The sequence below is a fragment of the Elephas maximus genome, chromosome X (genome assembly GCF_024166365.1).
Source record: "Elephas maximus indicus isolate mEleMax1 chromosome X, mEleMax1 primary haplotype, whole genome shotgun sequence".
Lineage (NCBI taxonomy): Eukaryota > Metazoa > Chordata > Mammalia > Proboscidea > Elephantidae > Elephas > Elephas maximus.
In genome coordinates this window covers 98,053,445-98,197,623 of record NC_064846.1, presented here as the reverse complement: position 1 = coordinate 98,197,623, position 144,179 = coordinate 98,053,445, and the positions used below count along the sequence as shown (strand labels likewise).

General features: G+C 41.0%; 3 protein-coding genes and 1 pseudogene across 6 annotated transcripts; 2 read left to right on the top strand and 2 right to left on the bottom strand.

Moving 5' to 3' along the window:
* Window positions 1-18,744: 18,744 nt before the first annotated feature.
* On the bottom strand, window positions 18,745-22,763 carry LOC126069535 (suppressor of cytokine signaling 6-like; annotated as a pseudogene).
* A 4,376-nt stretch (window positions 22,764-27,139) lies between these two features.
* OGT (O-linked N-acetylglucosamine (GlcNAc) transferase) lies at window positions 27,140-66,688 on the top strand. Of its 2 annotated transcripts, none has more exons than XM_049871806.1 (22): window positions 27,140-27,409; window positions 30,433-30,583; window positions 31,974-32,217; window positions 45,093-45,161; window positions 48,416-48,532; window positions 50,934-51,013; window positions 51,536-51,731; window positions 52,017-52,157; window positions 52,764-52,864; window positions 53,031-53,184; window positions 53,273-53,374; window positions 53,575-53,754; window positions 54,399-54,557; window positions 54,902-54,991; window positions 56,425-56,550; window positions 56,930-57,100; window positions 57,215-57,331; window positions 57,437-57,607; window positions 58,722-58,874; window positions 60,933-61,185; window positions 61,435-61,558; window positions 65,875-66,688. In XM_049871806.1, exons 1-22 carry the CDS (start codon window positions 27,373-27,375, stop codon window positions 66,047-66,049), a joined length of 3,111 nt encoding a protein of 1,036 aa, XP_049727763.1. In that variant the 5' UTR covers window positions 27,140-27,372; the 3' UTR covers window positions 66,050-66,688. The 2 variants fall into 2 exon arrangements, with proteins under 2 accessions (XP_049727763.1, XP_049727762.1); XM_049871805.1 differs by having other exon boundaries at window positions 27,141-27,409; window positions 30,403-30,583.
* A 3,387-nt stretch (window positions 66,689-70,075) lies between these two features.
* Window positions 70,076-130,568, top strand: GCNA (germ cell nuclear acidic peptidase). Its single transcript, XM_049871997.1, has 11 exons — window positions 70,076-70,508; window positions 71,947-72,004; window positions 81,140-81,186; window positions 81,585-81,624; window positions 85,920-86,002; window positions 88,291-88,548; window positions 90,645-90,720; window positions 127,215-127,359; window positions 128,603-128,741; window positions 129,349-129,553; window positions 129,844-130,568. Exons 1-11 carry the CDS (start codon window positions 70,439-70,441, stop codon window positions 130,091-130,093), a joined length of 1,371 nt encoding a protein of 456 aa, XP_049727954.1. The 5' UTR covers window positions 70,076-70,438; the 3' UTR covers window positions 130,094-130,568.
* A 2,079-nt stretch (window positions 130,569-132,647) lies between these two features.
* On the bottom strand, window positions 132,648-135,176 carry CXCR3 (C-X-C motif chemokine receptor 3). Of its 3 annotated transcripts, none has more exons than XM_049872011.1 (2): window positions 135,095-135,176; window positions 132,648-134,192 (listed from the first exon to the last, which is right to left on the bottom strand). In XM_049872011.1, exons 1-2 carry the CDS (start codon window positions 135,104-135,106, stop codon window positions 133,101-133,103), a joined length of 1,104 nt encoding a protein of 367 aa, XP_049727968.1. In that variant the 5' UTR covers window positions 135,107-135,176; the 3' UTR covers window positions 132,648-133,100. The 3 variants fall into 3 exon arrangements, with proteins under 3 accessions (XP_049727968.1, XP_049727970.1, XP_049727969.1); XM_049872013.1 differs by lacking the exon at window positions 135,095-135,176 and adding an exon at window positions 134,989-135,070; XM_049872012.1 differs by lacking the exon at window positions 135,095-135,176 and adding an exon at window positions 134,720-134,971.
* Between the last annotated feature and the right edge of the window lie 9,003 nt (window positions 135,177-144,179).

The following is a 144,179-nucleotide window of genomic DNA, read 5'->3' as shown; positions in this document are numbered from 1 at the left end:
ATTTTCTTTATACACTCTTTTATACCAATTGAGCTAGATGTCCCCTGAGACCATGGTCCCACAGCCCTCAGCCCAGCAATTCAGTCCCTCAGGGAGTTTGGATGTGTCTATGGAGTTACCGTGGCCTTGCCTTGTACAGGTTGTACTGGCTTCCCCAGTATTGTGTACTATCTTACTCTTCCCCAAAGTTACTGCTTACCTTTTGTCCCTTAAGTTTTTTTCCAACCCCACCCCTCCACTGTCTCATAACCATCAAATATTGTTTCTTTTTGTATGTAAACCTTTTCATGAGTTTTTATAGTAGTGGTCTCACACAATATTTGTCATTTTGCGATTGACTTTTTACACTCAGCATAATGTCCTCCAGATGCATCCATTTTATGAGATGCTTCACAGACTCATCATTGTTCTTTATCGTTCAGTTTATTCCTGTCATTTTGTAGTGCTTTTTTTTTGTAGTGCTAACGTTTTCTTATAAACAAAATCTACGAAAACAAAAGAAATGAAAAAGGAATCCACAAACAAAAAGATCTCAATTACGAAAACAAAAGAAATGAAAAAGGAATCCACAAACAAAATGATCTCAACACAGAAGACTAAGAGGAAGAAAGAAAACGTTAAATAAAATAAGTTTTTTGTTTTTATTGAGACTTTTTCTTCTTTATTTTGATGAGTGGGTTTGTTAACTTTCTTTCTGGTTACCTTGAAATTTACCCTTATCTTCCTAGGTTTGAAACAATCTATTATTATTTGATATTGCCTTGTATTCCTCTCCATTAGAAAGTCCTATACCTATACCGTTTATTCCCTCTTGTATTGTTCTGATGTTGTTGTCATTTACAGAATAACCTCTCTGGTTGCCTGTTGCAATTATTTTTGTTTTGGATAGTCCTTGAGACTTCATTTCTTAATTTGGTAACTGGTTGGTACAATCTCACATCCTAGAGTCATGCTGTGGTCTGATGTTGTTTGTTCTCAGACCGAAGGACTACCTTTAATAATTCTTTTAACTTTGGTTTGGTTTTTACTTATTCCCTTAATGTCTGTTTATCTGGAAATGTCCTAATTTCACCATCATATTTGAACAAAAGTTTTGCAGGATATTTTATTCTTGATTGGCAGTTTTTTTCTTTCAAGGTTTTATATATGTCATCCTATTGCCTTCTTGCCTGTATGGTTTCTGCCAAATAATCAGAGCTTAGTCTTATTGTTTCTCCTCTGTATGTGACTCTTTGTTTTTCTCTAGCTGCTCCCAGGATTTTTTTCTGTGTCTTTGGTTTCAGTGAGTGTGATTATAAAATGCCTTGGTGTTTTTCTTTTGGGGTCTATCCTATATACGGTTCGTTGAGCTTCTTGGATGATCAGCTTTTCATCATTCATGATATTAGGGAAGTTTTCTATCAGCAATTTTTCAATGACCCTCTCTGTGTTTTCCGTTTTCTCTCCCCATTCTGGAACTCTGATCACTTGCACGTTTTTGCTTTTGATTGTATCCCACATAATTTTCAGGGTTTCTTCATTTTTGTTCTTTTTCTGATTTTTCCTCAGAGTTGTATCCAAGTGTTTGTCTTCAGTTTCACTGATTCTGTATTCCATCGTTTTAAACCTGCTCTTCAGCCCTTCTATGACACTGTCCGTTTCTGAAATCTTGTTTATCTTTTGAAATTCTGATTTTTTTGGTATGATTTCTAGTTGTGAATTTATTTTGGCTTTTTGTTCCTATATTATTTTCCTGAATTGTTCCATTTTTTATCTGTATTTTCCATGAATTTGTCTGCCTTTTCCAAATATTTGTCTTAGGTTTTCCTCATTTTTATCTGCTTTTTGCTTCAACTCTTGGATTGCTCTGAATATTAGAGATTTGAATTCCCTGTCAGGTAGTTCTATTGCCTTTTCTTCTACTGGAAAGTCATCTGATGTTTTATTTTGGATGTCTACTGGACCCATCCTGTCCTATTTTTTAAATATGTTTTGATATTGTATGCTGTTTCAGGAATTCAGTAATTTTCTTTATTTCTTGATTGTAGATTTGTTTGTTTTTTTCCTGCTTTTTTGTTTTATTTATTTATGTCTGAGCAAATGGGCTGTGCGTTGTTCGTTGTTTGCTTGTCTGTAGTCACAATACTTTTCTTCTCTTTGCCCAATGGGCAGGGACGGTCATTTGGCTATGGTGCAGCAGGGAAGTTCCAGCTGAAGGGGAGGGGTTGGGATGGGTTGTGGCATGTACTAGGGTTGCCAGGGCAGGCCAGGAATCAGTGCTGGGCAGGTTCCAGTAGACCATGCCTGTGCTGCTCAGAGGTGTAATGTTCAGTGCACGGTGCGGACAGGCAGGGAAGAGGGGGGAGGCTGTGATGTGTGGAGCTAATAGGGGTTTGGGAAAGAGGAGAGAAAAATGGGGGCCAAAACAAACAAACAATGAAAAAAAAAGAGTGCTAAGGGAGAACACCACTGGAGTGGAGTGATGAGAAACCGAGAAATGGATAAAAGGAAAAAAAAAAGGGGAGGGGGAAAGAAAGAAATAACTAGATAAAAATTTGGAAAAGAAAAAAAAAAGCAAAGAAAAGCCCCTACGAGTCCCAGAGTCCCATCAGGTGGGCTGCTAAGACTGGGGAAGTGGCTTCCAGGCTGCGCAGTGTAGCCTGGCTAGAGGGGGTATAGATGTCACATAGCACCAGGTATTCAGGAGACAGGAAAAGAAGTGTATAGAGATGAGAACTGAGAAATGACGACAGACAGAAAGAGGTAAGGAAAAATAAATAAATAAAAGAAGAATAAGAGAAATGCCCCCAGGGATCCCACTTAAACGGGCTGCATGGGTTGGGGGAGTGGCTCCTAAGCCATGCAGTGCATCTCAGCTAGAAGGGGCTCCCAAGGTGCAAAAAGGAAAAGAAAACAAACAAACAGAACAGAACAAACCAAACAAGGAAAAAAAATCCCTGGCAATCCTACCAGGGTGGTGTTGCGGACTGGGGGAGTGGTTCCCCAGTCGAGCGTGGCTTCACAGCTTTTCAAGAAGAAGCAAAGATGGCACATGGAGCCAGGTGTTCAAGAGAAAGGAGGGGGAGGTAGTAGGAGGCACAGAAGAAACCAAAAGAGATGGAAAGAAGCAATACCAGCTCAGGGGCCCAGCCAGTGTGGGCATGGTGAATCTAAGCAGCCTGAGGCCAAAGCAGTTGCCTCCCAGCCAACAGACTGGCTGAGGGGAAGCAGAGGAGGCCGAAGGGGAGGGAAGAAAGGGGGCACTAGGAAAGTGTATATCGCTCATTACTGGGTAGTCTCTCCTGCTGGAAACTTCGTGAAGCTGCTTTCCCATACTCCCTATCCATTGATCTCCAACGTGGGTGGGGCAGATCCAAGTGGCAGAGACGCTGCACTTCCTGGCCTGCCGAGCCACTGCAGCCAGCCAGGAAGGTCGGAGGTAGAGCAGCAGGGAGAGAATGGCAGGTAGGAAAGCGTGTATCGCTGGTTACTGGGTGTTCTGTCTCCTGCTGGAAGTTCCATGAGGCTGCTTTCCTGTGCTCCCTGCCTGCTGATCCCTGACTGGAGTCCAAGATGGCACATCCATGCTGCATTAGCTGATGGGGCCCTCCACATGTATCTTTCCTTGCTTTCTGTCCTCTGTCAGTTTCTTATTCCATTTGGTGCCTGGCTGAGATCTCTATCTCTTCATTTGGCACTTCAGGTTCCAGGAATGACGTTCGTCTGTGTCTTACTTAAGTTTTTTGGGTCTTTGCTGTGGAGGGATGGCCTGGTGCTTCTATAGTTCCATGTTGGCTGGAAGTAAGAGATAGGAAAACTTTAAATGAAAAAGTAAGAAACATTTCAAACTACATGTTTCCTCAGAGGTAGAAACATTTTTCTTTAAAGCTGTGTAACTGGAAACATTTTCAGGACAGGGAAATCCCCAAATATTACATTAAACTATTGTGCAATGAATAAACACTCTGCATTTCAAAATAACTAAAAATTATTGGGGATAACCCTCTCCGATGACAATGGATTCAAAGAGATAAAATGATTAATGATCCCAAATTACTTGAGACTTCGCTAAATTAAAAGGAACAAAAGCTATTTTTTTTAATGTCAGTATATGTGGTATGCAACAAGACTTCAATATATCCAATATGGTTTTAATACTTTTCTTACATAACGTTCCACAATTTTTCAACTAGAGTCTTTTTTTTTGTGGGGGGAGAAGACAACTACATTAAAGAAAAACATAAATCTAACTTCAAAATAATAATTTCTTTTAATCCGAACCCATTCAAAATTTTATATAAACCTTAATGTTGCAAGAGAATTGAGTCCATTTATGCAAATGAGTTGTACAATCAAGTTCTACCCAAGAAAAAGTTGACTAAAGCTAAAGAAATCACAAGTAAAACATTTTACCAAAGGAAAGTATATAGAACATAAAAAATTGCTATCATGGGAAACTATGATCATCTAAATATCTTTAACAGTAGTTCTAGTTCCATAGGTCTTTATATGTTATGGCAATTTGTACCAGAATTTAATGACAGAGAAAGCAAAAATTTCTAAATTGGTGGTATATGCTTTTTTAAGATTGTTTTTTTAATGTAAGACCCCTTTGAAAAAATGGACAAACTACTAGATAAAAATGAAGGTAACAGAAAAAAATTCAAATTTTCAAATAAAAAAAATTAGCACAAGCTTTTTTTAAAAAAATAATTTAGAAAAGGGTATGGTAAAAGATATGCTGCAGGCCCAACATATCTGATAAAGCTTTAATCACAAAAACATACAGAAAACTTCAACAACTCAATAATAAAAAAGACAAGTAACCCAATCACAAAATGAACAAAGGACATGAACAGGCATTTCACCAAAGAGGACATACAGGTAGCCAACAAATACATGAAAAATGCTTGCAATCATGAACCATTGGAGAGCTGCAAATCAAAACCATGATGAGATATCATCTCATGCCTGCAAGAATGGCACTGATCCAAAATTCAGAAAAAAAATACTAGAGAAGTTGTGGGGAGATTGGAACTCTCATACTCCTGACAGGAATGTAAAATGATACAACCATTTTGGAAAACAATACAGTGCTTCCTTAAAAAGCTGGAAATAAAAAATACCGTATGATCCAGCAATCCCATTCCCAGGAACATACCCTAAAGAAATAAGAGTTGTCATATAATAGACATAGGCACACCCATGTTCACTGCAGCATTATTCACAATGGCAAAAAGATGTAAACAACCTAATTGCCTGTTTAAGGCTCAGTTCTCTAGAGAAGCAAAACCAGTAAAGCATATAAATATATATAGAGATTTATATCAAGGAAATGGCTCACGCGACTGTAGAGGATGCAACGTCCCAAGTCCATAGATCAGGATAGAGGCTTTTCTCTATTCATGTAGCTGCAGGGGCTGGCTAACCCAAGATCAGCAAGTTGGAAAACAGGGCTCTGCTCTCAGGCTGTGAAGATTGATGAATCCCAAGGTCTACAGATAAGCTGATATCTCAAGTCCCAAGAGCTGGAGGTCAGACGAACAGGAGGCAACAGTAGGATCCAGAGTGAGCAAAAAAGCCAGAACCTCTGCTTATATTTGGATCAGGCCATACCCCCAAGGAAAATCCCTTTCAACTGATTGGCTACTCACGGCAGATTCGATCATGGGAGTGATTACATAAAGACAGTGAGAATAATGGCCCAGCTAAGCTGACACACAATCATAACCATCACAAGTGCCCATCAACAAATAAATGGATAAAGAAATTATGATACATAGACACAATGGAATACTATGCAACAATGAAGAAGAATGATGAATCTGCAAAACATCTCACAACATGGGTGAATCTGGAGGGCATTATGCTGAGTAAAAAAAAGTCAATCACAAAAGGACAAATATTGTATGAAACCACTATTATAAAAACTCAGGAAAAGATTTGCACACAGAAAGAAGCAATCTCTGATGGTTACCAGGAAGGGAAAGGGTGGGAAGGGAAATCACTAACTAGACAATAGACAGGTGTTAACTTTGATGAAGGGAAAGACAAGACATGATACTGGGGAGTCAGTACAACTTGACCAAGGCAAAGGAATACAAGAACAAAAAAAGCAACCAAGTAAATACTACAGCATACAAAACCCTACAACAACAGTAAAAACAAACTTACAAGCAGATATGTAGATGGATACATACGCTGAACAGGGGAAAGAGGGCATACAGGAGTATGTTGTTGTTGTTAGGTGCCATGGACTCACTTCCTACAACGGAACGAAACACTGCTCCGTCCTGTGCCATCCTCACAATTGTGCTTGAGCCGCATTGTTGCTGCTGCTGTGTCAATCCCTCTCATTGAGGGTCTTCCTCTTTTTCGCTGACCCTCTACTCTACCAACATGATGTCTTTCTCCAGGGACTGGTCCCTTCTGATAACATGTCCAAGGTATGTGAGACGAAGTCTTGCCATTCTTGCTTCTGAGGAGCATTCTGGCTGTACTTCTTCCAAGACAGGTTTGTTCCTTCTTTTGGCAGTCCAGGGTATATTCAATATTCTTTGACAGCACCACAATTGAAAGGCATCAATTCTTTTTTGGTCTTTCTTATTCATGGTCCACCTTCCGCATGCATATGAGCCAATTGAAATCACCATAGCTAGGGTCAGGCACACCTTAGTCCTTAAAGTGACATCTTTGATTTTAACACTTTAAAGAGGTCTTTTGCAGCTGATTTGCCCAATGCAACCGTCTTTTGACTTCTCGACTGCTGCTTCCATGGTTGTTGATTGTGTATCCAAGGAAAATGAAATCCTTGACTTCAGTCTTTTCTCTGTTTATCTTGATGTTGCTTATTGTTCCAGTTGTGAGGATTTTTTTTTCTTTACGTTGAGGTGTAATCCATACTGAAGGCTGTGGCCTTTGATCTTCATCAGTAAGTGCTTCAAGCCCTCTTCACTTTCAGCAAGCAAGTTTGTGTCACCTGTATAACACAGGTTGTTAATGAGTCTTTCTCCAATCCTGATGCCTCGTTCTTCTTCATATAGCCCAGTTTCTCTGATTATTTGCTCAGCATACAGACTGAAAAAGTATGATGAAAGGACACAACACCTTTCTTGACTTTAAGACATGCAGTATCCCCTTGTTCTGTTTGAACGACTGCCTCTTGGTCTATGTACATGTTCCTCATGAGCATAAGTAAGTGTTCTGGAATTTCCATTCTTCACAATATTATCCATATTTGTTATAATCCACATAGTCGAATGCCTTTGCACAGTCAGAAAACAGGTAAACATCTTTCTGGTATTCTCTGCTTTCAGCCATGATCCATCTGACATCAGCAATGATACCCCTTTTTCCATGTCCTCTTCTGAATTCAACTTGAATTTCTGGCAGTTCCCTGTCGATGCACTGTGACAACCATTTTTGAATTATCTTCAGTAAAATTTTACTTGTGTGTGATATTAACAGTATTGTTCGATAATTTCTGCACTTGATTGGATCACCTTTCTTTGGAATGGGAAAAAATATGGATCTCTTCCAGTTAGTTGGCCAGGTAGCCGTCTTCCAAATTTCTTGGCATAGATGAGTGAGAGCCTCCAGCACTGCATCCATTTGTTGAAACATCTCGATTGGTATTCCGTCAGTTCCTGGAGCCTAGTTTTTCACCAATGCCTTCAGTGCAGCTTGGACTTCTTACTTCAGTACTGTAGGTTCTTGATCATATGCTACCTCCTGAAATGGTTGAATGTCGACCGATTCTTTTTGGTACAGTGACTGTGTATTCCTTCCATTTTCTTTTGATGCTTCCTGCATCGTTTAATATTTTTCCTGTAAAATCCTTCAGTATCATCATTATAATACTTTCCTTTGTCTTCTTGAACTGCCATTTGAAATCTTTTGTTCAGCTCTTTTACTTCACCATTTCTTCCTTTCACTTTAGCTACTCGACGTTCAAGAGCAAGTTTCAGTCTCTTCTGACATTGGTTTTGGTGTTTTCTTTCTTTCCGCTGAAACCTGTCCACCAAGGTTGACCCTGCTGGTATTTGAAAAAGCGGTGGGAAAGCTTCCAGTATTACAGCAGCACACAAGGCACCACAGTACGACAAACACGATAAAGGAGTATACCCACGTACATATATAGGTTAGACTGTGGATATTTTAAAAACGTATTTGCATATATAGCATGTATATTCATATATATAATAGAGCACAAAGAGGGACACAGTCATAGAATCTTCCTGGACACATCCAAACACCTTGAGGGAATGAGTTACTGGGGCTTAGGGCTGGGGACCATGGTCTTCGGGGGACATTTAGGTCAACTGGCATAAAAAAAATGTTCTACATCTTACTTTGGTGAGTAGCATCTGGGGTCTTCATAGCTTTCGAGGGCCATCTAAGGTACATATATTGGTCCCATCCTATCCGGAGCAAAGAAGAATACAGCAAACCAAAGACAAGGAAAATACTAGTCCAAAGGACTAATGGACCACATGAACTACAGCCTCCACCAGCCTGAGCCCAAAAGAACTAGATGGTGTCCAGCTACCACTACCGACCACTCTGACAGGGATCACAACAGAGGGTCCCCGACAGAGTGGGAGAAAAATGTAAAACAAAATTCAAATTCACAAAAAAAGACCAGACTTACTGGTCTGAAAGAGCCTGGAGGAACCTCCAAGGCTATGGCCCCTGAACACTTTTCACTCTCAGAACTGAAGCCACTCCTGAAGTTCACCTTTCAGCCAAAGATTAGACAGACCTATAAAACAAATAATAACACACGGGAAGAACGTGCCTCTTAGATCAATCAAGTATAGGAGACCAAACTGGGGTGGAAAGGGGAGAGTGCTGACACAATGTGGGGACTGCAACAAATGTCAGGAAACAATTTGTGTAAAAATTTTTGAATGAGAAATGAATTTACTCTGTAAACTTTCACCTGAAGCACACACATGCAAAAAAGAAAAAAAAGATATGCTGCAAATTTGCATTTCGTTACTATCATTTGAAAATGAACCATTTTAAGAAACAACAATTTTTATTCTAAAAATCTCATTGTTTCATTCAACTTTACTTAGGGCTGAATACAAATGAAAAGTGCCTTTTTTTTTTTACACCATATGCTTTCGTGCTTTGTAATTTTCTCCTCTTTCCTATTATTTTCTACTAAGACACATTAACTATTGCTTGCTTTAGTCATTCTCTTTGGTTTCCCTTTATTCTTTTTTTTATCATTTTAAAAGTTTCTTTTAGTTTGTTATTGTTGTTGAGTATACAGAGCAGAACATACTCCAATCCGACAATTTCTCCATGTACAATTCAGTGCCATTGATTACGTTCTTCAATTTGTGCAACCATTCTCACCCTTCTTTTCCAAATTGTTTCTCCCCCACTAACATAAACTCACTGCCCCGTCCCCCCCACAAGCTTCATATCTAACCTTTTTTTTTTGTTTTTAGACAGTTGTTTTTTAGATCTAAGTGAGACTAGGTAGGGTGGACTTATGGAAAGCACATGTATTGGCAAGTTTGCAGGCACTTGTTAGAGCTCTCTGCACATATGTTGAATACTGGATTCTGTTTCCGTTAAGACTTTTTAGCCAAGTCCAGCACTGTGCTTTTTTTTTAATTGTACTTTAGATGAAAGTTTACAGAACAAACTAGCTTCTCATTAAACAGTTAGTACACATACTGTTTTGTGATGTTGGTTACCAACCCCACAACATGTCAGCATTCTCCCTTCTCAAGCTTGGGTTCCCTATTACCAGCTTTCCTGTCCCCTCCTGCCTTCTAGTTCTTGCCCCTGGGCTGGCGTGCCCTTTTAGTCCGTTTTGTTTTATGGGCCTGTCTAATCTTTGGCTGAAGGGTGAACCTCAGGAGTAACTTTATTACTGAGCTTAAACGGTGTCTGGGGGCCATACTCTCAGGGCTTCTCTAGTCTCTGTCAGTCCAGTAAGTCTGGTCTTTCTCTTTGAGTTAGAATTTTGTTCTACATTTTTCTCCAGCTCTGTCTGGGACCCTCCATCGTTATCCCTGTCAGAGCAGTCAGTGGTGGTAGATGGGCACCATCTAGTTGTACTGGACTCAGTCTGGTGGAGACTGCTGTTGTCGTGGTCCATTAGTCCCTTGGACTAAGCTTTCCCTTGTGTCATGGATTGAATTTTGTACCCCCCCCCCGACATATCTGTCACCTTGGCTAGGTCATGATTCCTGGTTTTATATGATTGTCTACCATTTTGTCATCTGATGTGATTTTCCTGTGTGTTGTAAATCCTATCACTATGATGTTAATGAGATGGATTAGCAGCAGTTATATTGATGAGATCTACAAGGTTAGATAGTGATTTAAGCCAATCTCTTTTGAGACATAAAAGAGAGAAGCAAGCAGAGAGACTTGAGGATCTCATACCACCAAGAAAGCAGTGCTGGGACCAGAGTGCATCCTTTGGACCTGGGGTTCCTGGGAAGAGAAGCTTCTAGTCCAGGGGAAGATAGATGGCAAAGACCTTCCTCCAGAGCTGACAGAGAGAGAAAGCCTTTCCCTGGAGCTGACGCCCTGAATTTGGACTTCTAGCCTACTAGACTATGAGAAAATAAATTTCTCTTTGTTAAAGCCATCCATTTGTGGCATTTCGGTTATAGCAGCACTACTAAGACACCTTGTATATTTAATTTTCTTCATTCTCCCTTGCTCCCAAAAGGGTGAGACCAGTGGAGTATCTTAGATGGTTGCTCGCTTACACATTTTTAAGATCTCAGACGCTACTCACCAAAGTAGAATGTAGAACATTTTCTTTATAAACTATGTTATGCCAATTGAGCTAGACGTTCCCCAAGACCATGGTCCCCACCGCCCTCAGCCCAGTAATTCGGTCCCTCAGGGAGTTTGGATGTGTCTATGGAGTTTCCATGACCTTGCCTTGTACAAGTTGTGCTGGCTTCCCCGTATTGTGTACTGTCTTGCCCTTCACCAAAGTTACCACTTACCTATTGTCTATTTAGTGTTTTTCCATCCCCACCCCTGCTCTCTCTTGTAACCATCAAAGATTGTTTCTTTTTGTGTGTAAACCTTTCCATGAGTTTTTATAGTAGTGGTTTCATACAATATTTGTGCTTTTGTGATTAGCATATTTCACTCAGCATAATGCCCTCCGGATTCATCCATGTTGTGAGATGCTTCACAGATTCATTGTTGTTCTTTATCATTGTGTAGTATTCTGTTGTGTGTATGTACCATAGTTTATCTGTTGATGGGCATCTAGGTTGTTTCCATCTTTTTGCTATTGTGAACAGTGCTGCAATGAACATGGGTGTGCATACGTCTATTCGTGTGACGGCTCTTATTTCCTAGGAGTGGGATTGCTGGATCATATGATATTTCTAGCTCTCTAAGGAAGCGCCATATCATTTTCCAAAATGGTTGTACCATTTTGCATGCCCACCAGCAATGCATAAGAGATACAATCTCCCTGCAGGCTCTCCAATATTTGTTATTTTCTGGTTTTTTGATTCGTGCCAGTAATGTAGGGGTGAGATGGTATCTCATTGTTGTTTTGATTTGGATTTCTCTGGTGGCTAGTGATCACGAGCATTTCTTCATGTGTCTGTTAGCTGCTTGAATGTCTTCTTTGGTGAAGTGTCTGTTCATTTCCTTTACCCATTTTTTAATTGGATTATTTGTCTTTTTGTTGTAGAGGTGCTGTATTATCCTGTAGATTTTAGAGAACTGACCTTTGCGGATTTGTCATAGCCAAAATTTTTTTTCCCAGTTTGTAGCTTCTCTTTTTACTCTTTTGGTGAAGTCTTTTGATGAGCGTAAGTGTTTAATTTTTAGAAGATCCCAATTATCTAGCTTATCTTCTGGAGTTTGTGTGTTGTTAGTCATGGTTTGTATCCTGTTAATGTCATATATTAAGGCCTCTAGCATTGATCCGATTTTTTCTTCTATGATCTTTAAAGTTTTTGGTTTTATATTTAGGTCTTTGATCTATTTTGAATTAGTTTTGGTGTACGGTGTGGTTGTGGGTCCTGTTTCATTTTTTTTGCAGATAGACATCTGGTTTTGCCAGCATCATTTGTTAAAAAGACTGTCTTTTTCCCATTTGATGGACTTTGGGCCCTTGTCGAAATCAGGTGATTGTAGGTGGATGGATTTACATCTGGGTTCTCAATTCTATTCCATTGGTCAATGTATCTGTCATTGTACCAGTACCAAGCTGTTTTGTCAGGTAGCACCAGTCCACCCACTTTATTCTTCAATAGTGCTTTACTTATCTGGGCCTCTTCCCTTTCCATATAAAGTTAATAATTAGTTTTTCCATCTATTTAAAGAATGTTGTTGCTATTTGGTTTGGGATTGCATTGTATTTGTAGATTGCTTTGGGTAGAACTGTCATTTTCACAATGTTGAGTCTACTTATCTATGAGCATTGTATATTTCTGTCTTTACATAGATCTCTTTTGGTTTCTGGCAGCAGTGTTTCGTAGTTTTCTTTGTATAGGCCTTTTTTATCCCTGGTTAGATTTATTCCTAAGTATTTTATTTTTTTAGGGGCTATTATTATAAATGGTATTGTTTTCCTGGTTTCCTTTTCAACGTTCTCTTTATCAGTGTATAGGAATCCAAATGATTTTTGTTTTGAATCCTTCTATTAGTTCCAGCAGTTTTCTCATGGAGTCTTTTGGGTTTTCTATGAACAGTTTCATATCATCTGCAAATAGGGACAGTTTTACTTCTTCTTTACCAATTTGGACACCCTTTATTTCTTTTTCTTGCCTTATTGTTCTAGCTAGGAATTCCAGCGCAATGTTAAATAGGAGTGGTGATAAAGGGTGTCCTTGTCTTGTTCCTATTCTCAGGGAAATGTTTTCAGCCTCTCTCCATTAAGAATGATGTTGGCTGTTGGTTTTATATAGATGCCCTTTATTATGTTGAGGAATTTCCCTTCTATATCTATTTTATTGAGAGTTTTTATCAGGAATGGATGTTGGACTTTGTTCAATGTCTTATCTGTGTCAGTTGAGATGATCATGTGATTCTTTTCTTTTGTTTTATTTGTGCAGTGGATTAAGGTGATTGATTTGCTAATGTTGAACCATTCTTGCATATCCAGTATGAATACCACTTGGTCATGGTGTGTTATTTTTTTCATATGATGCTGAATTCCATTGGCTATAATTTTGTTGAGAATTTTTGTATCTATATTCATGAGAGATATTTATCTGTAATTTTCTTTTTTGTGGTGTCTTTGCCTGGTTCTGGTATCAGCATTATGCTGGCTTCATAGAATGAATTCAGACGTATCACTTCTTTTTCTATGTTCTGAAATAGTTTAAGTAGTACTGGGGTAAGCTCTTCTCTGTTTGTTAGAACTCTCCAGTGAAGCCATCTGGGCCAGGGCTTTTTTGTTGTTGTTGGGTTTTTGTTGTTGTTTTTACCTTTTCAGTCTTTTGTTATGAGTCTGTTCAGATCGTCAACACGTACCTACCCTATGTACAACAGAACGAAGCACAGCCAGTCCTGCTCTATCCTCACAATCGTTGTTATGTTTGAGACCATTGTTGCAGCCACTGTGTCACCTCATCTCGTGAGGGTCTCCCTCTTTTTTTGCTGATCCTCTTGTACCCACTGCTGTCGAGTTTATTCCAACTCGTAGTGACCCAGTAGGGTTTCCAAGGCTGTAAATCTCTACAGAAAGAAACTGCCACATCTTTTGCCCTCAGAACTGCTGGTAACTTTGAACTGCCAAAATTTAGTTAGCGTTATATTCTTATTCTTATAGGAAATCTTATTTTGCAAACCTCTTAGAGTGGAGGAGAGTTCATAGTTTTTATTTTAGTGGATGTTACTAAGTTAGTTTTTTTTTTCCTTCCTTTTAATTCTTTGTCTTCATGGCTGTTCATAAAGTAGTAATAACTGTGGTAGAGCTGCTGCATTTGACTGTATATAAATAATGCAACACTGGTGTACTCAACCTGTGAGGCCATCCATGGTAGCCCTGATGGAGAGACAATTTAGTAAAGGTCATGTTCTAGGCATTTTGCATGTATTACTTCATTTAATCATTAAAGAGACATCATTATCCCCATTTTAAAAGTTAGGAATCTGAGGATCCTTACTGATGTTAAATAACTTTCCCAGGGTCAAATATTGAATAAGAGGCAGATTCATTTAACTCTAAGAAACAGGGATTTCTAATCTGTGTTTGTCTCATTCCAAAGATTGTTCCCTCCTCCATGCTCCATCCTCTCATTTTAATTTTGTGTTGTATATTACTGTGATTTTCTAGCATTCCTAAATATTCAATGTTCTCTTTATAGGAGGCACTATTACCATACTATCCACTATTATCGTGATGAGTTGTAGAAGGACATCAAACATGAAGAAAGCAAAAGGTCATTAAAAATACAGGAAAGAAAGAAAAGACCAAAATGCATGTCAGAAGAGACTCTAAAACTTGCTCTTGAAGGTTGAGTAGATAAAGCAAATGGAAGAAATGGTGAAGTAAAAGAGCTGAACAGAAGATTTCAAATGGTGGCTGAAGAAAACAAAGTAAAGTATTATAATGACATGTGCAAAGATCTGGAGGTAGAAAACCAAAAGGAAAGAACAGACTTGGCACTTCTCAAGCTGAAAGAACTGAAGAAAAAATTCAGTGCTTGAGTTGCAACACTGAAGAATTCTGTGGGGGAAATATTAAATGACACAAGAAGTGTCAAAAGAGGATGGAAGGAATACCCAGAGTCACCATACCAAAAAGAATTGGTTGTTGTTCCACTATTTCAGGAGGTAGCATATGATCAGGAACTGATGGTACCGAAGGAAGAAGTCCAAGCTGCACTGAAGGCATCAGCAAAAACCAAGTCTCCAGGAATTGACGGAATACCAATTGATATGTTTCAACAAATGAATGCAGTTCTGGAAGCTCTCACTCGTCTATCCAAGAAATTTGGAAGACAGCTACTTGGCCAACTGACTGGAAGAGATCCATATTTATGCCTATTCCAAAGAAAGGTGATCCAACCGAAAGTGGAAATTATTGAATATCATTAATATCACACGCAAGTAAAATTTTCCTGAAGATCATTCAAAAGAGGTTGCCACAGTACATCCACAGGGAACTGCCAGAAATTCAAGCTGGATTCAGAAGAGGATGTGGAACCAGGGATATCACTTAGAAGAGTACACGTTAGATATCGGTATCAGACACTGTTCCTTCTCTGAATACTTCAAGGTGAACATTTAGTCAGTTTCACTGTTATATTGCCAGTGCCTGGTAATATATACTGGTAGTGTTCAATAGGGGAACCAGGGATATCATGCTGATGTCAGATGGATCATGGCTGAAAACAGAGAATACCAGAAAGATGCTTACCTATGTTTTATTGACTATGCACAGGCATTAGACTTGTGGATCATAACAGATTATGGATAATATTTCAAAAATGGAAATTCTAGAACACTTAATTGTGCTCATTAGGAACCTGTACCTAGATCATGAGGCAGTCATTCAAACAGAACAAGGGGATACTGTGTGGTTTAAAGTTAGGAAAGATGTGCGTCAGTGTTGTATTATTTCACCATACTTATTCAATCTGTATGCTGAGCAGATAATCTCAGAAGGTGGATAATATGAAGAAGAATGGGGCATCAGTACTGGACGAATACTGATTAACAACCTGTGATATGCAGTTGAGGTACAATCTTGCTTGCCGGAAGTGAAGAGGACTTGAAGCACTTACTCAGGAAGATCAAAGACTGCAGCCTTCAGAATGAATTACACCTCAACATAAAGAAAACAATAATCCTCACAACTGGACCAATCAGCAACATTATGATAAATGGAGAAAACATTGATGTTGTCAAGGATTTCATTTTCCTTGGATCCACAATCAATATCCATGGAAGCAGCAGTCAAGAAATTAAGCGATGCATTGCATTGGGCAAATCTGCTGCAAAACACTTCTTTAGAGTGTTAAAAAGCAAAGGTGTCACCTTGAAGACTAAGGTGCGCCTGACCCAAGCCATGATGTTTTCAATCACCTCATATGCGTGAGAAAGCTGGACAAGGAATGAGGAAGACCAAAGAAGAATTGATGCCTTTGAATTATGGTGTTGGCGAAGAATATTGAATATACTATGGACTGCCAAAAGAAGGAACAAATCTGTCTTGGAAGAAGTACATCCAGAATGTTCCTTAGAAGGGAGGATGGTGAGACTGTGTCTCACATATTTTGGACATGATATCAGGGGGGATCAGTTCCTGGAGAAGGACATCATGCTTGGTAAAGTAGAGAGAGGGTCAGCAAAAAAGAGGAAGACCTTCAACAAGATGGATGACACAGTGGCTGCAACAATGGGCTCAAGCATAAGCAACGATTGTAAGGATGGCACAGGATGGGGCAGTGTTCCGTTCTGTTGTGCATAGTGTCGCTATGAGTTGGAATCAACTCGAGGGCACCTAACAACAGTAACTGCATTATCCATGCTTATGTCACTTTTTAATTAACATTTATTAGCTTGCCCTCCAAGTTAACCAATCTTAATTTTTTCATTATGATGATGACAACTCAGGTATCATCCTAAAATTAAAATATTTAACTGCCACCTTTCTTTGCCACTAAGTTTCCCCACGCTTGTTTTTATTCTTGAATTGTTTCCTCCTCAAAGTATTTTTTTTTATTGAACTTTAGGTGAAGGTTTACAGAACAAACTAGTTTCTCATCAAATGGTTAGTACACACGTTATCGTATGACATTGGTTAACCACCCCGTGACATGTCAACACCCTCCTTTCTCAACCTTTCCTGTTCCCTCCTGCCTTCCAATCCCTGCCCCAGGGCTGGTGTGCCACTTTAGTCTTTTTGTTGTTGTTGTTGTTCTTTTTTTTTTAAATAATTTGTATTGTGCTTTAAGTGAAAGTTTACAAATCAAGTCAGTCTCTCACACAGAAACCCATATACACCTTGCTATACACTCCCAATTACTCTCCCCCTAATGAGACAGCCTGCTCTCTCCCTCCACTCTCTCTTTTCGTGTCCTTTTCGCCAGCTTCTAGCCCCCTCCACTCTCTCATCTCCCCTCCAGGCAGGAGATGCCAACATAGTCTCAAGTGTCCACCTGATCCAAGAAGCTCACTCCTCACCAGCATCCCTCTCCAACCCATTGTCCAGTCCAATCCCTGTCTGAAGAGTTGGCTTCAGGAATGGTTTCTGTCCTGGGCTAACAGAAGGTCTGGGGGCCATGACCACTGGGGTCCTTCCAGTCTCAGTCAGACCATTAAGACTGGTCTTATGAGAATTTGGGGTCTGCATCCCACTGCTCTCCTGCTCCCTCAGGGCTTCTCTGTTGTGTTCCCTGTCAGGGCAGTCATCGGTTGTAGCTGGGCACCATCTAGTTCTTCTGGTCTCAGGATGATGTAGTCACTGGTTCACGTGGACCTTTCTGTCTCTTGGGCTCGTAATCGCCTTGTGTCCTTGGTGTTCTTCATTCTCCTTTGATCCAGGTGGGTTGAGACCAATTCATGCATCTTAGATGGCTGCTTGCTAGCATTTAAGACCCCAGACACCACTCTTCAAAGTGGGATGCTGAATGTTTTCTTAATAGATTTTATTATGCCAGTTGACTTAGATGTCCCCTGAAACCATGGTCCCCAGACCCCTGCCCCTGCTATGCTGGCCTTCGAAGCATTCGGTTTATTCAGGAAACTTCTTGGCTTTTGGTTTAGTCCAATTGTGCTGACCTCCCATGTACTGTGTGCTGTCTGCCCGTTTAGTCTTGTTTTGCTCCATGGGCCTGTTCAATCTTTGGCTGAATAGTGAACCTCATGAGTGACCTCATTACTGAGCTGAAAGGGTGTCTGGGGACCATACTCTTCAGAGTATTTTTTAATAGACACATTTTTTTTGTTGCTTTTTCTTCATTGAGTAAGATTCACATAACGTAATTAACCATCTGAAAGTGAACAACTCAGTGGCAATAAGTACTTTCACAAGATTGTGTAACTACCCACCTCTATCTAGTTTTAAAACATTTTCATCACTCCAAAAGGAAATCCCATAGCTGTTACGCAGGTGGTCCCCATTACCTCTTCCCCACAACCCCTGGCAACTGCCAATCTGCTGTTACTACGGATTTACTTATTTCGAATATTTCATGTAAATGGGATTATACAATATGTGACCTTTTGTGTCTGGCTTCTTTTACACAGCGTAATGTTTTTCAGGTTCATCCATGTTGTAGCATGTATCAGTACTTCATTTCTTTTTATGATTGAATAATATTTCAGTGTATGTATATACCACAATTTGCTTATCTGTTCATCTGTTGATGGACATTGGGCTGTTTCTACTTTTTGGCTATTGTCAATAATGCTGCTATGAACATATGTGTACATGTATTTGTTTGGGAATGACTTTCCAATTCTTTGGGGTTGAAATGTGCTTTAATGCAGAAGAATCACAATGGATAGCAGCAAAAAATTGGGAGGGGGTTAAGGAGAGTCTCAAAATCTACAGTGCGATTATTTTGCACATTGATGAAAGATAATTCATACTTCTAAAACCTCAAAACTTTCTTTTTTAAAGAATCAAAATAAACCCAGGACACCTTGCTGACACTTCCCCGCCCCTAAACTCATTTACATATAAAACTGATACTATTGGAGTGGCAAAAGATTTCAATGGCAACGAAAGCTTGTAAACTGTACTTAAATCTCTTTTCCTTGTTCCCAAAGTGCAAGATGCAGGGTTCTCATAATCTTCCATTAATGCTTCTCCTGTAAATAATCCTTCATTTTGTCTGGCAAAGGCAGTTTTTGAAATAAGCCTACTCTGGTATACTGATCTATAACAAAATGACACCAGTATAGCGATATACCTGTAGGAACTGTGATACTGGACTGGTCAGCCTGACAGGGTGAGTTGCACATCCAGGCAACCAAAACCTTGAACAACAAAAAACACCATTTTCAGAGTCCCTGATTGAATGTTCAATTAGATCAACTGTAGAAGTATGGCCTTCTGTATTTAGTTGTTCGTAAAAGCTAAACCTACCATTTGAGTGTTCAAATCTAGTGTGAAGTATTTTACCACGGAGCGAAAGCTCAAGCTGAAAACGTAACCGTTGTCAGAACTCTCCCAAACAAGAAAAGAACCATCAGACACATGTGCTAGCTTCTCTTCTGCCTCCCAGTGTGTTCTCAGTACTGTCTTGTTTTGCAAGTCCTTCAGCTCCTCTGTAAGGCTTGTCACAACCACAGTGCCACTACTTTGCACAGCGGCATAAACTCTTGCAACGCCAAGAGCAGAGTTAGTTACAAATTTAAGTGATATTGCATATTTTCAGACTGGACCAGTGAGTCCATTTAAAGTTGCTTTGGATTTGATTATTCTGCATTGGAGGTAAAATGGTGAGAGTGGAGAGACAGTATTATGATTAGCTCTTGGGCTCTGCATCATGACTTCTATGGTGCCAAAGAACAGCTTCACATGGACTGATCCACAAAGATATCTGGGCAACAACTAGATCCTGGTCTACCTGATTCTCATCTTCAGGGAAGGAGTCCCCTCTCACTTGAGAAGGAACGGCAGAAACTTCACCGGGAGAAGAACTGTCCAGACAGTAACTATGTGATCTTTCCTAAGGATATTTTCTCTCATCTAAAGGCAATATTCTGAATGTAGTCCAATACCTACAGGCACATGTTCATCAAGTCTCCATTCAGAGATTCTGAACACTTTAATGAAGTATTTTGTTCTTGGCCCACAGTTTCAGATTGAAGATCATGAAAATCCTTTCTAACCCCATTCAGTGCTGGACTTGGACCGGAAGGATAGACCAAGGCTTTGACTCTCACCTCCGTTTTTTTTTTTTTTTAACATTTTATTATTGTTTATGTGAAAGGTTACAGAGTAAATTAGTTTCTCATTCACCAATTTATACACAGCTCAAACATTAAAAAAAAAAAAAAACCACGGAGGTAAGGGTCAAAACCTTGGTCCATTCTTTAAGTCCAAGTCCAGCACTGGTAGTGTAGTGGTTAAGACCTTGGCTGCTAACCAAAAGGTTGGCAAGTTTGAATCCATCAGTCTTTTCTTGGAAATCCTATGGGGGCAGTTCTACCCTGTCGTATAAGGGTCACTATGAGTTGGAATCGATTCAACAGCAGTGGGCTTGGTTTTGGGTTTTTGGTGTTTTGTGACACTGGTTGCAAACCCCTGAATGCGTCAGCACTCTTCTCCCCTTCCTGCCAGGGTTCCCCGTGTCCAATTGGCCCAGCTTTCCTGCCCCTGTGGTCCTTCTGAACTTTGTTTTTGGGCAAATGCTGCCCTTTAGGTCTCCTAGAGTTGATTGTCCTGAGGCATATATTCCTCACTGGCATTATTGTTCATTTTATAGGCTTGTCTATTGTATGGCTACAATGTGATCTCTGGGAGTGATTTCAGTTCCAAGTTTGAAGGGTGTCTAAGGGTCATAGTCTCAGGGGTTCTATCAGTCTCTATTAGACCAGTAAGTCTGGTCTTATTTATGAGTTTGAATTTTGTTCTACATTTCTCTCCCGCTCTCTCCGTGACCTACTATTGTGGTCCTGGTCAGAGCAGTTAGTAGCAGTGGCCGGGCACCATCTAGTTCTTCTGGTCTCAGGCTAGGGGAGGCCATGGTTCATGTTGTCCATTAGTCCCTTGGACTAATTGTTTCCTTGAGTCTTTGGTTTTCTTCACTCTTCTTTGTTCCTGACATGAAGAAACCAGTTGTTGTATCTTAGATGGTGGCTTGCAAGCTTTTAAGACTCCAGCCCCTACTCACCAAGGTAGGATGTAGAACATTGTCTATATGGGTTATGATGTGCCAGTTGACCTAGATGTCCCCTGAGACTATGGTCCTTGGCCCTAAAGCCCAGTATCTCAGTCCCTGGAGGTATGTGGTTGTGGCTAAGAAGTTTTCATGGCTGTGTCCCTTGTGCACACTGTTGCATGAAAAAAAAATTTTTTTTCATACATGGGTATATTTGTAGCATGTACACATATATATAGGTCGTTATGAGTCAGAATTGACTCGACAGCAACGGGTTTGGTTTTTTTTTTTAAACATATATATGTACATGGGTCTACTTCCATTGCCCTCCCACCCCTGTTCAGCTTACATATGTACCTATGTATCCACTTGTACATTATTGTTTGTTATTACTGTTATTGCAGGATTGTATATGTATTAGTATTTACTGTTATTGCCTTTTACTCTCCGGTACTTTTAGTGTCTTCCTTTAACTTGATTATATTGTGCTGACTTCCCCCATATTGTGTATTATCTCTCCCTTCACCAAAGTTAGTACGTGTCTACTATCTGTGTAGTGGTTTTCTCCCCCTCCCCCCTCCAATCCCTGGTAATCATCAAAGAATGTTTCTGTCTGCGTGAAAACCTTTTCTTGAGTTTTTATAATAGTGGTCTTATACAATATTTGTCCTTTTGGGATTGACTTATTTCATTCAGCATAATGTCTTCCAGGTTCATCCATATTGTGAGATGTTTCACGAATTCGTAGTTATTCTTTAACTTTTTGTTAAAGTTCCGTTGTGTATAGGTACCACAGTTTGTTTATCCATTCATCTGTTGATGGGCACTTAGGCTGTTTCTATCTTTTTACTATTGTGAATAATGCTTCAATGAACATGTATGTGCATATATCTATACCTGCCATGGTTCTTATTTCCCTAGGATGTATACCTAGGACTGGGATTGCTGGATCATATGGTATTTTTATTTCTAGCTTTTTGAGGAAGTGCCATATCATTTTCCATAGTGGTTGTACCATTTTATACTCCCATGAGCAGTGTATGAGAGTTTCAATCTCCCCACAGCCTCTCCAGCATTTGTTGTTTTCTGTTTTTTTGTTAAGTGCCATTATTGTCGATATGAGATGGTATCTTAATTTTGTTTTGATTTACATCTCTCTTAGTGGCTAATAATGTATTTGTTGGCTGGCTAGATGTCTTCTTTGGTGAAGTGCGTGTTCATGTCCTTTGCCCATTTTTTAATTGGGTTGTTTGTCTTTTTGTTGTTGAGTTCTCACCTCCATTTTGAAACATGTCTCCTTGGAGGCTTGTAGGTTAAAGATGCCGAATGTCTGGATTATAGTGATGATTGCAGAGGAAAGTTGGCCTTATTTGTCTCTGAGCTTTCACATCTTTGAGGGCCATTGGTGCTGAGGCAAAGGAAAGGGTATCCTTGTCTGCAGAGCTCACAGAGGGTATGGTGCACTGCCCTTGCCTTTCTGCTTTTGTTTTGCAGAAAGCTGCCTTTTAAACATACCCATCAAGCTTTCACTTTTTGATCTATTATTTCCACCTTTTACATCTTCACTATCGGTATCACAGCTGGCCATATCTTTAACTATAAAACCCACTGCCATTGAGTCGATTCCAACACATAGCGACCCTATAGGACAGAGTAGAACTGCCCCATAGGGTTTTCGAGGCTGTAATCTTTTTTTTTTTTAATCTTTACGGAAGCAGACTGCCACATCTTTCTACTGCGGAGAGCTGGGGGGTTTGAAACGTCGACCTTTCGGTTAGCAGCCAAGTGCTTAACCACTGCACCACCATGGCTCTTTCTTTAACCATTACCCACCACCACTGCCGTCGAGTTGATTCCGACTCATAGCAACTACCAAAAAAAGAATCATCTTTTACAAAATCACTGGCTAATGATGGTTGTTGTACTATCATGAAATCAGTTTCTTCTTTACTTTTATTTCCAGAAGGTTTTAAGACTACTTTTCTTCATTATGGAAACCCTGGTGGTGTAGTGGTTAAGAGTTCAGCTGTTAACCAAAAGGACAGCAGCTCAAATCCACCAGGTGCTCCTTGGGAACTCTATGGGGCAGTTTTACTCTGTCCTACAGGGCATTGACTCGACAGCAACGAGTTTTCTTCATTATGACTGGTTACCTAATTCAGAGGAATTGGTTTTTCTCTGGAATATTATCCCTAAACATCTGGAGAGGCTACAATGCCACATTGGTGTATTTTCCCCGCTTCGTTTTACCTTTGGAGCCATTTTCCACTGGCAGCGGCAGTGGCAGCACACTGGGCTCTGCTTCCTTTCACAACTCTGGCGTGGCTGCCACAAAATGTGTGCTGTTTTAAGCTGCTAAGTTTGTGGTAATTTGTTATGTGGTAATAGAAAATTAATACACCATTAATGGTGTTATCAGGGTGGCAAAATTTGGGATTGGAGCTGAAGAAACAGCTGATTTATAAAAATTGTTGTACATGAAAGGGAAAAAAGAAAAGAAAAAGAACGAGAAATCAGTGGAAAGAGAAGAAATACGCAAAAGTACCTCCTTCAATGCCCAGCTCAGGCCTTCTCCCTCACCTTCCTTCCAGCCTGAAGTGATTGTTTTCTCCCCAGGTATTTTTAGACAGAAACATATATATATATATATATATATATATATATATATATATATATATATATATATATATATATGAATCAGAATTGACTCGATGGCAGTGGGTTTTGGTTTTGGTGTTTATATATATATATGTATATATATATATACATATATATATTTTATATATATATATACACATATATATGGTGCTTTAAGTGAAAAAAAATTTTTTTAAGTGAAAGTTTACAAATCAAGTCAGTCTCTCATACAAAAACTTATATACACCTTGGTCTCCCCCTAGTGTGACAGCACACTCCTCCCCTCCACCCTGTATTCCCTGTGTCCATTCAGTCAGCTCCTGTCCCCCTCTGCCTTCTCGTCTTGCCTCCAGACAGGAGTTGCCCACATAGGCTCATGTGTCTACATAAGCTAAGGAGCTCACTCTTCACCAGTATCATTTTTTATCCCATAGTCCAGTCCAATCCCTGTCTGAAGAGTTGGCTTCAGGAATGGTTCCAGTCTTGGGCTAACAAAGGGTCCAGAGACCATGACCTCCAGGATCCCTCTAGTCTCAGTCAGACCATTAAGCCTGGTCTTTTTACTAGAATTTGAAATCTGCATCCCACTGTTCCCTTGCTCCATCAGGGATTCTCTGTTGTGTTCCTTGTCAGGGCAGTCATTAGTGGTAGTTGGGCACCATCTGGTTCTTCCGGTCTCAGACGAATGTAGTCTGGTTTATGTGGCCCTTTCTATCTCTTGGGCTCATCTTTACCTTTGTCTTTGGTGTTCTTCATTCTCCTTTGCTCCAGGTGGATTGAGACCAATTGATGCATCCTAGATGGCCACTTGCTAGTGTTTAAGACCCCAGACGCCACTCACCAAAGTGGGATGCAGAAGGTTTTCTTAATACTTTCTGTTACACCAATTGACCTAGATGTCCCCTTAAACCATGGTCCCCAAAACCCTGTCCCTGCTACTCTGGCCTTTGAAGTGTTCAGCTGTATTCAGGAAACTTCTTTGCTTTTGGTTTAATCCAGTTGTGCTGACCTCGCCTATATTGTGTGTTTAGATAGAACATATTTTTTAAAAATAATTTATTTTTGTTGTTGTTGGGAATATATACAGCAGAACATACATGAATTTGACAATTTCTACATGTACAGTTCAGGGACATTGATCATATTCTTCGAGTTGTGCAACCATTCTCACCCTCCTTTTCTGAATTGTTCCTCTCCATTAGCATAAACTCACTGCCCCTTATAAGTTTCCTGTCTAATCTTTCAAGTTGCCAATTTGATCCCATATAGATAGAACTTAAAAATGCACAATACTCAAGGAAGACATTCTTTACTAGTTAAGTTAAACTGTTGTCTGATTTTAAGAAGGCTTCAGGGGATATTTTTGGCTTAAGGTTTAAAGGTTATCTTGGGGCAATAGTTTCAGAGGTTCACCCAACCTCCATGGTTCCAGAAAGTGTGGCATCTATGAGAATTTGAAAATCTGTTCTGTGTTTCCCCCCTTTTGATCAGGATTTTTCTATAGAATCTTTGATCAAAATGTTTAGTAATGATAGCCAGGCACCATCCAGTTCTTCTTGCCTCATGGCTAAGGAGGCAGTTGTTCATGGAGGCAATTAGCCACACACACAAGAACATATTTTATCACTTAAATAATATTCTCCTGTATTGTTCTCTAGTGGCTAGGCTTCAAGTTCCTTGAGGGCAAGGATCCTGTCTTGTTCATTTCTGTATCCCCCACACTGCCTTGCATACAGAGACTCTAGTAATTGTTATTTGATTGGCTGAAGAAGGTGTGTTTGTCTGATGACTAAGTCCTTCAAGCTAAACCCTCCAAATGCTATTCCTAGAAGGTACCTGGAATGAGATTGCTGAGATTCCAACAGAGTTTTTTTTTCTTGTTGTGCCCCTGTGAGCCCCACCATCCTGCTTTCCCTAGCAGCAAAATTGTATCATAATATCCTTTGACTCTTCTCTCAGGGTGGGGAGCCTTAGACCACAAGTTTCAACGGGCCAAATGCAGGGAGCATTACCTGGCATTTAACAACATAAAGCATTCTACTTAATTAGCTATCACCTGTTAATCAGTTAGACCCAAACATCTGCCAATAGAATTTGAGAAGTCTGTTCTAAAAGTTGAAAAACTGAGTTTATTCATCACAGATGGGGTACTTTTAGTGAGAGGGGAAAGAAAAAAAAAAAGATTTTACCAGTTAAATCCAATTAAGAGATTGGTGCCCGATTTTCAGGACAGTTTGTGCAGTCAGGAAACCCTGGTGGTGTAGTGGTTAAGTGCTAAGGCTGCTGACCAAAAGGTCGGCAGTTCAAGTCCACCAGGCGCTCCCTGGAAGCCCTACAGAGCAGTTCTACTCTATCCTATAGGGTCGCTGTGAGTCGGAATCGACTCGATGGCAGTGGGTTTGGTTTGTGCAGTTTGTCTTTTTCACTGCATGATGTGACTCCTGATTATGTGATGGAAGAAATGATCATGTTATGACTTTTCTCTGTGCTCCTATCCATAATTAAAAAGTTTGTGGACTGTCTGAAAGAAATTAAAGCAGAGCATTGAGGACTTTTTTGTTTTTTAATGTAGTAGTAAAAACTTTTTGAAGAAATTCACTGACCTGCTTTCTTAGACCAAGGACTTTTTGAAATAAAAGGACACTTAGAGATCCAAATCATGGCCTCTAGTGGCTTATACTAATTTCTTGCTAATGTGGCAAGCTGTCTTAAATCCTTTCTGAAACAAGATATGAGGTATAAATTAATACTAATGTGACAACATATCTGAACACGGACTTGAAACTGCAGTGGGATAATAAGAGCTGATTTGTTCAAGGAAGTGGAGGTAATTCAGACTCAAACTAGATGTGTGGTTTAGGCAGATGGGAAATGAATTCATTTATCTCTGTTGAACTGCTTCTGAGCTCAGTGGAATCTCAGATTGTGATGATTTGCAGAGCTATTTGGTGGAAATGAAGCCACAACTCAGAAGAGTCATGGATTTTGACGAATATGAGTCATTTAACATTTCAATGCCTGCCTTTGGAGTGCAAACCCTCAGGGTGTCCCTGAGTTATTAAGCATTAACATCTGCCCCATTAATGTGGGCAGAACTATCCTGAATACCAAAACGATTTTCAAATTTTGGGCTATATGACCAAAACCTGAGATGTTTGCATTCATTTGGCCCTGTGAAAAGTATCAGTCGTTTTCATCAATGTCTGGGGTCTGAATTAAGACGTGTTCAAATTGGAACCCCCTCCGCCATCATTTTGAAGAACAGTTCAGCTTTTAAATAAGATTATTTACATTTACTTGCTTAGAACTGATCCATGATTTGTAATCATCAGCCTTGTAACTATCCATTTTTTGTGTGAATAAACTTGATTAAATTTTTTAGACTCCTTTGGCATTTATGTTTAAAATCTACATCATTGGCGATACTTTACCACTTCGGAAAAAATTTATGCGGCAAATGTATGGGTTTTTTTAACCTTATGCTTCACTATAATAAAAAAACAAAACAAAACTTGGGCGCTCATGCCCTAGACAGTGTGCCCTAGACGCGAGTCAGGTTGACAGGGCTGCTCGCATGCGCTCTCGACACAATCGTGTTTGTCGCAATGGGCCCTACGCGGAAGGCTACATAAGAGCAAGCGACTTTGATTATAGTCATTTTGTCGTCTGTAGCGCCGGTTACCGCGCTACCTCCGCTCTGGTACTTGATTGTAACAGAAAGTAGTTCCGGCCCGTGTTGTTTCGGCCGAGGAGCCGTCGCCGCCATTTCAAGATCGTGAGAGGTAGATGGTCAACCAGAGTTCCTAAGGTTCGAAGCCTATGACGCCTGCCGCCGCTTAAGACTCACAGGACACCAGTACAGCTCCTGCTCTCTTACCACTACCTCCAGAAACATTGTTGCCACTAGCGGCGGCGGCGGGACTCAATTACCCCCTCCTCGCTCTCCCCCAAGAAGCTCCAGATGGCGTCTTCCGTGGGCAACGTGGCCGACAGCACAGGTATCGGTGTCCAGTTCTATCTTAGCAGACGCCGCTTCGGGGTCTCGCGCCGTTCTCTGCCTCTCACCGCCCCCTCCCTTCCCTCTAGCCGCCCCCATTACATCAGTGGCATTGCTGAGCTGTTCGTGTTCTACCGGCATCTGGTCGGTGTTTCCTCTGTCTTGCCTTTCTCAAGCATTTATCTCTTTCATTCTTTCTGCTTTTTGCGTCCTTTCTGGCTTCTCAATGTGTGTGTTCTCGCGTTCTACTCGGAACGCTTCTAGCACACGTGCGCGCTAAGAATGGACTGCATTGGAATCCCTGCCCTTTCACTCTTCGTTCACTACCGTTCTCTGTCCGAAACCAGTTCACCGCCCTCTCCTCTTCTCTCTCCACAGCCCCCTCCAACCCTTCCGCCTTAGCCAGGTTTGGTTCTTTGTCAATCTAGGGCGGGGGTGCCATTCCGGTGTAATCATATCCCCGCTTTGCATCACCCAAAGACGAGCAGAAGCTCGCCGGTTGCTGCAAGGAACCTGAGAAGTGGGGACATTGGGCAAGCACCCCGCTGGGCAGCGCCTTTCTAGTGTTCTTTCGGTTGAGTGGCCCGGGTTTGGATTGGAAATTTCCAGGGGTTCGCTTTGCCGTCGCCCAATTCCGCATGCTGCCGCTGGCCCGGACTTCCCACCCTACTCTCCTTTCCCTCTCGCGGGGTACCACGCCCTTTCCTTCCAGAGGTTGTAAGCTTTGTGGTCCAGTTCCTACCCCTGTGGGACAAACCAGCCTGGTGCGCTTTTTTCGCACTGACCATCCTGCTTTCAGAATTTTCGCTTTGTGTTACTTTCTCAATGTATTCCTCCGCCGCCGCCTCTGGGTCTTCCATCCCCATCCTATAGCCCAGAGTCTCTTTTTTTCATAGGGTGTATGTATTTTTAAGTTTCATCCCTGCTTGAAGAGTTTGTAAAGCAACTGGAGTGTAGCTGCACAAGTGCAAGGCGGTTGCCCTTTTAGACAATTCAGTCGAAAGCATTTGGTACACGAACAACAAAAAAAAAACCCAACCAAATTCTAGGGGTTTCCTTTAGCTGCTTTTCCATATTGAGGCTGTTTGGGGCAGGGAGGGAGGGGGGATTGAGCGGTGGTTCTAAGGTTTCCTACGAGGTTTTTTTTTTGTTTGTTTATTGGTTGAAATGTGTCAAAGGTTTTTTATTTGTTATTTTTGGACATTGTGCTGTAAGTAATAGGTGAATCTTCAATAGTCTCTTATCCATAATTATAGGTGGTGGGATTAATAATTAGTCAGTGGTCCCCTCCTCCTTGCCCCATAGTGATTTTTAAAGGTTTAAGATTCTGGTTATGTACTAGCTTGCCCTTTTCTGAGTGTGTTATTTTATTAGAGGAAGTGTTATAATAGCAGATAAGCAACTTTGAAAAGTGACAAAGTAATGTGTTAAAATAAGGAGCTAGGAAGCTCTGAAGAATTATTTAAAATGTAATCTTGTAGTTTCTACTAGAGAGGTAAACTCCCCCAGATTTGGATGCAAGTCCCTCTGCTCTTTGTGTTCGTGGTCAGCTGTGCATTCCAGTCAGAAAATTTACTTGCTTTCCAGAACACACACCAGCTTGAACGATTGGGGTGCTAGGCTCAAATTTGAGTTTGTCACTGTGACCTTGGTAGAGTTTAAATAATTTGTCCGTGGTTTCCCATTTCAACCATCTAGATAGATCTAGGCATGTTGTTTGTTAAAGTGCCATGGTCAGATTCCCAGTAACGCATTACTGTTCAAATAAGCATTTGAGATTGAGACTTGGGCAGTTTGCTAGGTCCCCCCACTCCCCCCGAAGGCCCGGTGGCGCAGCGGTTAAGTGCTTGGCTGCTAACCAAAAGTTTGGCAGTTCGAATCCACCAGCTGCTCCTTGGAAACCCTATGGGACAGTACTGCTCTGTCCTGTAGGGCCACTATGAGTCGGAATTGGAATTGACTCCACGGCAACTGGTTTGGTTTGGTTTTTGGGGGGCTTTAGCCATTTTTTTAGCCATATCCTCTATCTTTCTGTATCTGAATTAAGTCACACATAGCAAAGTTTTTTTTATTTGGTATTCATTTCTTGTTGAACTTTATCAGATGTTTTATATTAGCATTTTCCTTTTTTTTTTTTTTAAACCATTACAGTTGTAGGTAACTGCTTGGTTTATATAGGGTTGTTTTCAGTGTCTTAATTCTTCAGTGCCAGAGCTCTTTGGAAAATGCTAGTGTTAAAACAGCGTGGGTGGGGCTTAGCTAATTTAGTATCCTTGTGAGTTTTGGGATGGTAGAAGAGCAATATAATCTTGGGTCTTTATTTAAATTGTTGGATGACCCCTTTAAATATTTTGGCTCTTGACAGATGTATTTATCTTGTTTATCAGCTGTTTTAAAAATAGCACTTTGACTTCTAGTTTTTTTCCTTATGTTCAGTTTCTAGAGTCACCCTTTAAAAAAATTAAATTGCGAAATATAGAAACATTAATATAAAGAGTAAAAACACACCCAGGTAAAGAGATACATTGTTACTAGTACACCTCCCCCACCCTGCAAATCCAACCTAAAGCCATTATGTTTCCCAGTAGGTTATTTGACATTAGTAAGTCTTTGTGACCTTGCAAATCACACGTTTTATGTTTTGTTTCTGGATGTTAACTAAGGGCTAAGGAATAACGTTCATTGCATCTTTAGATGTTACCTATGATTTATAATTTAAAAGTACTTTTAATCATAAAAACTGTAATATTGGAAAGTAAATAATTCCTATCTAGTTTGGGAAGGAAAGTATTAATGGGTGAAATCTAAGATGCTAATTCTGCACCTGATGTTAACTTGGGAGTGTAAATAACGTGCAGAACACTCTAGTGCTTTACATAGTTTCAAGCATTTTCATCTTTAAGTTTAATATACCATATTTTTACATTTTTTGTTTGCATTTCTAACTTTTTGTTTCCCCCCCTCCCTCCCTCAAATGTTTTGATGATTCTCCAGAACCAACGAAACGTATGCTTTCCTTCCAAGGGTTAGCTGAGTTGGCACATCGAGAGTATCAGGCAGGAGATTTTGAGGCAGCTGAGAGACACTGCATGCAGCTCTGGAGACAAGAGCCAGACAATACTGGTGTGCTTTTATTACTTTCATCTATACACTTCCAGTGTCGAAGGCTGGACAGGTAGGAGATGTGGGGTACCTGCTGGTGATTGCTGCCTCTGTGTACTGAGCTTGACAAATGATACTTAAATATTTGAACTTGAAGCTTTTCTATACTGCATTTCAACTGAGCCATCAATGCACATCTGCTCTCTTGCCCACTCGTGTCATGTGGCAGCCCAGGTGCCAGTTTTTCTCCTTCCTTTTGTGGTGGTGGTTATATTATTAGTATCTCTAGGTACCTTTTTAGACTTTTACATGTGGGTCTACTGCTTTCTTAACACTGTTCAGGTAATAAATTGTTCTTAGCCTACATCTGAACATTCAGTCTCACCCTGAACACCCTTATAAGGCATGTCAACTTGAGGGACTGAGATGCTCAGAGATGATGGTGTATACGGGTCATGCACCTCATAACATCTGTTTGGGCAATGTCTGACCACATGTCCACGGTCCCATAAGGTTATAATAGAGTTCAGAAATCCCTGATTGGAGAATGGAACCAAACACAACACAAAAGGAAACTTTCCTGGTCCTTTTGGAAGCCAGAGGGTTTGGTTGTAGATAACCTGTGCTAACCGCACAGGGCTCCCCTGGGTCCTGGGGGTCTCCATCCCCTGAAGTTTCATGGGGCCCGCCCTGCAGACCACCCTGGACAGTGGGATAGTGGCCCTCAGGGGCCTAATTTGGCATGGTGTTTGCACAGTGTCCAAATCACACAATGTTCTGTTTCACAGAACGTATCATGAATGTGAAGCAACGCGTGACTGTATACTGTGGTAGGAGGTGCATATGTGGTTTAAATTGCAAATACTGCCTTTCTGCCTTTGTAATGTGTTACTTTTAAGCTTGAATTGAATTAATCAAAAGGGAAGAGTTTGTGTTCTTTTTAATAGTGTCACTCTCTTTTATTTAGACATTTAAAGGCATGTATCGTAATGAGACTCATGCATGTAGCATTTTCCTTCTTGATCTTAATGATCATGATTTCCAATGTGTTGGTTTGGTAATAAGACTCTAGTAAGAATTTTATCTCATGAAAAACAGCTCTCCAATTTGAAATCTGGAATACCTCCACTTTTGAAAAACTTGTTTTTCTTATGATGTACTATCTAAGATACAATGTATTGTTATGTAAGAGGAGCCCTGGTGGAGCAACACAACCCACCCAGCTGCTCTACAGGAGAAAGGCCTGGTTTCTTTAAAAATTACAGCCAAGAAAACCCTATGGAGCAGTTCTACTCTGTCACATGGAGTCACCATGAGTTGAAAATCAACTAGAGGACTGGTGCTTTACAACAATTGTTACGTAATTAGCAATAGCAAGGGACCTTTAAAAACAGATGCATATGGGCTGTACCTTCATTCTGTAACATGTGTACCTGTGTGTCAACGTTTTTTGCCTTTTCCAGATCTGCTCACTTTAGTACTCTGGCAATTAAACAGAATCCCCTTCTGGCAGAAGCCTATTCAAATTTGGGGAACGTGTACAAGGAAAGAGGGCAGTTACAGGAAGCAATTGAGCATTATCGACATGCATTGCGTCTCAAACCAGATTTCATCGATGGTTATATTAACCTGGCAGCTGCGTTGGTAGCAGCAGGCGACATGGAAGGGGCAGTACAAGCATACGTCTCTGCTCTCCAGTACAATCCCGTGAGTAAAATTATAATGGTTATTACTTGCCTTCACAGAAACCTAAATAGAAACGTAGTGTGATAGTTCAGACACTAAAATAGGTTTTCACGTGGAATAAAGTGAAGAGTTTAGAAACATTTGTTTATGTAAAATGGTAAAATTGCTTCGACTTGGTCTACGTTATGTTAAAAAATAATTTTATCTAGAAAATTAATTGAAAAGCAAAAAAATTATCCTTATTGCAAGAAACTCTACATGTATTTTTTTATAGTGCCCATAAAAGTATGGGACACGTGTTTTGATTAAATTGTATAAATTCTGATAGGTGTTTGCAGCAGTTTGATTTTCAAGGAATGATAGATACAGGGTCTTAAGCTGTAATAGAAAATAATTAAAATAAAATGCCAATGTATGGATCAGTGCCATGAAACCTAGGCTACAAAGTAATGCTTCTCAATATCTTATTCTCTTCTCTTTTAACGTAGTTAGAAGGGGCAGCATCATGGGCTGATTATTCAGTAAGCAAGGTTAGTACAGTGCTTACCTTGCTTACCAAATATCTGTTCTGAACAATTTCACGTGGGTTTCACCACATCATTGAAATTGTTCACTACAGATGAGTAAGTAAGCACAAGTAAGCCTGTACTTACCTTGCTTACTGGGTCATCCACTCTTGTCAGGGATTGTAAATTTGAAAAGAGGTTTTGATTCTGTAGGAAGGTGCTGTGAGGTTGGGAGAGAGACAGATGCCAGCCATACCTAGTAGTGGGATCTTTGATGTGGTGAAAAAAGGTGATCTGGTAAGCAAGATAAGCATTGTGCTTACTTTGCCTATTGGATAATCTACTCCTGAGTAGAACTGAGATGATAATGTCCACATCAGGCTTTTGATTAGTCCTTAAAAGTGGTTTGTCTGAATTACAGATGTTTTCTGGGGAACAAGTGAGGCACAGCTGGCAGCTATTAAGTTCATACTGTATTAGGGCCTCGGAAAGATACAAAGAAAATAAGACTTACCCTCAGAGCTTTTGATGTAGTTAGGGAAAGAAGACAGATATGCGAAAAATAGATACAGGAAAGGTTTAAGAATATGTCCTCAACATTGAGTTTTGCAACAACCCTGGAAGTAGTTTTAATAATAGCTGCCATTTACGGAAAGGCTATTGTGTGCACGGTCACTGTGCTAAGTGCTGCAGAAGCTAATCCTCGCAATGGTCCTTCCAAGCAGGTGCTGTTATTTCCAGTGCTACCAATTAAAAAAACAAAACAGGAGACTCAGAGCTAACTTTTTTGAGCTCACACAACCAGTAATAGTAACCAAACCCACCCACTGCCTTCAAGTTGATTCCAACGCATAGCTACCCCGTAGGGTTTCCGAGGCTGTAAATCTTTACCGAAGCAGACTGCCACGTCTTTCTCCCGAGGAGCCACTGGTGGTTTTGAATTGCCGACCTTTCGGTTAGCAGTCAAACCCTTTAACCACTGCACCACCAGGGCCCCTAGGAATGGTAAACAAAAGCAACAAAAACAACCAAACCTGTGGCCATCACTCATAGCAACCTTATAGGACAGAGTAGAACTGCCCCATAGGGTTTCCAAGGAGCAGCTGTTTGATTCAAACTGCTGACCTCTTTTTGGTTAATGACCCAGTTCTTCACCACTGCGCCACCAGGGCTCCTAGTAATGGTAAAGTGGGTATTAAAACCTGAGCCTGAATATCCTCAAAGCAAATGCTGAAGAAGTAAAAATGTGGAACTGTTGTGCCTAAAGGGCATGCACCCACCCCTCAAGGCAGTTACTGAGCACAGTTTGATAAGCCATTGATCATATCCTGCTGCCTCATTTTGCAGGTTAGCAAACTGAAGCTTAATTTAGTAGTTTGTTCAAAGATCTGAAGTCACTTTTCGTCATGTCATCTATTAATAATTCTTTTATTTTTAGTTTTTGCTGTGCTTTAAGTACAAGTTTACAAATCAATTCAGTCTTTCATACAAAAATTTATACATACCTTGCTATATACTGCTAGATGCTCTTCCCCTAATGATACAGCACACTCCTTCCCTCCACTCTCTATTTTCGTGTCCATTCGGCCAGCTTCTGACCCCCTCTGCCTTCTCATCTCCCCTCCAGACAGGAGCTGTCCACATAGTCTCATGTGTCTACTTGATCTAAGAAGCTCACTCTTCACCAGTGTCATTTTCTATCCCATTGTCCAGTCCAATCCCTGTCTGAAGAGTTGGCTTTGGGAATGGTTCCTGTTTTGGATTAACAGAAGGTCTGGGGACCATGACCTCCAGGGCCCTTCTAGTTTCAGTCAGACCATTAAGTCTGGTCTTTTTATGAGAATTTTAACAATTTTTTTTCAGTTAATTTTAAGAGTTTACAATTTATTGTTTTTGTTTTTTTTTAATTTATTGCTTTTTAAATAGATATAGTGAAAAGTCTTCCAGCTAACCTTCTTGGAGGTAGCCAGTGATCCTAATTTCTTGTATATCTTTTTAGAGATTATATATATATGTGTATATATATGTCAGAGCCCTGGTGGCTCAGTGGTTAAGCATTCACCTGCTAACCAAAAGGCTGGCAGTTCGAATCTACCAGCTACTCCTTGGAAACTCTGTGGATTCGAACTGCCAACCTTTTGGTTAGCAGCCGTGGCCCTTAACCACTATGCCACCAGGGCTTCCATATATATACATATTTACATTTTTATTTATCTATATGTTATAAATATATATAAAGCCACTCATACAGATATATTATAAAAAGTCCCTCAAATAAACACACAGATATATACATCTGCATTTGTATTTGAGGGACTTTTTATAATTTTTATTGTAGTACTATCTAGATAGATAAATAACAGAAAGTTGTAGGGAATCCTGTATGTGCTGCCTCTTGGGCTTGAACCCTGTTCTTGCCAAGGCTCAGGGCTGACCTGTGCACCCAGTTGTCACATTAAGTTCTTTCCCTTTATTAATAGTGGTCGGTTCCACCCTTTGCTTACTGACTATGAGGTTACTTACACCCTCTTACACAGCCCTGGCCCCAGCCATCTTTAACCCTGATTCTTTTGGCTCAGGTTTCCAGTTGCCTGTTTGTAGCAGAACAGTCATTGCTGTTGACAGTATACCAAACCACAGGAGTATGTTGAGAAGGGAAAATTGATGTGGGAGGCAGAACCATGCTTTTAATATCTAACTTGTTAACAGGAAGCGTATCATTGTGCCTTACCAAAGAAGCAAGATAGTAGTAAAATAAACCATAGGGTTACCCCCTTGAAGGCATTGAACAGCCATGTGTTTCCATTTGGTTCTGTGTTTTTTGCTAGTAGAAGGTGTTGGTTTCTTTCTCTGTGCTTACCAGTAAGAATGAAAAAGAGATTGTATAAACTGCCTTGATTTCACCTAAGTGTACTGTTAAAAAAAACCAAACCTGTTGCCATCAATTCCAACTCATAGCGACCCTAGAGGACAGAGTAGAATTACCCCATAGGGTTTCCAAGGAGCACCTGGTCATATTTTAATTTATTTCAGGATATCTGGTCTTACTAGAAGGAGCCCTGGTAGTGCAGTGGTTAAAGCACTTGGCTGCTGAGCAAAAGGTTGGCAGTTCAAACCCACCAGCTGTTCTACAGGAGAAAGATTGGCAGTCTGTGTCTATAAAGGTTTACAGTGTTGGAAACCCTGTGGGGTCGCTTTGAGTCAGAATTGACTGGCCGGCAGTGGGTTTGGTTTTTTTTTTTTTTTTTTTTTGGTCTTAGTAGATTTAAGGTTACTGTCAAATGCCTTTGTCAAATTCAGTATTGACAGAATCTTGAGTCTGTTCCTTATATTGTGCTCCCGTTGGCATTGTGCATTGTGGGCTTGAATTGTAGATGTAGTTGGCATTCTGTGAAAAATAATTGAAGAAACTCGGGTTATTTTGATTTTGCAGCAGTGAAAAAATAAAATGTCAAGGTATTGTATTCCTGGTAACCTTTTTTCAGCAACGTTTTATCTTTTTAAGTTAAGAGATATGTCAGTTTTGAAGTTATTCTCTGTGACTTGATTATAGAAATTACTTTTTTTTAAAAAATAATTTTTATTGTGCTTTAAGTGAAAGTTTACAAATCAAGTCAGTCTCTCACACAAAAACCCATATACACCTTGCTACACGCTCCGAATTACTCTCCCCCTATTTTTTAATGAGACACCCCACTCTCTCCCTCTACTCTCTCTTTTTTCATATCCATTTCGCCAGCTTCTAACCCCCTCCACCCTCTCATCTCCCCTCCAGGCAGGAGATGCCAACATAGTCTCAAGTGTCCACCTGATCCAAGAAGCTCACTCCTCACCAGCATCCCTCTCCCACCCATTGTCCACTCCAATCCCTGTCTGAAGAGTTGGCTTCAGGAATGGTTCCTGTCCTGGGCCAACAGAAGGTCTGGGGGCCATGACCACCGGGGTCCTTCCAGTCTCAGTCAGACCATTAAGTCTGGTCTTATGGGAATTTGGGGTCTGTATCCCACTGCTCTCCTGCTCCCTCAGGGGTATAGAAATCAGTTTTAAGGCAGTTGTTTCAAATTTTCACATTCTGAATTATCTTCTGTAATCTTGGATGGTTTAATAATTTCCCTGAAATTTCAGTCCATCATATTTGAAGGTACAGATGGCAGATGGTGTTCTTTCATATGGTGGCTCACTAGAGTAGCCCATACCTGGCAATCCCTTTTATAAATTATGTATAAAATTGTCTAACGGCTCTTTGTATAATGGCTTGGTAGGCAGCTCTTTTTGAATCCATAATTTAAAAAAATTTTCATTCTGCTTTAAGTGAAAGTTTACAAATCAAGTCAGTCTCTCATACAAAAATTTATATACACCTTGCTGTATACTCCTAGCTGCTCTCCCCCTAATGAGACAGCACACGCCTTCTCTCTACCCTCCTATTTTCGTGTCCATTCAGCCAGCTTCTGACCACCCTCTGCCCTCTCGTCTCCCCTCCAGACAAGAGCCACCCACATAGTCTCGTGTCTATTTGATCCAAGAAGCTTACTCCTCACCAGTATCATTTTCTATCCCATTGTCCAGTCCAATCCCTGCCTGAAGAGTTGGCTTTGGAAATGGTTTCTGTCTTGGGCTAACAGAAGGCCTGGGGATCGTGATCTCCAGGGTCCTTTAGCCTCAGTCAGACCATTAATTCTGGTCTTTTTGCGAGAATTTGAGGTCTGCATCCCACTGCTCTCCTGTTCTCTCAGGGGTTCTCTGTTGTGTTCCCTGTCAGGGCAGTCATCGCTTGTAGCCGGGCACCATCTAGTTATTTTGGTGTCAGGCTGATGTAGTCTCTGGCTTATGTGGCCCTTTCTGTCTCTTGGACTCGTCATTACCTTGTGTCTTTGGTGTTCTTCATTCTCCTTTGCTCCAGGTGAGTTGAGACCAATTGATGCATCTTAGATGGCCGCTTACTAGCATTTAAGACCTCGGATGCCACTCTCAAAAGTGGGATGCAGAATGTTTTCTTAATAGATTTTATCTTGCCAGTTGACCGAGATGTCCCCTGAAACCATGGACCCTGAACCCCGACCCCTGCTACGCTGGCCTTCGAAGCGTTCCGTTTATTCAGGAAACTTCTTTTGGTTTAGTCCCATTGTGCTCACCTCTCCTGTATTGTGTGTTGTTGAATCCATAAATTTTGAACCATTTCTTCTGCTTTGATTGTAGATGAATAGTACTGAGAGCTGCTGGCATCCTATCATGTGTCACTCATGTTATTTGTTACATTATTACATTTATTACTGAACCATGGAAAACCATATCTTACTGTTCCTCTCTGTTCTGCTTTTTGTTAAGTTTGTCATGCAGATGTGACATTTAAATATTTAAGTGCTTATTGTGTGTACCATGCTTTGCTAGGAATTGGGGAGATGCATGGGGGAGTGGGAGTTGCAGCTTCTAATATGAGACAGGACCCGTAAAGGAAAAAAGGTGTAAGCTCCTTGGATGATTATTGTTGGTGAGTATTAATCAGAAGATTTTCTTGAGTGGGTGCTTATAATCTAAGCATTCTGAAGGAAGGTAAATAGCAAGTATACTTTCTTTGCTGAAGTGGTGAATCGTGTAATAACAAGAAATGAGTGTAAGTAGAGTCAATTGGAAGGCTGAGAAAGAATAGTGAGGCTGAGTCTGAATTTAATTTGAGAGGCAATTGAGAAGTCCTGTAGGTTTTTATAGGCCTGATTTTACTTTGTGTGCATGTGTCTGTGTGTGTAGATGTTGTGGGCGGAGGCAGGGGGCTCTAGGAGGAAAGGCAGAAAACAGATACTCTCTTAGGGAGGGGTAGTTATACAGGAAGATCTTACTCATTTCCATCTCGTTACCTTTATTCACACTATTTTCTTTTGTCTACAATGCCCTCCTCCTCTGTCTTTTAAAACCCTACTTATGCTTCAAGGTCCACCTTAAATTTCTCCTTTGAGTTCATTTATTTCTCTAGAATTCTTTACCATTTTATATGGGCACTTAATTTCTATGTGCCTTGTTTTTTCACATAGTAAGCCTTGGGGATAAGTATACTGTTAATTTCTTTTTCCTACAGTTGCAGGCATGTTATTGAATTGACTAAAGGTTTTCATGAAAGGCATTAACCTGGGAATAGATAGAATGAGCCAAGTTGGAAAAATGTGATTTTCTTAGCAGACATTGTTTTGATTTGACAGATGAAGCAGAATATGATGACTTGGGTTTTGAACCATAGGGAGAATGGTGGTGTCCTTGGATTTTCTAAAGAAATTAGTTGTCATGCATATAGCTTTGGATCTCTTAGGAGGGAGAATTGGTTTTAACTATTATATTTAATATCATGTGTTTTACCTTTTTCTAAAACTGTATTACTGATTTCTATCTTAAAGATAATCTGTTTTTTAATATAATTAAGGTAATCTGTTTTTAACTATGAGTATTGTATTGACTTGGTTTATTATGCTATAATGGATCTAAATATCATAAAAAAAATATCATAACTAAGTATAAATAAATACACTATGAGGACTGAGATGCATCCATCTAAGAGTTTATAGAAACTAGAGGGTAAAATATGTAACAGTGGGCTAACATGTATAGTCATTATGGTCACTGTTGGAAAATTATTATAAGACTTGTGATTACTATGCCTTAGAAAAAACATCAGAGTTGGTAAAAGTCCAAAGATGTGTAACCGTGATAATCAAGTAGTAGAAATAGCTTGTTCTAACAGATTGGTTTATTCAGCCATAGTCTGCCAAAACAGAGGGATAACCCTTAAAGTTTAGAAAAAAATACCATGCAAATTAGATAGCAAAATTATAGAATTCATTACTTCTGGAGTGTACTCTTAATAGAGCTAACAAGTGCTTAGACTAATTAGAGAAGAATAATAATAAGGTAATAAGATTAATGATACCTGTGAGGTTTTGAGGATTAGTATTAACCTTTTGTGCTTGAAGTCATGGGTGGTAACTGTACTCTCCCAAAACATCAATCATTGCTTGAAGGATAGTACTTAGTTGGGTAGATCATGGAGCTGACCCAGAATGGCTGATTGGAAGAGAATGTCCTGTGGCAGTTTACTCTTTTGGTTCACCTGGTGGATGATAATATAAATCACAAAAGCTATTTATCAGTAAAATTGATCATCTGATTCTGGAAACCATAGTACAGTTGCACATAGAATAACATATGTGATATTACTTTGGCACAGTTGACAGTATTTCACTTTCTAGGACTTCATTTAAGGTTCTTTCACCCATGGAACAGTTTGGATTGTAAGTGTACTCCCTACTGCCATTTTCTTTGCTTGTTGACTGATACATATGACTGACAGAGCCAAATAGGATAAATAAAAATTTAAGTGCACTGTTCTGACATATCCCTCATACTGATGAGTGGACTGGTGATTCAGATGACAAGCATCACAAATTGAGCTGCGAATAAAAAGCAGGGTCACTGCTTTTCATTATGCACACACACAACTCTCATGACACTTAATATTAATGAGTAATCTAGTGGCAGGATTGAGGCAGTGGTTGGATGGTAATCCTTCCGCCTAATAGTGAAATGAAGTCAAGATTTCTAAATATTCCTAAGGGCAGGTTTGCTGATAGGTAATCACTGGCTAAATACTTTTTTCCACTCTGGAAAATTTTTGCTTCTTGATACAGGAGTGATTCATATAATAACTTTTTTTTTTGTTCTGTTTTAAATTGTGCTTTAGGTGAAAGTTTATAGAGCAAATTAGTTTTTCATTAGGTAATTAATACACAAATTATTTTGTGACATTGGTTGTCAACCTTTCAATGTATCTATCAACACTCTCCCCTTCTTTACCCCAGGTTCCCTGTTTCCATTCATACAGTTTCCCTGTCCCTTTGTGCCTTTTTTAAAAAAAAATTAAAATTGTACTTTACATGAAGGTTTACAGAGCAGACTAGTTTCTCATTAAACAATTAACATACATATTGTTTTGTGACATTGGTTGCCAACCCCACGACATAGCAACATTCTCCCCTTCTCAACCTTGGGTTCGCATTACCAGTTTTCCTGTCCCCTCCTGCCTTCTGGTCCTTGACCCTGGGCTGGTGTGCCCTTTTAGTCTTGTTTTGTGGGCCTGTCTAATTTTTGGCTGAAGGGTGAACCTCAGGAGTGACTTCATTACTAAGCTATAAGGGTGTCCAGGGGCCATACTCTTGGGGTTTCTCCAGTCTCTGTCAGACCAGTTAAGTCTGGTCTTTATTTTATTATTATTATTATTTATGAGTTAGAATTTTGTTCTATATTTTTCTCCAGCTCTGTTGGGGGCCCTCTGTTGTGATCCTTGTCAGAGCAGTCGGTGGTAGTAGCCAGGTACCATCTAGTTGTGCTGAACTCAGTCTGGTGGAGGCTGTGATAGTTGTGGTCCATTAGTCCTTTGGACTAATCTTTTCCCTTATGTCTTTGGTTTTCTTCATTCTCCCTTGCTCCAGTTAGGGTGAGACCAGTGGAATATCTTAGATGGCTGCTTACAAGCTTTTACGACCCCAAACGCTACTCACCAAAGTAGAATGTAGAACTTTTTCTTTATAAACTGTGTTTATGTCACTGGAGCTAGATGTTCCCCTAGACCATGGTTCCCACACCCTCAGCCCAGTGATTTGGTCCCTCAGGGAGTTTGGATGGCTCTATGGAGCTTCCATGATCTTGCCTTGGACAAGTTGTACTGGCTTCCCCGGTATTATGTACTGTCTTAAAAAAATTTTTTTTTTTTACCCTTCACTAAAATACCACCCACCTATTGTCTGTTTAGTGTTTTTCTCTCCTACCCCTGCTCTCCCTCGTAACCATCAAAGGTTGTTTCTTTTTGTGTGTAAACCTTTTTATGAGTTTTTATAGTAGTGGTCTCATACAATATTTGTTCTTTTGTGATTGACTTATTTCACTCAGCATAATGCCCTCCAGATTCATCCATGTCGTGAGATGCTTCACAGATCCATCATTGTGCTTCATTGTTGTGTAATACTCCATTGTGTGTATGCACCATAGTTTGTTTAACCATTCATCTGTTGATGGGCATCTAGGTTGTTTCTGTCTTTTTGCTATTGTGAACAATGCTACAGTGAATGTGGGTATGCATATGTCTATTTGTGTGACGGCTCTTATTTCTCTAGGATATATTCCTAGGAATGGGATTGCTGGATCATATGGTATTCCTGTTTCTAGCTTTCTAAGGAAGCGCCATATAGTTTTCCAAAATGGTTGTACCATTTTGCATTCCCACCAGCAGTGCCTAAGAGTTCCAGTCTCCCTGCGGCCTCTCCAACATTTGTTATTTTCTCTTTTTTTTGATTCGTGCCAGTAAGTGCTGGGGTAAAATGGCATCTTACTGTGGTTTTGATTTGCATTTTTTTTTTTAATGATCAGTGATGGCAAGCATTTCCTCATGTGTGTGCTAGCTGCTTGAATGTCTTTAGTGAAGTGTCTGTTCGTTTCCTTTGCCCATTTTTTAATTGGATTATTAGTCTTTTTGTTCTAGAAGTGTTGGATTTTCCTGTAGATTTTAGAGATTAGACCTTTGTCGGATTTGTCATAGCCAAAATTTTTTTTTCCAGTCTGTAGGTTCTCTTTCTACTTGTTTGGTGAAGTCTTTTGATGAGCTTAAGCGTTTAATTTTAGAAGACCCCAGTTATCTAGCTTATTTCCTGGTGTTTGTGTATTAGTTAGAGTTTGTATCCTGTTAATGCCGTATTGCCTTGAAGTCTAAGTTGCACCTGACTCAAGCCATGGTGTTTTCAGTCACCTCGTAATGCATGCGAAAGCTGGACAATGAGTAAGGAAGACTGAAGTAGAATTGACGCCTTTGAATTGTGGTGTTGGTGAAGAGTATTGAATATACCATGGACTGTCAAAAGAATGAACAAATCTGTCTTGGAAGAAGTACAACCAGAATGCTTCTTAGAGACTGCATCTTCCGTACTTTCGACATGTTATCAGAAAGGATCAGTTCCTAGAGAAGGACATCATGCTTGGTGAAGTAGAGAGTCAGCAAAAAAGAGGAGGACCCTCAGTGAGATGGATTGACACAGTGTCCGCAACAGTGGGCTCGAGCATAACAGTGATTTTGAGGATGGCGCAGAATTGAGTAGTGTTTTGTTCTGTTGTACGTAGGGCCACTATGAGTCGGAACCGACTGGATGGCACCTGACAGCAACCACAACAGTGGCTAGTGATCTCGAGCATTTCCTTGTGTCTGTTAGCCGCCTGAATGTCTGCTTTGGTGAAGTGTCTGTTCATATCCTTTGCCCATTTTTTAATTGGATTATATGTCTTTTTGTTGTAGAGGTATTAGATTTTCCTGTAGATTTTAGAGTTTAGACCTTTGTTGGATATATCATAGCCAAAATTTTTTTCCCAGTCTGTAGGTTCTCTTTTTACTCTTCTGGTGAAGCATAAGAATTGTTTAATTTTTAGAGGGTCCCTGTTATCTAGCTTATCTTCTGGTATTTGTGTATTGTCAGTTATGGTTTGTGTCTTGTTTATGCCATGTATTAGGGCCCCGGCATTGACCCTGTTTTTTCTTCCATGATCTTTAAAGTTTTTGGTTTTATATTTAGGTCTTTGATCGATTTTGAATTAGTTTTTGTGTGTGGTATGAGTATGGGTCCTGTTTCATTTTTATACAGATGGACATTCAGTTTTGCCAGCATCATATGTTAAAAAGACTGTCTTTTCCCCATTTGGAAACCCTGGTGGTTTAGTGGCTAAGTGCTATGGCTGCTAACCAAAAGTTCAGCAGTTCGAATCCACCAGGCGCTCCTTGGAAACTCTATGGGGTAGTTCCACTCTGACCTGTAGGGTCGTTATGAGTCAGAATCAACTCAATGGCAGTGGGTTTTTTTCCACCGTTTAATGGACTTTGGGCCTTTGTCAAAGATCAAGTAGCTGTAGGTAGATAGATGGATTTACATCTGGGTTCTCGATTCTGTTCCATTGATCTTTGTGTCTGTCATTGTATCATGTTCTTCAGTAATGCTTTACTTATTTGGGGCCCTCTTTCATTGCCGTATAAAGTTAATGATTAGTTTTTCAGTCTAGTTAAAGAATGGTGTTGGCATTTGGATTTAGATGGCATTGTATTTGGGTAGAATTGACATTTTTACAATGTTAAGTCTACCTATCCATGAGCATAGTGTGTTTTTCCGTTTATGTAGGTCTCTCTTGGTTTCTTGCAGTAGTCTTTTGTAGTGTTCTTTGTATAGATCTTTTACGTCCCTGGTTAGATTTATTCCTAAGTATTTTTTTTTTTAGGGGCTATTATATGTGGTATTGCTTTCCCAATTTCCTTTTCATCTTTCTCTTTATTGGTGTATAGGAATCCAACTGATTTTTGTATGTTTATCTTGTGTCCTGCTTCCCTGCTGAATCTTTCTCTTAGTTCCAGTAGTTTTCTCATGGAGTCTTTTGGGTTTTGTATGTATAGTATCATATCATCTGCAAATAGGGACAGTTCAACGTCTTCCTCACCAGTTTGGATGCCCTTTATTTCTTTTTCTTGCCTTCTTGCTCTAGCTAGGACTTCCAGCACAGTGTTAAATAGGAGTGGTGTTAAAGGGCAGGTATCCTTGTCTTGTTCCTGTTCTCGGGGGGGGCATGTTTTTAACTTCTCTCCATTGAGAATGATGTTGGCCATTGGTTTTGTATAGATGCCCTGTATTATGTTGAGGAATTTCCCTTCTATTCCTATTTTGTTGAGAGCTTTTATCAGGAATGGGTGTTGGACTTTATTGCATGCCTTTTCCGAATGCCTTTTCTGCATTGGTTGGGATGATTATGTGATTCTTTTATTTATGTGGTGGATTATGTTGATTGATTTTTAATGTTAAACCATCCTTACATACCTCGTATGAATCCTGTTTGGTCATGGTATCATATCATAACTTTGAGTAAAAGAGTGTATTTTTTGATCTTTTTTTTTTTTCCTACTTGACTCACATTTGGGAGGGGGGAGATGCTTTTGTAAGTACAAGGTCCATGGTCTTTTATTTGAAACAGATCCAGCCAAATGCATTTCAAAATTCAGAAGTTTTTAAATTTAGAAAGGTAATAATGTCATGTTTAAAGCTTCCCGTTTTAATAAAACACATATTTCTGCAGTAAAACGTGAATAGTCACACTAATTGAGATACATAAATTCTATAGTTAGTGTCACGTCAGTTCTAGCCATCAAATGAGTTTTTGGAATTTGGAGTTGAGGATGAGGGATTAGTGGTCCTGTTCTATAATAGTTTTTGTTAAGCATTTGGCAGAGTAAAATGACAAGGTGCTAGATGCATAAAAGGGATTATAAGATAATTTTTGACTGACATATCAGAGTATAATTAATGACAAAGCATCTCTGGATTCTAGGATTTGTACTGTGTTCGCAGTGACCTGGGGAACCTGCTTAAAGCCCTGGGTCGCTTGGAAGAAGCCAAGGTAGGTGTTTGATAGAATACATTTAAACATCAGTGTTTTGAAAACTTGTACTTTTTGCAAAGTCTTCAACTCTTCATTGAGCTGTCTTTACAAAACAGTCCTTTGAAACTGAGGAAACTGATGGCATGAATCGCCTCAGACTAGAGCAGGGCCAGACTTCGGCATATCTGTTCTAAATCTGGGGGTAAAGTAAGAAACCGAACATTTTGGAGCCTTTCTGCTGAGCTAGATCATCTCTATAACAATGGGCTCCATCTCCTATGAGAATGAATAACATTCCTTCAAATCTGAGGCTTGCCTGCTGGTAACAAGCAGAGCACCTGTGATTTGGCTCCAGACTCCTATATGATGCAGGTGCTATTGAAAATGCTGCTCTTCTAAGTCCTTTGTGGCTTGTAAGTGGAGAAGAATTTCATCCAAATGTTACCCTGTAATACTGGCATTTAAAGCTCTTATTTAACCTTCCTCCCTTCATCTTCCTTACCCTTTTTACAGTGGAAGAAAGGCTGTTAAAATGATTGCAAATTAATAATTGGAACATCCTGCTCCTTCTTATCCACGCTCCCTCCCCCCGGTTCCTTTTTCTTCTTTTTCAATCCTAGTTGTCTACCTTTTCTTCCTTACTTCCTTCTTTTACTCCTTCCCACCCCACCTCCTTTTTAAAAAAATCAGAAGGACAAAGCTGGTTTGTTTGTGAAACGGACTGATCGAAAGAAAACTTGCCAAAGTGGAAAGGTGGCTTTTAGCATTCTGTGTTTCCAAATAATGAATTTGAACACCAGGTTGGGTTATTAAAGGCTTTTGGTATAATTTAAAATTACATTTATAAATGAAATTGTCTTGTTACAAGCCACCTTACGCAACCGCGCTGCAGGGGTGAGGAGTGGGGAGAAACCAGAATGCTTCTGAAACTCCCACCTGTTGCTCTGAGCCCCACGCGCATGCTCATGCGTGGAGTGTATGCGCAGCGTAGCTGTCTGTTTGCTCCATCCAGGGAGGGAGAAGGCTTTTCAACACCATCTAATGTTAAAAGGCACTAGTTTTAAGTGCATAGCTCATAAATTCTGCTGACACTTTGGATTAACCTTTTGTAGGTTTCCAGCTAATGAATTGTAATTGATTTCAATTTTAGCTGAAAAATCTAATTGGTAATTTATAGAACAAATATTTGATAAGCGCCTATTAATTTTCACCCCACCAAGCGGACAGCTAACATGAATTGCACTTCACTGCAGCTTTAGAGATTGGTTTAGGCTGAGACATTGCGCCTGCCTTAGGTTGCTGACTTCTTTATTTCAGAGCTCTGGAGACACCTAGTTTTGAAAAATGTTATTCTGTTTTTGGTGAGAATTTAGTAACTTAGTAAACAAGAAAATACTCGAGTGAAATGCAATGTGTTTCTTTTGTAATCAGTGCATTTGAAAATTCAAGCCAGCATAGTCCTAGTAGATGGAAACAAAATTAAGTTGTCTTTGTAGAAAATGAAGAGCCTTTCTTCCAGCAAAAATCCCTGCTGTATGCAATAGCCCTGATTAACCCTCTCCCTTCTGCATGTTTCCCATGTTACAGACTTGAGACTGTCCTCATTCCCATATGTAATAGACATCCAAAGAATTTCAATTGCTTTGTTGAACTTTTACTAATGATCTTGTTTTTATTTTCTCTCTTGTTTTTGGTTTTTCACCATTGATATTGTATTTAGAAGGTTTCAGGTGGGTGAAACCTCCTATTCCATGCGTAAGGTGCCTCGCTGAAGGGAGCTCGAGGCCTGGATCTAGGGCAGACACACACCTCCTCCTCCTCTTCCAGCAAGGAACGCACCGAAAAGTCACATGATGAGAAATATGGTAACGGGTTTGTAACTGCCACAGCAAAACAGTTTGCCTCCATGCCTGAATCTTCTGTCTTGTGGCTTCAGAAACAGCTTAAAATAATTTTATTTACAAGCAAGTTATGTAAAAGAATGTTTTATACTATAGCCACAATTCTGTCAAAGATAAGTAAAAGTTAATTAAGATATTAAAAATTATTAGAGATAATTTACTAGTAAAAGCTTCTAACTCTTCTTGTTGTTCATTTTTTTTTTCCTTTTTTCTTCTTTGTTTGGATTGCAGCATTCTGCTCTTCTGATGATGCGCTGTGACCCTGCAGTAGCGCAAAGGCTGCGCAGCGTTAATGCGCAGCGTGCGAATGAGCCCCTGTGAACGGTTGACTAGATGAGTAATCTGATTGACTGGCTCCCTCAGTCCTATTCTGCAGCCTTTTTGGAGAAAATTGGGTTTTAACGTACCTCGAGTCCAACTAATCTCATTGAACAAAGATTCTCTACGGGCCTGTCTAGTAGATTCATGGATCTGGTTGGCCGTTTGCTGCGTCTAGGGGTGTTCTATGTAGCGCAGCAGTTCGCAGCGACTGCGCAGTGCGATGCTGTTAGGTTGCGCAGGCGATGTTTGCGCTCGCATTACAGGGACCTCAACCTAGGTGCAGTCCTGTCATATGAGGTTTCAGCTTCAAGCTCCTTTGGAAAACGGGCATTAGGAGAATATAACTTATAGCCTGGCTTTATGGTATCTGATTTGGCAGAAAAAACATTTTTCCCCTCAGTTGCATAGTTTGGCATTAGTCGGGAACATTACTGTTTAGAGTAGCATTTCCCAAATGTGTTTCATAGTATTCTAATAAAATGCCCGATGAAAGAAGGGTTTTATGGTCAACTAAGGGAATCCTGTGTATACTGTTGGGTTTAGAGAAGTCCTGTGGTAAAGAAGCCTGTTTTCTGTTTTCCTGATTCATTTGATCACGAAATCCTTTTTCCAGTGACACCTCGTAGAACACACTTTGGGAAATGGTGAGGCTAGAAAAACATGGCCTTAAGTGGTGCCCTCTAGAGATCACTTGAAAACATAACAAGAGTTCTTAAGGTGTTCAGAGAAGAGAAGCCCAGCATAGAGTATTAAGGTCACTGACTTCCCAGATGAGTCCCAGCAAAAGGGTTGGTCATCGGTTGGCAGAACTGAATATGGTGGTTTGCACTTGGGTTCTGGTGGCGCAGGCGCAGGAGCAGCCAGCTGTGGCAGCGCATTAGTTTTGGCGCAAGCGAGCCTATGCTGCAGGGTCACTTTTGGCTGGTCAGAGAAGGAATAATGATATCATCTTCTTCCCCCTTCCCCAATCTTTTTTTTTTCCCTTTGCAAAATTTCCCCTTTCCCTTTACCTCCTTCCCCTCCCGTCTTCTTTCATTAACCCTCCCTAAGGCATGTTATTTGAAAGCAATTGAGACGCAACCGAACTTTGCAGTAGCTTGGAGTAATCTTGGCTGTGTTTTCAATGCACAAGGGGAGATTTGGCTTGCAATTCATCACTTTGAAAAGGTTAGTCATTAAATTAATAATTGGTATTTATGAAGTGCTTATTTGTGCAGGGTGTTTTTACTAGAACTAAATAATCCTTTACTCAACGAGTCTCATATATCTTTGTTTTTCTGACAGTATTGCAGTGTTCATTGGATGGTATGTGTTTTGGCATGGTTTCCAGTTTTGCACTGAGAATGTACTTCAGTAATTAAAAACACTTTTAAAGTGGATATCTATACTATAAAGAGACAGGGCTTCTTGGTGAAAAGGCTGATTCCAGGTCTGGGGCAGGAAATGTGCAAAATTAGCCTAGAATGCCTTGTCATACCAGAAAGCAAGGAAGCTTTGATGTATTACTTTGTGTCGCGAGGCAACTTGAAGAGGCTTCCACTGGCTAAAGATGAGACTTGAGCATTAATAGATATAATAACGTAAACATATTGAAACTTACCAAGTATGTTTAAATCTATGAATTCATAGTTACACTAAAAAGAAATTCCATGGTCATCTTTAGAAGATGATAAGGAGCAACTCATTTTGAAAACTCTTTAAAAAGGAAAGACTAAAACATTTGTCTCCCTCTCCTGTATGAACTGGACCTCAGGGTAATTCAGTAGTTGATTGGGAAAGTCTCTCTTTATAGAAGTGTTACAGCTAATAAGTGAAGAAGGAAGGATAGAATTAGAATATTACCATTAATAGATTTCAGCATTTATCAGTGACAAAAAAGGGACAACCAGACATTATGTACCTTACGATAAAAGTAAACAGTTCGACCAGTGAAGTACTCTTGCAAAAAGAGGAAACAACCTAAATTGGAAGCTTCCCATTCCAACTATAAGTCGGAATGGACTCGACAACAATGGAGTGGTGCAAATGGTAAAGTGCTTGACTGACTACTACCGAAAGGTTGGTGGTTGAACCTACCCAAGGCACCTCAGAAGACAGGCCTAGCAATCTGTTTTCAAAAAGATCACAACCTTGGAAACCCTATGGAGCAGTTCTACTCTGCACACATGGATTCGCCATGAGTCGGAATTAATTCCACAGCAAAGAACAATAACAACAGTTTAACTGCTAATTTACAGGAAATACAAGAAATGGGAACGTGTTAAAGGGATGCAGTCAGCAAAATCCAAACTATGGGAGCCATATAGAACAAATGATCTGATTTCTTCAACAAATTGCAGGAGTGAAAATGGAGGTTCAAATTAAACCTTTAAAGGTTTAAAAGAAACTCACAAAGGCTTGTTGACAGATTGCATTTTATGGGTCCGATTTGGATCTTGATTCAAGGTTATGATTTAATAAATTGGGTCACTGAATAGATACTTGATATTAAGGAAGTGCTGTCAATTTTTTAGGTGAAATAATGGTATATGGTTATGTTGGGAGGAAAAACATTCTCGTCTCTAAGATACATACTGAAATATTTCTGGGTGTAATGATATATCTGGGGTTTGCTTCAGAATGATCTGGGAGTTAGAGGGTGTAGATTGGGATATAGATTAAGTAAGATTGAACATGATTTAATTGTTTGAACATGCATAATGTGGACCTGGGGATTTGTTTTATTCCTCTGCTTTTGTATATGTTTGAAAGTTTCCATAATAAGAAAGTTAAAAAGTTTTCCAGAGTGGACATCTATCACTATAGAATCTAAATTAAGTATGTTGTGTTATGTTTACCACAGAATTGTATAAGTGTTCTTTACCTTCATCTTTTCAGTGTTTTGGTTAAGGCTTGCATTTCCTATACTGTAGGAGTACCTCTCTCGATCAGTAGTTCTATACCTTGGCTGCACACGAGTCGCTTGTAAAAGATACCATGCCCTGGCCCCACCTTCAGAGGGTCTGATTTAACTGTCCCGTGATGGAGCCAGGGAAGGTTGAGAATCATTGCTGTCCATGTAACCATCTGTATTTTAAGAAACTATTTGGAAGAAATTATTTAATGAAGTAACCAATCTTAGTACATATCTCAGTACGTATTTTACTGGTTACACATCTTTCTGAGATCTTATGGAATATACAGTTCTAGTTACTGAGGCGTGTATTTCCTTTTCAATAAGAGCATGTTGCTACTTACTGCCATTATTTGTTTAGAAGAGTTAGGCTGGTTAATTGTGAATAAAGTAGGGCAAATTATTCAGCTCAATAAAATTGGAGTAGGCCCTAGTTTTTTATTTTTCCTTTCAGGACCCTTTTTGCTCTTATATGAGAATTTATTTTAATAACATAGAGCCTGGCAATGATGAAAGGGTACTGAATAAATTGGGTTAAAAAAAGATTTAATTACATATGCTAAAAAAATGTAATTGGAGGTCTAAAAAAGTTACCCCAAAATGAAAAGTTGTAATTGGGAAGTTAATCCAGCAAAACCCTAACATGCTCTAAGTTAACTGTATTGTAATTTTTAGGCTGTCACCCTTGACCCAAATTTTCTGGATGCTTATATCAATTTAGGAAATGTCTTGAAAGAGGCACGCATTTTTGACAGGTGAGAGCATTCTATTTGATAAGTCTTCTTGAGTTTTTGTTGTATTGGCACTTGAGAGTTTGGACTGAAATTATGACAATGGTCCATTGAAATAAAAATTCCTTTTCTAGTATGTCCTTCCCTGCTCACGATGTCTGCTGTATTACCTTTTATTTGTAGATATTGCTGCCAGATTTTTCATTGGCTTCCATGAAAGCCATTATTCTTCTTAGTGGGAATTTAGTTGAAATTTCCTTTATTGTAAATGAAATGGTTATTTCTTAGGCTAGAATAGGCCTTTTAACTTTTTGTTGTTGTTGTCAAAGGAGAGCCTATTTTCCTAGGTGGGAATAGAAAAGAAAATTCGTCAGTGTAGAAATACATCTTATAGAGATATAGTTTTCGTTTGAGATTAATATAGCATGAATTAATTATAGTTAATTACAATTAATTGATACACTTTAGCATGAATTAATTGTAACAAAGTATCCATTAAAAGTTAGCTGCATTTTGTGTGTGTGTGTGTGTGTGTTTCTTTTACAGAGCTGTGGCAGCTTATCTTCGTGCCCTAAGCTTGAGTCCAAATCATGCAGTGGTGCATGGCAACCTGGCTTGTGTATACTATGAGCAAGGCCTGATAGATCTGGCAATAGACACCTACAGGCGAGCTATTGAACTGCAACCACATTTCCCTGATGCTTACTGCAACCTAGCCAACGCTCTCAAAGAGAAGGGCAGTGTAAGGATTTTTACTCAGTCTATTTCTTTGTTACCTGGTAGGATTAAAAACGTCTTTTTGTACATATTGTTATTAAGTAGTGAGATGGTAAATTGTTTTACTTTGAAGTTTTGGTTGAGGGAAAGACTAGCAAAAATACCCATTTTCCGGGAATATTAGAACTCCAGAATTCTTAGAAAATGCTGTTATTTTTAGAGTAATGATTGTTAGAATTGTTTGAAAATTATCAGCGGTGACTCTCTGATTGTTCTGTATGGTTTTTGAATAGTTCGTTTTGTTTTTTAGGTTGCTGAAGCAGAAGATTGTTATAATACAGCTCTCCGTCTGTGTCCCACCCATGCAGACTCTCTGAATAACCTAGCCAATATCAAACGAGAACAGGGGAACATTGAAGAGGCAGTTCGCTTGTATCGTAAAGCATTAGAAGTATGTTGAGGGCAGTGTGGCTGGGTATTTTGTCTATGTGGTAATAGAGGGAAGGTAGTGAGATTTGCCATGCCATCCACCTTTTTTGTAAAAACAACAGATAGCGGTTGAATAATTGAAAAAAGGGTTATTCATTGAGCCAATAATTGAGTACCTCAGGCATTATGCAAGGTTCTTTGTGACATTCAAGAAAATCCCAACATTCAGAGTTCATTATTTTATGGGTAGGTAAGATCTGCACAAAAAAATTAAACAGCAGGCCACAGTTCAGGAGAAGTTACCAATAAGTATAATTTCAGTGCTTGATAGCTGTTATGGCGGTTAGTAGGTATGGTAGGAGTTTAGAAGAGAGATTTTAATGGTGCTGGAATAGTAAGCGTAAACTAAGAGCAGGAGAGGTCTACCTTGTTAGATTTTGAAACGAGGAGAGGTATAAAACCTAAACACAGGTAGAATTCGGCTACTAGCCCTTAAGGAATGAGTAGACTTGGAAAAGATAGAAGTTTAGGGGCATGAAAGATACTTGAACAAGGTTCTTTAGGTTTAAGAAGATAAGCAGTTTTTTTTTTATTTATTAACCTCAGTTCTTGTCTTGACTCTTTATAGGTCTTCCCAGAGTTTGCTGCTGCCCATTCAAATTTAGCAAGTGTACTGCAGCAGCAGGGAAAACTACAGGAAGCTCTGATGCATTATAAAGAGGCTATTCGGTAAGAGACTCACAGCCTTATTTTTCCTTTTAAGGTATCTTTTAATTGTAAAATGCTTGGTACATTTGCCATGTGCTAAAATGGTTTTTAATAACAACATAATTAACATTATAGGGGGTTAAACATTTTTGTCCTAGGCAGATAAAACTTTTGTCCCCTCATTTAGAATCAGTCCTACCTTTGCTGATGCCTACTCTAACATGGGAAATACTCTAAAGGAGATGCAGGATGTTCAGGGAGCCTTGCAGTGTTATACTCGTGCCATCCAGATTAACCCTGCATTTGCAGATGCCCACAGCAATTTGGCTTCTATTCACAAGGTACTACTGTTTATTATAATACATATATATTAGTACCTAGTGTTTAATTTTAGGAAACTTTTTATCATCCCATTTTATTTATTGCCAGGATTCAGGGAATATTCCGGAAGCAATAGCTTCTTACCGCACTGCTCTGAAACTTAAACCTGATTTTCCTGATGCTTATTGTAACTTGGCTCATTGCCTGCAGGTAAGGAATAACAAGCCAGTTATTGGCTTTCAATGTTGTAATCACTTTTTAATTGTTATTGTGCCGTAATAGTCCAAGCCTGACTGTGGAGATAGTGTCTTTCAATAGGTTATTTGACATTACTTTAGGCCAAGGATGTATAAAATGTTCAGTCATGGGCTGGGGTTTTCTGGGTAATAACTTCTTTCTGCCTCCTCTAGATTGTCTGTGATTGGACAGACTATGATGAGCGAATGAAGAAGTTGGTCAGCATTGTGGCTGACCAGTTAGAGAAGAATAGGTTGCCTTCTGTGCACCCTCATCATAGTATGCTATATCCTCTTTCTCATGGCTTCAGAAAGGCTATTGCTGAGAGGCATGGGAACCTTTGCTTGGATAAGGTGAGATTTTTTTGTTTTAATTTTTTGTTGTAAAATAAAACATAGGTACAGAAAGCTATACTAATCAGGTGTATGTCTAAATGAATTATCATAAAGTGAATACCACCCAACCACCCCAGAAATCCTTCCATATGCTCAATTATAACTCCCTCCTCCCCATTCCTTAGGTGGCATTCTGAACTTAAATACTAACAAGAGACTGATGGTATTTCCTTTAAGTTGAAAATCATAGTGTTTAATAAAATGGTATTTTATATTCTTTGAGAATTCGAGCACTACTTGATAAAAGGTTGAAATTTGCTTGGCAGGGTACATTGGAGTGCTAGGTGTAATTGTGTATTTTAAATTGCTTCCCTACAGAATTTTCTAAAATGCAGGGTTTGTCATGCTCTGTCTACGTCGCCTCATTCCTATAAGTTTTAAATTTGCTGGGGATATTTCATAGGCTTTAGGAACAGGTCAAAGTATGATGCATATGTATTATATAAACTGTAAAAATTGCATAGAACTGTCTGTATGACTTAAATGAAGCGTTTTGGGCAAACCTTTCCTAATAGGTGTGAGATGTAGATTTGATGTATTTCCTGCATGAAAGTTTCCATATAGACTCAACTTTGCTGGCAAACATTGCATTCTGTTGGTAGATCAATGTCCTTCATAAACCACCATATGAACATCCAAAAGACTTGAAGCTCAGTGACGGTCGACTACGTGTAGGATATGTGAGTTCTGACTTTGGAAATCATCCCACTTCTCATCTTATGCAGTCTATTCCAGGCATGCACAATCCTGATAAATTTGAGGTAAGAATATAAGTATAGTGTTTCTCTAGAACCGCTATTTGTTTTCTTAAAAAAACAAACACAGTGGTGGTTTTATTGTCATCAAAAGCCAAACCCAGCTGCCACAGAGTAGATTCCGACTTCATAGCGACCCTATAGGACAGGATAGAACTGCCGTAGGGTTTCTAGGACTGTAAATCTTTATGGAAGAGACTGCTGCATATTTCTCTTGTGGAGCAGCTGGTGTATTCGAACCGCCAGCCTTTTGATTAGCGGCTGAGTGCTTTAACCACTGGTGTTAAATCTGATGTCTTTTGGAAAGATTTAAGCTAAGGCTGTTAAATATATTATGTACTACTTTTTAGGTATTCTGCTATGCTCTGAGCCCAGATGATGGAACAAACTTCCGAGTGAAGGTGATGGCAGAAGCCAATCATTTCATTGATCTTTCTCAGGTAGGTGAATCTCTTATACTTCTAACTTTTTATTATGAGCAAATATTGAAAAAAAAAAACTATTGGTGTATCGTTTGAAGTTGGGCAGTTGCTTGATCTTATTTCCTTAGTCATTTACATTTATAAGCGGCATGGCTTTGGCTGAGGTAGCAAATGGAATAGAAGTGTGTTATGTTTGTGCTTGGATATATAACTTCTGGGAATTGAGCCAGCACTCGTGACAGGTATTTAATAAATATTAAATAAATACTGAACAAATTGAACAAAATAGTGACTTGGAAGAACACACAAAAGGTTATTTAAAGAAAATGGCTACTACGATTCATTTATTTTTTGGTCATCTTTATTTCTATACTTGCTATACTGCTAATTCCTTTAAAACATTTTGCGATAAATTAAGATTGAAACCTGTGGAGGAATTAATTTGCTGAGGACGTAGACTAGAGTTTTTTCTTTAGACACTCTTGGCCACTTTGGTGACTACAATCGAGAATATGCAGTATGTAGTATTATAAGAATCATTGAAGTCCTAGCAGAAGCGTTGTGACTCTTGTCATTTAATAAATAATATGCACCAACATCTTTTGTGATATAGCTGTTGCTTCAGAAGTATGCCAAACTATTTTTGATGTAGGTTGGACTCTTTGTGACTAAGAAGCATGCCAACCTCCAATGTCTGAGACCCTTAGGGATTCTCTGCTTAGTGACTGAAGTCTAAACTCTTCAGCACGGCCTTCTAAACCCTTCATAGTTTGATCACAACCTTGTTTGCCAGTACTTTGACCCATCAGTCACCCTCATGTATACCTAGGTTGTTGTGTGCCATTGAGTCAATTCCGTAGCTACCCTATAGGGCAGAGTAGAACTGCCCCACAGGGTTTCCAAGGGGTCGGAATTGACACAACAGCAATGGGTTTGGTTTTGGTTTTTTGGTTTTAATCTTCAGGGAAGGAGACTGCCACGTCTTTCTCCTGTGGAGAGGCCGGTGGGTTCAAACCACTGACCTTTTGGTTAGCAGCCAAGCGCTTAACCACTGTACCACAAAATAAAAATAAACTATTCACCATATCTTAAACTACCAATCATTTTATTCTGGTTCTTTATTTACACTGTTCTCTACGGAGATTGTATTCTACTCAAATTAGAGATTGTATTCAGACTCCCTCAAACTTGGATCTGGTTTTCAAAGGCCCATTTTAAATACCAACTCCTTCAATTCTTAATGCCTTCAGTCCAGAAGTAAACTCACCTTTGTGTTGTTTCTGTAATGCTTTGGGCCCGCTTTAAGGGCACTTAACCATGTTTCTTACCTGCGCTAGTGTAGTTTGTGTCCTTTTTGCATATGAGAATCTGTGAATTCTTTTCAATGCTATTAAGACCAATTGAGTTAATCAGAGATAATACATAGTGCATTCTTATTTTTTATTCTGTAGATTCCATGCAATGGAAAAGCAGCTGATCGCATCCACCAGGATGGAATACACATCCTTGTAAATATGAATGGTTATACCAAGGGTGCTCGAAATGAGCTCTTTGCTCTCAGGCCAGCTCCTATCCAGGTACAGAAATTAATAATAATTGTTCACAATGTGTATCATGCTGAAAAGAAAGTCATGTAGTTTTCTTCCCTCTGGCTAACTGCCATTCCCAACAATAGGGTAGACGTGCTTGAATTTTAAAAAAGTACTGCCCTCGAAATGCACAGGGACAAAAAATTTTGAGTGTATATGTATATGGAGACATGCAGTTCGTGGCTGGGTGTAAATAGTTGCTTTGTCTTGCAAATAACCTTGAAAAGCATTTTTAGTATTTAGACGGAACCGGGTTAGTCTGAAATACTTCTTAATTGCTCTCAGCTAAAGAAGTCAACCCTCCTTGTTTGTTTATCGTTGGAACCTTTTGGTGAGGCTTGTCAATCAGTTTTTGGTCTGATTTTAGGCAATGTGGCTGGGATACCCTGGGACAAGTGGCGCGCTCTTCATGGATTATATCATCACCGATCAGGAAACTTCGCCAGCCGAAGTTGCTGAGCAGTATTCTGAGAAATTGGCCTATATGCCCCACACTTTCTTTATTGGTGATCATGCTAATATGTTCCCTCACCTGAAGGTAGGTAGAAAACAGGGCTACGGAGGAAATTTTAAAGAACCTTAGTCATTTTATCTCCTTGCTGTTATCCATACAACACATGCTAAAAGATGTGTCTGAAACTTTTTCCATCAGAAAAAAGCAGTCATTGATTTTAAGTCCAATGGACACATTTATGACAATCGGATTGTTCTGAATGGCATCGACCTCAAAGCATTTCTTGATAGTCTGCCAGATGTGAAAATCATCAAGGTCAGAACCTAGTCAGTATTTGTCATTGAAGTAAAGTAAGTTGCATTTGTGAACTTTTCCTAATGATGCATTTTGTTTCTTCACTCTTTTTTTTTTTTTTTTTAGATGAAATGTCCTGATGGAGGGGACAATGTGGAGAGCGGTAATACAGCTCTTAATATGCCTGTTATTCCTATGAATACTATTGCAGAAGCGGTTATTGAAATGATTAACAGAGGACAGATTCAGATAACAATTAATGGATTCAGTATTAGCAATGGGCTGGCAACTACCCAGGTGAGCAGAGAATAATTATCAAGGCCATAATATATACCATCAGGCATGCATTTGGTCTCCTTAAAACCTTGTAATAACTCTAGGAAGTAAGCATCGTTATTCTCGTTTTATAGATGAAGACGAGTTCAGTGGAATTGGGTATCGTACCTAGGTTTGTCTGATTTTTAAAGTCCTGTGAATTCAGTCAGCAGGTTACTACAGCCCACTGTATTAATATCTTGTTACTCCTTGCTTGTGGCTTTACTCTTATCAATGGTGAACTATTTGTAGGCACCTTAGAGTTTCTTGTTTCTATAACTTATCCTTTCCATGGCTAAATTCTGCTCATCCTTAAGATTTTTAGTTCAGAGAGCTACTCCAGGTATTAATTCCCGTCCTTATTTCTAACCTTCCCGCCCCTACTCCATTGGTGCCTGTCTTCTATGCTTCTGCAGTATTTGGAGTATATCATTAATACTTAGTACAACACATTGTAATTCTCTGTGTATGTATCCTCCACTGAACTGAACTACTTTGGTGCTGTGTCTTAACTGTAGTAATATATACTCAGTAAATATATATTGCATGCATGAATAAGCAAATACATAGCTCTGTCAAGAGATTATAAGGAAAGGATCTCTGATCCCTGGGAGTTAACAATGTAAGACAGTATTCAGATATGTGAGAATTGCATGATAATACGATAATTGTATACTCTAGAATCTCCAAAGTGGTACTGATCAGTGTGAGGAGAGGCAGTATTGGGAGAAGAGACTAGCTGGGAGAATAATTTAAGTTTAGCCTGGGAGGGTGGGTGAGATTTAGAAAAGGACATTTCAGTCATGAAGAAGAATGAGCAAAAGCTTGGGATGTTGAGGAGAACTTTTTGGCTAGAGCAAGAAGTTCCATAATGCCATCTCCCCAAATTAAGATACTGCTGTAACCTTGTTTTTTAAACCTACTGTATCGTGAACGTTTTCTCATATAATTAACTATATTATAAATATTTTCTCACATTAGAGACAAGACTTTTAATGGTTATACCATTCTGGATCTTAAGGATTCTTTATCAGTGAAAAGCTATTGGCCTATCTTGACTTCAAATCTAATCATCATATCCTTTTTGTTGTTCTAGATCAATAATAAGGCTGCAACTGGAGAGGAGGTTCCCCGTACCATTATTGTAACCACCCGTTCTCAGTATGGGTTACCAGAAGATGCCATTGTGTACTGTAACTTTAATCAGTTATATAAAATTGACCCATCTACTTTGCAAATGTGGGCAAATGTGAGTATCTATACTCGACGGCACTGGGGTCATAGATTAATTAGTAATGTCTAGAGACTTTTTTTTTGAGACTAGTAAACATTCTGTATGTAGACCATCTTGCTGAAGCTAGTCCCCCCACCCTATTCAAGAGCTGCTGTACTCATTTCCAATCTTCAAGAGTTCCCAGAACCCATTTTTCTTTTTAATGATTTTATCGTGGTGAAATATATGTAACAAAAAGCTTTGTTTGCCATTTTAACTTTTCTTTTTATTGTGGTAAATATATATGTAACAGAACATTTGCCATTTCAACATTCTTCACATGTACATTAACTTACGTTCATGCTGTTCAATCATCACTCTTACCCATTCCCAAATCATTTTCCATCACCCTTGACAGACACTCAGCGTCCCCTTCCCTCTCATTTGTGTCTGATGACCACTGATAAACTTTGGCCACTATACACTGGCCTATTTTAATTACTTAACTAAGCCAGTTGTGTAACTGACTTACTTCACTAGACATAATGTTTTCAAGGCTTATTCGTGTCATAGCAGGTATCAGAACTTCATTTCTCTTTATAACTGAGTACTATTCCATTGTATGACTATACCGCATTTTGTTTATCCATTTTTCTGTTGACTGACACTTGGTTTGTTTCTACCTTTTGGCTATTGTGAATAATGCTGCATTGAACACTAGAGTATCTGGGTCCCTAGTTTCAAGTATTTTGGGTATATACCTATGAGTGGAATTGCTGGGTCATATGATAATTCTATGTTTAACTTCTTGAATAATGGTCAAACTGTTTCCATGGTTGCTGCACCATTTTACATTCCCACCAGCAATGGTTAAGGGTTCTAATTGCCCCACATCCATGCCAAAATTTGTTATTCTCCACTTTTCAGATAATAACCATCCTAGTAGATGTGAAGTTTTATCTCATTTTGCTTTGTTAAGGTTAGGATGTTGTTATTAGTTGCTGTGGAATCAATTCTGACTCATGGTGGCCCCATATGTATCAGAGTAGAACTCTGCTCTGCAGGGTTTTCAAGGCTGTGACCTTATGGAAGCAGATCACCAGGCCTGTCCTTCTGAGGCACCTCTGGGTGGGTTTGAACCACCCACCATCTTGGCTAGCAGTCGAGCACTTAGCCATTTGCGCCATCCAGGGACTCCTCGTTTTGGTTTTGTTTGCATTGCCCTAATGACTAATGAAAATCCTCACAACTGGACCAGTAAGCAACATAATGATAAATGGAGAAAATATTGACGTTATCAAGGATTTCATTTTACTTGGATCCACAGTCAGTGACCACGGAAGCAGCGGTCACGAAATCAATGCAAGTCTGCAAAAGACCACTTCAAAGTGTTGAAAAGCAAAGATGTCACTTTAAGGTATGCCTGACCCAAGCCATGATGTTTTCAGTGGCCTCATATGCACTCAAAACCTGGGTAATGAATAAGGAAGACCAAAGAAGAATTCATGCATTTGAATTTTGGTGTTGGTGAAGAATATTGAATATACCGTGGACTGCCAGAAGAACAAACAGATCTGCCTTGAAAGAAGTATAGCCAGAGCACTCCTTGGAAGTGAGGATGGCGAGATTTCATCTCATGTACTTTGGACATGTCATCAGGAGGTACCAGTCCCTGGAGAAGGACATCGTGCTTGGTAAGGTAGAGTGACAGCAAATAAGAGGAAGACCCTCGACGAGATAAATTGGCACAATAGCTGCAACTCAGACATAGCGACAATTGTGAGGATGGCACAGGACCAAGCAGTGTTTCATTTTGTTGTACATAGGGTAGCTATGAGTCAGAGCCAACTCAGCGGCACCGAACAGCAACAGACTTGTTTTGTGCCTTCTGTCATCATTCTCTTCTCTTTCTTCAAACTCTTTTTGGGGACAGCCAAGCAGATTAGGGACCTATAATTCAGTTGATGTAATTCATCTTTGTGATGGAACGAATTCACAGTCGCCTACTAGCTAAATGAAAATAGAGACCTATGGGAGCTTTTGTTGAGCTGGGCAGATCTATTAATAATTATTTTTTATCTTTCCCTATTTTAGATTCTGAAGCGTGTTCCCAATAGTGTGCTCTGGCTGTTGCGTTTTCCAGCAGTAGGAGAACCTAATATTCAACAGTATGCACAAAACATGGGCCTTCCCCAGAACCGTATCATTTTTTCACCTGTTGCTCCTAAAGAGGAACATGTCAGGAGAGGCCAGCTGGCCGATGTCTGCCTGGACACTCCACTCTGTAATGGCCATACCACAGGGATGGATGTCCTCTGGGCAGGGACACCCATGGTGACGATGCCAGGTAAGTTGGTGATAAATCAGAGGAATCACCCTTGTGTTTTTTTTTTTTAAATCTCCTCTGGGGGAGACAATTCGAGGTGAAACCGTGTGTACTGAAGCAACATTTAAAGCAAAATGATAAAAAATGAGACTTAAGTTTGAATGCTTAGCTCTATTCTCCTCATCTGCATTGTGTGAGTGCTTGACATGAATAAAATTATGTGTGACTTAAACATTCTCAGATATGAAATTCTTAACTTTCTCAATACAGGAGAGACTCTTGCCTCTCGAGTTGCGGCTTCCCAGCTCACCTGCTTAGGTTGTCTTGAGCTCATTGCTAAAAATAGACAAGAATATGAAGACATCGCTGTGAAACTGGGAACTGATCTAGAATAGTAAGTAAGCTTTTCTGTGAACAAACTATATGATAAAGTGAAAGAAATAAGGACAACTTAGAATATAACCGTTACAAAATGAAATCATAAAAAATGTGTTTAAAAATGAAATCATAGGTGAAATTAGTTGTATAATCTCAGATGGAGGATAATTTTCCAAGCTCTCACAAAGGAAGCGATCAGTAAGTTTTACTCTGTAAAGTGTACATCGTTAAATTAAAAAGCAAAGAAGAGGGCTGGAAGTAGGACCCATCGCCCGCCCTGAGCCATCCTCTCGGCTTTGGAGAGGGAACAAATTAACAAACAGGAAAAAATAATTTCCCGGCTCTCCTAAGCCAGGAACTGAGGACGGAAACAGCTTCTTCGCCCAGGCACAGGCATAAGGGGTCCACGGACTCTGAATGCCTTTCATCCCTGCATAGACCTGTGTGAGCCCACTTCAACAATGTAGGCCGTCGTTAGCGCAGTACAACAGGGTATATACCTGAAGTCTAACTTCAACTGTTTCAGCTATATGGTCTAGCCGATTCGTGACATTTAACACCATTCTGCCCATTAAGCAGGGTCCTCACCTACCCACATCAGGGGCCTGAGGGGGGCCTGAGGACTGGGTGGCTCCACCCACAACACCTAGCCACCCGAGACAGGAGTCCAAGAACAAGTGGTGCCTCCCAGTCCTTAAAGCCAACAGCATTGGGTGCCTGTGGTCCGGCTGCAAAACCTACCCGCCTACGTACTGTAGGGAACAGGGGCACTCGGGGGCAGCCATCAGCCCCCTGCTTTGCTCAGTGCATGACACCCGACTGCAGCCAGATACCTGTGCCTACACCAATCACCCCTGCCCGTCTAGGACTTTACATGAGAGCCTGCGCCACACACTTGGTGACTAACTACCTGGATACCTGAGCTGAATCCATACAAGAAAAGCAGACTCCTGGGCTCACATATCTAGTAACCACTCTAACCACTTGGTGGCAGGGTGTGAGAGCTTCAGAGGCACCAATAATCAAAAGGCAAAGAAGAGGAAAAGATCTTTGTCTCATATATCAGAGCATTAACAGCCTTACTATATAAAGATTATAGAACATTTAAAATTTAAATCCCTAATAGAAAACAGATGTTAGCATTTATTATTTTCAAACTTTTCTTCACTAAACATCATATACATTTAAGAAAAACAAGTGAAACTTTTGAGCAGGCATGAAAAAAAGTTCATGATTTCTAATGACATAGGAAAGTGCTTACACCATAATATTAAGTAAAATATCTGGAAGCTGTAAAATATGCACAGTATAAGGATATTTTAAAAAATTAATCTTGAAATGCACTAAAATTTCTAATAGAAAATTAAAGAAGGAACTGACAGACAAATTACCGAAGTTAGAGATACCAATGGTTTACAGAAACCTTCACCTTCTCTAGTGGAGATGCAGGTTAAAATAATGTTGCATATATCCATCATTTGGCTATAAAATAACAATATTTTTAATATGATGTCAATGGTGATGGAGTATTGAGGTGCTGGCACTCTCCTGTACTGGTGAATACAACTCCTTCCTCAAAATTAAAAAAAAAAAAGGCCAAACTTTTGACCCTATGATGCCACTTCTTCACAAGGAAAAAAAAAAAAAGTTTAACTTAAATACCCCCAAATGGGCAAGGATTAGAGGAATAATGCTTAGATAAATGATGCTTTACCCACACAAGGAAGTAGTAGTTATCTCTTAAATGAGGTTTTTCTTTGGTTATGGGTGATTTCTTTTTCTTTGTGTTCTTTTCCAAGATGTAGCGTATTATAGAAGGTAAAGTAGCACACTCTTTGAGTCAGACTACCTGGGTTTGAATCTAGGATCTCCCCACTTACAAGCTTTGTGACTTTGGGCAAGCTAATGTTTATATGCCTTGGCTTGTCCATCTGCAAAATGGGGATTAATAATAGTACCTACCTTGCAGAGATACTGTGAAGATTCAAAGAGGTATTCCATGTAAAGCTCTCAGAACAGTTCTTAGTGCATAGTAAGCATTCAAGAGATGTTAGCATTTATTATTTTCAAACTTTTCTTCATTGAACATCATATACATCTCAGAAGAATGGGTGAAACTTTTGAGCAGTCATGAAAAAAATTAAAGTTCATGATTTCTAATGACATAGGAAAGTGTTTACACCATAATATTAAGTAAAATATATGGCAGCTGTAAAATATGCAGAGTATAAGGATATTTAAAAAAATTAATCTTGAAATGCACTAAAATGGGTGGTAGGATTATGAATGGTAATTTTTTTTTATAATCTTATGTGATAGTCCAAGTTTTCTACAAGTCTTTTTAATCAGTTAAAAAAATTGAGGGGGTATACCTGAAAACCTGAATTAATATTTTTTAGAAACAAGTTAGATAAAGCTAGAATACAGCCAGATGCCTTTCTGATTAGAAACAAAATATATGTAAAAAGAAAAAACTCATAATTCCATCCCAGAAATAAACTCAATAAACAAATTAGTGTATTTTTATTACCAGACTTTTTTGAACTTAGTTGGGTTCATACAGTGTTTTCTCTGACATTTTATTATGAAAAATTTCAATTTTATAGTAAATACTTCTGTACCTACCACCTAGATTCTACCATTAACATACTACTGTTTTTGCTTTATCACATTTTTTTAAATTAATTTTTATTAAGCTTCAAGTGAACATTTACCATTCCAATCAGTCTGTCACATGTAGGTTTACATACATCTTACTCCCTTCTCCCACTTGCTCTCCCCCTATTGAGTCAGCCCTTTCAGTCTCTCGTTTCGTGCTGATTTTGCCATCTTCCCTCTCTCTCTATCTTCCCATCCCCCCTCCAGTCAATTTATCACATATTTATCCATCTGTTTATTTCTTTATCCCCTATCAATCCATCTTATTTGCACATTTCAAAGCAAATTGCAGGCATCAGTACTCTTCTCCTTAAATACTTCAGAATGGATATCTATCATTAAGTAGAATTCAGTATTTGTTTCTTTTTCCTCTTGTGGCAGAATTTAAAACCAGTGAAATGCACAAAATGTTAAGTGACCATTCAGTGAGTTTTGAGAAATACCTTTATAACCCAAATCCCTATCAAGATACAGAACATTTCCGTCACTCCACAAAGTTTTCTCATGGCCTTCTCACACAGTCTCCCTTTCAGAGAACCACTGTTCTGAATTTTTTTTTTTGCCATAAATAAGTTTTGCCTTTCCAGAACTTTGTACAAATGGAATCACTTTAGAGTATGCACTCTGGGCTTCTTTCTCAGCATAATGTTTTTGAGATTCATCCATGTTGTTGGCTTGTATCAGTAATTCATTCCGTTTTATTGCTGAGTAGTATTTCCTTGGGTATACCACAGTTTTGTTTAACCATTTTCCTGGTTACTATTTTTTTTTTAATAAAGCACAGTGGTATTTGAAAAGTAGCATTAATATGGTCTTGTTGGATGAAGGCCAACAGATACACACAACCATTTTACTAGTTCTGGCCCAGCAAACATGAAAACAACTTTTTAAAATTACTGCTTTTAAAAATGGACAGGAGTGTTCTGGCTCTGGTTCTAAAGTAACAAACCTCTCTTCATCTAATAATAATCTCATGACAGATAAATATATTCAGGAGGATAGTAGAGAGAATTCTTGCCCACTGTGTTTTTAGAAGAACTGATTGCGTTTTTCTCAATTTCTGAACAGAACCATAGTCTTAGTGATATTAGCAACATTTTTTTTTATGTCTAAATAGATGACTCAGTTGAGGTACAAGTGGACAATTATGGCAGTAGACATTTTGCACTTCTTATCTCCCTGTGGTTTTCCTATTTCATAAAAATCTTCTTAAACTGAGTACTTCATCTTATGTTTGTGTCTTCACTATTGTAAGTGGTGCTTCAATGCACACCATTGTATAGACTGTGTATCTATATCTGATTATTTCTGTTGAGTAGATTTAAGTGTTACTGATAGGCCAAAGAGTTATGAACATTTAAGGTTCTTAATACATGCTTTTACTTACCTTTTGGTGAGCAGTTTACATTCTTAACTGGTAATACATAGGACCAGTCATGTATCATTGCAAATAACTTCTTATTTTAAAGGTGAAAAATAGATAGAGAAAGCTTGATATCCTTGTATACACTTGTCTTGGAAAGAACAAATTTTTTTTCAGAACGTGGGGGTAGACTAGATTACAAGTGCTAGTATAAAGAAAATAGCATGAAGTTTGGTCATGTATTTTACTTCAAAGGTGACTAGGTATTTATGGGGTCTAGTTCTGAGTCTCTCTTAAATTTTATTACACAGCCTGAAGAAAATACGTGGCAAAGTCTGGAAGCAGAGAATATCTAGCCCTCTGTTCAACACCAAACAATACACAATGGAACTAGAGCGGCTCTATCTACAGATGTGGGAGCATTATGCAGCTGGCAACAAACCTGACCACATGATTAAGCCTGTTGAAGTCACTGAATCCGCCTGAATAAAGACTATGCACAGGAGAATAACCCCTATACCTGAGCCTCAACCTTGGGGGAAAGGGAACTAGATAACATACTTTTACTTATCTGTACAGTACCATGTTGCAGATGGGTGACATATAATGATAATAGAATAGCACAGCCAGACTTGCTTCCTGCATGATAGGGAGAGACACAAGAGATGGGAAACTACTGTTCCACAAGGAGTCTCCATAGAATTTTGCAGAAACCAGGTGGTGCACAAGTCTGGAAGGTCTGATCTCCTTTGGTCTTCCGTGGGATAGTTAGTGTGGAGGGGAGACACAGCTTATCCAGCCATTTTGTGATTCCATGGACTGATTGAATCTTTTCTGACTTAATTTTTTTCTTTATATTTTGGGCATTGGAGCTTTTAAAAATGTGTTCGGTTTCAGGTATTTTTATTCGCATTGAAGTGTATACAATTCTCTTGAGATGAGGTTTTAAGCTAAAATGTGCTCCTTGTTTTAGTTTCTGAACTATAGAGATTAACGAGGACTTTGCTGGTGTAGTCTTTTTATAGGTTTTATAAACCACTTGAGCCTATATCAGTCATTTTAGTGTCTGACCTAATGTTTGGAACTATCAGTGCTTTGTTGGTTTAGATAATGACTCAAAATGTATTTCTGGCCTATGTTCATTTCCTCCCCCTCCCCCCCCCCCCGCCACTTTAAAATTTCTCCTGTAGCTGAGTTATAACCAATCTGATTCAAAACACCTCAGAGTGTTTCTCTTACACCATCTGGTGCCAAATGAAACTTTTTAGGAGTGATTATTAATCATGAAGGGCACAGTTGTGGTACTTACATTGATAATAATATAGCTTTTTTTTTGCCTAGTTTTGACCTATTTCACCAGTGTTTTACTTCGACTGCCCCCTCTATGCTGCTTCCAAAAGTGATAGTGTGTGATAAGATTTTTACCTTCCTTTCTAAAGTTTGTTTTTTAAAGTGAGTCATGTTCTTCCTATTTCTTTTCAGCAGAAATGAAATCCCAGGTAAGTATAAGTATTCAAGTATTCAATCAGTAAGTCACAGTTATCTCCAATACGTTAAATAACTGTCATCAGAGACATGTTATTTTGTAGGTAAAAAGCTCTGAAGGACCATCTGTGTATACAAATAATTATTTTTCAGACCTTCTAGGGTATTATCATGTAACTGTCTTCTGGACTTGATCTTGAAGTCTGTATGAATTCAGCCTCTAGTAGCTAACTGCACTGCTACTTGGGTTTGGAGTACAAATTAGACATTAGCCCTCCTGGAGCTTGAGCTCTTGATATTAAAAACCATAGGAATGAAATTACTGAATTTCAACAAAGGGTCAAGGGCTTGAGGCTTAAAACAGGCCAACATATGAATATATGTTTTGTCTTGTTGTACTGTACTTACGCTATCCAGCAACAGATAATTTTTTTTTCTGCTAATAGTGATCTAGATTATGTCTTTCCAAAGCGCTGAGGCAGTGCACCTATTTTGTAGTTGCAGCTGATGCCTGAATGTATCCTAGCTGACAAATTATTGATCAATAAGAACTTGAATTTCTGAAAGATTCTACTGCTGACCAAAATCTGAGCAAGGAGTCTCATATGTAATCCTTAACCAGAATTATGTATCAATGAACTGTTTAGTTTTTAACAGTATATATCAAGAAACATCAGTTTAGGGATTTCTTAATTTATTTTTTACCTGACTGGAAAATCAGTTAACTATTCTTAGCTAAAGGTTGCCAGCATGGTTGCAGATAAACTGATGTTTGAAGTTCCCCGAATTATGTAATGTGGGATAGAACAATGTACTTCCAGTGCCCTCAAGGCTGTGACCTTACAGCTATTTCACATAGCACATCGTTCCTCCTATAGGGATGGACTTTTTCCTGGCACGAAAAGTAGCCGCTGTGGTTGAAGCTTTGCTTATTGTAACAGGCTTTTGTTTCCAGGTAACATGTCTGTGGAAGACTTAATTATGAATAGAGATATAGATATTACTGGAAACTAATTTGTTTTTTTTTCTATTATACTCTGCTTTATCAAAAAAGTAAAACATATAAATCATGCTACAGAAATTCAGATGTTGTCATGCGATCTTTAAACAATAAATGAATGATTTCCCCTTAATATGACTAATGTATTTTGTGTTACGTTATATTAAATGTTGGACAGAATAATAATGGTCATCCAGTGATGAAGCACCTATATTTGAAGAGCTCAAAAAACATGAAAGGACTAGATTTCCCTACTGAAGAATTACTGTTTTCTAGTCCAGCCTGGTGGAGCAAGGGGGTTGGTATATGATCCATTAAGAAAACAAAGTATATATGACTCCTACCATATCCATTCCTACTTGTTCCTTTTTTGCTTGTGATCACTCTGGCTTCATCTACCCTTGCAGTCTCTATTCTTAATGTGGTCTATTTGTTTGGCTTTTGGGGGCTAGGTTATTTTCATTGCTACTCTGTATGGTTGGTTGAACTTATTCACAGGTATGAAGGAGGAGAATATCAGTGCATCAGGGATCAGAACAGGCTGGCTGCCAGTTTTCTCAGAGATTAAGTGAGAGGGAGACATTTATTTTATGTATTTTATTTTGTTGAGAATATACACAGCAAACATACACCAATTCAACAGTTTCTACATGTACAATTCAGTGACATCGATTACATTCAGGTTGTGCAACCATTCTCACCCTCCTCTGAGTTGTTCTTCCCCCATTAACATAAACTTAACTACCCCCTAAGGTTCCTTTCTAATCTTTTGAGTAGCTGTTGAAATTTGATCCCATATAGGTAGTTCTTAAAAGAGCATAATGCTCAAGGCAGACATGCTTTACTAGTTAAGCTAAAGTATTGTTCGGTGGAAACTTTTTTTTTTTACCCCAATAAAATTTCAGGTAGTAATTTACTTTTTAACTTCTCTGGGTTGTTATCCTCAAAGCCTTAATGTGGATTAGTGTTCGTATCCTAAAAGATGGTGTGAGAAGAAAGGCATCCAGTAGCCTACTCATGAAAGTTCTTACCTCTGCCTTCTATTTGTTAAGAATGTGCATCAGTTATTTCCAGTCTACTACTGCTGCCCTCAGTGTAAAGGAGCTGCCTTGTGTAACTTCTGGACTGCCTGTTGTTTTAAGATTCTATTCCAATCCTAATCTACTTTTGTACTTGAAGCATAGACCTCTTAATTACAGCTAATGTTTTGAGTTCTTTACCAACACCTCTGAGGCACTATTTTGTATTCTCATATTTTACAGATGAGGAAATGGGCTTGTAGAGATTAATTTGTAAGCTTGTAGAGATGGGGTTATAATGATAAGCCCCTTCTATCCAATTCCTTATCAGGAAGTACCTTTAGAAGCAGTTTGGTGGTCAAGATCTTGGGTTTTGGAACTAGTGCTGCTCGTTTCAGCTCTTGCCACTTTTTAGTTGTGTGATCTCTGTAAAATGAAAGTGCTTGACATTACGTACTTTTTTTAAGTGTCGTTATAAGGGATCTACATAAAACACTTAGAGTGGTGCCTAGCACAAAATAAACTAAAATATTATTAATTTCTTCAAATGCAGGGATGCTTAAATTATGAAATGTATGGGTGATTGTCAGAAAAATGGGCACAGTCTAGAAAGCATTTGCTTTCCCTTTTATGGTTTGTGTGTGTGTGTGTGTGTGTGTGTGTTTGGAAACAGTGCCAAAAGCCTTCAAAGTAACCACCTCCTCTTTATCTCCAAGGATGGAGTTCTCCAGTCCTCCCAGCAGCCACCTTCGGAGGATTCTGGAAGCAAACGCCATGGTTGACTTGATAGGCACTGCTGCCTTGCTCTTATCTAGGAGTCTAGGTGGTCAAACCCCCCCCCACCCCCCTCCCCTCACCCCCCCACCCCCCTCCCCTCCCCCCTCCCACCCCCCTCCCCTCACCCCCCACCCCCCCTCCCCTCACCCCCCCACCCCCCCTCCCCTCACCCCCCCCACCCCCCGCTAGCTTGAAGGGCAGGCAAACAGAAGTTTCGGTAGTTTCGGTAATTCGAGCAATGAACAGGGCTCACTTTAAGTCTCACAAGGATGAAAGTTTGTTAGAGCAGCTCGATTTTTCCCTGTCATCCAGAAAGTTAACTTAGGTACCTTTTTCCACAGAATCGGACTCGGTATGAAATGGCGCTTTCAGGACAACCCCTGGAAGTGGTAACCCTGATTCCGGAAACACTGCTTAGGCGCCAAATTTAAGTTCATTGTCTCGTAGTTTAAATTTGCCTCGTGACCATGCTGTGATAGGTGGGTACAGTGGAGGCGGGAACACGTCAGTTCCTACCTCCTGCTCAGTCTCGAGCTTTATAAAGGTCCTGCGCCTGGCGTCCCTCAGTTGCACAGGCTCTAGGTGACTTTCAACATGCAGTCGCGGGTGAGGCAAGAGTGGAAGGAGGGAAAGAAGAAACAGCAATTGAACGCGGCAGGAGGAGGTAGGTGACTGGTAGGGCTGAGGTGGGTACTGAGAGGGAACAATCTTGAAGATATCCGGGTTGAGCGGACTTGATAGTTAAAATCAAGGCTGCCATATGGCTTGGGCTCTGACCATGAACCTTGGGACTGAGACAGGCAAAATATTTGACTTGTTTACACTCAAAGGCTTTTGGAAGAAGGGATTTTTTGTTAATTATACCAACTGGTAAGGCGAGGAATGGGGAGATAGAGAATCTTGTGGAGGCGTGAGGAGGGGGAAGGATTTGAAGCCTGATCTGTGGAGGACTAGCTGGGGGCGGGGAAGTGTGAGTAGCGGAGTGGAGGTCCGTCGACGAGATCTACTCAGTGAAAGACTGGCTGGGGATGGGAGACGAAGGGAGGTGTTGGGGGATAGAAGTCCGATCTGTGGAAGACGTGCTGGGGGGGGAGGGGGACGTGGGGGGGCGTGAGACGGTGGGGGAGGTGTAGGGGGTAGGGGAGGTCAAAGCCTGAATCGTGGAAGACTGGCTGGGAGTGGCAAGTGGGAGTAGGGGGGTGGAGACGTGGGGGATGTGTAAGGTGGGTGGGGCCTTGGGGAGCACTGCGACTTCAGTGGTGGAAGGCAGGCTGGGGGCAGGAGGTGGGAACAGAACCGTGGAAGAGTGGGGGTAGAAGGTGTGGGGTAGGGAAGGGCGGGTGGGGGGGGTCAAAGCCTGATTGGCGGGAGACTGGTGAGAGGCGGTAGAAAGGGGGTGGAGGGTAGGGGGGGATTGAAGCCTGATTGGTGGAAGACGGGCTGGGGATGGGAAGCGGGAGCAGGGGAGTGGCGGCGTGGGGGAACGAAGGGGGGGTAGTTGGGGGTGGGGTCTGAGTGGTGGAAAACCACTGATTGGAGGTGGGAGTAGGGGGTAGAGGGGAGGATGATGGGTGGGGAGTGGGGCGATTGAAGCCTGATTGGTGAAAGACCTGCTGGAGGAGGAGGTGTGGGGAGGAGAGTGAGGATGCAGTCGAGGCCTGAGCATTGGAAGACCTATTGGGAGTGTGAGGGGGTAATGGTGGGGTGTTGGAGGCAGAAGTCCCTTTGGGACCAGGAGAGTAGGGGTTAAAAAAAGTCTTAAGATAGGGAGAAAAGTTAGCTGGGGGCTAATAAATAAATGGTTCTCTTGCATACCCCCTTAACATGTGGCAGCTGAGTCGAGGTGATGCGATATGCTTTGGACTTTCTGATTTGCAAAGAACTTTGGGGCCAGGTGGGATGGGTATTATGCTCTCTGGTTTTTTCCAGCCAGGAAAATTCTCCAACAAAACAAATTTATATAATTTTCACTTCACAGAGCAAAATTGAGGCTTTAAGTTAGGGTGAAGAAGCTGCTCAAAGATAAATGTAAAATGTAGAAATGTCTTATTAGTTCTGGGTGCTGGTTTTCTTAAGAAGGTATATCTTTGTCTTGACTACAGACATAGAAGTGTCCAAAGGAGAAGAGGCTAGTGGATCGCAGATCCAGGACGATGACTGGTGAGATGTGGAAAGTTCTGTTTCCCCTTAGTTGAGTCCTACTATGTTGGCAAAACAACTTTCTCAAAAAGCATATATGTTTATTTCATTTAGAGACTACAGGGTATATAACTTGGTTAGTCATAAAATGAGAATGGTAAAGAAGGATCTCAGAATAATAAGAACCTAGCCTCCTAATCAATGCATAAATCCTCTATGTAAAATCTCTTAGTGGCTGGGAGTCACAACTCCATAAAGCAGCACAATTACTATGTGATTTCTAGAAAGTTCTTCATTCTGTTGAATTTAAAACCATATTTTCTACCCCATTGTTGACAGTGCTGCCCTCTAGAGGTATTTTTCTCCATGATAACACAGTGTATTTTAGGATTTTTTTTTATATTTTATCTCTTCTAAGTCTTCTCTCTTCTGGAATACTGCCCTGTTCTGTCTCAGACAAGTATGTAAGTATAATAATAGGAGAAGTTATAAACCATAGAACAGAATAGAGACTCTGGAAATAGACTCAAATACATATGAAAATTTAGTTCATGATAAAAAAAACATTCCAAATCAGTAGGGAAAAGATGGATTACTCAACAAATAATTTGAGGATAATTGGCTGACAATATGGAAAAAAAAAGTTGGATTCTTACCTCATCACTCCTTATACCAAAATTAATTAACCATAGATCAAATATTTAAACAAAAAAATAAAACCATTAAAAATACTAGAAGAAAACATAGGTGGATTTTCCAATAATTTTAGAATAGGGAAGGTCTTTCTAAGTTTGATATCAAACCCAAAAGCATAAAAATAATTTTTAAAAACTGGAAAAAAATATTTGCATTACATATGATAAAGAGCTAATTTCCTTAATCTACAAAGAACTTTCACAAAAAGTAAATAAACCAATAGAAAATGAGCAAAGGATATGAAAAGGTAGTTCTCAGGGAAAGAAATACAAATGACCCATGTAACCTGTTGCCGTCGAGTTGATTCTGACTCATAGCGACCCTATAGGACAGAGTAGAACTGCCGCATAGAGTTTCCAAGGAGCGCCTGGAGGATTCGAACTGCCGACCTTTTGGTTAGCAGCCGTAGCACTTAACCACTACGCCATCAGGGTTTCCAAATGACCCATAGACATTAAAATTTATTCAGCTTTTAATTATATTATTTAAAATTAAAGACATGAAGGTTTAAAATATGAGATGCCATTTTCCATATATTACCTTGACAAAGATTTAAAAAAGTTTGATAATGCCTACTATTGGCAAATTTGTAGGAAAGCAGGCAATCCCGTACACTCTTGGTGGGAGTACAAATTGGTGCAATCTTTTTGGAGGGTAATCGGGCAATATCAAAATTTTAAATGCTGTGTGACGTTCTGTTCCAGTTTTAAAAACAGCATTGTGGTTAATTTCTTTATACATATATTCTCATATAATTTTATGTAAGTGCATAAATGTGTTTATGTTACCCATGCCCTTTTTGTAGTTTGGTCTTATTTTCTCTTGACTCCTTTCTTTTCCCCATCTCCCTTCTCCTTGTAACCATGTTTATATAATCATATATAGATGTATATAGGCTTTTTTCGTCTTTTTTCATTTCTGTGGAAGAAGGACATATGATTTAATCATACGTAGACTTATACCAGTACACAGAGAAATATATGTACAAGGATGTTGATTGCAGCATTGATTGTTCTGGCAAAAATTTGTAAGGAACTTAAATGTTCTAAGGGGCTAGTTGGATAAATTATGGTTCATCTAAAAAAAAATGTGGTGAGACCTATGTGTACTGATAGTGGAAAGACTACTAAGATATATAAAGTAAAAAAATCCAAGCTACAGAACAGTCTCTACAGCATAATAGTATTTGTTAAAAAAAAAAAAGTGTGTGCATTTGACTTCTACTGGTACATGCTTAGGCTTAGGAACTTTCTAGAAGAATAAATAGGATACATTATTTATCTCTGGGAAGTGGGACTGCTGGAGGAGCAGGGACAAAATGTTCCTTTCCCTCACTCCTCTTTTCAGTGTTTTTTTTTTTCTTTCAGATAAACATTTCATGATAGTTATTAAAATTGGGGGAGGGGATTAGCAAAAGAATGCAGCAAATATTACAAAATATACATCTTAACAAGTAATAAAAAGAAATGCTAATTTAAAAATTATTTACCTGTTCAACTACCAAATTTAAAATATTTACTCCTATTATGGTAATGTTGCTGACATGGTAAACTAATACAGCCCTTTGGAAATGATTACGCAAATGCACCCAGAGCTATGAAGGAGCGCTGAGCTGCTAACTGAAAGGTTGTTGGCCTGAAGCCGCTCAGTGGCTCCATGGGAGAAAGGCCTGTAGATCTTCTCTGGTAAAGATTACAGCCTAGAAAACCCTATGGGGCAGTTCTACTCTGTCACATGGGATCACTATGAGTCGAAAATCAACTGGATGGCACCCAGCAACACCAAGAGCTGTAAAACTGGTCATACTTTTGATTAATTTTGGGAAGCAATCCCAAGAAAATTCAGCTTATGAAAACAATTAAACACATAAAGATACTCTTGCAGCATTCAATTAAAAAATTAGTATGTGTTTAGAAATGCAGAAAATAAAATTGTAGCTCTGTGACCCCCAGTCACTTGCACACAAATAGGGAGTGCCCAGGGCAGATGAGTGGCATTAGTTATCCTGAGAGGTAAATGGGCACTCTGGTTTATTAGTCCCTTGTGAGTTTGGTTAACAGGAGTCACTCCTTTAGGATTTGATGAAGAATTGAAAGTAAATCTGAGTTCCTGGACATCTGGTTGGAGATTAGCCCTTGGGGCTAGTCAACAACTTGCCAGTCTCTATACCCACCCTGGCTGCAAGTTGGGACCATAATTTCCCATGATCTGGGCACTGTATTTTCATCAATGCAGACAGGATTGTTGCTGTTGTTTTTAACATCCATGTCATACTTTGGGCTGACTCTTCCTCAGACCTTTACATGGATAGGCATATATATGTAATTAAATTTTTAAATAAGAAAATTATTCCATAGTAAATGATACCTGGTAGGCAAAAGCCTCTCAAAACTTGAGGTTCTATGGGTGTTTGTGTGTGGGAGGAGGTGGAAACTAAAAACGGGTCCCCAGAACCACTTTTCTATATTAATTCATATATTTATTCAACAAATATTTATTCAATACTTCCTTTATACTGAACAATGTGAAACGGATGGATGCTTACTTCTGGGGCGGGGGGATATAAACATGTCAGTAGGCAGTCACAGTATAGTAGGGTAAGTGCTGTGATGGGGAGAAGTGCATGATCCTATAGGAATACATAGGAGGGGCAGAGATTAACTTGTTTACTTTTCGCAATAACCCTATTAGATAAGTGGCTCTTCTAGAACTGAGGCCCAAGAACTTGTTACTGCAGAAGTCTAGGCAGGAGGTGATGGTGGCTTAGAGGAGGGTGGTAGTAGTGGACTTGGAGAGATTTGAATGAACATAGGATATACTGTAGTTCATCAGTTCTGAGACTTCACATTTTAACATTTCCGAGATTGGGATGCAACTTTCATTTGATGGCAAGTTGTAGTTTAGTTGGTAGTGGTTTTTCTTTTTCTTTTTGTTGTTGTTATTGTTGTTCTTAGAGGTACATGTAATACTGTGTCTTAGATGAGATGAAATGTATTATAGAGGTAGAGCCCACAGGCTTTGCTGATGGGTAGGATATAAGAGGTGAAGGAAAGAGAGAAATCAAGGATGACTCCAAAGTTTTTGGTTTGTGTTCCTGGGTGGATGGCGGTGCCATTGACTGAGATTGGTAAGACTGCAATAGCAACAGGATTGAGGAAAGAAAGAAATAATCCTGTGTTGTTTGTGTTATATTTTGAATACTTAGTAAATATTCAAAATGTCAAGTAGAAAGTTGGAGTTCAGTGGAGAGTTCAAGGCTAGAAATATAAAATTGGGGGACATAGGGTCTAGGAACAGTGGAACGAATGATCCAGGAGAGAGGAGACAAAGATGCAGCACAGAGTGGAAAATTGCAGAGTAGAATCCTTGAGGAGGCTAGAGTGGATGAGATCTAAAGTACAAGGGAGGGGTTGGCCTTAGATAGTGGTAAGGACACTGCATCTGTTGTTAACTACAGAGAACGCAGAGTCCGGTATAGTTGCAGATAGGGTGGTAGATTTGTTGTGGGAGGATGAGGGAGTTCCTGTCTGATTGCTTCTATTTTCCCAGTGACTTGTGAGACAAGGTCATTAACAGAGTAAATGGGGTGGGAAAGGAGTTTTTGGCAGTTGGAAGAGAGAAGTACTAAAAAAAAAAAAAAACATTGCCATCAAGTCAATTCCAGCTCATAGTGACCCCGTAGCACAGGGTAGAGCTGCCTCATAGTGTTTCTAAGGCTGTAATCTTTATGGAAGCAGACTGCCACATCTTTCTCCCGTGGTGTGGCTGGTTGGTTTGATCTGCGGACCTTTCCATTAGTAGCCAAGTGCTTAACCACCGCACCACCAGGGCTCCTAGAGAACTACTGAAATACATAACGTGAGGGGTAGGGGGCTGGTTTTCATTGATTGATCAAAACCTAATTAGTACTTTCTAATGCTCACGATCTTTTTTAGCCTAAGATTCTTCATTGTGTTAATACTATCTCAACATATCCTTGATGATATGCAGAAATACGTATTTTTAAAATTACACTGTTATATACCACTTAAAACAATCAGATCAGAAAACCAAATGGGTCATCTAGCAGGCAGGTTATTGTTTCAGATTTCTTGATAGTGCCACATTTACTTAATTCATAGTCTGTTGATACTTTCAATTCACAGTTTCAAGCAAAAGAAGACTAATATTCAACTAGTGTTTCTGAAAGTGGGTCCCCTAGCTTCCTGCATTAGAATTACCTGGGTGTGTTTATTAAAGTGCAGTTTCTGATTTATGTCCTTCTGGAGTGAGACTCAAGAAGCTGTATTTTAAACAAGTTCATGAGGTGATGCTGAATGCATGCTAAAGCTTGTGAACTACTGCTTTCCCTGGAAAACTTCAACCCAGCTCCTGGATACCTCCTACTAGTCCTGGAGACTCACGTGTCACTTCTTCTAGGAAGTGTTTCATGACTTAGATTAGATGCTCCTTCCATCTCTGTCGTCAGAGGCCTTATAATACTAATACTATATTGTATATATAAAGACTTTTCTGTCTTTGCCACTAGACTTTATTTTCTTGTAGTCCCGGTACCAACATATGTTGAATCAATGAATGAACCACAGATGTAGTCATCATATTCAATTATAACATATTTATTGATTTTTTAAAAGATAACCAAGGGAATATGGGCCTGTGGTAAAAATATCCAAGCAATATAGAAGCGTATAAAGTAAAAAGTGAAAGTTCACCCTCATACGCATACCCTCCCATTCTTCTGAAGTAATAATTATTAATAATTTGGTGTTGGTCTTTCTAGATCTTTTTGCATAGTCATATAAAGTCTTTATGCTTTGTGGTCCCAGTTTCAAGGAGATCTTTGAATCTTTTACTTTAAAGTTTTTGAGGGCTCTGATGTATCTTTAAAGGCTTCTAATGTTATTTCATAGTTCTTTCATGTTAGAATTCTGGTTAAACCAACTGGCTCTTCCTAGGTGCATGTATCTCCTAATAACGGTAACATGAGCCTTGAAGTACCTTCTAGGGACTTAAACTCTTGATGGTGAATTGTACTTGGAAAGGTACCTAACAAAATTTGCCTCCTTTTTGTGTATGTATTTTTTCCTTCCTTGGGCCATTGTTCTGTTGCTTACTATTTGTCTTAGTCATCTAGTGCTGCTATAACACAAATACCACAAGTGGATGGCTTTAACAAAGAGAAATTTATTTCTGCACAGTAAAGCAGGCTAAAAGTCCAAATTCAGGGTGTCAGCTTCAAGGGAAGGTTTTCTTTCTCTGTCAGCCTTCTCATCAATCTTCCCCCAGACTAGGAGCTTCTCTGCGCAGGGACCCTGGGTCCAAAGGCTGCGCTCTGCCCCCATCACTGCTTTCTTGGTGGTCTGAGGTCCCCCTGTCTCTCTGCTCCCTTCTTTCTTTTATATCTCAAGAGATTGCCTCAAGATACAATCCAGTCCTGTAGGTTGAGTCCTGCCTCACTAACACAACTGCCGCCCATCTTCTCCCATTAACATCGTAGAGGCAGGATTTACAACATATAGGAAAATCACACACCAGCCAAACTGATACACATTTTGGGGGGGACATAATTCGATCTATGACACTATCCAACCTGGAATTTGATATTTTACCTTTAGGGATTAGGGTGGGGCTCTCTGTTCTCTGTTGTGCTACTTTTTTTTTTGTCATGTTTTAGATCCCTTGTTCCTTTTGCTTGACCTCTCAGAAAATGTGTATGTGTGTGTAACATAAAAGTATGTAAGAAAATAGAAAAAGTATGACTCACTTTTTAGTTGGTGTAATAGGTTTTTTAGAAGAGAAAGAAAACAGTTTTATTACTGAATAAGCATTAAACCAAAATGTGATGTATCACAGGTAATCCACGAAAGAGACTGCAGAGACAGAAAGGAACCTTGCCTTTTATATAGCTAAGTGACTACAACCCGTTACATTGATGTTTTCAAGATAAAATTGCTAATTTTCTTATATCTTTATGGTAGGAGGTAGGTAGAGCCACCTGAAGTTATGCTAATCTTCCTGAGAATAGAGTTTAAGATGACTAAGGCCATGTGTTGGCCTATACCCGGGGAACCTTATACTCAGCAAGAGTTTTCTTTCCTGATTAAACAACAACAAAAACTACTACTGAAGAAGTCCAGTGTACAGTGATTGATAAATGAACAGGGAATTTAATCAAGGTGGTGAGCCAGCATGTATCTTGAAAGACAGAAAAGATGTACAATCAGCTCAGTATCAACCTTCTAGGCCAAATTAAAAGTCCTGAAGAAGTGGTCAAGTCTAACTTTTTATATGTAAAACCTGAACTTCCTCACAGTTATTATGTCCACCTTCTTTAACACATATGGTATTGTCTGAGAACTATATATCACAATAACTAATGATAAGATTACCTATGATTAGGTCCTAGAATGTAGTCAGTATCCCAGCATTGAACTGATGCTTATTGCAGCCTGACTCTTCAGAGCTAGATTCTGGATCTGTGTAATGGATGGCTGGCAGCAGGGTATCCAGTGGGCTGCTCTCTGGGAGTGGGATGGTCCTGAGCAGGAATATGCCTTGACTTCACCTCAGGCAGTGCTGGACAGCTGTCTGGTAACTATAACAACAGACAAAGCAGCTTGCCACAGGATAGTGAAGAATGAGTGCTAAGGCATCTGATAAACTGTGAGACAGAGAAGCAGGAGGCCCCAGCATCAAGGTTTATTGCAGGTAATAGTTGTAGCTTTGGAATCACCCTTTTTTTGCTCTTCATTGAAATGGACTTCAGTTTTTGTCCGTTGACCTAGGTACCAATCCCAACGAATTAGGCCTTCTTCAAGTAGTCAAGCCCTAAAAGCTGACCTTGCGTAGACATACCCTTTGGATTTTAATGACAATGTCTTTACCTTTCCCCTGTGACCCCTCTTGGAATTCAGTTTCATATCTTTAAATAGGAATATATCACTTGGCAGAAAACAGACTTCTCAGTTAACATTCTTCTCCTATCTTTGATTCACCTGTAAGGACTGAGTAGTATGTTGCTTCTAATTTTTCTCCACCTCTCCTGTCATCCTTCTCACTTCATAAACACTTAAAGCCTTTTTGCATTTCAGAAGCTCTGACTGGCTGTTCTCTTCATTTATTTGAGATTTTTGACATTTGGTTGCTTATGATGTTAGTTGTTGTTAGGTGCCATAGAGTCGATTCCGACTCAGCGACCCCATGTACAAAAGAAGGAAACACTGCCCAGTCCTGTGCCATGCCCACAATCATTGTTATGCTTGAGCCCATTGTTGCAGCCACTGTGTCAATCCATCTCGTTGAGGATCTTCCTCTTTTTTGTTGACCCTGTACTCTACCAAGCATGATGACCTTCTCTAGGGGCTGATCTCTCCTGACAACATGTCCAAAGTATGTAAGACGTAGTCTCGCCATCCTTGCTTCTAAGGAGCATTCTGGTTGTACTTCTTCCAAGACAGATTTGTTCATTCTTTTGGCAGTCCATGGTATATTCAATATGTTTCACTAACACCACAATTCAAAGGCATCAATTCTTCTTTGTTCTTCCTTATTCATTGTCCAGCTTTCGCATGCGTATGATGCAGTTGAAAATACCATGGCTTGGGTCAGGTGCACCTTAGTGCTTTTCAGCACTTTAAAGAGGTCTTTTGCAGCAGATTTGCCCAATGCAATGTGTCTTTTGATTTCTTGACTGCTGCTTCCATGGATGTTGATTGTGGATCCAAGTAAAACGAAATCCTTGACAACTTCAATCTTTTCTCTGTTTATCGTGATGTTGCTTATTGGTCCAGTTGTGAGGATTTTTGTTTTCTTTATGTTGAGGTGTAATCCATGCTGAAGGCTGTGGTCTTCGATCTTCATCAGTAAGTGCTTCAAGTCCTCTTCACTTTCTGCAAGCAAGGGGTTGTGTCATCTGCATAACGCAGGTCGTTAATGAGTCTTCCACCAATCCTGATGCCCCATTCTTCTTCATACAGTCCAGCTTCTTGGATTATTTGCTCAGCACACAGAGGGAATAGTTATGGTGAAAGGATACAACCCTGACGCACACCTTTCCTGACTTTAAACCACACGACGTCCCGTTGTTCTGTACGAACAACCAACCCTTGATCTATGTACAGGTTCCTCATGAGCCCAATTAAGTGTTCTGGAATTCCCATTCTCTGCAATGTTATCCATAATTTGTTATGATCCACACAGTCGAATGCCTTTGCATAGTCAATAAAACACAGGTAAACATCTTTCTGGTATTCTCTGCTTTCAGCCAAGATCCACCTCCATGTCCTCTTCTGAAACCGGCCTGAATTTCTGGCAGTTTCCTGTTGATATACTGCTGCAGCCACTTTTGAATGATCTTCAGCAAAATTTTACTTGCATGTGATATTAATGATATTGTTCAATGATTTTTGCATTTATGACATTAGTAGTCTACCTTTTAAAAAGTATCTTTTGTTTTTGCAGTTGCAGTGTTACTCATGACTCAAGTGGCGATAAAGAACTTGAGGCCTGTAAGTAGAGTCTACTTAAACCAGTAATTTACATTTTAAAATGGAATTTAACCATGTCTTTATAGAGATGACTGGAATGTGATTTGGGACATTTGGCATAAGGTAGTCTGAGGGTTAGCTACCTTTAAGGGCTTCCTTTAGGATGGTGAAATGAAGTTTATTTCCCTTCTGTTAGGAGCAGAGGAAGTTTTCTGCGTTCCTTTTCCAATTTACTTCCTTTACCTTTTTGGTGCTGGGTCTCCTTACTTTTATTTCTTCTCTGTATTCCGGGGCGGGGGGATATAAGATTCCACCCTAAATTTTAACCAGCTCTGATTTATGAACTCTGGTTTTAGGAAGTTAAAGACATGGATAAACATATTTTATCATACTTCTAATGCCTTCTTTATATGATTTAGTTGTGGCCAGAATGAGAATGGGAAAGAAGAGACCTGTCAGGTGAGTAGGAAAATTATTGAAATGACTTTTTTTTTTAAGGAATAGTGTTTTAGGAAAGAAGACTTAAGAATAAATGCTACACGTGTGGTGTTCAGCAGGATCATACTGGGTATCTCACCTCGCAGCCAGGTTTAAAATATTGGATTCGTTATCCCATAGCCCATTGTCAGTTTCTTCAAAATATCTCTGGGAATCATCCCTTAACTTCCATTCTTCACTAGCTCAAGCCCCTACCAGTTTCACTCTGGTGTTAGTACAATAGCTTTTTATTTATTATTGTACTTTATGTGAAAGTTTATAGCTCAAGTTAATCTCTCATGCAAAATTTTTGTACACATATTGTCATGTGACACTACTGCAGTCCCTACAATGTGACAGCACACTCCCCCTTTCCACCCGGGTTTCCCGTGTCCATGCAGTCAGCTCCTGTCCCTTCCCGCCTTCTCATCCTGTCTTCGGAGAGGAGCTGCCCATTTGGTCTCGTGTATCTGCTTGAACTAGAAAGCACACTCTTCACGAGTATTATTTTGTGTTTTATAATCTAGTCTAATCGTTGTCTGAAGAGTGCTGTCTGGGAATGGTTTTAGTTCTGGGTTAACAGAGCATCTGGGGGCCATGGCTTCAAGGGTCCCTCCAGTCTCAGTCAGACCATTAAGTTTGGTCTTTTTACCTGAATTTGAATTCTCCTCCACACTTTGCTCCCAGTCCATCAGGGGCTCTCTGTTATGTTCCCTGTCAGGGCAGATATTGGTGGTAGCCAGGCACCATCTAGTACTTCTGGTCTCTGGCTGATGGAATCCGTGGTTTATGTGGCCCCTTTGTCTCTTGGGCTATTATTTTCCTTGTGTCTTTGGTGTTCTTCATTCTCCTTTGCTCCAAGTGGGTTGGGACCATGGCTGCTTGCGAGCTTTTAAGACCCCAGACACCACTCACCAAAGTGGGATGCAGAACATACCATAGCTTTTTAAAAGGACTCCTTGCCTTGATCTCTTCCTTCTCTGAGCCAGCCTGCATACCACTTCCAGATTAATCTCTGAGATACTGCTTTGATCATCTGGCCCTAACTTTTTTTCCAGCCTTATATACTACTATTTCTCTTTAATGAAACCCTCTGCCCTAGCCAGAGCTAGATTGAGGGATATTGCCCAGGTGTCAAACTATAGGGAGTGCTTAAAAAATCACTGGAATAAATCCAAAATGTGGTGCTAGATGACTATGGTTTTCACACTGACTCCTTGAATTACTATAGAAATGTGAACTGTAAATGTATTTTTTAATTTTATTTATTTTGTTGTTGAGAATATACACAGCAAAACATACACCAATGCCATAGTTTCTGCATGTACAATTCAGTGACATGGATTACATTTTTCGAGTTGTGCAATCATTTTCTCACCCTCCTCCTCTGAGTTGTTCTTCCCCCATTAACGTGAACTCACTGCCCCCTAAGGTTCTTATCTATTCTTTCAAGTTGCTGTTGTTGGTTTGATTCCATATAAATAGTTCTTAAAAGAGTGTGATGCTCAAGGCAGGCATTTTTCTTCTACTAGTTGAGCTAAATTATTGTTTGGTTTTAAGATGACTTCAAGGGATATTTTTAGTTTAAGGCTTAAAGATCATCTCAGGGCAATAGTTTCTGGAGTCCATCCAGCCTTCATGGCTCCAGAAAGCCTGGAGTCCATATTTGAAATTCTGTTCTGCATTTTCCCCCTTTTGATCAAGATTCCTCTATAGAATCCTTGATCATAATGTTTGGTGATAGTAGCCGAGCACCATCCGGGTTTTCTGGTCTCATGACAAAGGTGGCAGTTGTTCATGGGAGCAGTCAACCACCATTTCATGTCCTTCTCCTATTCCTGATTCTCCTTCTTTCTGTATTGCTCCAGGTATATAGAGACAAGTCGTTGTGCTTTGGATGTCTGCTTGCAAGCCTTTAAGACCCTAGGCAGTACACAATGAAATAGGAGATAGAATTGAAGCACTAAACACCTTAGGAGGCCAATTAACTGGGATGTCTCATGAAACCATGACTCCAAACCTCCAAACCAAGGAACCAAATCCCATGAGATTTTTGGTTGTACATAAGCAGCCTTAGCAGCTACTCTTTTTCTTTTTTTGTCATTGTTGTAAATATGTCTATCACACCACTTTTGCCAATTCAACTTTTTACAGGTGTACAACTTCTTGACAGCATTTACAGTAATTGGCTGTGCAACCCTACCCTCAATAAATGCGAGTTTTCCATCACCATTAACCCCCCTTTCCCCTCCCCACCCACTCCTGGTAACCACTAATAAAATTTGATCTCTATATATTTGCTTTTCCTTGTCTTTTTATATAAGTGAAAAATAAAAAAACCAAACTCATTGCCATCAAGTCGATTCCGACTCATAGCGACCCTGTAAGACAGAGTAGAACTGCCCCATAGGGTTTCCAAGGAGTGGCTGATGGATTCGAACTGCTGACCTCTTGGTTAGCAGCTGTAGCTCTTAACCACTAAGCCACCAGTGAGGTCATACAGTATTTGTCCTTTTGTGACTGACTTATTTCACTCAGTTTAATGTCTTCCAGCTCCATCCATATTGAAGCATGTATCAAGACTTCATTTCTCCTACTAACTGAGTAGTATTCCATTGTGTGTATGTGCCACGTTTTGTTTATCCGTTTATCCACTGATGGGCATTTAGGTTGTTTCCACCTTTTGGCTATTGTGAACAGTGCTGCAGTGAACACTGGTGTACAAGTGTCCGTTTGAGTATCTGCTTTCAAGTCTTTTGGGTATATACCTAGGAGTGGAAATGCTAGGTCATAAGGTAGTTCTAACGGAAACCCTGGTGGCATAGTGGTTAAGCTCTATGGCTGCTAACCAAAGGGTCAGCAGTTCGAATCCGCCAAGCGCTCCTTGGAAACTCTACGGGGCAGTTCTACTCTGTCCTATAGGGTCTCTATGAGTCGGAATCGACTCGATGGCACTGGGTTTGGGTATGGTAGTTCTATTTTTAGTTTTTTGAGGAAATGCCAAACTGTTTTCCACAACAGCTATACCATTTTGCATTCCCACCAGCAATAGATAAGAGTTTCAGTTTCCCCACATGGTCCCTACACTTGTTACTTCCGTCTTCCTTTTTTTTTTTTTTTAAATCTTAGCCTTCCTTGTGGGAGTGAAATGGTATCTCTTTGTGGTTTTGATTTGCATCTCTTTGATGGCTAATGACATTGAGTGTGTTTTCATGTGTTTGGTGGCCATTTGAATGTCCTCTTTCGTGAAACGTTGATTCAAGTCCTTTGCTTATTTTGTGCTTGAGTTATTAGTCTCTTTGTTGTTAAGTTATCGAAATTTTTTATATATTCTGGTTATTAGATTCTTACTGGATGCGTGGTTTCCGAAGATACTCTCACAGCCGGTAGCTTGCCTTTTCCCTTTTTTGGTAAAGTCTTTTGACGAACAGAAGTTTTTTTAATTTTTATGAGGTCCCACTTATTTGTTTATTTTTTGCTGTTTGTGCTTTTGTTATTAGATTAGATAATCTATTGTTGAAAGCTGGGCTCTACAGCATTGCCCCTGCAAAGGTATTTTTTTTTTGTCTCGTGATAAAAGTATATCATACTTCTTGTACCAAAAAAAGCCCAAGCCCATTGCCATTAAGTTGATTCCCACTCATAGTGACCGTTTGGGAAATGCAGAAAGGTGATGAATTCCAACCCTGCTAGAACCTCTGACCCAAGTACCATGGCTGGCCAAGAATGAGGATCCCACAGAAGAGCTCACCACCACCTAGGCTGCACAGGGGCACTGCTGAGATCATCTCTTGCCAGAGCAATCTGTCAGAGTGTGGTGCTAGCTTCAAGTTGCAAAGAGTGGTGTTGAGGAGAAATCTCCTGCTCTAAGACTGTTTTTCTCCATCTTTGGCTCTCTACCCTTCTTCTCAGACAAGTGGATCTCAAAGTCGATAAAGAAAAATGACAATGAACTGAACATTTCCCTCATCTATTTCCCACTGCACCTAAGCTACTGGAATATATACTCTCTCTGACAGGGCCATCTCACTCTCAGTATTTGACAGACACCTTCTGAAAGGGTGCAAAGGATGAAAAGATGCCATGGAAATATTTAGTAGAAAATTGGAAAAGAGAAAAATCAGGAATAATGGGAAGATTAAGTAGTTCCAACAAAGGGTAACAGAGTGATTTCAGGAACCAAAAAAAATTTTTTTTTAAGTGATCATGTTCATTGTTGGAAAGGTAGAAAACGCCATGAAAAGAAGAATGCTGCATCCATATTTTTTGTTTTTCAGCTGTGTGGTGACTGACTCAGAATCAGATGACGAATACTTCGATGAGGAAAATAAAGTTAAGATGTGCGAAACAAGTAGCGAAGGCAAGTACACTACCAACGCTTAGAGAAGTGCTTGAGCTCTGAGGCCTCACTACACACAGTACATGTAGCCTAACTAAACTTTCTATTCTGGAATCACTTAGTAGTGAGTGTTACCATTTCTTTTTTCACGTGCTCGGAGATAGATATGGCTGGCCTCATCACATCTCCTGGTAAGTTTCCTAATGCAGCAGTAACTGTTCTTGCTGCCTTATGCCTCAGGCATCCCCCCTCAGTAGAGTTCTTACCTATCTAGAACAATATCAAGGAAGCAGAGGGGGGACAGTCAAGAACTGAGGCTTAGAAGTATGAAGGCCGTTCCGCTCTTTTCTCCCTGTCTAGGTATGGGAATGGCAAAGAGGAGGAAAGAGGAATAATGGGTATGGACTCGTTCTTCTTTCCAGCTTAATGGAAAAGCTTGGGTGGATAATAGTCATGGGTCAGCAGGCAATGACTTGTCAGGGAAAATGCTTGCTTTCTCCATCTAGCTGTTTGTCTTTGCCTTTCTCTACATTTTCTAGAGATTTTTTTTTTCTTAGAGCTTGTTTCCCGCAGCAGGTCCTTGTCTCTTTGCATTCGGAGGCTTTTTTTTAACCTTTTGGGAAGCCCAGAGCTTTACTCACAGTTCAGAACCTGCCCAGCTGGCATGAAACACATGAAGACTAGGAGCTTCTTAAGCATTAAGGATGATATTTTATTTATCTTTATTTGCTCAGTACCAGGTATAGGGCATGAAACATAGGCACCTAGTTAATGCTTGCTGAACTGAACTTAACTGAAAATTGGAGGTCCCGAAAGCACAGGCTATTTCCTTGCTAAGTACCCAAGAGCTACAGTCGGTCAGAGTTTCCTAGCCAACCTGGGATATTAGAACAGGAACAGGAGAGGTGGCTTGGAACCCTAGTCTCCTACAGTTTCACCACCTGCTCCTCTAATTTCTTTATTTCCTCTCTGTTTCTAGCTCTGGGTGGATGTGGCTAAGCAGGGCAGAGGTCCAGCTGTAGAGTAGGGGGTGTGACAAGTTACTGTAATGCAAGGGGAACCTGAAGGGAGGTAGCTCCAGAGCAGGGTATGAATGACAGAGCCAGAAACCAGTTCATCACCATAGGCCACAAGTTGCTTACTTCTTGAATCAGAGCATGTTGTTTAAGTGTTCAAGGGCTTTACTGGGGCTGCCTTGAGGTGCCCCTCACAGTGTTATAGGAACACGCTGGTCTTGCTGTTGGCCCTGCAGAGCATCTTCTTTTGAGGAGGGAAATTTCCAACCAGGCTTCTCTTACCTTTCTGACCCTTGGACTCTAGCTGTGGGCATCCATCCCAGTAATGGGGGCGGGGGGGCAGTGACGATTGTCTTCGTAAATTTCTTTTTTCTCCTCCATGAGTCGTTTCTTTTGTTGTTATGTAATGAATTTAGACAATTTTACGGAAAGAGAAGGTCTGATGAGTTTTAACACATACTTCCAACCTTACTTCTGATCTTTGTCAATTTTTAAAATATATCTTAAGCAGTGTGTCACTACTTTTTAAAAAAAAATTTCAACTGCAGGTGGGAAATCTTTTAATTTTCTCAGAAGGATGATTTTTTTTTTTTTTACCGTAGGGACACTCCCTCCTTTCTCTTTACTTATTGAATATTTGAAGTTTTTTGATAATTAGCTCAAATAACAGATGAGACTCTCAAAAAAAATTATCCCAAATCTCCATTTTTTGGATAAAGAGTTTTTGTACCGCAAATACATCTTCACATCTTCCTCATGCCATGGTTTATATTTTTATATTTGGAAACCTAGAAATTGAGCTCTGCACAGACTTCAGAGACCATCTGGTGTTAAAAAAAAAAAAAACACCCATTTATTTAAAGAACCCCTCAGTGAGGGGCAGTGGTATTCCTAATGTTTCTAAGGCCTCTTACTCAGTGGTTTTGAGAGCTTTGGATATATGGAATAGTTAAAAAATTAAATTTTGATGACCAACATAAAGTTGCCGATTAAAAAAAAATTTAATGAAGGAAATAAATTTCCAGCTACTACTTACTAGGACCATAATTTCATGGAGAGCACCAAAAATTTAGCAAGGACATAATCTCAAAATATAGGGCAGTCTTTTAAATTGTAGAAATAGAATAACTGTGGTTCTAAAAAGTCTTAATGTCATAGCTCCTGACTTATTTAACTTGTGTGCAATAATCTGCTGAAGTTTAGTGAATAAGGGCATGGAGGGAGGGAGTATGTGTGTGTGTGTGTGAGAGAGAGAGAGAGAGAGAAAGAGAGATTGTATCTCTTGAATTTCAGATGAGATTCTGGAAAAGTCATCTGATACTGATGAAGAGTTTGCCACCGGGAAGCTTCCATTTCTTCTTGATGATGATAGCGTTGATTTGGAGGTTGACAAGCAGAATCCTGGTGAAAACCTCTGCCAACCACCAAATGCTACTGAGCCTAAAGTAGAAAATGTGGATGGAAAGTTGTCAGCTGATGAAGAGTTGGAACCTGTGGTGGAACAACCAAAGAAAAAGAAAAAGAAAACCAAAAATATCTCTGTGACACCTGGTAAGCCAAGTATGCCTATCCTGCCTAATATCCTTAGCCAGCCACAAGTGCCAGGCATGCCCATCCTGCCTGGTATGCTCTTTCTGCAGGAGATGTTTGTCTCATCAGGTGTGCCTATACTGTCTACCAACCCTAAGTCATTTTGGCAACTTCATAGTGGCCAAGGTAGGTAGCCATCTCAGTGAAAAGGATCTTTCAGGGAATGGTGGAGGAACTCAGTCTGTATTCTAGATCGAAGAGTTGCGTAGGGCTAAACTAATCAGCAAATACTTAAGAATCAATTAACTGCAAACAGAACAAAATGCAAGCCCTTAGTCTTTGTATTCAAGGAATTTTCAGACTAATTTGGAAGGTGGAAATAATATATGTGAAATAACAGTTGAGTACTGATTAACTACAGTAGGAAATTCAGAGAATGTACAGGTTAACGAGCACTTGGGTAGTTAGCAAAGGTGTATCTTAGCCGAAGTGAGGGATGGGTCCAAAATCCTTTTGGTTGTATGGGCTTGATACGAGAGGGCCTTCACAGTGGGGCAGACAACCTGAGCGAAGACCTGAAACTGGAATGAGCATATGAGTGGAAGTAAAGTTACTGGCCTGGCTACAGAGGAGGGAAAGTATCCAATCTGAAACACCTGGCAAGTGTACACTAATGGAAGGTTTGGGATTGGTTTGTTGTTGCCATTTAAAACTGTCATATACAGTGAAACCCGTGAGAACCGGAACTCAACGGGACTGCCTTGTTTTTCCAGGTCTCGCAAGTTTTCTGCCTTTTGTAGGGTGTAGTCTTACCATTTTTCTATCGCTTGTTTTAGTGGAAAATATTTGCGTTTTCCTTCACTGACAGGTTTCCGCCTTACACAGGTTCCAGCTTTTGAAGACTTTATTGTAGTAGGAAGGAGGTGCAACATTAGTTTTGCAGATGGCCCTGAGGGAAGGTTGACCCAGATGAGTTTTGATGGGGGCCAGTTTTCCTTGGCTTGGTATGGAGGATTAAAAGTGAGGTAGACAGTTTTTATTTGACTTGATTCAGAAATTGTTCTCTAAAACTAAACAAACTCTTTTTTTGTGTTTACAAATTGCACCACAGCACCAATGTCCCTGCTGCTCCTCTTGAGCTTACATGATAAATATAATTTTTCTTCACTATTTTACAATTGAACACTAAGGGGGAAGATAGGATTCCACCATCTTGGAAGGGTTATTTGAGCTGTTGGCAGGATCTTTAAAAGTATAAAGAAGCCAGTCAACCTTCCCACCCATTTTCTTCTTGCTCTCTGAACATATCACATGTTCTCATTTTCTCCATGTCTTAGTAGTTGCTGTTTCCATCTACCTAGAGTGCTTTCTTACTGCATTTTTTGTCCTGAGGCAATCTCATTTTTCTTAGGACCCATCCCAATTGTTACTTCCTCTCTGAAGCCCTAAGTCAGAATTATTCCTCCCTCTTGGGTTCCCAAAGCTCTTAGAACTCATCTCTACGAAAGCGCTAATCACACTGTGTTATAATATGTCTCTGAATCTCTCTCCCCCAAATGACTGTGAACCTCTTGCAGGGAGAACTCTTAACTCTCTTTTAATCTCTCCCTGGTGCTCGGCACATAATGTTTAGTAATTTTTTTTAAATAAATGAATGAATGGCATGAGCCGTAAGTCTCTGGCTAGAGCACCTAGGCAGTATGAGTCATAGACTAAGGGAGAAAGACCTGGCTTCCATATTGGATGAAGGTACTGCCTAGACACCAGCCACTTCTCATAGCAAGTGAGTGAGCTGTGCCACACCACTGCTTATACTGCAGATGCCTCAGTTGCCCATAAAGTCCAGTCTCTAGGGGCATGCGCATGTAACCTCAGCACAGCCCTCAGTACATATGACAGAATCCACCTAGCTTACTCTGCCGACCGCTGTGAGAGTTACATAGGGAAAATCATTCAGAATGACTAATGAAGTAGTCTGGAGTCTTTAGACAGACAGACAATTTTCATTTATAGATACTGCCCTCTGGGCTTAGTTATAGGGGCTCTTGGGCTTGCCCTCAGTCAGTTGCTGGATGGTACCAGTTTTCAGAGTACAAGTGAACTATTTATCTTTTCAGTTCCTGCAAGAGAAAAAAGACCTAGGGCTTCGAAGAAGAAACCCCGCTTTGCAGAATTTGAGGAATACCAGACTGGGTATGTATTGCTCGTGTTCACTTTAACAGTAGTAGATTGCACAATTATCCCATGTTAAGCAATCCACTAAGCATTCGGGGGTCTTCAAGGGGATGAAGGAGTCCGGTCAGGACATAAGCAGGAGGACGAGGTGTCTCTGCAGGCTCCCCTCCTACCTTTTCCCCTAGCCTATCAGCAGCAGATTCAGGTGTGGGCAGTCTGGAAGAATCACTGCAATTACCTGGCCAGAGTGGAGCCCTTTTGCCCCCACAGCATCTCTGACCTCTGAGATTTCCTTTGTCCTTAAACTCAGGTTAAAGAACGATGTGTAGCCAAACACAACTCTTTTTCAGGCTGGATATAGCCTACTGGCCACTAGTTTGCACTGTCGTCGTTGTTAGGTGTGTTGTGTCTATTTTGACTCATAGCGACGCTATGTGACAGAGTAGAACTGCCCCATAATGTTTTCTAGGCTGCAGTCTTTTTTTTTTTTTCTATTGTGCTTTGGATGGAGGTTTACAGAACAATTTAGTTTCTCATTGAACAATTAATACACGTATGGTTTTGTGACATTGGTTGCCATACCCCCAGCATGTCAACACTCTCCCCTTCTCGACCTTGGGTTCCCCGTTTCCGTTGGTCTTGCTTTCCTGTTCCCTCCTGCCTTCTAGTTCTTGCCCCTGGGCTGGTGTGACCCCTTAGTCTCTTTTTTTTATGGGCCTGTCTAATCTTTGGCTGAAGGGTGAACCTCAGGAGTGACTTCAGAACGGAGATAAAAAGGTGTCTGGGGGCCATACTCTCGGGGTTTCTCCAGCCTCTGTCAGAACAGTATGTCTGGTCTTTTGTGTGTGTGTGAGTTAGAGTTTTATTCTATATTTTTCTCCAGCTGTGTCCAGGACCCTCTATTGTGATCCCTATCAAAGCAGTCAGTGGTGGTAGCCAGGCACCATCTAGTTGTGCTGGACTCAGTCTGGGCCACTCACAAGCTTTTAAAACCCCAGATGCTACTCATCAAAGTAGGATGCAGAGCATTTTCTTTACCAACTATGTTAAGCCAGTTGAGCTAGATGTTCCCCAAGACCACGGTCCCCACAGCCCTCAGCCCAGCAATTTGGTCCCTCAGGGAATTTGGATATGTCTATGGAGCTCCCATGACCTTGTCTTGGACAAGTTGTGCTGGCTTCCCCAGTATTGTGTACTGTCCTACCCTTCACCAAAGTTGCCACTTATCTATTGTTTATTTAGTGCTTTTCCCTCCCCAAAACTCCCCTCCCTTGTAACCATCAAAGATTGTTTCTTTCTGTGTATAAACCTTTTCATGAGTTTTTACAATAGTGGTCTCATACAGTATTTGTCCTTTTGTGATTGACTTATTTCACTCAGCATAATGCCCTCGAGATTCATCCATGTTAGGAGATGCTTCACAGATTCATCATTGTGCTTTATCGTTATGTAATACTCCATTTTGTGTCTGTACCATAGTTTGTTTATCCATTCATCTGTTGATGGGCATCTAGGTTGTTTCCATCTTTTTGCTATTGTGAGTAACGCTGCAGTGAACATGGGTGTGCATGTGCCTATTCGTATGATGGCTCTTATATCACTAGGATATATTCCTAGGAGCGGGATTGCTGGTTCATATAGTATTTCTATTTCTAGCTTTTTAAGGAAGCACCATATCATTTTCTAAAATGGTTGTACCATTTTGCATTCCCACAAGCAGTGCATACAAGTTCCAGTCTCTCTGCACCTCTCCAACATTTGTTGTTTTCTGTTTTTCAGATTCTTGCCAGTAATGTCAGAATGAGATGGGAATCTCATTGTAGTTTGGATTTGTATTTATCTAATGGCTAGTGATGGCGAGCATTTTCTCATGTGTCTGTTTGCTGCCTGAAACTCTTCTTTGGTGAACTGTCTGGTCATATCTTTTGCCCATGTTTTAATTGGATTATTTGTCTTTTTGTTGTAGAGGTGATGGATTTTCCTGTAGATTTTAGAGATTAGACCTTTGTCGGATAGCCAAAAATTTTTTCCCAGTCTGTAGGTTCTCTTTTAACTCTTCTGGTGAAGTCTTTTAATGAGCTTAAGTGTTTTATTTTTAGAAGGTCCCAGTTATCTAGCTTATCTTCTGGTGTTTGTGTATTGTTAGTTATAGTTCATATTTATGCTGTGTATTAGGGCCCCTGGCATTGGCCCCATTTTTTCTTCCATGATCTTTATAGTTTTTGGTTTTATATTTAGGTCTTTGATCCATTTTGAATTAGCTTCTGTGTATGGTGTGAGATATGGCTCCTGTTTCATTTTTTTTCAGAGGGACATCCAGTTTTGCCAGCACCGTTTGTTCAAAGGACTGTCTTTTCCCCGTTTAATGGACTTCGGGCCTTTGTCAAAGATCAGGAGGCCCTAGGTAGATGGATTTACATCTGGGTTCTCGATTCTGTTCCATTGGTCTATACTAGGCTGTTTTGGCCACTGTAGCTATAGTAGGTTTTGAGGTCAGGTAGTGTGAGGCCTCCTCCTTTGTTCTTCAATAACCCTTTACTTATCTGGGGCTTCTTTCCTTTCCATATAAAGTTAATGATTAGTTTTTCCATCTCAGTAAAGAAGGGTGTTGGTATTTGGATCTGGATTGCATTGTGTTTGGTAGAATTGTCATTTTCACAATGTTGAGTCTACCTATCCGTGAGCATGATACGTTTTTCCATTTGTGTAGGTCTCTTTTGGTTTCTTGCTGTAGTATTTTGTAGTTTTCTTTGTATAGATCTTTTATGTCCCTGGTTAGATTTATTCCTAAGTATTTTATTTTTTTAGGAGCTACTTTCCTGATTTCCTTTTCATAGTTCCCTTTATCGGTGTATAGGAATCCAACCGATTTTTGCATGTTTATCTTGTATCCTGCTACTCTGCTGAATCTTTCTACTAGTTCTAGTAGTTTTCTTGTGAATTTCTTTGTGTTCTCTACGTAAAGTATCATATCATCCACAAATAAGGATAGTTTTACCTCTTACTTACCAATCCGGATGTCCTTTATTTTTTTTTATCTAGGCTGTAATCTATGGAAACAGATTGCCAGGTCTTTCTCCCATGGAACCACTGGGTGGGTTTGAACCATAAGCCTTTTGGTTAGCAGCTGAGTGCTTAACTATTGCACCATGAGGGCCTCTTCAATTTGCACTAAACCAAGGCAAATAAAGTGCAAATGGTGAGAAGGCAGCACTGACAGGTTTTTATGACCCACTGGACTTGGAGGGAGTGGAGTCAAGATTATCTTCCAGGTTTTTATATTGTTTTGGATTAACCCAGTTACTCTTACTACTCTGTATATCCTTGTGAATTTTTAAAGCTTAAATGTTAGGATGAAGTGGCTTGCTTGTAGTTCCTTTATTTGTATTAAGCCCTACATAGCCGATACTGAAAATAATAGCAGATCATTTAGAGCAAAGACATGTTAATACTTAAAGAAACCCAAAAGTTAACACATTTTACCATTTAAGTTCCAGGAACTTCTCACTTTTTCCCTTAAATCTATGAGGTTTTTACCTGCATTCAGGAGTAATATATTTCCATATATCTGAGTTGTCTTACAAAAGAAGGAATGTATGTGAAGGATTGTGTGTTTATTTTTTATCTGTATTTTGGGATAATAAATGCATCTTAAGGGGAGAAATAGGCCCCTGGGTGGCGCAAATGGTTTGCGCTTGACTACTAACTAAAAGATTGGAGTTTCAGTTGCCATGCCAGAATTGCCATGGAAGAAAGGCCTGGCGATCAGCTTCCATAAAGATTACAGCCAAGAAAACCCTATGGAGCGGTTCTACTCTGGAACAAATATGTGTGCAAAGTCATGAGTCGGAATTGAGTCGATGGCAAGGTAGGTTTTGGGTAAGGGAGAAAAAAGAATGATGTGTCAGGCGATGGAGCAACAGGGTCTTTCTATTTCTATGCTTCTCTCTGGGTGAGATAGTGGGCAGTAGTTCGGTATGTTCTTGCTTGGATAGACCCCTTTCAACAAAGTTTCTCCTGGAATTCTAGATACATATGTTAGCTGCTTTGTCCATGGGGATAGGTGTCTTGGATAGCTCCCAGGCTGCTTTGCTAGAGGTGTGACAAAAGAAAAGCGAAGCTGCCCCTTGGTGTCATTGTCAGTCTGCATCATCCAAAGGAGGCTAGCCTGTCTGGACTCTTAACTGTTGCTTTGGTACTTCCTGTGTCAGTCTGTAGGCTTCCTGTTGTGCTGCTGTGTAGGTTGCTTTGTTGGTCATGGTGTCTGATATACTCAGTTTGGTGGCTTGTTGGTTCTTCTGATGTGGAGATGCTTAGCTGCAGTAAAGTGGCACAGGTGAAGTTATGCTAAGCCATGAGGCTTGGTTTGTACTGCACAAACACAGGCACACAGGGGTCGTGTTCTCTGCTGAAATCTGCAGATAGTGCAAGTTTTCACCTACCACTTTTCTGATGTAGATTTGTTTTCAGAACTAACTAATTTGAGCAAGACTGTTATCAGGCTTTGGAATTAAGACCCTTTAGCCTCCTATGTCTTGTCTGTATGTCTCCCTTCTCCCCACCCCAGCCTCCTTACATAGGGGTCTATTTTGTGAATTAAAGGCTGAGTGTTCTGACAAAATCTCAGTCTCAAGACTTCTGCTAAGTCAGAAACCACTCCCTGTGTTTGCTCTTCTTTTTATTTTCTTGCTCTGTGGGTTCATCTTTCTGGACTTTTGGATTACTCCACCCAAGATAAAAATGTTTTAAGTAAATAGTTATTGAAAGTGTGAGTGCTTTATGTGCTCAGCGCCTTTCTTTGTGCCATCTAAATTAACCCTTTTGAAAGGTGAGTCAGCAATTGTGGTATAATGGAAAGACCATGAAACTTGGATCAGAAGACTCATGTCTCTGTCAGCTTTGGGCAGGTCACTTAGCAATAGTTTATTTGAAGGGTTTTTGTGAGGATTAAATATGATAATGCAAACGGAAGTTCTTTGCAGCAGTAAAAGTACTACCCAAATGTTCTTATTAGAGGTGGAGATGTGGTTATTCTAGGCCCATGAAAACACGTGTGCCAAGGCCTGGAAGTAGAAAATGGCAGTTTTCATCCAGGGAACATTTTAATAGCCCACTTTGGCCAGACTGGGAATGGTGGCTGAAAATAGAAGTTGGGATCAGATTGATGAGAGCCTTGAATGCCAGGCCAAGCAGTCAGTGAAAAACCAGATAGGAACATAATTGGAACATGGCTTAGACACATTCTCTGGAGGTGTGTGTAGATGGATGAAAGAGCCTGGCGGTAAGGAGCACATTTAGGGGAATGCTGCAGTACCCAGGCGTAAAGTGGAGGACAAGAACTTGAATTAGGGTGGTGACAGGGGGATGGAAAGGAGGGGCTGGGTAGAAGAGATGATGTGAAGGAAATATCAGTATTTTTTTGTAACTATTTTTTTTTTATGGGATAAGGGAGAAAAAAATTTTTTAACTTGAGATTTAGTTTATTTTGATTCTTTTTATTTTATACTAACAAGTAATTAATACTTGTCTTCCAATAAAAAATTATTTATTTTGTTGTTGAGAAATATACACAGCAAAACATACACCAATTCAACAATTTCTGCATGTACGATTCAGTGGCATTGATTACATTCTTCAGGTTGTGCCAACATTCTCACCTTCCTTTTCTGAGTTGTACCTCCCCCATTAACGTAAACTCACTGCCCTTTAAGTTTCCTATCTAATCTTTCAAGTTGCTGTTGTCAATTTGATCCCATATAAAAGAGCATAATGCTCAAGGCATATAAAAGAGCATAATGCTCAAGGCAGACATTTTATACTAGTTAAGCTAAACTACTGTTTGGTTTTAAGACTTTCAGGGGATATTTTTGGTTTAAGGTTTAAAGATTATCTCAGGGCAGCAGTTTCAGGGGTTCATCCAAGTTCTATAGCTCCAGAAAGTCTGGAGTCCATGAGAATTTGAATTCTGTTTTGCATATTCCCCTTTTGATCAGGATTCCTCTATAGAATCCTTGACCAGAATGGTCAGTAATGGTAGCAGGGCACCATCCAGTCCTTAGGTCTCACGGCAAAGGTGGCAGTTGCTCATGGAAGCAATTAGCCACACGTTCCATTTCCTCCTACTATTCCGGACTCTCCTTCTTCCTCTGTTGCTCCAGGTGACTAGGGACCAATTGTCATGTTCTGGATGGCTGGCTTACAGGCTTTTAAGACCCCAGGCACTAGGAGGTAGAACAGAACCATTAAACACATTATTAGGCCAGTTGACTGGATGTCCCATGAAACCGTGACCCTAAACCTCCAAACCAAGGAACCAAATCCCATGAGTTGTTTGCATAAGCAGCCTCACCAGCAATACTTCTTTTTTTGTCGTTGTTGTAAATATGTCTGTCACACAACTTTTGCCAATCCAACTTTTTACAAAACATATTGACAGCACTTCCGATAATTGGCTGTGCAACCCTACCATTAATAAATGTGATTTTCCGTCACCATAAACCGAACCTCAGTACTTCATATGCAATAAACCCCCTCTCGCCTTCCCTCCTGCCTCTGGTAACCACTGAAAAACTTTGTTCTCTATACATTGTCTTTTCTTATCTTTTTATGTAAGTGAGGTTGTTCAATATCTGTCTTTTTGTGATTGACTTATTTCATTCAGCATAATGTCTTCCAGCTCCATCCATATTGAGGCATGTATCAAGACTTCGTTTCTCCTACCAGCTGAATAATATTCCATTGTATGTATGTACCACATTTTGTTTATCCATTCTTCTTCTGCTGGGCATTTAGGTTGTTTCAACCTCTTGGCTATTGTGAATAGTGCTGCAGTGAACATTGGTGTACACGTCTCTTTTTGAGTCTCCGCTTTCAAGTCTTTTAGATATATACCTAGGAGTGGAATTGCTGGGTCATATGGTAGTTCTGTTTTTAGTTTTTTGAGGAGCCGCTACACTGTTTTCCACAATGGCTGTAACATTTTGCATTCCCACCAGCAATGAATAAGGATTCCAGTTTCCCCATACCCTTGCAGTTCGCTGTTTTCTTGTGTGTGTGTGTGTGTGTTTTAAGTGAAAGTATACAGTTCAAGTTAGTTTCTCATACAAAAATTTATACACACATTGTTATGTGACCCTAGTTGCTCTCTCTATAATGTGACAGCACACTCCTCTTCTCCTCCCTGTATTTCCCATGTCCATTCAACCAGCTCCTTCCCTTTCTGCCTTCTCATCTCACCTCTGGACAGGAGCTGCTCATTTAGTCTCATTTTTTATCTACTTGAGCTAAGAAGCACACTCGTCACCAATATCATTTTATGTCTTGTAATCCAGTCTAATCTTTGTCTGAAGAGTTGATGTCGGGAATGGTTTTAGTTTTGGGCTAACAGAGCATCCGGGGGCCATGTCTTCCGGGGTCCCTCCAGTCTCAGTCAGATCATTAAGTCTGGTCTTTTTACTAGAATTTGAGTTCTGCACCCCACTTTTCTCCTGCTCCACCAGGGACTCTCTGTTGTGTTCCCTGTCAAGGCGGTCATTGGTGGTAGCCCAGCACCGTCTATTTCCTGTGGTCTCAAGCTGATGAAGTCTGGTTATATGGCCTTTTCTGTCTCTTGGGCTCATATTTTCCTTGTATCTTTGGTGTTCTTCATTCTCCTTTGCTCCAGGTGGGTTGGGACCAATTGATGCATCTTAGATGGCTGCTTTCTAGCCTTTAAGACCCCAGATGCCTCTCACCAAAGTGGGATGCAGAATGTTTTCTTAATACACTTCATTATGCCAATTGACCTAGATTTCCCCTGAAACCATGGTCCCCAGACCCCGCCCCTGCTACTCTGTCCCTCGAAGTGTCTGGTTGTATTCAGGAAACTTCTTAGCTCTTGGATTAGGCCAGCTGTGCTGACTTCCCCTGCATTGCATGTTGTCCTTCCCTTCCCCTCTCCCTCCCTCCCCACCCCTGTAACCATCAAAGAATGCTTCTTCTGTGTTTAAACCTTTTCTTTAGTTCTTATAATAGTGGTCATATATAATATTTGTCCTTTTGCGGCTGACTAATTTCAGTCAGCGTGATGGCTTCCCGATTCATCCATGTTATGAGATGTTCCGAGGATTCATAGTTGTTCTTTATCGTTGCATAATATTCCATTGTGGGAATATACAATAGTTTGTTTATCCATTCATGTGTTGGTGGGCACCTTGGTTTTTTCCGTCTTTTTGCTATTGTGAACAGTGCTACAGTGAACATGGGTGTGCATATATCTATTTGTGTGAGGGCTCTTATTTCCTTAGGTTATATTCCAAGGAATGGGATTGCTGGATCATATGGTACTTCTATTTCTAACTTTTTAAGGAGGCGCCAAATTGATTTCCAAAGTGGTTGTACCATTTTACATTCCCACCAGCAGTGTGTAAGTGTTCTAGTCTCATCACAACCTCTCCAACATTTATTATTTTGTGTTTTTTTTTGGATTAATACCAGCCTTGTTGAGGTGAGATGGTGTCTTCTCATTGTAGTTTTGGTTTGCATTTCTCTAATGACTAATGATCGTGAGCATTTCCTCATATATCTATTAGCTGCTTGAAAGTCTTTTTTTTTTTACAATTTTTATTGTGCTTTAAGTGAAAGTTTACAAATCAAGTCCGTCTCTCACACAAAAACTTACATACACCTTGCTACATACTCCCAGTTCTTCTCCCCCAAATGAAAGAGCCCGCTCCCTCTCTCCACTCTCTCTTTTCGTGTCCATTTTTGTGTCCATTTTGCCAGCTTCTAACCCCCCTACCCTCTTCAGACAGGAGATGCCAACATAGTCTCAAGTGTCCACCTGATTCAAGAAGCTCACTCCTCACCAGCATCCCTCTCCATCCCTTTGTCCAGTCGAATCCCTGTCAGAAAAGTTCGCTTTGGGAATGGTTCCTGTCCTGGACCAACTGAGGGTCTGGGGGCCATGACCACTGGGGTCCTTCTAGTCTCAGTCAGACCATTAAGTCTGGTCTTTTTACGAGAATTTGGGGTCTGTATTCCACTGCTCTTCTGTTCCCTCAGGGGTTCTCTGTTGTGTTCCCTGTCAGGGCAGTCATCGGTTGTAGCCGGACACCATCTGGTACTCCTGGTCTCAGGCTGATGTAGTCTCTGGTTTATGTGGCCCTTTCTGTCTCTTGGGCTCGTAATTACCTTGTGTCCTTGGTGTTCTTCATTCTCCTTTGACCCAGGTGGTTTGAGACCCATTGATGCATCTTAGATGGCTGCTTGCTAGCATTTAAGACCCCAGATGCCACTTTCCAAAGTGGGATGCAGAATACTTTCTTAATAGATTTTATTATGCCAATTGACTCAGATGTCCCCTGAAACCATGGTCTCCAAACCCCCACCCCTGCTACACTGGCCTTCAAAGTATTCAGTTTATTCAGGAAACTTCTTTGCTTTTGCCTTAGTCCAGCTGTGCTGACCTTGCCTGTATTGTGTGTTGTCCTTCCCGTCATGTAAAGTAGTTTTATCTACTATCTAATTAGTGAGTACCCCTCTCCCGCGTTCCCTTCCTCCCCGCTCTTGTAACCATCAAAGAATATTTTCTTCTCTCTTTCAACTATTTCTCAAGGTCTTATAATAGTGGTCTTATAAATATTTATCCTTTTGCAACTGGCTAATTTCACTCAGCATAATGCCTTCCAGATTCCTCCATGTTATGAAATGTTTCACAGATTCCTCACTGTTCTTTATCGATGCACAGTATTCCATTGTGTGAATATACCATAATTTAATTTATCCATTCATCCGTTGATGGGCACCTTGGTTGCTTCCATCTTTTTGCTATTGTAAACAGTGCTGCAATAAACATGGGTGTGCATATATCTGTTCATATAAAGGCTCTTATTTCTCTAGGATATATTCCAAGGAGTGGAATTGCTGGATCATATGGTAATTCTATTTTTTTTAAGGAGGTGCCAAATCGATTTTCAAAGTGGTTGTAACATTTTACATTCCCACGAGCAGTGTATAAGTGTTCCAGTTTCTGCACAACCTCTCCAACATTTCTTATTTTGTGTTTTTTGGATTAATGCCAGCCTTGTTGGAGTGAGATAAAATCTCATTGTAGTTTTGATTTGCACTTCTCTAATGGCTAATGATCGTGAACATTTCCTCATGTATCTGTTAGCTACGTGAGTGTCTTCTTTAGTGAAGTGTCTGTTTATATCTTTTACCCATTTTTTAATTGGGTTATTTGTCTTTTTGTAGTTGAGTTTTTGCAGTATCAGGTAGATTTTAGACATCAAGCGCTGATCGGAAATGTCATAGCTAAAAACTTTTTGCCAGTCTGTAGGTAATCTTTTTACTCTTTTGGTGAAGTCTTTGGATGAGCATAGGTGTTTGATTTTTAGAAACTCCTAGTTATCTAGTTTCTCCTCTGCTTTGTTACTAATGTTTTGTATACTGTTTATGCCATGTATTAGGGCTCCGAATGTTGTGCCTATTTTTTCTTCCACGGTCTTTATCGTTTTAGATTTTATATTTAGGTCTTTGATCCATTTTGAGCTCGTTTTTGTGCATGGTGTGAGGTATGGGTCTTGTTTCATTTTTTTGCAGATGGATATCCAGTTATGCCAGCACCATTTGTGAAAAAGACTGTCTTTTCCCCATTTAACAGTTTTGGGGCCGTTGTCAAATATTGACTGCTCGTATGTGGATGGATTTATGTCTGGATTCTCAATTCTCTTCCGTTGGTCTATGTATCTGTTGTAACAGTACCAGACTGTTTTGACTACTGTGGCGGTATAATAGGTTCTAAAATCAGGTAGAGTGAGGCCTCCCACTTTGTTCTTCTTTTTCAGTAATGCTTTACTTATCCAGGGCCTCTTTCCCTTCCGTATGAAGTTGGTGATTTGTTTCTCCATCTCATTAAAAAATGTCATTGGAATTTGGATCAAAATTGCATTAAATCTATAGATCACTTTTGATAGAATAGAGATTTTTATAATGTTAAGTCTTCCTATCTATGAGCAAGGTATGTTTTTCAACTTATGTAAATCTGTTTTGGTTTCTTGCAATAGTGTCTTGTAGTTTTCTTTGTATAAGTCTTTTACATCTCTGGTAAGATTTATTCCTAAGTGTTTTATCTTCTTGGAGGCTACTGTAAATGGTATTGATTTGGTGGTTTCCTCTTCGGTGTTCTTTTTGTTGGTGTAGAGGAATCCAACTGCTCTTTGTATGTTTACCATACTCTGCTGAACTCTTCTATTGGTTTCAGTAGTTTCCTTGAGGATTCCTTAAGGTTTTCTGTGTACAAGATTATGTCATCTGGAAATAGAGACACTTTGACTTCTTCCTTGCCAATCTGGATGCCCTTTATTTCTTTATCTAGCCTAATTGCTCTGGCTAGGACCTCCAGCACAATGTTGAATGAGAGTGGTGATAAAGGGCATCCTTGTCTGGTTCCTGATCTCATTGGGAATGCTTTTAGGCTCTCTCCATTTAGGATGATGTTGTCTGTTGGCTTTGTATAAATGCCCTGTATTATGTTGAGAAATTTTCCTTCTATTCCTATTTTGCTGAGAGTTTTTATCATGAATGCATGCTGAACTTTGTCAAATGCCTTTTCTGCATCAATTGATAAAATTATGTAATTCTTGTCCTTTGCTTTATTTATATGATGGATTACATTAATCCTTTTTCTAAAGTTGTACCATCCCTGCATACCTGGTTTGAATCCCACTGGGTTATGGTGAATTATTTTTTTGATATGTTATTGAATTCTATTGGCTAGAATTTTTTTGAGGATTTTTGCATCTAAGTTCATGAGGGATATAGGTATGTAATTTTCTTTTCTCGTGGTGTCTTTACCTGGTTTTGGTATCAGGGATATGGTGGCTTCATAGAATGAGCTTGGGAGTATTCAGTCCTTTTCTACGCTCTGAAATACCTTTAGTAGTAGTGGTGTTAACTCTTCTCTGAAAGTTTGGTAGAACTCTGCAGTGATGTTGTCCAGGCCAGGGCTTTTTTATGTTGGGAGTTTTTTGATTACCTTTTTAATCTCTTCTTTTGTTATGGGTCTGTTTAGTTGTTCTACCTTTGTTTGTGTTAGCTTAGGTAGGTAGTGTGTTTCTAGGAATTCATCCTGTTTTTCTAGGTTTTTGAATTTGTTAGAGTACAATTGTTCATTGTAATCTGATATGATTCTTTAATTTCAGTTGGGTCTGTTGTAATATCACCCATCTCATTTCTTATTCGGGTTATTTGCTTCCTCTCCTGTTTTCCTTTTCTCAGTTTGGCCAATGGTTTATTAATTTTGTTGATTTTTTTCGAAGAACCAGCTTGTGGTCTTGTTTATTCTTTCAATTGTTTTTCTGTTTTCTATTTCATTTAGTTCTGCTCTAATTTTTATTATTTGTTTTCTTCTGGTGCCTGAGGGTTTCTCTTGTTGTTCTCTTTGTATTTGTTCAAGTTGTAGGGATAAATCTTTGATTTTGGCCCTTTCATCTTTTTGTATGTGTGCATTTATTGATATAAATTGACCTCTGAGCACTGCTTTCGCTGTGTCCCAAAGGTTCTGATAGGAAGTGTTTTCATTCTCATTGGATTCTATGAAATTTCTTTATTCCATCCTTAATGTCTTCTATAATCCAGACTTTTTTGAGCAGGGCATTGTTCAGGTTCTAAGGGTTTGACTTCTTTTCCCTTCTTTTTTGTTATTGATTTCCACTTTTATGGCCTTATGGTTAGAGAAGATGCTTTGTAATATTTCAATGTTTTGGATTCTGCTAAGGCTTCCTTTATGAGCTAATATGTGGTCTATTCTAGAGAATGTTCCATGTGTACTAGAAAAGAAAATATACTTGGCTGCTGTTGGGTGGAGTGTTCTATATATGTTCATGAGGTCAAGCTGGTTTATTGTGGCATTTAGATCTTCCATGTCTTTATTGAGCTTCTTTCAAGATGTTCTGTCCTTCACGAAAAGTGGTGTGTTGAAATCTGCTACTATTACTGTGAAGCTGTCTATCTCACTTTTCAATGCTGATAGAGTTTGTTTTATGTATCTTGCTGCCCTATCATTGGGTGCATAAATATTTAATATGGCTATATGTTCTTGGTATGTTATCCGTTTAATCATTATATAGTGTCCATCCTTATCCTTTATGATGAATTTAACTTTAAAGTCTATTTTTTCCAAAATTAATGTTGTCACTCCTGCTCTTTTTTATTGTTGTTTGCTTGATATTGTTTTTCCATCCTTTGAGGTTTAGTTTGTTTTTGTCTCTAAGTCTAAGATGTGTCTCTTGTAGGCAGCACGTAGACAGATAGTGTTTTTTAATCCACTCTGCCACTCTCTGTCTCTTTATTGGTGCTTTTAGTCCATTTACATTCAGCATAATTATGGATAGGTAAGAATTTAGTGCTATCATTTTGATGTCTTTTTTTGTGTGTTGTTGACAGTTTCTTTTTCCCAGTTAATTTATGCGTCGAGTAGATTATCTTTATAGATTGTCCTTTCCTTATATTCATTGTTGTTGATTTTGTGTCTGCTGAGTCTCTATTTTTTTCTTGTATTTTATTTTGATGAGTAGGATAGTTTGTCTCCTTCGTGGTTGCATTATTATTTACCCCTATTTTTCTCAATTTAAACCTAATTTTATTTCTTTGTATTGCCTTATCTTCCTCTCCATGTGGAAGATCAGTGATTACATTTCTTAGTCCCTCTTTATTGCTTTAATGTTGTCTTCTTTTACATTATAACATCTCTGTTTCCCTGTTTTGAGTGGTTTTTTTCCTTGATTTTTTTTTTTTGTGGTTTCACTGTCTGGGTTGACTTCTCGCTGCTCTGCCCAGTGTTCTAGTCTTGGGTTGATACCTGATATTATTGATTTTGTAAGCAAAGAACTCCCTTTAGTATTTCTTGTCGTTTTGGTTTGGTTTTTACGAATGTCCTAAACTTCTGTTTACCTGGAAATGTCTTAATTTAAGCTTCGTATTTGCGAGATAGTTTTGCTGGATATAAGTTCCTTGGCTGGCAATTTTTTCTTTCAATTTTTTTATATAAGTCATCCCATGGCCTTCTTGCCTTCATGGTTTCTGCCAAGTCGTCCGTCCGAGCTTATTCTTATTGACTGTCCTTTTAGGTGACTTTTCGTTTATCCCTAGCTGCTCTTAACATTCTCTCTTTGTCTTTGGTTTTGGCAGGTTTGATTATAATATGTCTTGGTGACTTTGTTTTAACATCTACCTTGTGTGGAGTTCGATGGGCATCTTGGATAGATATCTTCTCATCTTTCAAGATATCAGGGAAGAGTTCTGCTAACAAATATTCAACAATTCTCTCTGTGTTTTCTGTTATCTCTCCCTCTTCTGGTACTCCAGTCACTCGTAGGTTATTTCTCTTGATAGAGTCCCACGTGATTCTTAAGGTTTCGTCATTTTTAGTAATTCTTTTATCTGATTTGTCTTCAAGTATATTAGTGCCAAGAGCTTTATCTTCAAGTTCAGAAATTCTGCCTTCCACTTGCTCAATTCTGCTCCTATGCCTTTTATTGAGTTGTCTATTTCTGTAATTTTATTGTCAATCTTCTGAATTTCTGATTGCTGTCTGTCTATGGATTTTTCCAGCTTATTAAACTTTTCATTATGTTCCTGAATAATCTTTCTAATTTCTTCAGTTGCTTTATCTGTGTGTTCCTTGGCTTGTTCTGCGTATTGCCTCATTTCCTTCCTGATGTCTTGATGGATTCTGTATATTAATCTTTTGTATTCTGCCTCTGGTAATTCCAGGAAGGCACTTTCATCTAAAAGATCCCTTGATTCTTTGTTTTGAGAGCTTGTTGAGGTGATCATGATCTGTTTCTTTATGTGACTTGATACTGACTGTTGTCTCTGAGCCATGTATAAGTTATTGTATTAGTTTATTTTATGTTTGCTTACTGTGTCATAGCTTCTTGCTTTATTTTGTTTTGATATGCCCAAATGGGTTGCTTGAGTGAGCTAGCTTGATTATTTTCTCCTTTGGAGCTCTGACGTCGTGTCCCCCAGTGGCTAGAGCTATTATCAGGTGTATCAGTCTGGGAGTCCCTTCACTTTCCTTGTATGAATTCAGCTCAGGTATCCAGGTAGCTGATCATTAAGTGTGCGGTACAGGCTCTGTACTACAGTCTTAGATGGGCAGGGGTGATTGGTGTAGATACTGGTATCTGGTTGCAGCGGGGTGTCACACTCTGAACAAGGCAAGGGGCTGAGAATCGTCCCTCCCCCACATGTGTCTGATGAAAATGTGTCCCTGTTCCATAGAATGTACAGGTGGGTTGGTTCTGCAGACGGACCATGGGCACCGAACGTGTTGGTTGTACGGACTGGGAGGTACCAGTTATCCTTGGACTCCTGTCGCAGGTGGCTGGGTGACCTGAGTGGAGACACCAGTCCCTAGGCCCCTGATGTGGGTGGGTGAGGGCCCTGTTTAATAGGCAAAGCAATGTCAGACATCAAACACCCACATCTCCGCCACACAGCTGAAACAGTTGCAGTTTGCCCACAAGGGCCTATTCTCCTGAAATAGGCCCACACAGGTCCATGCAGAGGGGAAAGGTACTCAAAGTCCACAGACTGTTTATGCCTGGACAGGAGCCGTTTCCATCCTGAGCTCCCCCCGGTTAGTGGAGCTGGCAAATTATCTTTTCCCCAACTGCAAATTTATTTCTTCACCAAGGCCAGAGGATGGCTCTAGGCGCTCAACAGGGTCTGTCTCAGGCCCAGGGAAATCAGCCGCTAAAGCCAGCTCGAGAGCAGGGGCAGGGGGTACGGTAAAATATACACAAGTACTTAGCTTTTGCCGAGAGCGCCGTTCTTCTCTGGTTCCAGAGGTGTGAGTAGGCTGTGTGGCTGGATGCTTCTCCTTTAGGCAACTGCAGCCAAATGGTAGTACCAGCCCACCACTGCTGCTCCCAGGAATGGTGCCTGAGGGGTCCCTGTGATTAAGGTCCGGTGACTTCTCTCCACTTCTAAACTGTCTCTTCCTCCCCTTACCCCTCAATTCGTTTTCTAAGCTTGCCTTTGATGTTCAGGTCTCGTCGCTTCTCATAAATATACTCGTTTCACTTGTTTTTTGGGGTCTTTGTTGTAAGAGGGCTCGCAGGAAGCATCTGTCTATTCCGCCATCTTGGCTCCACCTCCTGAATGTCTTCTTTGGTGAAGTGTCAGTTCATATTCTTTGTCCAATTTTTAATTGGGTTATTTGTCTTTTTGTCGTTGAGGTTCTGCAGTATCTTATAGATTTTAGAGATTAGGCGCTGATTGGATTTGTCATAACCAAAATTTTTTCCCAGTCTGCCGGTTTTCTTTTTACTCTTTTGGTGAAGTCTTTGGATTAGCATAAGTGTTTGATTTTTAGGAGTTCCCAGTTATCTAGTTTCACTTCTGCTGTTTGTGCATTGTTAGTAATGTTTTGTATACTCTTCATGCCATGTATTAGGGCTCCTAGTGTTGTTCCTATTTTTTCTTCCATGATCTTTATCATTTTAGATTTTATATTTCGGTCTTTAATCCATTTTGAGTTAGTTTTTGTGCGTGGTGTGAGGTATGGGCCTAGTTTCATTTTTTTGCAGATGGATATCTAGTTATGGCAGTACCATTTGTTAAAGAGAATGCCTTTTCCCCATTTAACAGACTTTGGGCCCTTGGATGAATTTATGTCTGGATTCTCAATTCTGTTCTATTGGTCTGTATATCTGTTGTTGTACCAGTACCAGAGTATTTTGACTACTGTGGCAGTATAGTAGGTTCTAAAATCAGGTAGCGTGAGGCCTCTTACTTTGTTCTTCTTTTTCAGTAGTGCTTTGCTTATCCAGGGTCTCTTCCCTTTCCATATGAAGTTGGTGATTTGTTTCTCCATCTCCTTAAAAAATGCCTTTGGAATTTGGATCAGGATTGCATTGCATCTGTAGATCACTTTGGGTAGAATGGACATTTTCACAATGTTGTGTCTTCCTATCCATGAGCAAGGTATGTTTTTCCACTTATATTGGTCTCTTTTGGTTTCTTGCAGTAGTGTGTTGTAGTTTTCTTTGCACAGGCCTTTCATGTCTCTGATTAGATTTATTCCTAAGTATTTTATCTTCATGGGTGCTATTGTAAATGGTATTGATTTGGTGAATTCATCTTCGACGTTTTCTTTGTTGGTGTAGAAGAATCCAACTGATTTTTGTATGTTTATTTTGTATCCTGATGCTTTGCTGAAATCTCCTATTCATTCCAGTAGTTTTCTTGAGGATTTCTTGGGGCTTTCTGTGTATAAGATCATATAATCTGCAAATAGCGATACTTTTACTTCTTCCTTACCAATTTGGATGACCTTTATTTCTTTTTCTAGCCTAATTGCTCTGGCTAGGACCTCCAGCACAATGTTGAATGAGAGTGGTGATAAAGGGCATCCTTGTCTGGTCCTCATTCTCAAGTGGAATGCTTTCAGGATCTCTCCATTTAGGATGATGTTGGCTTTTGGCTTTGTATAAGTGCCCTTTATTATGCTGAGGAATTTCTCTTCTATTCCTATTTTCCTGAGAGTTTTTATCATGAATGGGTGTTGAACTTTATCAAATGCCTTTTCTGCATGAATTGATGAGATCATGTGGTTCTTGTGTTTTGTGTTATTTATATGATGGTTTACATTGATTGTTTTTCTAATGTTAAACCATCCCTGCATATCTGCTACGAATCCCACTTGGTCATTGTGAATTTTTTTTTTTGAGATGTTGTTGAATTCTATTGGCTAGAATTTTGTTGAGGATTTTTACATCTAAGTTCATGAGGGTTATAGGTCTGTAATTTTCTTTTTTTGTGGTGTCTTTACCTGGTTTTGGTATCAGGGTTATGGTGGCTTCATAGAATGAGTGTGGGAGTATCCTTTCCTTTTCTATGCTCTGAAATACCTTTAGTAGTAGTGGTGTTAACTCTTCTCTGAATGTTTGGTAGCATTCTCCAGTGAAGCCATCAGGGCTGGTGCTTTTTTTTGTTGGGGGTTTCTTAATTACCTTTTCAGTCTCTTCCTTTGTAATAGGTATATTTAGTTGTTCTACCTCCGTTTCTGTCAGTTTCAGTAGGTAGTATGTTTCTAGAAATTTGTCCATTTCCTCTAGGTTCAAATTTGTTAGAGCACAGTTTTTCCTAGTATTCTGTTATGATCATTTTAATTTAAGTTGGGGCTGTTGCATTATCACCCATCTCATTTCTTATTTGGGTTATTTACTTCCTCTCCTGTTTTTCTTTTGTTAGTTTGGCCAGTGGTTTATTGATTTTGTTGATCTATTCAAAGAACCTGCCTTTGGTGTCGTTGATGCTTTCATCTGTTTTTCTATTCTCTATTTCATTTAATTCTGCTCTAATCTTTATTATTTCCTATCTTCTGGTGCCCAAAGCCTTCTTTTGCTGCTCTCTTTCTATTTGTTCAAGTCGTAGGGTTAATGTTTTGATTTTGGCTGTTTCTTCTTTATGGATGTGTGCATTTATAAATTGACCTCTGAGCACTGCTTTTGCTGTGTCCCAACGATTCTGGTAGGATGTGTTTTCATTCTCATTGGATTCTATGAATTTCTTTATTCCAGCCTTAATTTCCCAGTAGCTTTAGAGCAAGGTATTGTTCAGTTTCCATGTGTTTGATTTTTTTTTCCTTGCTTTTTCTGTTATTAATTTATGCTTTCAGGGCTTTATGGTCAGAAAGATGCTTTGTAATATTTTGATGCTTTGGATTGTGTTAAGGCTTGCTTTATGGCCTAATATGTGGTCTATTCTGAAGAATGTTCCATGTGTGTTGGAAAAGAAAGTAGACTTGGCTGTTGTTGGGCAGAGTGTTCCGTGAGCTAAGTCGCTTGATTGTGGCATTTAGATCTTCCGTGGCCTTGTTCTGGCTGATGATGTTGAGCTTTTCCATTGTCTCTTTCCACAGATATAGTCGATTTGGTTCCTGTGTATTCAGTCTGGGTAGGTCCATGCGTAGTCACCATTTATGTTGGTGAAAAAAGGTATTTGGAATGAAGAAGTCGTTGGTCTTGCAAAATTCTATCATGCGATCTCCAGCATTGTTTTTATCACCTTGGCTGTATTTTCCAACTACAGTCCTTTGTTTCCAACTTTCGCGTTCCAATCTCCAATAATTATCAATACCTCCTGATTACATGTTCGATAAATTTTAGACTGCCGAAGCTGGTAAAAATCTTCAATTTCTTCATCTTTGGCATTAGTGGTTGGTGTGTAAATTTGAATAATAGTCATATTAACTGGCCTTCCTTGTAGGGTATTAACCTCTCACTGACAGTGTTGTACTTCAGGATAGGTCTTGAAATGCTCTTTTTTGATATTGAATGCAACGCCATTCCTGTGAAGTTGTTCCTGGCATAGTAGACCATATGATTGTCCAATTCAAAAATGGCTAATACCAGCCCATTTCTGCTCACTAATGCCCAGGATATCAATGTTTTTGCATTCTGTTTCTTTTTTGATGACTTCCAATTTTCTTAGATTCATACTTTGTACATTCCACTTTCCAATTATTTATGGATGTTTGCAGCTGTTTCTTCTCATTTTGAGTTGTGTCACATCAGCAAATGGAGGTCCCAAAAGCTTGATTCCAGCCACATCATTAAGGTCAACTCTACTTTGAGGAGGCAACTTTTCCCCACAGTTCTTCTGAGTGCCTTCCAACCTGAGAGGCTTATCTTCCAGCACTATATCAAGCAATGTTCCGCTGCTGTTCATAAGGTTTTCACTGGCTAAATGTTTCAGAAGTAGACTGCCAGGTCCTTCTTCCTAGTCTGTCTTAGTCTGGAAGTTCAGCTGAAACCTGTCCAGCGTGGGTGACTCTGGTAGTATTTGAATACTAGTGGCATAGCTTCCAGCATCACAGCAACACACAAGCCCCCACAGCATGACGAACTGACAGACACGTGAGGGTCAGCTAAAGATTAGACAGACCAATAAAACAAAACGAGACTAAAGGTGCAAGGACTAAAGGCAGGAGGGGACAGGAAATCTGGTAACAGAAAATGCAAGGTTAAGAAGGGAGATTGTCGAGATGTCATGGGGTTGGCAACCAATGTCACAGAACAATATGTATACTAATTGTTTAATGAGAAGCTTGTTTGTTCTGTAAACCTTCAAAAATTTAAAAAAAAGAAAAGATTAACAACAAAATTTCAGAACTAGACAACTCAATGGAAAGTCAGAGGAACAGAATTGAAGCAATGAACGTCAGCATTAGTGAGATTGAAGATAAAGCACTTGAGACCAATTTATTTGTGGAAAATCAGATAAGAGAATCAAAAAAAATGAAGAAACCCTAAGAATTATGTGGGACTCTATCAAGAGAAATAATCTATGAGTACCAGAACGGGGGGCATAACAGAAAATACAGAGAGAATTGTTAAAGATTTGCTGCCAGAAAACTTCCCTGATATCGTGAAAGACGAGAAGATTTCTTTCCAAGAAGCTCATCAAATCCCATGCAGGGTAGACCTTAAAAGAAAGTCACCAAGACATATTATAATCAAACTTGGGAAAACCAAAGATAAAGAGAGAATTTTAAGAGCTGCTAGTGATAAATGGAAAGTCACCTACAAAGGAGAGTCACTAAGATTAAGGTCTGACTACTCAGCAGAAACCATGCAGGCAATAAGGCAATGGGATGACATACATAAAGCCTTGAAGGAAAAAAAAATTGCCACCCAAGATTTATATATTCGGCAAAACTGTCTCTCAAATATGAAGGCAAAATTAGGGCATTTCCAGATAAACAGAAAGTAAGGTAATTTGTAAAAACCAATCCAAAATTACAAGAAATATTAAAGGGAGTTCTCCAGTTAGAAAATAAATAACATCAGATAACAACCCAAGACTAGAACACAGGACAGAACAACCACTTATCAACCCAGATAGGGAAGTCACAAAAATAAGTCAAAGCTAAAACCCTGGAAATAGGGAAACAGAGATGTTAATATGTCAAAGATGACAACATTAAAACAAAAAAGAGGGACGAAATAGTGTAGTCATAGAAGTTTCATAGGGAGAGGAAGTTAAGGTGATAACAAGAAATAAAAGATTGGTTTAAACTTAGGAAAATAGAGGTAAATTTTAAGGTAACCACAAAGGAAACTAACAAATCTACGTATCAAAATAAAAAAGAAGAAAAACATAAAGACTCAGCAAATACAAAATCAACAACAATGAAAAAGGTGAAAAAATGTATAAAGAAAAACGACTCAGCACAAAAAATTAAGTGGAACAAAGAAGGTGTCAACACACACACACACACACACACACACACACACACACCCTTCAGAATGGCAGTGCTAAACCCATACCTGAATGTAAATGGACTAAATGCACCAATAAAGAGACAGGAGGCAGAATGGATATAAGTACATGATCTGTCTATATGCTGCCTACAAGAGACACACTTTAGACTCAAAGACACAAGCAAACTGAAATTCAAAGGATGGAAAAAAATATATCAGGCAAATGACAATCAGAAAAGAGCAGGAGTGTCAATATTAATCTTTGATAAAATAAACTTTAAAGGCTAGTACACCAGGAGGACATAATCATAATAAATGTATACACACCCAATGACAGGGCTCTAAAATACATAAAACAAACTCTAACAACATTGAAAAGGGAAATAGACAGCTCCACAATAGTAGCAGGAAACTTCAACACACCACTTTCTGTGAAGGACAGAACACCTAGAAAGAAGTTCAGTAAAGATACGGAAGATCTAATTGCTGCAATCAACCAACTTGATCTCAGACGTGTAGGGAGCTTCCACTCAACAGCAGCCAAGTATACTTTCTTTTCCAATGCAGATGGAACATTCTCCAGAATAGACCACATATTAGGCCACAAAGCGAGCCTTTAACAGAATCCAAAACATTGAAATATTACAAAGCATCTTTTCTCACCATAAAGGCATGAAAGTAAGAATCATTAACAGAAAAAGCAAGGAAAAAAAATAGATGGAAACTGAACAATAGCTTGCTCAAAAACTACTGCGTTATAGAAGAAATCTAGGACCGAATAAAGAAATTCATAAAACCAAATGAGAATGCAAACACATCCTACCAGAGCCTTTGGGACACCGCAAAAGCAGTGCTCAGAGGTCAGCTTATAGCAATAAATGCACATGTCCAAAAAGAAGAAAGGGCCAAAATCAAAACATTAACTCTACAGTGGGAACAACTAGAAAGAGAGCAGCAAAAGAAGCCCTTGGGCCCAGAACGAAGCAAATTATAAAAAATTAGAGTGGAATTAAATGAAATAGAGAATAGAAAAACAATTGAAACAGTCAACAAGACCAGAAACTGATTCTTTGAGAAGATCGACAAAATTGATAAACTTGGCCAAACTGACAGAAGAACCCAAAAAAACCAAACCCACTGCCGTCGAGTCAATTCCGACTCATAGCGAAAGAGGAGGCAAATAACACCAATAAGAAATGAGATGGGCAATATCACAACAGAGCGTGTCCTTTAGACTCGGGGTTACTTCACGGAGACAATCCTAGTTCAGGGGAAGATTGACGACAAGGACCTTCCTCCAGAGCCAACAGAGAGAGAAGGGCTTCCCCTGAATCCAATACCCTGAACTTGGACTTTTAGCCTTCTGGACTGTGAGAAAATAAATTTCTCTTTGTTAATGCCATCCCCTTGTGGTATCTCTGTTGTAGCAACAATAGATGACTAAGACATGCCTGTGAAAGCTGGATGATGAATAAAGAAGACTGAATAAGAATTGACACCTTCAAATTGTGGCGTTGGAGAAGAATATTGAATATACCATGGACTGCCAAAAGAACAAAGAAATCTGTTCTGGAAGAAGTATGACCAGAATGCTCCTTAGAAGCAAGGATGGCGAGACTACGTCCCACATACTTTGGACATGTTATCAGGAGGGATCAGTCCCTGGAGAGGGACATCATGCTTGATGAAGTAGAGGGTCAACAAAAAAGAGGAAGACTCTCAACGAGATGGATTGACACAGTGGCTGCAACAATGGGCTTAGGCATAACAGTGATTGCGAGGATTGCGTAGGACTGGGCAGTGTTTGGTTCTGTTGTACATAGGGTTGCTATGAGTCTGAAGTGACATGATGGCACCTAACAACAGTGGTCTGACTGAGCTTGGAGGAACCCCTGAAGCCATGGCCCCCAGACACTCTGTTAACCCAGAACTAAAACCATTCCTGAAGCCCACTCTTCAGACAAAGATTAGATTGGACTATAAAACATACAACAGTACTTGGGAGGGATGTGCTTCTTAGTTCAAGCAGATACATGAGACCAAATGGGTGGTTCCTGTCCAGATGCAAGATGAGAAGGCAGGAAGGGACAGGAGCTGATTCAATGAACGTGGGAAACTTGGGGTGGAAAGGGGGAATGTGTTGTCATATTGTAGGGATCGCGACTACTGTCACATAACAGTATGTGTATAAATTTTTGTATGAGAAATTAACTTGAGTTGTAAACTTTCACCTAAAGCACAATTTAAAAAAATGAGCAAAGGATATGAACAGACACTTCACTGAAGAAGACACTCAAGCAGCTAACAGATACATGAGGAAGTGCTCACAGTCACTAGCCGTTAGAGAAATGCAGATCAAAACCACAGTAAGATACTATCACACCTCAACATTACTGGCACGAATAAAACAAAACAAACAAACAGAAAAGAACAAATGTTGGAGATTGGAACTCTTATGCGCTGCTGGTGTAATGCAATATGGTACAATCATTTTTAAAAACGATACGATGCTGCCTTAAAAAGGTAGAAGTAGAAATACCACATGATCCAGCAATCCCACTCCTAAGAATATATCCTAGAGAAGTAAGAGCTGTCACACAGATAGACATATGCACACCCATATTCATTGCAGCATTGTTCACTATATCAAAAAGATGGATACAACCTAGGTGCTCATCAGCAGAGGAATGGATAAACTATGGTACACACAATGGAATACTATGCAATGGGTAAGGAACAATGATGAATCTGTGAAGCATCTCACAACATGGATGTATCTGGAGGGCATTATGCTGGGTGAAATATGCCAATCACAAAAGGACAAATATTGTATGAGACCACTACTATAAAAACTCATGAAAAGGCTTACACAAAAAAAGAAACAATCTTTGATGGTAACAAGGGAGGGCAGGGTTGGGAGGAAAAACTCTTATGTAGACAGTAGATAAGTGGTAACTTTGGTGAAGGGAACAATAGTACACAATACTGGGGAAGCTAGCACAACTTGTCCAAGACAAGGTTGTGGAAGCTCCATGGACACATCCAGACTCCCCAAGGGACCAAATTGCTGGGCTGAGGGCTGTGGGGACCATGGTGTCGGGGAACATCTAGCTCAATTGGCATAACATAGATTATAAAGAAAATGTTCTACAATCTACTTTGGTAAGTAGCGTCTGGGGTCTTAAAAGCTTGTGAGCGGCCATCTAAGATACTCCACTGGTCTCACGCCATTTGGATCAAGGGAGAATGAAGAAAACCAGAGACACAAGGGAAAGATTAGTCCAAAGGACTAATGGACCACAAGTACCACAGCCTCCACCAGACTGAGTCCAACACAACTAGATGGTGCCCGGCTACCACCACCGACTGCTCTGACAGGGATCATAATAGAGGGCCCTGGACAGAGCTGGAGAAAAATGTAGAAGAAAATTCTAACTCAAATAAATAAATAAAAGACCAGACTTACTGGTCTGACAGAGACTGGAGAAACCCCAAGAGTATGGCCCCGGACACCATTATAGCTCAGTAATGAAGTCACTCCTGAGGTTTACCCTTCAGCAAAGATTAGATAGGCCCATAAAGCAAAATGAGACTAGAGACACCAGCCCAGGGGCAAGGACAAGAAAGCAATAGGGGACAGGAAAGCTGGTAATGGGGAACCTAAGATCAAGAAGGGAAGAGTGTTGACATGTCATGGGGTTGGCAACCAACGTCATAAAACAATATGTGTATTGTTTAATGAGAAGCTAGTTTGCTCTCTAAACCTGCATCTAAAGTACAATAAAAAAATAATATAAAGAAAATGTTCTACATTCTAGTTTGGTGAGTAGTGTCTGGGGTCTTAAAAGCTTGTGAATGGCCATCTAAGATACTGCACTGATTTTACCCTGTCTAGAGCAAGGAAGAATGAAGAAAACCACGGACCCAAGGGAAAGATTAGTTCAAAGGACTAATGGACCGTAACTGTCATAGCCTCCACCAGACTGGGTCCAGCACAACTAGATGGTGCCCAGCCACCACCACTGACTGCTCTGACAGGGATCACACTAGAGATTCCCAGACAGAGCTGGAGAAAATGTAGAACAAAATTCTAATTCACACACACACAAAAAAAAGACCAGGCTTACTGGTCTGACAGAGACCGGAGAAACCCCGAGAGTATGGCCCCTGTGTATCCTTTTACCTCAGTTATGAAGGCACTCCTGAGGTTCACCCTTCAGCCAGGGATTAGACAGGCCCATAAAACAAAATGAGACTAAATGGACACACCAGCCCAGGGGCAAGGACAAGAAGGCTGGAGGGGACGGGAAACCTGGTAATGGGGAATCCAAGGTCGAGAAGGGGAGTGTGTTGATATGTCTTGGGGTTGGCAACCAGTGTCACAAAACAATATGTGTATTAATTGTTTAATGAGAAACTAGTTTGCTCTGTAAACCTTCATCTAATGTATAATAAAAAAAATTTTTTTTAAGTTGAACATTGGTTTTGCCACTTCTATAAAGAAAAGGGTGTTGGAATTTTGATTGGGATTGCATTGAATCTATAGATTGCTTTTGGTAGTATTGATATGTTAACAATATTCTTCTAGTCCATGAACATGGAACATCTTTTCATTTATTTAAGTTTTCAGCAGTGTTTTATAATTTTCACTGCATAAGTACTTTCAGGTCCCTGGGTAAATTTATTCCCAGTTATTTTATTCTCTTAGATGCAATTGTAAATGGAATTTTTCCCCTAATTTCCCTTTCAGTTTTCTCATTGCTGGTGTATAGAAACACAACTGATTTTTGTTTGTTGACCTTGTACCTTGCAACTTTGCTAAATTCTTCTTTTAGCTCTAGGAGTTTTCTTGTGGAGTTTTGGGATTTTCTATATATAAGATCATGTCATTTGTGAATATAAACAATTTTATTTCTTTTATTCCAATCTGGATACCTTTTATTTCTTTTTCTTGTCTTATACCTCGGGCTAGGACTTCTAAAAATTGTTAAAATCAAAGTTACCACTTTGAGGACTAAGGAATGTCTGACCCAGTCTATGGTATTTTCAACCACCTCATAAGCATGCAAAAGCTGGACAGTAAATAAGGAAGTCTGAAGAAGAATTGACGCCTTTGAATCATGGTGTTGACAAAGAATATTGAATATACCATGGATTTCCAGAGAATGAAGAAATTTGTCTTGGAAGAAGTACAGCCAGAATGCTCTTAGAGGCAAGGATGACAAGACTTTTTCCTCACGTACTTTGGACATATTATCAGGAGGAAACTGTCCCTGGAGAAGGACATCATGCTTAGTAAAGTGAAGGGTCAGCGATAAAGAGGAAGACCCTCAATGAGATGAATCGACGCAGTGGCTGCAACAGTGGGCCCAAGCATAACAATGATTGTAAAGATGGTGCAGGACCGGGCAGTATTTCGTTCTGTTGTACGTAGGGTCGCTGTGAGTTGGAACCGGCTCGATGGTCCTTAACTACAACAGGACTTCTAATACAATATTGAGTAGAAGTAGTGAGAGCAGGCACCCTTGTCTTGTTCCTAATTTCAGTGGGAAAGCTCCAATCTTTCTCCATTAAATATAATGTTGGCTCTTGGCTTTTTATATATGTCCTGAATCATATTGAGGAATTTCCTTTCTATTCCGATCTTCTTGAGAGTTTTCCTCAAGATAGGGTGTTGGATTTTATCAAATGCTTTTACCGCATCAATGGAGATGATCATACGGTTCTTTTTCTTTGTTCTGTTGATGTGACCTATTATGTCGATTGATTTTCTAATGTTGACCCATCCCTACATTCCTGGGATAAATCCCACTTGGTCATGTTGTATGACTCTTTTAATATGCTGTTTGATTCTGGCTGCTAGTGTTTTGTTGGGGATTAGTGCATCTGTATTCATAAGAGATAATTGGCTTGTCGTTTTCTTGTGGTGTTTTTGTCTGGTTTTGGCATCAGGCTTGTGTTGCTTCATAGAATGATCAGGAATTATTCCTTCCTTCTCTATCTTTTGGAAGAGTTTCAACACTTGTGTTAATTCTTCAATTCTCTCTATGTTTGGTAGAATTCCCCAGTGAAGCCATCTGATCCAGGATTTTTTTTTCAGGTGGGGGAGTTTTTTGATCACTGATTCAATGTCTTCATTTGTTATGGGGTCTGCTGACACTTTATATTTTATCTTCCGTCAGTTTGTGTAGGTTATGTTCTTCTAAGAATTTGTCCATTTCATGTGGGTTATCCAATTTGTTGCCATACAGTTTTTCATAATACTCTGTCACAATGCTCTTTTTTTCTCTCAGGTCCGTTGTAATGTCCTCTTTTTCAATTCTTGTTTTGTTTATTTGCATCTTTTCTCTTTGCTAGTCTAATAGGGTCTCTTTGAGTCGGAATCGACTCGATGGCAACGGGTTTGGTTACGGGTTTAGTCTAACTAAAAGTTTATCAATGTTATTCATCTTTTCAAAGAATCAACTTTTTGGTTTTGTTGATTCTCTCTGTTGTTTTTCTGCTTTTGATTTTATTTATCTCTGCTCTGATCTTTTTATTTCCTTTCTTCTGGTAGGTTCAAGATTAGTTTACTCTTCTCTTTCTAGTTCCTGGAGTTGTAATGTTAGGCTGTCGATTTGAGACCTTTCTACTTTTTTCATGTGAGTATTTATTGGTATAAGTTTCCCTCTGAGTACTACCTTCATTGCATCCTGTAAGATTTGGTATGTTGTGCTTTCATTTTCATTTGACTCTAAGAAATTTGTGATTTCTCTTTTGATTTCTTCCTTGACCCACTGGTAGTTGAATGAATAATTTTTTTTAGAAGGATCAGCACAAAGATGGTCCCAGTGAGGTGGAGGTTAAAGATGTCCCAAATGTCCCACTTCTCCAAACTGCTATACCACTCCATCATCTCTAACATCAACTACTCCTCTTCTCCTCAGTACTCTCCCTCCCGCCTTTGGGTTTGATAATTTGCTGCAACGTTTCACAGAACTCACGAACCATCAAGGAAATGGCTTATGCAGTTGTGGAGCTTGGCAAGTCCCAAATCTGTGGGTCAGACATCAGGCTGGAGGCTTCTCTTGGCTCACGTGGTTGCAGAAGCTGATGAACTCAAATCGGCAGGTCAGACAATAGGCTACTGGCTCAAGTTCTGAGAACCAGAGGTCAGATGATGATGCAGTAGATACAGGATGCAGAGCAAGAGAGAGAGCTTTGCCAGAGCATTCATATATATATATATATATATATATATTGGATGCCGACCATACCCTCAAGGAAACTCCCCTTACTTGAGCAAGGCAGTGTTTAAGTGTATGACTTGAATAAGGGTGGTGACTTGAGTCATACCCTGTAGTAAGGTGGTGACTCAGGATACATCCCAGCTTAATTATGCCTCATGAGCATAATAGACAATTTATTCCCAAATGGAATCATAACCACAGGCATAGAGGCTAGGATGTACAACGCATCACAAAATGGAGGATAATTACACCAGATCACAAAATGGAAGACAGTTACATCAGACCACAAAATGGAGGATTACTATGTCATTACATAACTGCCAAACCACCGAAAATCATGGCCCAGCCAAGCTGACACATAACCTTAGCCATCACAGGTTCCATACATCTTGTTTGCATTAGCAGCAAGCTGCCCAATCCCCTTGGTGGGCCACAAGCATCTTATGTGCATAGTCCTACTCAATCCTTGTGTGGGAGTCACAAAGACTATGGCTAGAGGGGCCATATTAAGTAATTCACTGCACCACAGTAGTTTAATAGTGTGTTGCTTAATTTCCATGTTTTTTTTTTTTGTAGGCATTTATTGCTGTAAGTTTCTCTCTGAGCACTGCCTTCACTGCATCCCATAAGTTTTGGATGTTGTGCTTTCATTTTCATTTGACTCTAAGACATTTGTGATGTCTCTTGATTTCTTCCTTGACACATTGGTAGTTTAATAGTGTGTTGTTTAATTTCCATATGTTTGTGTATTTTCTAGTTTTTTTTTCTCTGTTACTGATTTCTGGCTTCGCTCCACTGTGGTCAGAGAAAATATTTTCTTGATTTCAATATTTTTAAATTTACCAGGACTTACTTTGTGACCTAATGTAGTCTATTCTGAAAAATGCTCCATGTGTACTGAAGTAGAATGTATATTGTGCTGTTGTTGGGTGGTATGTTCTGTGTGTTAAGTCTAGTTGGTTTATAGTGTAATTCAGGTCCTCTGTGTCCTTGTTGATCTTCTTTCTAGATGTTCTGTCCAGTATTGAAAGTGGTGTATTGAAGTCTCCAACTGTGATTGTAGTGCTATCTATTTCTCCCTTTAATTCTGTGAATGTTTGCTCTATATATTTAGGTGTGCTGATGTTGACTGCATGTATATTTATGGTTGTTAAATCTTCTTGATGAATTGACCTTTTATCATTATATAATGTCCGTTTTAATCTCTTCCAATAGATTTTGTCTTAAAGTCTACCTTGCGTGATAGTAAGATTGCCACCCCAGCTCTCTTTAGTTATTATTTACATGAAATATTATTTTCCACCCTTTTACTTTCGACCTATTTGCATCATCGAAAAGAACATTTCAAGGTCTACACTGAAGCACAACACTGTCAGTGATAGAATAATATCCATACACATACAAGGAAGACCAGTTAATACAACTGTTATTCAAATTTACACACAATTCACTAAGGCCAAAGATGAAGAAATTGAAGATTTTTACCAACTTCTGCAGTCTGAAATTGATTGAACATGCAACAGGATGCATTGATAATTACTGGTGATTAGAATGGGTAAGTTGGAAACAAAGAGGAAGGATTGATAGTTGGAGAATATGGCCTTGGTGATAGAAATGATGCTGGAGCTTGCATGATAGAATTTTGCAAAACCAGCGATTTATTCATTGCAGATACCTTTTTTCAACAGCATAAATGGTGACTATATACATCGTCCTCACCAGATGGAATATATGGGAATCAAATTGATTACATCTGTGGAAAGAGATGATGGAGAAGCTCAGTATCATCAGTCAGAACAAGGCCAGAAGGCCAGGGGCTGACTGTGGAACAGAACATCAATTGCTTATATGCAAGTTCAAGTTGAAGCTGAAGACAACTAAAACAAGTCCACAAGAGCCAAAATACAACCTTGAGCATATCCCACCTGACAATCTCAAGAATAGATTTAACACATTGGACACTAATGACTGAAGACCAGATGAGTTGTGGGATGACATCAAGGACATCATACATGAAGAAAGCAAAAGGTCATTAAAAAGATAGGAAAGAAAGAAAAGCCCAAGATGGATGTCAGAAGTGATTCTAAAACTTGTTCTTGAACGTAAGGCAGCTAAAGCAAATGGAAGCGAAAGAGGGGATGAGATCAGAGCTGAAAAGATTTTAAATGGTGGCTCGAGAAGGCAAAGTAAAGTATTATAATGGAATGTGCAAAGACCTGGAGTTAGAAAACCAAAAGGGAAGAACACACTCAGCGTTTCTCAAACTGAAAGAACTGAAGAAAAAATTCAAGCCTCGAGTTGCAATGGTGAAGGATTCCATGGGGAAAATATTAAACGACACAGGAAGCATCAAAAGAAGATGGAAGGAATACACAGAGTTACTGTACCAAAAAGAATTGGTCGAAATTCAACCGTTTGAGGAGGTAGCATATGATCAAGAACAGATGGTACTGAAGGAAGGCGTCCAAGCTGCACTCAAGGCATTGGAGAAAAACACGGCTCCAGGAATTGACAGAATACCAACTGAGATATTTCAACAAATGGATGCAGCCCTGGAAGTGCTCACTCATCTATGCCAAGAAATATGGAAGACAGCTACCTGGCCAACTGACTGGAAGAGATCCATATTTGTGCCTATTCCAAAGAAAGGTGATCCAACAGAATGTGGGAATTATGGAACGTTATTATTAATATCACATGCAAGTAAAATTTTGCTGAAGATCATTCAAAAGCAGTTGCAGCAGTACACTGACAGGGAACTGCCAGAAATTCAAGTCAGATTCAGAAGAGGATGTGGGACAAGGGATATCATTGCTGATGTCATATGGATCTTGGTTGAAATCAGAGAGTACCAGAAAGATGTTTGCCTGTGTTTTATTAACTAACCAGAGGATTTTGACTGTGTGGGTCATAACAAATTATGGATAACATTGAGAAGAATGGGAATTCCAGAACACTTAATTGTGCTCATGAGGAACGTGTACATAGACCAAGAGGTAGTCGTTCGAACAGAATATGGGAATACTGTGTGGTTTAGAAGCAGGAAGGGTGTGTGTCAGGGTTGTATCCTTTCACCATGCTTATTCAGTGTGTATGCTGAGCAAATAATCCAGAAGCTGGACATAGGAAGAAGAATGCAGCATCAGGATTGGAGGAAGACTCATTAACAACCTATGATATGCAGACAACACAACCTTGCTGAAAATGAAGAGGACTTGAAGCACTTACTGATGAAGATCAAAGATTACAGCCTTCAGCATGGATTACACTTCAACAGAAAGAAAATGGAAATTTTCACAACTGGGCCAGTAAGCAACATCATGATAAATGGAGAAAAGATTGAAGTTGTCAAGGATTTCATTTTACTTGGGTCTACAATCAGCGCCCGTGTAAACAGTAGTCAACAAATCAAATGACGTGTTGTGTTGGGCAAATCTGCTGCAAAAAACCTCTTTAAAATGTTAAAAAGCAAAGATGTCGCTTTGAGGACTAAGGTTTGCCTGCCCCAAGCCATGATATTTTCAATCGCCTTCATATGCGTGCAAAAGCTGGGCAATGAATAAGGAAGACCGAAAAAGAATTGATGCCTTTGAATTATGGTTTTGGTGGAGAATATTGAATATACCATGGACTGCTAGAAGAATGAACAAACCTGTCTTGGAAGAAGTATGGCTGGAATGCTCCTTAGAAGGGAGGATGGCAGGACTTCATGCTTGGTAAAATAGAGGGTCAATGAACGAGAGGATGACCCTCAATGAGATAGATTGACACAGTGGCTGCAACAATGGGCTCAAGCATAGCAATGATTGTGAGGATGGCACAGGACTGGGCAGTATTTCGTTCTGTTGTACATGGGGTCGCAATGAGTCAGACCTGACTTGATGGCACATAACAACAACAGGGTAAATTGGTACCAACTTAACTTCGGTAATGTACAAGAAATTCTATACCTATATACTTCCTCTCCTCCCTTTTTCTTTGTTGTTATCACTAATTATGTCTTTATGTTTCATGTGCCCTGTAACATAATTTTATCCTTGCTTTTTAGATACAGTTATGTGTTGCTTTACCATCCTCAATATGTTTTGTGAAATAGGACGTTATGTGATTTGGATGTGTGCAAGCACCATATTTTATACAGGAAAGAGGCCTGCAGGATGGTCACCAGGTGGGCCCAGGACCTGTGCTGCTGCTGCTGCGCCAAGGGCCTGTGTGAAAACTTTGGCTCCACCACTACTGATCCTGTGAGGTCCCTGCCCGGTCTCCCAGAGCCACACCTCACCTCTGCCCACCTGTCCACCCACCCAGCACCGCACACATTTGCTGTCCAGCTGGTCACCTCCTGGCCTGCCGCACTACCTGCTCCCTTCCCTTCCTGCCTGCCTGCCCACCATCCCCCCAATGGGCTTTACAATTTTCCAGCCCTGCCCACCCCTCCTCTGTTGCCTGCTCCTCTTCCACCTCCTCCCCTGGCCACCTTTCCTGCTCCTCTTCCCAACACCGTCACAGCCCGGACTGTTAGGTGGATGCCACTGCAGGAGGAGTCTTGGCCTTGGGCCCAGGCATCATGTGCAGGGTGTCCAGGGCAGCAGCCTTGGCGGGGCATCTCCCTCAACGGCTCTGGTGGTGTCTGCATAGTCCTGTCTGTGACAAATGCAATGGGACACGCAGCCACGGATGGGCTCTGGAACCCCTCCCCCTGCTGCCCTAGGGCTGGAGTGGATTTCTAAACTCTGTTATAACCTTGTAGGACCATGGACGTATATGCGGTCATACATTGTCTGAATGGATGTTATGTGCTTCATGACTGTACTTGTTATTAAAAAGCATGAGGGGCACAACAATTAGTAGAATGATTAAGAATGAATACCTTATTACTAGCCCATATAGTTGTCCATGCAGTTCCCTTTATTAGGGATCTTTCTTCTTATGTACAGCTTTGAATTACTTTCTAGTGTTTTTTCCCTTCCATCTACAGAACTCCCATTAGTATTTTTTGTAGGGCTGGTCTGGTGGATATGAACTCTTTCAACTTTTGTCTGGGAATGTTTTAATTTCATCTTCATTCTCGAAGGGCAGTTTCACCGGGTATAGTATTCTTGGTTGATAGTTCTTCCCCCACCCCCCACCCCCAGCACCTTAAATACATCATTCCATTGCCTTCTAACTTCCAATGTTTCTGAGGAGAAATTGGCACTTAATCTTACTGGGGATCCTTTGTATGTGACTGTTTTCTTTCAGGATTCTCTATGTATCTATTTTTTTGAGAGCTTAACTATGATGTATCTCTGTGTAGATCTCTTTGGGTTTATCCTGCTTGGGGTTCTTGGAGATTCTTGGAATTGAAAATTCATGTCCTTTCTCAGATTGGGGAAATCTTCTGTCATTATTTCTTTAAATATTCTTTTTTGTCCCTTTCTCTCATTTCCTTCTGGAATTCCCATGATGTGTATATTAGGTCTCTTGTTGTTGTCCTGTAATTCCATTAAACTGTGGTCAGCCTTCTTGAGCCTCTGTTCTTGTTGCTCTTCCACCTCTGTAATTTTGACTATCTTGTACTCTAATTCACTGATTCTTCTGCCTGATTAAATCTGTTGGTAAGTCCTCCTATTGTGTTTCTTATCTCAGTTAATGTCTCTTTCAGTCACAATGTCTCTTCTTTTAGATTCTCGTTTTGTTCTTGCATTGTTTTCCTTATTTTTTTTAGCTCTTTGTATTTTCCCTTAAATCTTTAATTTAATGTTTTACATTGTATTATATTCTCCCATTTTTTTTTTCTTTATTTGGACTTCTGTATGTGTGCTTTCACTCCCTTCATCAAGTTCATTTCTTTTTTTTATTTGTGTGTCTTACGGGTTTTTTGTTGGCAGTTCTCCCCAGTATTTGGTTGTTTTGCTTGCACTACTTTTTGCAAAAAACTCTTAGGCTGGTAGAGCCTTTGGGCTTTGCTTACTGTTTCTTCTCCTTCTCTGTGATAGCTCCTTCTCCCTCCCTGGTTTAATTAGGATTTGAAAGTTCCAGATCTCAGTTTTCAACTTTTAATATCTCCCAAACACACCAGGGAACATGCTGTGGTCAATCCATGCACCACCGGGCACCACCACTCAGGTGAGATATCGTGAACTAATCAATCTGTCCACCAGGGGGCATAGATCCCTCTCCGTCTCTCTCTCTCCTGGTTATTACACCTTTCCCTTCTCTGTTTCTGGAAGCATGATTTCAGCCTGAAATCCCACACACAGTGAGCTCTCTTTGGTGCTGGGTATTGCCCCCCAGTTTTGCCCAAGGCTTCCTTCTGCTCTGTGGGGGCTGCTTATATCTGAGCTGGCATTCAGAAGAAGCACAGGCAGTTTTCCCTCTGTTTTAGGAGGAGGAGGGGCTGGCACTCCCTAGAAGGACCTCCAAGAGAGCTGTCTTGTTGGTTTCAGAGCCCCAGTGACCCTGCGGTGGTGGGGGAGCAGTCTCCACTTAGGTGACCTGCCTCTTGGCTCCACCGTAGGGGACCTTCTCTAGGAGTTTGTACCAGCCCAGCAACCAACAGTTACCAGGTAGGGAGCATTGTCACACTCTGCGTGGACCTCCAGGGAGATCTGCCTTTTTGATATCAGAGATGCCCTGGTAGTATATTGGCTGTGGGAGTACCCCCCACTCAATATTCCTGCTTCCTAGCACACAGCAACCTTAGTCAGCAGTTTCTCAGCAGTGACCAGAAGGGGGAACAGACAGACCCAAACTGAGCCCCAGGGAGGTCTGTCTTGTTGATTTCAGAGGCCTGAGCTGTGGGGGTGTACACAGGGAGGTAGGTAGAGTACTGACTAGGAGAGTGGACTCCCCTACAGGTGCCTTCTGTAGCAGTTTGCAATAGCCTGGCAATCAATAGTTACCACATAGAGGAGGGGGTATCGTGCTCTGGTCTGATTCCCACAGAGGTCTGCCTTGATGCTGTCAGAGCCATCCTGGCAGATTGTTGGCTGCAAGTGCAGCCTCCACTCAAGACACCTGCTTCCTAGCACACAGCAGCCTCAGCCAGCAGTCCTCAGTGCCAACCAGAAATGGGGGAGACTAACCCTAATTGACCCCCAAGGAGGTTGTTCCAGCTGGGTTCAGAGGCCTGAGCTATGGGGTACGCAGGGAGGCAGGTAGAGTGTTGACTAGGGGAGCAGATTCCACTGCAGGGGCCTTCTGTAGTAATTCGCAGGAGGCTTGTAGGTGACAGTGACCAGGTGGGAGACATGCTGGCACACTCTAAATGGACCCCCAGCGAGGACTGCCTTGTTGATTTTAGAGCAGAACCTTAGGGTCCTTGTCTCTTTGTATAGGCAGGGGTATGGTGGTTAGGGAAGTATTCTCTTTTGCTGGTGCCACTTCCCCAGTTCACAGCACCTGGTGGTCCACGGGGTTGGGGCAAGGGGCAGGGATGGTAGTAGAAGTGATTTTCCTAAGGTATGCGGCTAGTTGTTGATTCATTGATTCTTGCCTGTCTGCAGTTCCCCACTGCCTTCCTCTGATCCCTGATTCAGAGTCCCTCAAAGCTGAGCACTGTTTCCTTGTTGTATTTCTTATATTTGTGGTGGAGGGTCACGATAACGGTCTATTTATGCTGCCATCTTCCCAAAGTCCCCCAGAAAAAGAATTTTAAAAATGCCTGTGAAGTTTTCAACTTGTTATAACAGAAGTTTGGTAAACATGTTGTGCTGGAGATATGCTTATGTCAGTCAGTTGGAAATTTGAATCGGGTATTTGTCAGTTCAGAATAGGATCTCAGGAGAGAGATCCAGTCTGAAGACACACGTGTAGGGATCATTCCTGTTGAGGTTGAAATCATGGACTCCACATCTATGAGAATGTGCAAGGAGTGAAGAGAAAAGGGCTGTGAATGGATCCTTGGGACATACCTTCATATAAGCAGCTGGAAAAGGAAGAAGAACCAGCAAGTTTCTAAAGTCTCTCTTGACATGCTCTTTATGTGTGCATTTCTTCTATATATTTCTTTAGGTACATAAAACAGTTAAATTTACCTTTGTAGGAATCCTGTGTGTAAAATACCTGGATGTTTCTTGCTTGACCTTGAGAACTCAAAAGAGTATTCTGGAAAGAATTTCAAGCAAAATAAGGATGAGCTGGTTCAGAAAATCTACAACCTCTTCAACAGCTCCGTCTTTGATAAAAAGGTAGGATCAATAAATGAGTATTTATTGAGCACCTGCTGTATGCCCCGCACTTTTGTGTGCTGTGTGGTACAGACACGCAAACCACGTGCATTTACTGCCCTTAAGAAGTGTCAATTTAGATGGAAAGATAAAACACGCATACATGAAAGGTAGAAACCATTATTACCACAGGAGATCAGCAGAGGGAGAAGTCACTGAGAGTCTGAGGAATCAGGAAAGAGAATTGCCTGAAAGAGGAGGTGAGGCTTATTCTGGTTCTTAAAGACCAAGCAGTGGAGAGAACAACAATGGCGGGGGAGAGGTCATGTCTCGAGGCTTGACTATCTGGAAAAGAGGATTCATGCTAAAGAATAATGTGAAAGAGCTCTGTGGCCTCATTAAAAAAAAATTTTTTTTGTGTGTGGCCTCATTAGGTATAGGTAATTCCTGCTTCAATTTTCTCATCTGTAAAATGGGAATGATAACAGTACGTACTACCTCATAGAATCATTGTTAGCCCTGAGTAAGTTAATGGGCATAAAGTGCTTAGATCAGTGGCTAGGACATAGTAAGCGATACCTGTTAGCTATTGTTATATTTGATAGCGTAAGCCCAGATAATAGAGGGCCTAGAGCATCAGGTGGGAGAAGCTTAAATTTAAATTGTCAGGCACTGCAGCACAGGGATTTGATGGGACATGAAATGGCTGTTGAAAGAGATGGATCTGATGGTAGCATGGGTATGTCCTGGACTGGAGAGAATCTGGGGGCAGTGAGACTTTTTGGTCATTAAGTTTTTCACACTATTGTCTCTGGTAACAAAATTTTTTGCAAGCAAAGTTCTTGTATCTTCCTAAAGATTCCCTAGCCTTTTGTGCCCTTCCTGATGACAGTGGTATTACATCAAATGGCTGATTTGCGGCACCTGAAATGTTCTGAGTTGCATTTTCAATTTTGCCTCAGCATTCTTATACATAGGCTTGTCTCCTTGAAAGGGAGCACAAACCATGCATTCACTTGTTCTCAAAAATCTCCCATGTGTCCTGATTGCCTATTAGTTGTCTTTACCTGGGTCTCAACTTGGCTTTTATTCAACCCCACACTGCTTAGATTTGAATAGATTTCTTCTCAAAATCAAGACAAGAACATGGGGTAGAAAAAAATCCTCTTATTTTTTTATGAGAGAGAGAAAAACTCTTGACTTAATATTTTCTGATCTGCTTTGAACTGCTTTCTGACTTATTCCATTTGCTTTTCATTCTCAGCTGCCAGAGAAAATAGATATACGCTGGAATAAAAAGATGTTTAGAACTGCTGGCTTATGCACAACTGGCGAGACAAAGCACCCGAAGAAGGAGCGCTATGCCAAGATTCAGATTGCTCTGAAAGTCTGTGACTCTGCAGGTGATAGCAGAAGCAGGGCAGCTTTACTGCTTCTGTGTGTTTTCCTTTTGATACATTGTCTGTAAAATTGCTCTTCGATGCTGGTATTATCTGACAGACTGTCACAGCTTTAACTGGTATTCCTGTGTGGACAGGTTTCCTGTCTGTTGCTCATAGGGCATTATTATTAGATGTCTCACCACCTCTGAAAATTCAACTCATCAATCTCTAGTAGGCCTGACTTCCCCTCTGCATGCCCTAACCAAATCCCATGGCCCTTGTGATTGCTCATCACCCAGTACACTCAAGTTTCCAAAGGGCGGAAACCGTGTTTCACGTGGCTGTATTTCCAGCAGTGCCCCACAAAAAGATGAGCGCATTGGAGCTGCTCTGAAAAGACTTGCTGAATGTAAGCACCTGACCTAAGGCTCTCTGCTATTAATGAGATCAGATTGAAGTAGGTGGAAATTGCACTTTCAAAATCCTGGGAACTAACACTCATGCCTGTCTGCATATGCTTATGTAAGGTGGCTTCGTGTCTGATTGGGCTGAGCATCTAGGGGTTATTGGGTAGCAGACTAGAAGAAAATTGTTTAAACTCACGGTTTCTTTTCATTCTTCCTCCAAGACCGACTCCGGGATACTTTGATCCATGAAATATGCCATGCAGCCTGCTGGCTACTTGATGGTGTCCAAGATTCTCATGGTGACACTTGGAAGTATTATGCCAACAAATCCAATATGGTACACCCAGAGCTGCCCAGGGTCACCCGTTGCCATAACTACAAGATTAACTACAGGATTCATTATGAATGTACTCAGTGCAAATTCAGGTAAGACCCTTCTCCTTAGACTTTTTCCTATTATCCTATTACCGCGGCCTCCAAGTGGCTCTTCAGTGATTCTATTAGATGGCTACCTGACTTGAGGAGTAAAACTACTCTGCCCCTTAAATCTATGTTCTCTCTCTCCATTATTTCCCCTAACTTGAGCCTACCTGACTGCTGCCACTGCTTGGTGTTCCACGGAAAATTTTTCTTTGGGTCCAAGGGCAACAGGTCAGAGATGATGTTGACGTACAATGACTGACTTCTTTTTTGTGTGCTATCTCTTCCCTTCCTAGGGTTGGCCGCTACACCAGATCACTGAACACCAAACGCTTTACCTGTGCTAAGTGCAAAGGCCCTCTGGTTGTGCTGCCATTAACTCGCAAAGATGGAACCCCCATTGAGCCCCATGTGAGACCATTTGCCAAATATGTACAGGAGAATTACAGAGCTGTTAAGCAGGAGATGGCAGGGAAGGGCCATGGCGATGTGATGAAAAAGCTCAGCAAGGATTATGTTGCAAGTAAACAAAACCGAGGTGGTTGAGGTTATCTGAGAGTAGATTTATGTGAGCAGAGTCCTCTATTGGTAAGAAGCATTAAAAAAAAAACTGTGAAGTAGCAAATATTAGGGGTTAAATACTATTTTGGGTTTTATGTTGTTAATGGTGATTGTTCTTAACTAGGGACCCTATTGCTGACCATTTTGTGGATTTGACAGCACCCTGAGGCCCTTTTGGATCCATCCTGGGTCTTAATTTTGACTCCGTAGTTTTAACGTGTAGACCAAAATGCAAAAAAAAAAAAAAAATGAGTTTTTGAGAGTGGCAAGTTGAGAGAATGAGAATAATGCTGGAAACAGAACAAGTTTTAAAGGCAGCCCTACAAAGCCAGGGCTGCTGTGAGATAAAATCTGTCACACTTACCTGGAAATAACAAACACGTTTCACAAATCTAGTTGCTGTTGACATTGAATGAAGCCATCTGAGCCATGTAATTGTTCATAAAATAAAATAAAGTGTTTTCTGCATTTCACTTGTTTGCAGAGTCTGTTCATTGACACCTCGTCCCAAAAGCAGAACGTATCCTTGCATCTTTTGTCCAAGACCCTGGACATCTAAGTGTTCCAGGATGTGTCTAGAGCACTCTTCATTCTGTTTCTCCGATTTTCGTGACTGCCCATAAGTTTGTGAGTGGCCTCCCCACTTCTGGGAGATACCCAGGATATAGACTGGAATCCACATTGTTTTAGTTTTCTACTGCTGCTGTAACAAACTGCCACAAATCTCATGGCTGAAAATGACACAAATTTATTATCTTATAGTTCTGTAGGTCAGAAGTCCATCGGGGTCCCACTGGGCTAAAATCAAGGTGTTGGCAGGGCTGTGCTTTCTGGAAGCTCTAGGGGAGAATCCAATTCCTTTTCTTTTCCAGCTTCTAGAGGCCACCCTCATTCCTTGACTCATGGCCCCTTCCTGCCTCTTCCAAGCCAGCAAGCATCTCTCTGACCCTGCTTCTGTTGTTACATCTTTCTCTGACTTTTTCTCTCCTGCCTCCTGCTTTCACTTTTAAGGATCTTTGTGATTACATTGGGCCCACATGGATAATCCAGGATAATCTTTTTTTTCAATTGTGTTTTAGGTGGAAGTTTACAGCACAAATTAGTTTCTCATTCAAAAATTTGTACACAAATTGTTTTGTGACATTGGTGGGAATAATCTGATTTATTTGAGGAATTATAAGACTATTTTAACGCCAGATGATTAGCAACCTTAATTCCCTTTTGCCCTGTAAGCCAACATATTCACAAGTTCTAGGGATTAGGATGTAGACACCTTCGAGGGGTTATTTATTCTGCCTAGCACAAACATCTTTATTAGTCCAGCACCACTGATAATTCTTACAGGAAGGTTATACTGTTTGTTGAATGTGTTACGCAGTTGTTTCCTCCCTTCATTTTGCAGATGCTTAGAGTGTTCTTTTAGTGGCCACAAACGAGCCTAACACAGGCGGGACGGGATTGCGTGTGTGCATAAAGTAGGACGACCTTCCCTAACTAAATCTTCTAATTCCTCCCCTCCATTGCCACCTCCAGCCTATCTGCAGCCTTAGCAAGGGCCCAGCCAGCATGTGAAACTGGACCATGGGGCATCAGTGACTTCCACAGGGTGAACTGGTGGTGCAGTGGATCTGTCCCTGCAAAGGGAGATCAGTAGCTCTGTCACCTGCGTTTCTGGGAAGCCCTGGTTATTTCTTCCACTTACTTCAACCTCAGCTGTAGTCGTGGAAACATGCTTCCTACAGCCCACCCATGCTTCCAGGTGGCCCATGCGCTTGTTACTTTTGGCAAGTCATCTAACCTTCTAGCTTTTCTTCAATCCCACTGACATTTCCCTAGTAAGAGCCTGCATCACCTCTCACCTGAATAACCACTACAGCTTTCTTAGTGGTCTCTAACACTCCCATCAGCTGACCCCAAACCAACTCTGAGTCTTACTCTCCACCCTTCTCCTACCCAAACCCTTAAATCTAACCACTTGGGACCATTTATAATTCCTCCAGTAAGCATTGCTGTTTTCAGCCTTCACTCTGCTAGAAACACTGTCTTTCCTTCTCTCTGCCTTTGGAAATACTGCCTGCCCTTTCAGGTCTGTTCAGTTTTCTGTCTTCAGGATAACTTCCAAAATGGCGCAGCCCCCATGCTCTGAGCCTTCATGTTTACTGTCTATATGCCACTCATTTGCCTCATGGCATAGATATTGCCTGGTATTGTTAGTTCTTGCCGCTTCTTCCCAGCTAGCCCTCTGCTCCTCCCTTCCAGAGCCCAAGACTACGTCTTACTTATGGCTGAAGGCGCCTCTCCCAAATTATGCCTAGACAGTGTCCAGCCAACTAACTAGCCAAGTGCCTACCCTGTGCCAGTGTATCTAGGTGCTTCCCTGTGACTAGCAGGAGTGCCCAGAAGGGCCAAGAAGACTGCAGACAGGCGTTCACAGAGGCAGGGTGGGTTGGCCCAGACCCAGGGCCAGGAGGGAAGAAGCTGCAAGTGTACCCTCAGAGCCAGCTAGGGCTGGCTGTATTGATGCACTCACACACCCTGGTCCTGATGAGCTTGTTTATTGAAAAATTTTAAGCAAGATTTTTGAAATAAAAACAAAAGTGAACAAATACAGAGGTTCTGGGAATCATAGTCACAATTACTACTAAGCAAGAGGTCTGGACCAAGGCCCCACAGGGGCCGCTTCCTCTGTGTTGTTTGCATGTGGGAAAGGCCAAGTTCCAGTTACCAGATGAGAAGGGCAACAGGGCTCCAGGCAGCCAAGGTGGCTGGGCTGGAACACACCCACCTCTGAAGCAGTAGGAGTGAGGGTGCCAGGGCCTCAGAAATGGGAGACCCAGCATGGCTGGGGCTGCCAGCGAGCCCCAGAGTACTGTGTCTGGGGGGCAAAGCCATGGGGAGAGCCAGAGACAGCCCAGCAGAGGGGGAGGGGAGAAGCCTGGAGTATGGGTGGGGCCAGGCTGGGTGAGTGAAAGGTGAGCCCCCACTTCCAGCCTCATAAGCCTGAATAGGTGGCCTCTGTGGTCTCCGACCAGGATGAATCCCGGTAGGAAGGAGCAGCCTGCCGCTGGTGCCTTCTCCGGCCAGGGCAACCCAGGCGCATAAGCAGCATCCACATACGTTCTCGGAACTTGACACCCACAAAGGCATACAACAGCGGGTTGAGGCAGCAGTGCATATAGCCCAGGCCTGAGGTGACTGACTTCGCCACGTCAACACGACTTTCTCGCCCACAGTCGCGGGCTAAGGCCCCCAGGTCCATGAGGGTGTCCACCAGCACCACCAGGTGGTAGGGGGTCCAGCAGAGGGCAAAGGCCACCACTACCATCACCACTAGCCGCATGGCTCGCAGCCGCCGTTGGCCCCTGGAGACCAGCAGCACAGCCAGGATGCGGGCATAGCAGTAGGCCATGACCAGCAGGGGCAGCAGAAAACCAGCAACCAGCTGCAGCATTCGCAGAGCTGTGCGTCCCACCTGAGGGAAGTTGTACTGGCAGTGGGTGGCATTGAGGCGGTCATCATGGTGGGCTGACAGGAAGATCAGTTCCGGGAGGGCAAAGAGTAGACAGAGCCCCCAGACCACTACACAGGTGAGGGCCACACGGGCTGGGGGGCGCCGGCGGTAGAGCTGGGTGGCATGCACTATACTCAGGTAACGGTCAAAGCTGATACAGGCCAGCAGGAGGGCCCCTGCATAGAAGTTGATGTTGAAGAGGGCACCTGCCACTTTACAGAGGCCAGAGCCAAAGACCCACTGGACAGCAGCATCCACTGCCCAAAGGGGGAGGGTCAGCACCAGCAGTGCATCAGCCACGGCCAAGTGAAACAGGAAGGTGTCAGTGCTGCTCAGGGCTGCCCGTTGGCTCAGCAGCACAGCTGCCACTGCACCATTGCCCAGCAGCCCCAGCAGAAAAAGGAAGCTATAGAGGGCTGGCAGGAAGGCCCTGTCAAAGTTCAGGCTAAAATCCTGTGGGCAGGGTGGGGAGGCACAGCAGGAGTCGGTCTCATTGTCTTCGTAGTCATAGGAAGAACTACAGTTTTCCAGGAAGGCAAAATCAGGGGCATCTAGCACTTGGTGTTCACTCATCTGTGGAGGGAGGGAGGGAGGGGCTGTGTAAAAAGGCCTTTGCAATCACTTCTTCGCTATTTAGTCTGATGAGTGGTTTTTGAGGGTAGCTTCTCTGTAAGGCAGGTCCTGTAACTGTCCACCCCTTTCTTCCTTCTGAACCCTATCTGCCCCACCTGGGCGCTGTGATGCTAACTTCCCTTCTCAAAAGCGACTTTTCTGTCACCTTTCTTGGCCATCCATTGGCCCAGGGATCCTCCTGTACCAAGAGCTCTCCCTGCACTCTCTTCTTTCTCTTCTTGCTCTTCCCTCAATGCTTGCTGGTCTCAGTGCCCTGGCCATGCCTAGTTCAGTCACCCAAATGCCTTCCCACAGTCCCCTCCTCAGCCCTTGTCTGGAGACCCCAAATTCCTGCCCCTGTGGGGGCCTCTCTACAAATCACTGCAGCTCCCAAACACACAATTTCTGCCCCAGTCCTTTCCTGTCCCCCACACCAAGGCTCGCCCACTGGGGCTCCCCCACCCAGCTCTAATGGAAATATTACTTACCCCCTCATCCATCCCAGAGCTGCAGGCTTCCCCAGTGCCAATTCAATTCAGCATATAAAACTCAAAATTCAACGTCAAAGCCGAAGGGAGCCTTATAGGTCATGGAGGTTGAGCCTCTAACCCCCTGCATGTTTGCAGCTGAGGTACCAAAGCCAGAGAGGGGACAGGACATGCCCATAGTCATACAGCAAGTCAGCGGCTAAGCTGGCTTCCCAATTCCCCGTCCAGTGCTTCTTCCACACCAAGCCCTGCAACTTCTGCCTACTCACCCAACCCTTTGGAAGCCCTGGGTCGTGGGTCAGCCTTGAAGTTTCCCTGGTGTCCTGGGTTCACCCTCAGAGCTGTGGCCTGGCTGCGCTGGGCAGCAGCACTTACCTCAGGGACCATGGCTGGGCTGGTGCTCTGGCAGCTGAGGCCACGTGCTGCCTGCCCCTCTGCCTGGGTGCTTGTGGTCAGGAACATGCGCTGCACAGAGGAAGTGAGGGTTTTGCAAGGTTCACAATAGCAGCATCTTCCATGGGGTGATCTACGCCAGACCTATTGAGACCCAAGGACACAAATGTTCTTTTCCCTGTCACCGAGCCAGCGGAGTGAAGCTGCTGTACAAGAAGTGGCAACAGGCCTAGGGCCAGAAAGCCTGGGCCCTAGGAAAGGGCAGGGGCTGGTTGAGTAGGGGAAGGATCTCTGAGGGATGAGGGAAAGGACACAGCTGGGACAAGAAGGGAAGCCCTACCGCCAGGGGCCAGACTGGCTTCTCCTGCACTGGTTTGGTCACTGCTCAAGAAATTGGAATTTGTGCTCATCTGTCCTGGGCTGGAGTAGATCTTTACATGATTGTAAAGGCTGGGTTGCTAAATGGGTTAAGTCTGTAAAAGAGAGTAACCTTCTTAAAACAGTAGTATTTTAAAGAATCTATCACATTAAATCTAAGCCTTTTCCATTGGCCCTCCCCACTAATTCACAGAAGAAAGGAAAGGGAACTACTAGTTAAGAACTGGCTATATGCTAGGTGCTATTTTAGGTGCCCTTTCTGGCACTGCCTCATTCCAACCACACGATTCCCCTGTGAGGTAGGGTGGGCACCCCTGTGGTACTGATGAAACAGACCCAGAAAGGGGAAAGGCTTTCGCCACACACAGCACCTAAGGGTGGGTGCTAGGACCCAACCCATGGCTCTCTGACTCTCCTTTTACCGCGCATCGCGCTGCCTTCAATTTTTTAAGCGGATAAACTGTGATATGTTCCTTAAGTTAAAAGCAAATCAACAAAACTACATAATTTAACATGGCTACATCTTGAAAAGCCAATGACTGCATGGTAAATCGGGAGGGGGAAGTTACAGAATACCGTGTATAGCTTATGTAAATTCTAAAAACCACACACAAAAAACAATACCATATTGTTTTGGATACAATATATTCATCCTAATAGTTTAAGAACAAGGACTGGAGACACTGCACATTCAGGAGAGTAGTTGCTTCTGGAGCGAGAAGAAGGGGGATGAGGTTGGGACCCCCCCTATTTTCAGGAAAAGCTGTAAAACAGCATCTTTACATCATAGCAGTAACCGTTATGACTGAGTGGTGTGACAGTTCCTCCCCCAAATAGTTTCTCCCTTTGCTATCTTCTCCACTGTCCCCAGTTGAAAGGGGTGGGTGGGGAGGGGGGGAATGCTAGCCTACGGCCTTGGGGCCCAGTTTGCTGCCAGAACACTTCACCAAAGTCTCCAGGCTCATGTCTGGAACTCAGTTCTAATTGACAAGAAGTGCACATCGTGAGGCATCCAGGCCTTTCCCCTCCTTCCATCGGCTGTGGACAGGTGATGTGGCCATTCTTGCTCCTAAACAATTTATCACCTGCAGGGTCCAGGCCAGAGGGAACTGAGGGCCTAGAGGAGGTCAGGAGCAGTGCAAATGGAGAGGATGGGTGGGTTCCAGAAGCCATGCCAGTTAGGATAGGTAGAACATGTGTTATGGATTGAATTGTGTCGTCCCCCCCAAAAAATGTGTGTCAACGTGGCTAGGCCATGATTCCCAATATTGTGTGGTTGTCCACCATTTTGTCATCTGATGTATTTATCCTATGCGTTGTAAATCCTAACCTCTATGATGTTAATGAGGCAGGATTAGAGGCAGTTCTGTTAATGAGGCAGGACCCCCTCTACAAGATTAGGTTGTATCTTGAATCAATTTCTTTTGAGATGTAAAAGACAAAAGTGAGCAGAGAGGAGAGGGACCTCCTACCGCAAAGAAAGCAGAGCTGGGAGCAGAGCTGGGAGGAGAGCATGTCCTTTGTCCCCAGGGGTCCCTGTGCTGAGAAGCTCCTACATCAGGGCAAGATTGATGACAAGGACCTTCAGAGAGCAAGCCTTCCCATGGATCTGGCACCCTGAATTTGGACTTCTAGCCTCCTAGACTGTGAGAGAATAAATTTTCTCTTTGTTAAAGCCATCCACTTGTGATATTTTTGTTATAGCAGCAATAGATGACTAGGACAACCTGGCAAGTGACTATTGCCTGTGGGGGTGAGGAAGAGGGAGGGGAGCCTGGACCATGGTTTACCAATGCTGGCCTGTGAAGAGGTTTGGTCTCACCAGGCTTCTACAAATGAGAAAAACCAGGACAACAAAAAGCTAAATTTGTTCAATTTAAAGGACAGTCTTGTATTCTGAAATTATGTCCTTTTTTGGGATTAAAATGACCTTTTCTTTATGAAATAATAGTTAAGTATGGATGCTAGTTTTGAAAATACCTTGTACTGGCAGAAGTTGGCAACCCAGTGTGAGTCCTCCAAATATATATTGAAATTGTCCTGGTCCATGTGAAATATAAGGAGGCTGTGTGGCACAAGCAGTTTGCCATTGGCTGATAACCTAAAGGTTGGTGGTTCAAATCCACCCAGCGGTTCTGTGGAAGAAAGACCTGGTAATCTGCTTCCCTAAAGATTACAGCCAAGAAAACACTATGGAGCAGTTCTGCTCTGTAACACACGAAGTCATCATGAGTTGGGGGCCGACTTGACAGCAGCTAATGACAACAACAACAACAACACGTGAAATTTAAAAGTCTAGGAATCCCTGGTCTCCTTCCTGTGCCCCAGCCCTCTCATTTGTCACATAGAGACAATAAATGAGAGAAGGTCAGGGCAAGGGCTTTGGAAAGGTGCAGAGAGCTTTCCTTTCCAAGCGGCCTGTGTCCTGACAGGCTGGCCTGGGCTGTGGGCATGGCCTGCTTTCGCTGCTTTTGATGTCATTGTGATGCACAGTGGGAAGAACACTGAGCCTGTCTGAGCTCCAGCCCTGACACCATCCTGTTTGAGTTGTGTCACCTTGGACAAATTTCATAACTTCTTTGAGCTGGTTTTCTCAGCAGGGTTCTTACAAGATGAATGGAGATAATCAAGGCTGTAAGGCTCCTAGCACAGGATGCGGCATTTAGTAGGAGCATAGCCAAAAATGCTGAGTGAGGGAGATACTGGCTGCAAACCTGAAGCCACTGGAAGCCTCTCATGGCAGCCACACCTGGAATATAGTGTGATGCCTTATGGGGGCTGCAGGTGTGGTTTTCCGGCCGAGGGCTGGTCTTCCAAAAAGGCTGCTCGTTGGGTTCGCTGGGAGGGTTTGACCAGTCCCAGCCTAATTCTCTGGCTGCCTAGCTGTGTGATCTTGGGCAAATCATTTCACCTCTCCCTCTGCCTCAGTTTCCTTATCTGAAAAATGGGCATAAGGATAATATACCAGCTGATAGGTTTGCTCTGTGGACTGCAAGCAAAAGCATGTATAAAGTATCTGGCACAGGGTAGGTGCCCATTGAGCCGCAGTTTCCTCCCACTCTAGAAATTTTCCAAACTAAACACTCTCAGGCCACAAAACAGCAGATCTGCAGCAGGCTTCTGTGGTCTTTCACATCTAAGAGGCCTTGAAAGATTCCTGTGTCATGGGGCTGAGCCAAGCACTTATCTGGCCCTTTAATTTGGCCCTCTCCAGTCTCAAGCAGCCCCCAAGCCAGGTCAGAGTCCTTGGGGAGACCTGCCTAGCCAGGGGTCTGCAACCTGGGTTCTGGCAGATGTGCCCCCCTGCTCTGTCCTCCAGAGCAGCCAGCGGGGAAGCTCAGAGAGGAAGTTAGTCAGAATGAAGTCGCTCCGGGCCCCACCTGTGGTCAAGGTGTGAAATGTGCACCTGGCTCTTCTCTGCCACCCCTCCCCCTGTTTTTTTTTTCTTTCTTTCACACCTCTGGGCTGTGGTTTGGGGAGACAGGCAGGAGGCTCAAAGGTCTGAGCACTGGGCCCTGTCCCTCATAGGAAGGAGGGCCCCTACCAGGCTGGCTGGGGAAGGAGGCCATTTTTTTTTTCTCAGCCTCTCTCACAGCTCCTTAGAAAGGCCCCTGGAGCTCTGCTCCAAAGCCCCTGAACTCAGGCCTCCAGCTCCAGGTCATAAAGAGAGCAGTCTCAGGCAGGTCAGAGGTCCCTGTGGGGCTTAGGCAGTGGCCCAGGCTGGGGCTGAGTCTTTCTTACAGCAGTGGCCCAGGCTGAGGCTGAGTCTTTCTTACACGAAATTAGCGAGAGTTCTAGTCCCAGGAAGGGGTGAGGATCTGCCCCAGACAGTGCTGGGACTCTGGGCTTCCTTCTGCTGGCTCTAAAGTTCACAAGAAAAGAAGAGCTCAAGTTGCAGGGAGGCCCAGGGACTAGGGACTGCCCCCCGCCTCCCCCCAACCCCCGCCGCCACCCACCCCTCTTCCTGCAGCTCTGAGGCCCTGCTGGGAGGCAAGGCCTTCTAAGTGCTGGGACCAGGGGCTGGGACCTAAGGATTCCAGTGGGTGGGAAGACAGTTCCAGCCCATGAGAGTGAGTTCCCAGAGCTGTGGGAGCACTCACGCTTTCTGGAACTAGGGACAGCTTCAAAGAGGAGGTAAAGTTTGAGGTGGGTCTTCAAAGATGTTGCTGCAGTTTGCCAGGTGTAAAAAGGGGGAGACAAGGCAGTTGGGGCAGTGGAACAGATGCCAAGGCAAGGGTAAAAATGGCAGCTCTGAGGCATCTGACCTCTTCTAACTTCACGAGGGAGAATCACCACCAGCATCAGTCCAAGGCTTGTTCCTGTGAGGTCGAGGTCAGACATACCTCCTCGCTCCAACGTTTTTAGCAATTCTGACACCAGCCATCCCTCCCAGGGCACTCTCTACTTCTCTGCTGTGTTCAATAATTTGTTGCGATGGCCACACAGAACTTACAGACAACACTTACGATTATGGGGTTTCTTAGGGAAGTAAAAAAAAGAAGTAGCTGGTTACAATTCAGGATGAGAAATGACACAGGATCGGGGCCTATCTACGGAAAATAGCCTCTATGGCAATTAGTTTTAAATTGCTGAATAATCTCTCACAGCTGGCGATGGAAACTGTGATGGCCAGTAGAAACTGCTCATTAGTGCCCTTCCTCAAGAGGTGCCCAGGGCACGTGCCCTACCTGCCGTACCTTAGTTATGCCTCTGCTCAGGATACAGTTCTTTGGTCAGGACAGCCTCTTTCTCAGCCATGCTGGCAGGCAGGCAGGCCTCTCTCTCTGGCCCTTAGCCCTTTGGCCCCTCAGCCTGGCCTCTGCCCTGCTCTGGCAAGTGTTACAAATCTCTTTAGCTCTGCCAATAAGTGCTTGCGGGCACCCCAGTCCACCAGTAAGCCCCAGGCCGAAGGCACTCAGCTCTCTTACTCTGTGGGTTGGCAAGCCTAGCTCCATCAACAAGTGCCCAGAGGCACCCTACTCTTCTAGGAAGTCTCTTGACCAAAGGTGCTCAGCTTTCTCGCTCTGTGGGCCGGGAAGCCCACTGGGCTGTCTCCTGCCATCTCCTGGTTCCGCTGCCTCTGCTGCCACCATTTCTCTGCTGCTGCCGCTTCTTGCTATCTCTCACTGTCTCTGGTGTTACAGCTCTCCCTCTCTGTCTCCTGGGTCTAGGAGGTTCTCAGCACAGAAATCCCACCCTAATCCTGCCTCATTAATACGGGACAACTCACTCCTAAATGGGACCACAACCACAGGCAGAGAGGCTAGGATTTACAACATATCACAAAATGGGGGATAATTACATCAGATCACAAAGTGGAGGATGACTACCAGATTACATCATTATATAACTGTCAAACCACTGAAAATCATGGCCTAGCCAAGTGGACACACAACCTTAGCCATCACAGGTTCCATATACCTTATTTGCATTAGCAGCAAGCTGTCCGATCCCCTGGGTGGGCCACCAGCACCTTATTTGCATAGTCCCACTCAATCATTATGTTGGACTCACAAAGTCCATGGCTAGAAGGGTCACATTAAGTGATTCACTGTACCACAGCAAGGAAGTGAGGCAGAGCTTGTCATGCCAGGGGCAGTCAGTCTGGTTGGAACAGAAGGTGCTTATGAAGGCAGGAGGGTAGAGGGGGCTAGAGAGAAGCTCAGGACCCAAACCCACCGCCAAACACAAGTGCCCAGATTGTGACCTTCCTGTCACCCTGTTCTCAGCAGTGCCTAGGAACTGGTGAGTAAAAATAGTTTCTGTTCAGCAAGACTTTACTTTGATACACATGATCACTTTTAAATCTTCCAGCCACTTGATGAGGCAGAAATGACTACCCATTTTGTGGAATGGAAATGGAAGTTCAGAGAGATGAAGTGACCTGTCCAAGGCTAGTCAGCCAGTAGGACTTACGACAAGATTGCTATCCAGGCTGCTTTGTAATGTGCTATGCTAATTGCTTGGGCTGAAGACCCCTGCTTCCCTCCCAAACATGCACCTGTTGCCCAAGGACTCCTTCCTTCAGGACCACAGCTTACTCCCATATGATCCTCTTCCCCCACCACAGGCGTCTTGTGGCTGCGGTGAGGGCAGATGCTCATCTGGTTGGGCCTGCACTTTGGTAAACTTCATTTCATTCTCACTCTTCGTGCCCTGCTCCTTCCTGCCTACCAGGGAGAAGAAATGTTAGGATCGCTGGGATGAGGGGGCTGGAGGACCAAGCAAAAATCTGCTGAGTGCAAGACCCCTTCTGCAACGCCCCCAGGTGAGTCTGTGGTGCTCCCAGCTGTCTCCATCTCACCCCAGCCCAGCTTGGAAAATTCACTACCTCCTGGGGGCAGCATGCATCTGGCTCTGTGCTGCCCCCTACTTGGGACTCTGCCCCAGCTCAGGCCTGTCCATATGCTCCTGAGGGGCAGATGGCAACACGGCCGCTGCACAGAAGTCTGATTATGGAGGCCTGACCTCTGGGTAGAATTGATGGATTCTTGAGTCCTGTCCCCTTGTGTTGCTCAGCTGGGCCACCCCTTGGAATGAATGAAGTCATTGGCAAGCCCAGCATTTGCTTCTTGCATTCCCTTGGGTTGCCCCGCAGGGTGAGGCCAAACAGGGAAATAAGACCAGCTGACACTTTCTGATTACTTAACTGTGTGCCCTGCACTGTTTTAAGTGCTTTATTTGGATTAATTAATTTAATACAACAATGTGGTCACTATTATCATCCCCATTTTACACTTGACAGAAACACAAAAAGTTCAAGGAACTTGGCCAACTTCACACAGCTAGTAAGTGGCAAAGAGCCCATGCTCTTCTCCAGTACCCTATAGTTCCTTTTTGTAAGCTTAGAGGGTTTGGGATCCGGGATGGTGTTCAAAGAGGACTACTTTGGCCTTATCTGTGAAGTTTTACAAAGAGATTGTGTATTCATGCATTACTTGTGCTAATTAAACCGTCATTAAAAATTAAAATAAAATTCAGGCTGTGTTCACATGGTATTATATGCATGTTAGTTGCTAATTTTGATAATGTAAGAGAATGTTCTTGTTTGTAGGGAATACACCTTGAGGTATTTAGAAGCAAAAGGCAATCATGTCTGCAACTTTCAAATGATTTGGAAAACAAATATGCGGAGAGGATGCACAAATGATAAAGCAAATGGGGCAAAATGTTGACAATTGACGATATGGGGAAGGAGTATAATAGAGTTCTTTGTTCTATTCTTGCAACTTTGCTGCAAGTTCAAAATTATATAAAAATAAAAGTGACCAAAAAGAATGTCTCTCATGCAGAATGGGTTTGGTATCAGGTGCTATTCCCAGGACCAGCTTAGAGGCCTTGTAAGAACAAAGTTGGGCCAAGGCTGCCCCAGAACAAATGGCTCCCTGGCTGGGGCCTTGGCCTCACCCCAGGAAAGCACTGCTCCCTCCCTCAGTTCAGTCCTCACCTCCCTTCCTAGCTAGCCTCACTTTTTGCTTCTGGATTCCTGGGCTTTTTCCCTTTTTCCACTATCAGGCTCACCATCAAGGGGCCTTGTGCAGAGTCCCAGGAGGGTGGTTTAAAGCTCCAACCAGGCTGACCTCCTGAGGAGCAGGCAGGCTAGGCTGGGGGTAGGATGGGATTCTTGGCTGTTGCTGGATTCCCATGAAGAAGAAAGATCCTTTGGTCTGGACTCTACCTGCCTGGACTCTCTGGCCTTCTGGAAAATTCTTCAACCAGCCAAAAACAATTTCTTAACATCTTAACAGAATGTGGTGTTAGACTTGGGGGCTTTGTCCATATGCCCTGTGCAAGGCTGCCATGGCCTAGGCCCTGCCTCTCATTAGAGTTGAGCCCATGTTTCTCCAACAAAGCAGCACATTACTTGCACAGGCACAAGCATCTGGGTGGGTCCAGCCAGAACCAAGCTGGCCCTATGTGAGATAGTGCAGCGGAGTCGCTAAGCACATGGGCCCTGGAGCAGCCTGTCTGGATTGAATTTCTGGCTCTGCCACTTACTAGCTGTGTGACCTAAGACAGATGATTTCTTCTCTCTGTGCTTCAGTTTCCCCCTCTGTATCAAGAGTCAATATGCTGTGTATATAAAGGTGCTCATGGTCAGGGCTATCTATGAATTGTTAACTCTCATCATCACTGTGGGTGGCTGCTGACGGCCTACCAGGACTGGGCACACTGAGGCAGCTCCATTTGCACGGAGGTACTGCACACACAAAACTGGAAATCCTAAGCCTTGGCCCTGTCTGAGTTGTTGAATTGGTCAAGGTCTTGATCCCTTTGGCTGTGGGGCCTGAACACCAGTTCGAGTCCAGTGCCCAAGTCCCCATGGGTAATGGGAGTGGAAGGGAGGTCTCTTACAGACAAAGGGCCATAAATGTGGATTTGGGCCTGGGCCCAGAAGCTTGGCCTTGCCTCTAGACTTAAAAGGAGCTTGAGGAGACACCAAATTGAAAACATGTTTTTCCCTGTGGTACCCACAGGTTCCTCACTCGCTTTTTTTTTTTTTAAGCCAAAGTGGCTGGAGATGAGCGGACAGAGGGGCAACAACGACAATAGCATTAATCACTAACACTTGCATAAAAACCAAACCCATTACCGTTGAGTCGATTCCAACTCATAGCGACCCTGTAGGACAGAATAGAACTGCCCCATAGAGTTTCCAAGGAGACGCTGGTGGATTTAAACCTTTTGG

What these genes read in the sequence shown, in the direction of transcription:
- OGT (XM_049871805.1), top strand. Translation starts at nt 27,373, where the DNA reads ATGGCGTCTTCCGTGGGCAACGTGGCCGACAGCACAG. An exon ending in CATTATAAAGAGGCTATTCG is followed by an intron (nt 52,865 to 53,030) that starts GTAAGAGACTCA and finishes CCCCTCATTTAG; the next exon opens with AATCAGTCCTACCTTTGCTG. An exon ending in ATTTCATTGATCTTTCTCAG is followed by an intron (nt 54,992 to 56,424) that starts GTAGGTGAATCT and finishes TTTATTCTGTAG; the next exon opens with ATTCCATGCAATGGAAAAGC.
- GCNA (XM_049871997.1), top strand. Translation starts at nt 70,439, where the DNA reads ATGCAGTCGCGGGTGAGGCAAGAGTGGAAGGAGGGAAAGAAGAAACAG. An exon ending in GGAAAGAAGAGACCTGTCAG is followed by an intron (nt 81,625 to 85,919) that starts GTGAGTAGGAAA and finishes TTTGTTTTTCAG; the next exon opens with CTGTGTGGTGACTGACTCAG. An exon ending in TGTACTCAGTGCAAATTCAG is followed by an intron (nt 129,554 to 129,843) that starts GTAAGACCCTTC and finishes TTCCCTTCCTAG; the next exon opens with GGTTGGCCGCTACACCAGAT.